Below are 119963 nucleotides of genomic sequence, written 5' to 3' on the forward strand. Positions count from 1 at the left end.
AAGCAGGGCAAGGCATCACCTCACCCAGGAAGCACAAGGGGTCAGGGAATTCCCTTTCCTAGCCAAGGAAAGCTGTGACAGATGGCACCTGGAAAATCAGGTCACTCTCACCCTAATACTGCACTTTTCCAATGGTCTTAGCAAACAGGACACCAGGAGATTAGATCCCACACATGGCTCGGAGGATCCCATGCCCACAGAGCCTCACTCATTGCTAGCACAGCAGTTGGAGATCCACCTGCAAGGTGGCAGTGAGGCTGGGGGAATGGCACCCACCATTGCTGAGGCCTGAGTAGGTAAACAGAGTGGACAGGAAGCTCGAACTGGGTGGAGCCCACCCCAGCTCAAGGAGGCCTGCCTGCTTCTACAGACTCCACATCTGGAGGCAGGACATAGCCAAACAAAAGGCAGCAGAAACCTCTGCAGACTTAAATGTCCCTGTCAGACAGCTTTCAAGAGAGTAGTGGTTCTCCCAGCACGAAGTTTCAGATCTGACAACAGACAGAGTGCCTCCTCACATGGGTCCCTGACCCCCAAGTAACCTAACTGGGAGGCATGCCCCAGTAGGGGCAGACTGACACCTCACATGGCTGGGTACCTATCTGAGATGAAACTTTCAGAGGAATGATCAGGCAGCAACATTTGCTGTTCAGCAATATTCACTGTTTTGCAGCCTCCACTGCTGATAACCAGGCAAACAGGGTCTGGAGTGGACCTCCAGCAAACTCCAGCAGATGTGCAGCTGAGGGTCCTGATTGTTAGAAGGAAAACTAACAAACAGAAAGGACATCCATACCAAAACCCCATTTGTACATCACCATCATGAAAGACCAAAGGAAGATGAAACCACAAAGATGGGGAAAAAACAGAGCAGAAAACCTGAAAATTCTAAAAATCAGGGCACCTCTCACTCGCCAAAGGAACACAACTCCTCAGCAGCAATGGAACAAAGCTGGACGGACAATGACTTTGATGAGTTGAGAGAAGAAGGCTTCAGACAATCAAACTTCTCCAAGATAAAGGAGGAAGTTCAAACCCATCACAAAGAAGCTAAAAACCTTGAAAAAAGTTTAGCTGAATGGCTAATTAGAATAACCAATGTGCAGAAGTCCTTAAATAACCTGAGGGAGGTGAAAACCATGGCACGAGAACTACATGATGAATGCACAAGCTTCATTAACTAATCCAATCAACTGGAAGAAAGGGTATCAGAGATTGAAGATAAAATGAATGAAATGAAGTGAGAAGAGAAGTTTAGAGAAAAAATGAATAAAAAGAAATGAACAAAGCCTCCAAGAAATATGGGACTATGTGAAAAGACCAAATCTACGTCTGATTGGTGTACCTGAAAGTGAAGTTGAGAATGGAACCAAATTGGAAAACACTCTGCAGGATATTATCCAGGAGAACTTCCCCAACTTAGAAAGGCAGGCCAACTTTCAAATTCATTAAATACAGATAATGCAACAAAGATATTCCTCGAGAAGAGCAACTGCAAGACACAAAATTTTCAGATTCACCAAAGTTGAAAAGAAGGAAAAAATGTTAAGGGCAGCCAGGGAGAAAGGTCGGGTTACCCACAAAGGGAACCCCGTTAGACTAACAGTGGATCTCTCAAAAGAAACTCTGAAAGCCAGAAGAGAGTGGGGGCCAATATTTAACATTCATAAAGAAAATATTTTTCAACCCAGAATTTCATATCGAGCCACACTAAGCTTCATAAGTGAAGAAGAAAAAAAAATCCTTTACAGACAAGCAAATGCTGAGAGATTTTGTCACAACAAGGCCTGCCCTACAAGAGCTCCTGAAGGAAGCACTAAACATGGAAAGGAAAAACTGGTACCAGCCACTGTAAAAATGTGCCAAATTTTAAAGACCATCAATGCTAGGAAGAAACTGCATCAACTAACGAGCAAAATAACCAGCTAATATCATAATGACAGGATCAAATTCACACATAACACCATTAACCTTAAATATAAATGGGCCAAATGCTCCAATTAAAAGATGCAGACTGGCAAATCGGATAAAGAATCAAGATCCATCAGTGTGCTGTATTCAGGAAACCCATCTCACATGCAGAGACACACATAGGCTTAAAATAAAGGGATGGAGGAAGATCTACCAAGCAAATGGAAAACAAAAAGAGGCAGCGGTTGCAATCCTAGTCTCTGATAAAACAGGCTTTAAACCAACAAGAACAAAAGAGAAAAAGAAGGCCATTACATAATGGTAAAGGGATAAATACAACAAGAAGAGCTAACTATCCTAAATATATATGCGCCCAATACAGGAGCACCCAAATTCATAAAGCAAGTTCTTAGAGACCTACAAAGAGACTTGGACTCCCACAGAATAATAATGGGAGGCTTTAACACCCCACTGTCTACATTAGACAGATCAATGAGACAGAAAGTTAACAATGACATCCAGGAATTGAACTCAGCTCTGCACCAAGCAGACCTAATAGACATCTACAGAACTCTCCACCACAAATCAACATAATATACATTCCTCTCAGCACCACATCTCACTTATTCCAAAATTGACCACATAGTTGGAAGTAAAGCACTCCTCAGCAAATGTAGAAGAACAGACATTATAGCAAACTGTCTGTCAGACCATGGTGCAATCAAACTAGAACTTAGGATTAAGAAACTCACTCAAAACCACTCAACTACATGGAAACTGAACATCATGCTCCTGAATGACTACTTGGGTACATAACAAAATGAAGGCACAAATAAAGATGTTCTTTGAAACCAATGAGAAGAAAGACACAACATACCAGAATCTCTGCGACACATTTAAAACAGTGTGTAGAGGGAAATTTATAGCACTAAATGCCCACAAGAGAAAGCAGGAAAGATCCAAAATTCACACCCTAACATCACAATTAAAAGAACTAGAGAAGCATGAGGAAACATATTCAAAAGCTAGCAGAAGGCAAGAAATAACTAATATCAGAGCAGAACTGAAGGAAATTGAGACCCAAAAACCCTTCAAAAAATCAATGAATCCAGGAGCTGGTTTTTGGAAAAGATCAACAAAATTGATAGACCGCTAGCAAGACTAACAAAGAAGAAAAGAGAGAAGAATCAAATAAACGCAATAAAGAATGATAAAGGGGATATCACCACTGATCTCACAGAAGTACAAACTACCATCATAGAATACTATAAACACCTCTATGCAAATAAACTAGAAAATCTAGAAGAAATGGATAAATTCCTTGACACACACATCCTCCCAAGACTAAACCAGGAAGAAGTTGAACCTCTGAATAGACCAATAGCAGGCTCTGAAATTGAGGCAATAATTAGTAGCTTACCAACCAAAAAAAGTGCAGGACCAGATGGATTCACGACCGAATTCTACAAGAGGTACAAGGAGGAGCTGGTACCATTCCATCTGAAACTGTTCCAATCCACAGAAAAAGAGGGAATCCTCTCTAGCTCATTGTATGCAGCCAGCATCATCCTGATACCAAAGCCTGGCAAAGACACACAAAAAAAGAGAATTTTAGACCAATATCCCACATGAACATTGATGCAAAAATCCTCAATAAAATACTGACAAACTAAATCCAGAAACACATCAAAAACCTTATCCACCATGACCAAGCTGGTTTCATCCCTGGGATGCAAGGCTGGTTCAATGTACACAAATCAATAAATGCAATCCAGCATATAAACAGAAAAAAAGACAAAAACCACATGATTGTCTCAATAGATGCAGAAAAGGCCTTTGACAAAATTCAACAGCCTTCATGCTAAAAACTCTCAATAAATTAGGTGTTCATGGGATGTATCTCAAAATAATAAGAGCTATGTATGACAAACCCACTGCCAATATCATACTGAATGGGCAAAAACTGGAAGCATTCCCTTTGAAAACTGGCACAAGACAGGGATGCCCTCTCTCACCACTCCTATTCAACATACTGTTGGAAGTTCTGACCAGGGCTATCAGGCAAGAGAAAGAAAGAAATGGTATTCAATTAGGAAAAGCTGAAGTCAAATTGTCCCTGTTCGCAAATGACATGATTGCATATTTAGAAAACCCCATCATCTCAGCCCAAAATCTCCTTAAGCTGATAAGCAACTTCAGCAAAGTCTCAGGATACAAAGTCAATGTGCAAAAATCACAAGCATTCTTATACACCAATAACAGACAAACAGAGAGCCACATCATGAGTGAACTCCCATGTAAAATTGCTTCAAAGAGAATAAAATACCTAGGAATCCAACTTACAAGGGATGTGAAGGACCTCTTCAAGGAGAACTACAAACCACTGCTCAATAAAATAAAAGAGGAAACATACAAATGGAAGTTTATTCCATGCTCATGGATAGGAAGAATCAATATTGTGAAAATGGCCATACTGCTCAAGGTAATTTATAGATTCAATGCCATCCCCATCAAGCTACCAATGACTTTCTTCACAGCATTGGAAAAAACTACTTTAAAGTTCATATGGAACCAAAAAAGAGCTCTCATTGCCAAGTCAATCCTAAGCTAAAAGAACAAAGATGGAGGCATTGCGCTATCTGACTTCAAACTATACTACAAAGTTACAGTAATCAAAACAGCATGGTACTGGTACCAAAACAGAGATATAGACCAATGGAGCAGAACAGAGCCCTCAGAAATGATACGACATATCTACAACCATCTGATCTTTGCCAAACCTGACAAAAACAAGAAATGAGGAAAGGATTCCCTATTTAATAAATGGTGCTGGGAAAACTGGATAGCCATATGCAGAAAGCTGAAACTGGATCCCTTCCTTACACCTTACACAAAAATTAATTCAAGATGTATTAAAGACTTAAATGTTAGACCTAAAACCATAAAAACCCTGGAAGAAATCCTAGGCAATACCATTAGGATGTAGGCATGGGCAAGGACTTCATGTCAAAAACAAAAAAAGCATGGCAACAAAAGCCAAAATACAAATGAGACCTAATTAAACTAAAGAGCTTCTGCAGACCAAAAAAAAAAAAAAAAAAAAAAGTACCAGCAAAGCGAATAGGCAACCTACACGACTGGCAGAACATTTTTGCAATCTACTCATCTGACAAAGGGCTAATACCCAAAATCTACAAAGAACTCAAACAAATTTACAAGGAAAAAACAAACAACCCCATCCAAAAGTGGGTGAAGGATATGAACAGAGACTTTCTCAAAACAAGACATTTATGCAGCCAACAGACACATGAAAAAATGCTTGTCATCACTAGCCATCATAGAAATGCAAATCAAAACCACAATGAGGTACCATCTCACACCAGCTATAATAGCAATCATGAAAAAGTCAGGAAACAACTGGTGCTCAAGAGAATGTGGAGAAATAGGAACAGTTTTACATAATTGATGGGAGTGTAAACTACTTCAACCATGTGGAAGACAGTGTGGTGATTCCTCAAGGATCTAGAACTAGAAATATCATTTCACCCAGCCATCCCATTACTGGGTATATACCCAAAGGATTATAAATCATGCTTTTATAAAAACACACACACGTGTGTATTCACTGTGGCACTGTTCACAATAGCAAAGACTTCGAACCAACCCAAAATGTCCATGAATGACAGACTGGATTGAGAAAATGTGGCACATACACACCATGGAATACTATGCAGCTATAAAAAGTGATGAGTTCATGTCCTTTGTAGGGACATGGATGAAGCTGGAAATCATCCTTCTCAGGGAACTATTGCAAGGACAAAAAAACCAAACACCTCATGTTGTCACTCATAGGTGGGAATTGAACATTGAGAACACTTGGACACAGGAAAGGGAACATCACACACTGGGGCCTGTTGTGGAATGGTGGGGGAGGTATAGCATTAGGAGATATATCTAATGTAAATGACGAGTTAACAGGTGCAACACACCAACATGGCACGTGTATACATATGTAACAGACCTGAACGTTGTGCACATGTAACCTAGAACTTAAAGTATAATAAAATATACAAATATATATAAAAATATATACAATATATTTAGAAAAATATGCAAATAAATATACAAAAAATATACAAATATAAAAATATACAAATATAAAAAAATAAAATATACAAATATGTAAATAATATATACACATTATACAAATATATAATATATGAATAATATAATATATAAATATATAAATATTTTTTACAATATATATAAATATAAATATATAAATAAATTTTTTACAAAAATGTAAAATATAACAAACATATACAAATAAATATACAAAAATATACAAACAAAAATATACAAATATAAAACATATACAAATATAAAAAATACATATACAAAAAATATACAAATATATACATATATAAAAAAACATACCTATACCGAAAAAGAAAGCGTGATAGTTGAAATGATAACCAGGGATGTTAATCTCAGTAAGTCAAAATTATTGCACCTCTAGTGAACAAAACTCTGACCTACCCTTTTATGAAAAGTTGTGGTGAGTAATGAAGAATAACAAGTAATACCACAACACCAATAATGTTCATTTTTGACAATGAAAATAGATTTTATGGTTGTATGTCCACAGTCAACATTCACAAATTCACATACATATGTGTGTGTGTGTGTGTGTGTGTGTGTGTGTGTATATATAAATACAAAAATGTACATATATGTATTAGGTACTGTGTGACATCAGTGCTGGGTGTCCAGGAGACACAGACAGACAGACAAGAAAACTAATGTGACAGATAAGAAGCACCTCCTGGAAGGAGTGATGTCTGTGTTGTAGGAGTCTTAAGTAGGCAAATCGGGAGAGAGCATTTATCTCCAAGAAAAAATGGGGCCCAAGTTACAAGATAGGAAAGGGCATGGCTGAAAGTGGAGTTGTCCAGATGTTGCTCCAACTGGACTGTGGTGAAACAGAAAGACATGAAGCTGACAGGAAAATAAATATTAGGTCTGGAAGGGATTTGTTCAGCCATGCTGAGGATATGGATTCAGAATCTAAAAGGTATCAAATCCTGACAAAAGCCATGAAATCTGACTTTGTATAGATGAAACCAATGTGATGAACATCTGTATTAGAGGAGGGGTTTGGTGGCTCAACCTTGTAATTCCAGCACTTTTAGGGGCCAGGGTGGGTGGATCACGTGAGGCCAGGAATTCAAGACCATCCTGGCCAATTTGGTGAAACTCCGTTTCTACGAAAAATACAAAAATTAGCCCAGCTTGGTGGGCATATATAATTTTACCTACTCAAAAGTTTGAGGCACAGTAATTACTTGAACCCAGAGGCTGAGGTTGCAGTGAGCTGAAATAATGCCACTGCTCTCCAGCCAGGGTAACACAGTAAGACTATCTCAAAGAAAAGAAGAAGCAAGGAAATGTGCATTAGAAAACATGAAACATGGACTCTAACAGGAGGTAATGAAAGGCACAAACATGTTGGAATCCTTTAATGTAAGATCAAAAGTGTGTACTGTTAATGTTAGCTCCTGATCTAAAATGCTTCTTGTTGAAATCTTCATTGAATAAAGTAGGTATAAGTGAAGCATTTTTAACACCAATTCTTCTTTTCACCCTTACTAAATGCTGGGGACAGCCACGTTTGAAATTTGGATTATAATAAAACTTTAACTAAAACCAAAGAAAAAGGTAATTCAGTGCCATTTTAAACCGGGAGACAAGTGACAATAACAAACATAACACATAAAATATCAGATTTCTCTTTCGTCACACAAACTTAATGACATCAAATAATTCATGAACATTATTTGCTATTTTTAAGAAAGTGCTTGTTGGGAAAAAAAAGCACTCAAATTGTTAAGCCCTCAGGTGAAAACATGTTATATATTAATAGCAACATTACATTAAGTGGCTTTGATACATTTATTTGGAGTTCACTGGTAAGATTCAAAGTTTTAGCAACATTTCTGAAAACTCTGAAAGGTTGATGCTCAAGCTGAACTCAATAATTTCAAAAAAATAAATAATTTCTACCTTAATATTTTATATAATTTTCAACATCTGGTCTTGTTGCATGTATTAACATATTTACTGATGTTCAAAGTAAAATTACATACATACTTTACATAGAGTGGTAACTGAAATATGTTAAATGCTTTGCTTAAGGCATCGGATTCTTTCTCTTCTGCCAGAAAGGTGGCTAGAAAGGCAGATCTTTGAAAATTCTGTCGCAACGGAGACCTACTGGAGGCTTCTGAACCAGTTAACTAATCTTTGGGAGAAACATCTTGAATTTCTGAAGAAACATGTGCCATCTCAAATAAACATTTCTTAAAAGGCCGGGCGCGGTGGCTCACGCCTGTAATCCCAGCACTTTGGGAGGCCGAGGCGGGTGGATCATGAGGTCAGGAGATCGAGACCATCCTGGCTAATACGGTGAAACCCCGTCTCTACTAAAAATACAAAAAATTAGCCGGGCGTAGCGGCGGGCGCCTGTAGTCCCAGCTACTTGGGAGGCTGAGGCAGGAGAATGGCGTGAACCCGGGAGGCGGAGCTTGCAGTGAGCCGAGATCGCGCCACTGCACTCCAGCCTGGGCGACAGAGCGAGACTCCGTCTCAAAAAAAAAAAAAAAATGAAAATTCTGTCGCAACGGAGACCTACTGGAGGCTTCTGAACCAGTTAACTAATCTTTGGGAGAAACATCTTGAATTTCTGAAGAAACATGTGCCATCTCAAATAAACATTTCTTTAGCTACTCTTCCAGCCTGCATGGTTTTCAAGACTGCGGCTTCAAATGCTGCTTCAGAAGGCCTAGGCAGGTAAAGAAATCTAGACCATCACGATGTTCCCAAGGTGAGTAGCAATGACATCACAAGAGGATTTTGGTCTCCTAGCAACCAACAAAAAATCTGACCAAAAGTGCTTCCTTCCCAGTCTGAGAAATGTATCCATTGAAAATCAAATATACACTGCTAACTTACACAGTGTCAGCTGCAAAAATCTCATCCCTTCAGCATGATTTAAATAAACAAGAAAATAGTGTCCTCAATCCCAGAAATAAATGTAATTTTCTCCCTGACACACACACTTACTAGATTGGTGACAGGAGCATAGGTAATTGCAAAACAAAACAAAAAAAGGAAATTATTTAAATAGCAAGTGCTTAATTGTGTTACCATACCATAAACAGAGAATGTGTCCCCATGTACAAATGTTCTCATTTCCCCAGCAAATATCAAAAACAATGTAATGATAATTTTAAAGCTTATAATCTTTTTAATTTATTTATAAAAAGGTAAGTAAATAATCATTAACATCATCATGGTAATTATGCCATAACTAACTTAAGCAATACTTTCTTATCAAAGCTTAACATATTTATATATAGCAATCCTTTGGTATCTGTAGGGGATTGGCTCCAGAAACATCTCAAATACCAAAATGTATGTCTGCTCAAGCTTCTGCTTTATAATGATGCAGTACATAAGTATAATGCACACCCATCCTCCTGTGTAGTTTACTTTATCTCTACATAAATAATTAATAAAATGTAAATGCTATGTAGACAGATATTTTACTCTAATGACTTTAAATTTGTTACATTTTACCATAGTATTGATTTTTTTGTTTTTGTTTTCAAACACTTTAATATATGTCTAGGGAAATCTGTTTGCAGAACCTTTATATGCAAAAGGTCTCTTATTTGTTGCAAATCAGAAAACATTACTGACACAGAGAGTGATGGCTATGTGGTTCCATATAGCCACTACTATCTGTGTTACTTCTCTAATATTTTCTTTTATGCAATTAAGCAGAATTTGGTGTGAGTAAACTGAAGATACAAAGTAAGCAATAATGATAGCAGTTAATACTTATAGTGCTTAAAGTCAAGGTAATACACTAAGAGCTGCACACATATTAATAAATTTAATCCTCACTGTCCTTTCTTTTTGTGTGACAGTTTCACTCTCTTCACCTAGAATGCAGTGCAATGGCAGGATCTAGGCTCACTGCAACCTAGACCTCCCAGATTCAAGCGATTCACCTGTCCCAGCCTCCCCAGTAGCTAGTATTACAGGCATCTGCCGCCACGCCTGGCTAATTTTCATATTTTTAGTAGAGATGGGGCTTCACCCTGTTGGCAAAGCTGGACTCTCTGTCTTATAAAAAGGTAAAACCTATACATAATACTTTAAACGGTGTGAATTAAGAGTGGCAGGCAGGGTGAAAAGAAATTGTTCCAAGTCTCAGAGGTGAAAATAGCAGGCAGTATGCTGTTAAAAATAAACCACAATTTAAATGGCAGCTAAGTGCAAGATAATGCAGACAGCTTGGAGGTGAGATGTTATGAAGGTCAAGAAAGACATACCTGTCATTTAATATATAATATCTTCAAAGACATTTTACCATTATATATCCTAGTCAAATTGCAAAGAAATAAAATTAGCTGGTTAGGCCTAAAGAAAGAGACCTGTTTGTGAAACTACAAGTGGTCGTTAAAATCTGTTGGAAGCCCATAAAATGAAGGAACATTTTTGCTTCAAGAGATTTTTATAGTAGAAAAAGAATAATGCTTTCTTCTACCAACTCTTCAAGATTCAATCATTAAAATGCAATTTATTTTAGAGTAGAGATGAAAACAATCTGGGAGATTATTTTACATCTCAAATTATTCACCTAATGAGAATAACTTTTTTTTTCCTAGTCAGTCATTCGATTTTGTCAATAACATTCTCCTTTAAGCCAGTTATCATCTTGACTACCTCTCTGATACCGTGCAAATACTAAAGAGAAAGCAGAAGTTAATTTTGTGGATGAGCACAAACACTTCTAATTGTCTTCTGGTTGTTTTCAATGAGATAATTATTTTTTTCAAAACTGAACAAAACAAACTTTTTATCACATTTTACAATGATGTGCATTTGCACATTCAATTTGATACACTGTTCCACAGAATGAAGAAGATTTTGAAGACTGTTCATGTCCACATTTAAAGTTGTAAAAGATTTCTCACATTTGTATCAAAAGATATTATTTAAAATACAAATTATAAAATGTATTTTTTACTTTTATTTGTGAAGACAGGTTCTTTGTCACTGAAGCTAAAATGCAGTGGCACAATTCCAGTTCACTGTGGTCTCAAACTCTTTGGCTTGAGCTGGGGTTTCCCTAATCAGTATCCATCTGCGTCTTGTTATGAACTGGGGCTACACATCAACAGGTGAGTGGTGGCCAAGCATGGAAACCTTATCTCTATTTAAAACACTAAGTATGGTTCACAGTACTGCCTGAGATCCGCTTTCTGAAGATCAGTGGCAGCATCCGATTTTTATAGAAGCGAGGGAACTACTATTTACTGCACTTGAGAGAAATTTACGTTTTGCACTCTTTATAAGAATCAAAACAACTGATCACCTGCAACAGTCTCCCATCACCCACAGATAGAACCATCTAGCTACAGGAAAATAAGTTTAGGGCTCCCACCGAGTCTACATTATGGTGAGATGTATAATTATTTTGTTAAATATTATAATGTAATAATAAGACAAATAAAGCGCAAAATCAATGGAGGGTACTCAAATCTTCCAAAAACTGTCTCCACAACCCCAGTTGATGAAAATCTTGTCTTTCACAAAAACAGGCCCTGGTGCCAAGTGATAGCAGATGATCACATATAGATGCATGCACACATAAATTATTGAGTGAAAGTTTTGAAGACAGAAGCTCAAAGAGTTATAATAATTTGAGAGAACAAGAACAGAAATGTTGACTAGATTGCAGAAAAAGAAATGTTTTGAGTAGAGAAAGCTAATGAAAATAAATTGTTGACACAAGAAAAAATGAGAGTGAGGGACGTGTGCAGATAAAGAATTGAAATATGTAAATTAGAATTATATATGCAAATCATATTTATAACCTAGGTTTACAGTTTAGCTATGAAATTTGGAAACTTTTACTGAAAGCTATAATGGGCAGTCAGTTAATTACACGTGCACTAAAGACTTTTAAAGGAAATCTAAGTGATATGCTAATACATAGAAAGGGAACTACTGTGAGTAAAACAGAAGACAGCCCAGAAATCAGAAGATCCCTTTTTCTTCCTACCTCTGAGCTATCTAAGAAATACCTTCTTGAAAGAACACTAAACTCTTTCTCTGTGTGTGTGTGTGGTTTTGTGTGCATGTGTGGTTGTGTGTGTTTGTGTGGCACAGCTTCTCTTCATTACTCAGTCTGCAATGCAGCAACACGGTTACAGCTCAGGTGATGTTTTCGCCTTAGTGTCCCGGATAGATGGGACTAGTGCAGACAATTACACTCAGCTAATTTATTGCATCTTAGTAGAGATGGGATATCACCATGTTGCACAGGCTGGTTTTGAACTCCTGAAATCAAGTAATCTGACTCCCTTGGCTTCCCAAAGTGCTAAGGCTATCCATGTGAGTGACAGGGCCTGGCCTAGTTGAGATTTTTCAAATCTAAACACGGACCAAGTGTTATTGGTCACTTTTGTAAGAGGCTCAAAATCTATGAGATTACATTCAGGCTTGCAAAAATTATGTGTATATTACATGAAGTTATAGATTATATATTTATATAAAAGTATATCATATATATTTTATCTTGCAGGACTAGGAAGCAGTACTTTTTTGTCAGTGATTAAAAGGTTTATTTGATAATAAAAATGCTTATTTGATGATGAGTAATATGGATTTCTGAGGTGATTATTATACATAATCTCAGGCATAAACATTACTCTAGAAACTAAAAGACATCATTGATGTGCTAGTCTAAATTGAACAGTATAATGAGGAAAGTGTAATCAAATATCAAAGTTAGTCAAATAAATGGTATTTTATCTTTCCAAGTAGCTGATACTACAGGCTCATATATCCACACCTGAATAATTTTTGTTTTGTTTTCATAGAGGCAGGGTTTTCTACGTTGCCCAAGGTTGTAAAATAATTTGTATTATGTGTGATAACAGTACCCTGGTCATATATTTTTGAAAAAACTTTAGGGATGTATTAAAATATCTGTACACTTAAAAAATGTACTTGACATTTGCTTCATTTGAGAACTGTTAAATCAAGGAGATGACTTCATTTTAATATTTTGATTATATAGATTACAAATCTTCCTATAAGAAGTCAATTATACCTTAAGAGATGAAAGAATACAGTGGCCTGTCTTTGCTGTGACAATTTTAACCTTTTTCTATTAGTATGACAATAATAAAAATGATCAAGAAATGCAGCTAGGATATTACTATTTTTTAAATATTACATGCCAAATAAACTATGTATTTTAAAGATCTATTTAAAAAATTTAATGTACAGACGATTTTATCAAAATTAAATTGATAAATCACCCATAATTTACCTGAAGTGTTTCCAAAAAATTTTCAGTACATAGTATTTTAGTCAGAAGGCAACTAAATGTAAAAGAGGCTTGAAGGTGTCTTTGGACACGAATATTGTTCTCTTTCCTATCTTCTATCTTGTTTAATGTGGGCTCATCTTTAAATTTATGACGTTAACTACGTACATCATTTTGGAGATGAGCATTGCTATAGAAACCAAAATACATTGGTGATGCACTAATCTAACGTTAAAATATAATAAAAGAAGTTGAAATAAATACCAAAACTTAGTTAATAAGATGATATGCATGTTTTAATATTATTTTCAAAGAACTTATTGTTTTTAATGTTTAGGATTAGTGATTATTTCACAGGGGGACCATCAGAAAGAGATCACAGAAAAATTATCCTTAGCAATAATAAAACAATAGCATATATTGCAGGTAATAAAATATACTACAGTGTTGTTGAGTAGACAGATTAAAAACAAATCAGTGCTCTGCCATATGAGGAATAAGATACTTTGTTCTCCTAGAATTCAGTGTCTTCTTGTGATTTTAATGCATTTTTACAGATTTCATGATATAATTTATGTGATGTATTTGGAATTATTACTGCACAATAAGTACAGCTATTAAGAGTAGTTGTGGAAGGAATGAGAGCACACACAGGAACGCCAAAGGTCATAATTTCCTTATAGCTACAGAGCAAAATACAGTTGTTTTACACATATCTCTCATGTTTCTGTATGTTTTTCTCTACATCTGAGGTTTTTGATACAATAATGAACAATATCCAGTTTGTGCCCTGATGAAGTTCATTGTATAGAAAAAGCAGCTAGGCAGACATGCAGCCACAGTAAAGCGCTAAGACATCATAAAGCACAAGCAATGAAGCACAAAGGTGGGGATTTAATTTGAATTTTATATTCTGTCTGCCTCATTCACTTCTTGCCAGTGTAATTAACCATCTCTATCTGTTTTAAATTCAAAACCCTAGGGGTAAAACTGATTACAGTACAAGGAACTAAATTTTACTTTTTGTTGTTGTTGTTGTTTATTAGTGACTATTAACCAAGTGTTAGCGAACGTCCCATATGGACATTCTACTAAAAGAAATGCTACCAAGGTTTTAATGCCTGCGTGGTGTGATCTATCAGATCTAGAAAGGGAGAGGCAAGTGTGTTTTTAATCTCCATAAATGATAAATGCTGAGATGCTATTTGAAAACCAAACTATTTCTGATTACTGAGGAAGAGAAATGTAGAAATTTAAGATTTATTACAATTAAAATATTCTAATTTCTTTATTTAGTTTCTATCAATACCTATGCAAAAAGTAAAGGAACTACTTGAGTACAAACATTTCCAAAATTCAAGTTTTTGGTATTCACTTATTTAATAGCTATATCTTAAATATGTAATCTGCCACTAAAACCTAATATTTTTGCTGCTTTATTTTCAACCAGATACTTTTTATTTTCAACCAGATGTTTTATACCCTTAGCAGCCTGATTGTAATAGTTACGTCATGTTGCTAACAGGTCCATGTAGCATTATCTGAAAATCAATTTTTTTCCTTAGCAGAAAAAACCCTAATTTGAGAAAAATATTTAGAGAATCCTAAAAATAAGCACAACTTATATAACACAGATAGAACAGTAAAAAAGCCTACTTTATAAAACAAGATGAGAATATAATTATTAAAAACAAAAATTTCTCATTATCCAAAGAATGAATTGCATTTACCATGTTGTGCAAATGTGATTATATCAACCATGCTTTGAAAACAACAAAAAACATTGATAAATATTATTAACTAAAATTTCAACTTACTAGATAGTGATCACAATAAATATGCCAGTCATAGTATCTCAGATATTATAGCCATATCATCAAAATGCAGTCCTGATAAAACCTCATGAAACTATACTAATTTGAGGAAGAACAACAGTATCTACTATGAGAATATTCAAAAAATGATAATTAAAACTTACCTCACAATTTTGTTTCTCATCTTTGAACGATCATCGAGTTCATCACTAACTGTGTTTTCAATTGTAGAAATACTGTTTCTGATGACTGGGATTATGTATAGTTGCTGGATCACAGAATTATTAACCACAGACTTCTTAAGTCCACATTTTTAATGACATTGCTTCTGTAACAATTTTCTTAGAAAAGGTCATGCATGATGGTATAATATTAAATTCTAATGTGTTACACAGACTTAGCATTAATCATTACAAATTTACATATTAAAAAACTTTTGCACTTAAGTGTATTCAATACATTTTAATCAGAACTTTACATAAATAGAACTTTAGAGTTTTCTCAGTTTTAATTGAGCACTACATTTACATTATTGTTCTGATTCATAAAAACTATAATCTTCACATAAATATCACTTTCTTCCTCAGCTAATAGTGATAATTGTTTTATCTATGTTCATAGTTTTATTGTGAGATGAAGTCAATTAGAAGTTGTCTTTAAAATACCTGTGAAAATTGTAAATGCTACTTTTTGTAAAACTGAATATGACTTACACATAAATCCAACTTAGAGATGGATTACATAAATTAGAGCACATTGAACTGCAAGTTATGTAGCTACAAAACAGAATTAAATAGATCTTGTTGTATTGACAGGCGTGTGACTAAGTACAAAACAAGGTTAACCATATTGTATATAAACTCATTACTTAAAAAGTCAGATCATTCTGTGTCCTGTGGGATCTATGTAGAGAGAAGAGTTTCCTTTTTGAAAACACTTTTTTTTTGTTAATTTGTTTAACTATTGTATTAGAATAGTAAATATATATTTTCAAAAGATTTTTTTACTTTGATCAGAAATATGATCATTTCTGTAAGAAAAAAAAATAGCTAATTGTATGAAGATGTGCATATATCTCAAAGAAAATCTCTGTACCAGAAATATAATATTGGTGGCAAGATAATAGTTTTTAGTGCATGTCCTCTTGTATATTTGAAAATATATATTAATCACAAGAAAACATTGGCTAGTTTAACAACAATACTGTTTATTTTAAAAAATCTCTTTTGAAAATACAAATTTACTATTCCAATACAATAGTTAAACAAATTAACAAAAAAAAAAGTGTTTTCAAAAAGGAAACTCTTCTCTCTACATAGATCCCACAGGACACAGAATGATCTGACCTTTTAAGTAATGAGTTTAGCTAGAAACTCCTACAATGTACTAAAAAATATACTCACACAGAGAAAAACATAAATATAATTTCACATTTTCCAATTAAATATCTGTACAGAATGCTGTTGTTAATTATGTACTTAACCCTCAGATTTCTCTTGAAATCAACTAAATTTCATGTTATTACTTGTTAATTTACTTACATTGGCTCCCAGTCTGAGTTTCAGTTTTGTGTAAGATTTCAACATTGCTACCTATTTTGCTTAACTAATATGGACATTTAAAAGTAATAAAATGCACTCAAATGTTCTCTTCTCACATTATGATTTTTAAAACAATACCTCTCTTATAATATAACTAAAATACCATGAAACAACTTCAAAGTTTGGGTTATGAAAATCTTTTTAATGCATACAGTTTAAATATAAAGTTTTTGTAGCATTAAATTTGGCTTCTTGTATTCTAAAGGGTTAGTATTTTTTTTTCACATACAACTAAATAAAACCCACTGTGGTAAATTACCAAAACCAGCTATAGGAGAGAAGTTAAGAAATACATGCTTATTTTGAAAAATAATGTTCTCTTACTTACATGGTTTTAATTATATACCTGATGGCTACAAAATGGTAAACTAGTTAATCAAAAAGAAAAAACCCATAAGTTAATTTTTGCAAATGAAATAATAGAATTTTAAACTAAAGTGTGATTAATGAACAAAAACTTCTTTATAATTTAAAATATTCACTAGTTATTGCTTTGTCTTTGTAATATGTTTCAGTCAAACAGTCTAGCATCATTGTGAGATTTTTTACACAGCCAATAGCTGGTGCTGCAAGCAGCTCAAAACCAGGGTTGATGGTAGTGGGTCAGTTACAGACAAGAACAGCCTTCTCTGCTAGCAGTTATTCACTTCTTATGTATTGCAGGTGAACTTTAGATGAAGGCAAGATGAAAACGAATTAATTTCTAGTAAGTTAGAAGAAGTAATCACATATTATTAGTAGAAAAGACAGGTTATAAAAACTTTATTTTCAAAGAAAATACCTTTAAGTCTATTTCACATAATTAAACATCTCAATGTATCTTGAAACAATTTTGAATTTTCTTACAAAAGAAAATCCTGAGGAAAAAAAACTGAGTGCAATCAACTAATGTAACTAATTATCCAAATTAGATTTTTACAGAAATTTCTAAAACTTCAGAACTTTACACCAAAGCAAAATAACATTCTAAATATACCTACTATTTTAGTTACATATTAATAAAAATAAATTAATTTCCAAGTATAATACATTAAAATTATATTATTTTTCTTGAATTATGAGACATATAAAGAAACTCATCAAAAATATGATGTAGAAAATAAGGTTTTGCAAGATGGACTTTTTTATTCAATTAGAAATTCAATCAGGGGCCAGGCATGGCGATTCACACGTGTAATTCCAGTACTTTTGGAAGCCAAGGCAGGCAGAGTACTTGAGGTCTGAATATTGAGACAAGCATGACCAATATGGTAAAAACACATGAGGTGTGGTGGTGCACACCTGTAATCTCAGCTATTCAAGAAGCCGAGGAAGAATAAATACTTGAAGCTGGGAAGCAGGGTGCTGCAGTGTGCTAAGATTGCACCAGTGCACTCCAGCCAAAGAGGCAATGTGAGATATCATTCTAAAATTAAAAGAAAACAAATTCAATCAATTAAAAATTGAGATGTACTACTTATTTAACTTTTCAATGCAGTTTGTGACAACTCTGATTTTTAATTACAAAATGTTTTAAATAAAGTGTGCACACATTTCAAAGTTACTACAACCCCACATCCAGAAAAAAAAGTTTTATTTTTATTTAATTAATTTAATTTTGTTTTATATTAAGTTCCACAGTACATGCAGGACATCCTGGTTTATTTCACAAATGACAGAATGTTAGAACAGCAGCAAGTTAGAGAAAATGTCAGGATGGCAGAATAGCCAAAAGTTAGAGAAAAATGAGATCTCATATAAAATTTCAGCAATTTTTTTTTTAAGACAGAGCTTTGCTCTTGTCATACAGGCTGCAGTGCAATGGTGTGATCTCAGCTCACTGCAACCTCCACCTCCTGGATTTAAGCAATTTTCCTGCCTCAATATCCCAAGTAGCCGGGATTCCAGCTGTCCACCACCATGCCCACCTAATTTTTCTTTCTCTATGTGTGTGTGTGTGTGTGTGTGTGTGCGTGCGTGTGTGTAATTTTAGTGAAAAAGAGGTTTCACCCTATTGACCAGGCTGGTCTAGAACTCCTAACCTCAGGTGATCCCACTGCCTCAGCCTCCCAAGGTGCTGGGATTACAGGTGTGAACCACCCCTCCTGGCATCTGCAACATTTTAAAAAGTGGTTTTTAATTTATTCTTCAGAACTCTCTAGAATAGTAAATGTCAACAATTTAGATTCCATGAGACACAAACGTATTAGGGTATTTCAACCACAGAAAAATGATGTTACTATTGCATTTAACAGAAAATGCCAGAAATGCACTCATCATCTTACAATGCCCAGCAAAAGTGCCTCCCAAACAGAAACTACATAAGTACAAAATGTCAAAGTCCAGGAATTAGAAATATTGTTTCATAAGCAAGCTTCATAATCTACTAAAAGAATGCTAATCTGAAGCCCAATGCCATGCTAGGCACCATGGTGGGTGCCTGTAATCCCAGCTGCTTGGGAGGCAGAGGTGCACTGAGCTGAGACCATGCCATTGCACTCCAGCATGGACTACAAAAGTGAAAGTCCATCTTTAAAAAAAAAATGCAGTGTACATAAGATGGATCAGGTGGTTCAATGCAAATAATAATCTTTCAAATTTGATTTTGTAAAAATTTTGAAATATAATCATTTCCAAATAAGGTTAAAAAAATCCAAAATGTAGGACACTGAATTTTCAGTATTTCAAGAACTAAAAGAAGTAAGTCATTTAAACACAACCAGCTATGCTGCTTTTGCAATGGGATTTTAGGGGAGTCACTTTGTCAGATGAAATCCTCTGTGGCCAGTGGGGCCTTTCCCTGAGCTTTAATCAAGCCTGCTAAATTTGTTCTACCCACACTACCTGGCAGGCTACACCCAGCTGGAGTTACTGGAGTTATCACCTGCCAAGGGCAAACATGGATGAGTGGTGAGAGGTGTATGAGCAAGTGTGGCTTCCAGCCTCTAGACATGGTCAGTCATGCCAGCTGTGTCAGGTCAGGAAGTTTTAGGTGCCAACAGAACTGCTAGATCACTGAAAAGCTGCAACTGGGCCAGGCCTACTGCAAGCAGCCTCCACAGCTGATACTGGGGAATGTAGTGATGCCCAGAAGCTTGGAGATGCCAGAAAAGGCAAAGCCCCAAGGAAGGTGTGACAGCCCTCCCTGGCTTTGAGAGCTCCCTGGTCTGTGCGCCCTGAAGGGCCACAGCTCTCGTTTTATTTTTGTCTACCACAATGTGATAAGCAAGGGGAATGTTTTCTACCCGTTTGTGTTCCAGGTCATTCAGCCCTGCCATTCAGGTGATCTCATATTATTTTCCTGCATCCAGGAAAAACGAAGTTCATGCTGCCATGAGCCCTTCCACCTGTGTCTGTAGAGATAATCCCTGCGCTGGTTATGGCAACAGTGATGGCCTCCCCTAGAAGATGCTTGAGTATTCATTCTACTCAACACCTAGAATTATCTAGCCCTGGCTATAATCCTTGAAATCTTGGTTTTCATTTGGCTTGGTTATTGTAAAATCTTCACAACTTTTCTGTCATAAGAGACATTTAATATTTGTCTTATGGCAATCATTACGCTCGATGGGTATGCATAATGTAGTGTACCAATGCACATGTGTGCATCTGTATTCTGTATGCCTTCCAGTCGTATTCCGGATTAGCTCTATCCCAAAAGGCTTTGATTCAGTTTTCTCCATGGTATCTCAAAAATAGAGTGTGCCTAGGGTTTTATTTTGCTATATTAGCGTTTTACATAAATATTTAAAAATAATGGAAAAGAAAAGGGGAGAAAAAGGAAATATTTAGTTTACCTTTTTGTTTTTATTTGTTTTTTTGGAAACGGAGTCTCGCTCTGTTGCCCAGGCTGGAGTGCAGTGGCGCGATCTCAGCTTGCTGCAAACTCTGCCTCCCGGGTGTTCACGCCATTCTGCCTCAGCTTCCGGAGGAGCTGGGACTACTGGCTCCCGCCACCATGTCCCGCTAATTTTTTTTCTTTCTTTTTTTTTTTTTGTATTTTTAGTAGAGACGGGGTTTCACCAAGTTAGCCTGGATGGTCCCCATCTCCTGACCTGGTGATTGGACAGCCTTGGCCTCCCAAAGTGCTGGGATTACAGGCGTGAGCCACCGCACCCGGCCTATAGTTTAATTTCTAATTATTGATTAACTGAACTGACTTTACTTTACTAACGCTTACCCTAACTTGAATCAACTGAACTTTAAAAGAGCTTCTTAAAATCCTTCCGATTTACAGAAACCAGGGATTTTGAGTTAAGTGACTGTGAATATACAAAATCAAATTGTTCTAAAAGTGTGCTCCTATTTTTTTGTTTACAATTTTCTGGAGAGATGGTTCAATACTGTTAATTGCTCAAAGGTGCCTGACAGTAGATTTTAAGATATTCAACAGCATTTCTAGCCTCTTGGCACTAGATGCTAGTAACAACCTTACCAATTCCACTTCCAGTCATGAACTTGGCTTAGAGTAAAACTCAAGTAAAATCTACTGACCTGTAGAAACCCTAGACAATCACATGGACTTTGTGTTACCCCCATGAGCTCATTGTCTGCAATCGTTTTCCTTCCACAGTCTGCTCCATCCACAGTGACCTGGTCGTTTTTCAAACTGTTTATACAGGCTTCTGCCAGAGATCATCACACTTGTAGATCTTGCTGCATGCTTACATAATTATTCCCTTATTGTTTTATTTAGATATGTACTTGAAAGTCACTTTGGAAACAAATTATTTTATACTTTTTGTTTGTTTTTATTTTTTATTATACTTTAAGTTTTCGGGTACATGTGCACAACGTGCAGGTTTGTTACATATATACATGTTTTACATAAAACCAAGATGTACTACATAAGAGAATATTGCCCCTTGCCCTTTATACTAAATTGATAATATCAATCAATAGAAAGCAAACAACAAACTTCATACCGTAACCACTAAAACAAAAACCTAACAACTGGAAACATAAATTAAAAGTGTAACTTTCAATTTAAGTGTTTTAAACAACATTTTCATGGGACAAAAACATAGATCTCCTAAATAAAAATAAACTCTGAGATTACAAAACAATCAGTGCTTCCCAAATAAAAACGCAGGCAAAACTGCAGGCCTGGCAGCTTTGAACCATTCAAAGAAACATCACACCAATCAAACACTGTCTGAACCCTGTAAATCAATTGTTTGTATCAACCAAGGAATCCATCCAAAGAGACAATTTTAAAGTAGTAAATTTTTTTTGGATTGCCATACTGCCTCCCAGGCACAGATGAAGCCTTCAAAATTGAAATCCACATTTTCCATTTTAAACCCTGGTTCCTAATTCTGGGAGGAGTGAAGAAGCACTTGTGTGTTAATTTATTGTGTTTGTTCTAGTCTTTCTAGAAGATAAATAAACAATTGATGAAACATATTTATTACTGTTTTGCCAAACTCAGAAGTCACTCTTGGTTGAAAATGCCAGGAATTGGTCACAAACAAAATTTTAAGTTGTTGAAAGCAAAGAATACAGTTATTTCCTACAATAGACAATATAACAGATTTGTTAATACAGATCCAGTATTTAAAAAATAATAGTTTATATATCACTCTTATTCATAATGCTAATGGAATGTATTCAATGTGTGGTTAACCTTTCTCTAAAAAAAAAAGAAATGCTATTACTATTACAATTCTGGCAAAGTTAGCTATTACTATTACAGCTCTGGTAGGCAGCTATTACATAAAAAATTACAAATTTACTTTAATGGACACTCAGTGTGTGCAGATAAAATCTGAGACAATAATATAAATTGAGAAAGAAAAGTATAAGAGCAGCATATATTTATATTGTTGAAATTAAAATTTAGATTATTCAAATAAGTTAATATTATTCAAAGAAGGCTCTATTAAGTTTAGAATACAATTAAAGTCCCAAATATAATGAATTATAACATAAAAATACAGAAAAAAGTTTTAAAAAGTTAACATTTTTAATGGACAAAGGAGAAATTGAGGATCCAATAAAATAAAGAACATATAGAAAAAAAGTAAAATGTCAGAGTAATTTTTTACTTGTAATAACTTTAAATGTGAGCTCTTACATAAAAACACACAGACTGGCACAAATGCACCTTTAAAAGAACAATTCACTCGTGATTTCTATGCAAGTCTTACTTTAGGTTCAAAGAAACAGGGATTGAAACTAAAATAATACAGTTTCTTGGAAAAGCATGACAACTTATTTTCAAACATTAAAAAAAAAAATTCTGGGCCAGTTCCAGTGGCTCTCAGAAAAAAAAATATTCTGGAGATGAAAAGTAAAACAATTGACATTAAAATTGACTAGAGGCCTGCAATTCCAGCACTTTGGGATGCCAAGGTACAGATCATAAGGTCAAGAAGTTGTGACTATCCAAGCCAACATGATGAAACCCCATCTTTACTAAAAACACACAAATTAGCTGGGTGTGGTGACACATATCTATAGTTCCAGCTACTCAAGAGACTGAGGCAGGAGAATCAGTTGAACCCGAGAGGCAGAGGTTGCAGTGAGCCAAGATTGTGCACTGTACTCCAGCCTGGTGACAAAGCAAGACTCCATCTCAAAAAAAATTGTATAAATAACTAACTAAATAAGTACTACAGACATTTAAAAGGAGACTTGAGCATACAGAAGAAAATGTCACCAAATTGAATAAAAGGGGCAATTGAAATTATTAAGTCAGGAAGAGAAAAAATAAATAAATAAATGTGAAAACAGTCTAGAAACCAGTGTGACACCATCAAGCAGACCCACTTATCCATTTTGGAAGTTCAAGGAAAAGAAACAAAGAAATAGGGAAACTAAAAAAATGTGGTCAAACCTGTCACAAATTTAAGATAATAAATACCGAAGAAACTGAACAAACTCCAAGTAAAATAAACTCAAAGAGGCACATTCAAACATACATGATAGTTAAACTGTCTAAAATAAAGACAAAGAGAATCTTGAAAGCAGCCAAAGAAATTTTGACCAGTAATGTATGAAAGAACCCCTCATAAATAATCAGGGAATTTCTTATCTGAAAACTCAGGGTAGACTCATATATTCCAAATGCACTAAGAAAAAAAAATTCAAACAAATGTTATGTTTAAACAAAGTGTCCATCAAAAATGAGGGAGAAATTATGAAATTCCCAAATAAAAGCCACATTCTTTTGCCAGTAGACAACCATTTAATAAATGCCTTATGTATTATTCCAGGGTAAAATGAAAGGACACCGAACAGCAGTACAAATAAACAAAGATTAAGGTAAAGATAAATATCCTGATGCAGAACAGACTGGAGGAGAGAACAGGTGCAAGATACACCCACTAATGTCTCAGGGGTCTGGCTCGGTTACTGCTTCCATGGTTACGGGCTCAGCTAACAAGGAAGGTACACTGGTATTAGCAATTCCATAAACAGCCAATGGAAGAAAAAAAATCCATACATTTGTTCCAAGCATGAGAGGGGGGAAAAGAGAGATTATTGATGATGAAAAAGACCAGCCTTTTATCAAAAGGATGTATTTAACCATAAGGCTAATAGAAAGTGCCAGTAGACTCAGAAACATTTTGGTGAGGGAAAATGATGGCTTTACCCAGAAAGTGCTATCAATGAGATTGACAGAGAACAACTCACTAAATATTGAAGTAATGAAAAAAAATCAAGAATGCTCTGTATAGGGCTGCTGCAGATGACAGGAAGCTTATGCTGCCTAGTGCAGATGGCTGCGTCCCTTGCTGAGGTCTTGATTTTGTTTGCATTTAAGAAATGACAGAAACAGAGAAAGCATTGTAAGAGTGGATACTGTAAAGAACATTGTGAATAGTTTCATTCAGTTTAAGAAGCCTATTGTTGTATCAGCCAATAGCCCAGCCATTTGACTAGATGCATCCATACTTCCTCTTTGTGATTTGGTTTAGGCTAACAAAAAGGCTTGGTTTTAAACTGCTTCTATGACCTTTGGACAGAGTCCAGGTTGCTGTTTTACCATTAAATTTCCCAAGATGATGGGTGAAGCATAGGCCAATGTAATGTTGATTGGTGGGAGAAAGCTGAAAGCATGGGAGGCATGTGCCAGAGACCTGGTCTCTCAGGTGTCTTGGACTGCAACTTTTCCCCCAAGTGGTTATGACTCAAATTAAGGACTTTGCCTCATATAATTCAGTTGTGCTAGAGAAAAGTAATGCCCTTATTTACTGTAAAGTTAAAGATGAAGTTAAAACAGGTCAATGAGAGAGTGTGGTGTGCCGAAAAAAATCTGAATCTCAGCACAAGGAATAGAATCTGTGTTGATGTTAAGTGTGGGTTTCTGTGTTTCAGCCTTGTTTCTGTTACTAATCTTCAGGTTCTCCATTAAGTGGGTCTTGAATTCTTGATGCATATCCAGGGAGAATTATGTATGTGGAAAACAGGAGAATAATTAGGGTAAATAGATGCTTTATTGAGTGATGGCGCAGCTTTCAGGAGACAGAAAGTGGGTAAGTCCATTTCAAAAACAGGAAATACCTGCATCTCTGCAACACTCAGTGAAGACAGGGCCAAGAGAGACAAGATGAAGAAGCAGGTTGTTAAAACATCACTGAAGGCTTCAGTGGAGAGAAGTTTCAGAGTGGGTAGCGTCTATCTGCAGGAAGGTTGTTGAGATGTATCTGCAGCTTTAAGTTTGGAGAAGACATATCCATTTGCAGCCGTGCAATCCCAAGAAGTGTACAACTCACAGTGAAGAGGTGGCACATTGTTGGTAGATCCACTTTAAGTCAGGTTATTTCAAAGTCTGATGCAGGGCATGGTGGCTTTTGTCGATAATACCAGCAATTCAGGAGGCCAAGGCAGATGGATCACTTGCAGTTGAAAGTTTGAGACCAGCCTGACAAACATGGAGAAACCGTGTCTCTAATAAAAATACAAAATTAGTTAGGTGTGATGGTGGATGCCTTTAATCTCAGCTACTCAGGAGCTGAGGTAGGATAATCACTTCAACCTGGGAGGCGGAGGTTGTGTGAGTTGAGGTCAAACCATACTACTCCAGTCACGTCAACAAGAGTGAAACTCCGTCTCCAATAAATAAATAAACAAACATATATAAACAAACAAACAAATAAACAAATAAATAATCTAAATACGTATGGAATGCATATGAACCTCAGAAGTCAGAAAGAGAGTGCTGATTAGTCGGGTGAAGATGGGTGAAAAAGATGTCTAACCCTAAATATAACCCCTATTACTAACACTAAAACACTAACAATAACCCTCAAGCCCTAACCCTAATCTCCACATAAACCCAACCTGAACCATTAACAAAACATATCCCTATCCATAAATATAACCCTACCGCAACCCATAACCCTAAACATACACCTACACCTACCCCTAACCCTAAATCTACCCCAAACCCTAAATCTACCCTTAAACATAACACTCAGAAAAACACTAACAGAAATACTAAACCAAACCCTAACTCTAACACTACCTCTAAACACTGAACCCTAACCCCTAACTCTAACTCTGACCCCTAAAGCTCCTTCAAACCTAACCCTAAAAGCACCCTTAACTCTAACCTGAAAATTAAAATTCTAACCTTAAAAACATAAGCATAACACATAACCAACATCCCTAATCCAAATTCCTACCCCAACCCTAATTCTAAAAATACGCTGACCATATCCCTAAACTTAATCCTGACACTAACCCTAACCCTAACTCTAACCCACAACCTCAAATGCAACTGCAACCATAGCTCTAACACTAAAACTTAAATGCTAACTATAATCACATATAATAAACCCAATCCCAACTGTAACCCTGAACTCTAACCCTAAAACTAAACCCACCCTAACGCTAACCCTAAAGCTTAACACTAGGCCAAACACTAACCCCTCATCCTAACCCTAAAGTGACCCTAACCCTAACCTAAATGCTAAACAATAACCCTAAAAATAACACTGCACCCTAAACACTAACCCTAATGCTAACCTGAAACCCTAAACCGAATCCTTATTCTTATCCTAACACAAACCCTAAACCCAAACCCTAACGCTAATGCACTAACCCTCTTACCCTAACCCTCACCGTCACCTTAACTCTCACCCTAAGCACTAACTCTAACCCTCACCATGAAGTTAAGCCAGAACCTAACCCTACACTAACAACAACCTCTAACTGTAGGCCTATTTCTTACCCTAAACCTAAACATAACCTGACCCTAAAACTAACATCTAATCTTGATTCTAACTGTAGCCCTAAACATAACACTAAACTTTAACCCTGTCCCTAATCCTAATCCTAATCATAACCCTAATCCTACCACAACACTGACCTCTAACCCAACCCCAGATCTAACCCTCAATCTAAACTTTTTTCTGCAATTGTAAACCCCTATTCCTAATCCCAAACTTCTATCCCATTCTTAATATTATCATATCACCCTTCAAAGAATTTTAAATATATCATCTATGACTCTAACCCCTAATGCCCATAAGAGTACACTTAACCTTACCTCTTAACTCCAATTGAAAATTGAATTAAACAGATGATGTCACTGGGACAAAACACTAAATGTTAACAAATATGATAATTAGAGACATTAGATTATGTAACCAAATAATAGTACATGGAATTAACTACACGAGGAAGACATTATGCACCTATGTGATTACGTTTTTTTTCTAGAAAATTGAGGCTTGTTTTAACATTCTGAAGCCATCCCTCTTCAATATACCATGTAAATTAAATGCTGGGAAAACAGTACATGTATATCTCAACTGTTACAGAAAATACTTAAAGTTAGTCAACATGTTTACTGATAACAACATCCAATAAACTGTGATTAAAATGTCTTTCACATGATAACACGTCTTTATACAAAACCCATAACAATCAGCGTCTGAATTGTTGGGAACAAAAGCTTTAAGATGAAGAACACAGCACTGATGCTCACTTTCATCATTGCATTTGATACTGTATTAGAAGTTCCATCCGAAATAATTGGAAAAGAAAAATATATATGAAGCCATTCATATGTCAAAAAATAAAATAAAACTACCTACTCATGGATCTCATGATCTCATATACAGAAAATCATAAGAAATCAACAAGAAATAATAAAATCTAATAAACAAATTAAACAAACATACAGTATATATATCAATACACTAAAATCTATTTGTATACACTAGCAATAAATGATATGAAAATGAAATTAACACAACAATTTTATTTGTAAAAACAACAAGCTGCATGTTCTCCAACTTCCCTTGAACACACAGGAGCAGGCAGCTGGGGTTGGGGGTGGCCTTGGAGTGGGGTCTGTGCTGCTTTATTGGGACCTGGGCTGCACTGTCCATGGGCTAAGCAGAAACTACTCAAGTTCCTGGGGAGTCAAAGTAGAAATACTTAAGTACATAATGGATGAAGAGTAGAAAATCTACAGTGGTTTTGAAAGCCCTCATGCCACGACGTCAAATGGATATCTTCAGAGTCATAAATTAATGATAAAAAGAGAACATGCATGAACATCAACAACAGTGAAAGCCAGGGAGAGTGGCCCAGGTCATTTTGCTGAGAAGAAATGCATTGAGTTTAATTTGAGAGACGTCCCTTCACAAGTGCTGCTAAAGGCATACACATATTTTACCTAAATGTTTCACTGCGCCTACAGTTCCACAGAAATTCCTAAATTCCCATTTCACCTGAAACTGCAGTAGAACTGTTGATGGCTGTGAACTTTCTATATTGTATATAAATACAATTGATTTATAGGATAAAATAAATTAGAATAAACTCTTAAATTTTTTTTAGTGTTTAAGGCCTGTGGTTCAGTTCATATTTTTTATAGGCAGCACATTCCCTGTATGCAAGGTAACTATAAAATTAATCGCAGAAATCAAAACCACAATGAGATACCATCTCACACCAGTTAGAATGGCAATCATTGAAAAGTCAGGAAACAACAGGTGCTGGAGAGGATGTGGAGAAATAGGAACACTTTTACACTGTTGGTGGGACTGTGAACTAGTTCAACCATTGTGGAAGTCAGCGTGGCGATTCCTCAGGGATCTAGAACTAGAAATACCATTTGACCCAGCCATCCCATTACTGGGTATATACCCAAAGGACTATAAATCATGCTGCTATAAAGACACATGCACACATATGTTTATTGCGGCATTATTCACAATAGCAAAGACTTGGAACCAACCCAAATATCCAACAATGATAGACTGGATTAAGGAAATGTGGCACATATACACCATGGAATACTATACAGCCATAAGAAATGATGAGTTCATGTCCTTTGTAGGGACATGGATGAAATTGGAAATCATTGTTCTCAGTAAACTATCACAAGAACAAAAAACCCAACACCGCATATTCTCACTCATAGGTCGGAATTGAACAATGAGATCACATGGACACAGGAAGGGGAACATCACACTCTGGGGACTGTTGTGGGGTGGGGGGAGGGGGGAGGGATAGCACTGGGAGATATATCTAATGCTAGATGATGAGTTAGTGGGTGCAGCGCACCAGCATGGCACATGTATACATATGTAACTAACCTGCACAATGTGCACATGTACCCTAAAACTTAAAGTATAGTAATAAAAGAAAAAAATTAATTGCAAAGAAGATTCTATTCTGTTTTTTTGCATAACAGAGTTGAAATTTATTTGTATTCTGAAAAAACTATGGACATTTTCACAAACAGAGAAATAAACAAATATGCCAATTCATAGGCGGTTTTGCCTTACCCCTTGAATATGACTTTAAAATGAGTAATGTTGACATAGAAAATGATGAAAATTAGACATATATAATTGCATAATATGCATGTTCATAACTTAGCCAAAAGATTGATTTTTATCTAACCCTAACATAAATGTTATATTAATGCCTGTAATCTCAGCACTTTTGGAGGCCAAGGCAGGCAGATAATGTGAGTCCAGGCATTTAAGACAGGTCCAGGCAACATGGCAAGTCTTTGTCTCTCTCAAAAAATACAAAAAGTTAGCCAGATATGATAACTGAAGCTAAGGCAGAAGATCAGTTGAGCTCAGCAGTTAGAGGCTGCAGTGAGCCATCATAGCACTTCTGCACTCCAGGCTGGGAAAAAGAATGAGACCCTGTCTCAAAATAAAAATAAAAGGAGAAGAAGAAGGAAAGGAATAAGAGTTGAAATTTTGTATGTCCTTTGATAAACCTCAGTAATGTTTAATATTGTCTTTTCATTTTGTTTATTGCTACAATTTAAGAAATTTACTTAAAAACACTTTTGGAAGGTTGCTGGGTACAATTTTTGAAGAAGCAACAGAACTATACCCAGATGGTCAACAGGTCAAATATATGACTTACAAGCAAAGCATCCTTGGCAACTTTAAAAACAGAAAGAAAAAAAAATCCATAAGGTTTGATGGGTTAGGTTATTTTCTATGTTTTTAGATTTAAGAAATCCCTTTTTTCTCTTAGATAATTATAATTTATAACACTTTAATAGGTTATACTTTTGTAAACAGAAATGAAACACTTGTTAAAAAAAATTAACTCTCCTGTCCCCCCGCCAACCACAGCCATCTGAATGGACCCCTCCTTTTGATCAAGAGCATTCCAAAATTGCTTCACTTCCTGACAAGAAAGAGGGACACACATGCTTCATTACATACTATTCCCTTTTGAACTTTAGAAAAAGCTGACCACCACTAACAGCAACACATACCTTAAATCTGATAAGGAATATTTACCACCTATTTTCTCGAGCCTGCTACATGGAGGCTTCATCATCATAATAAAACTTTGGTCTCTACAGCCCTTATTATTTATTGTAACCCAGTCATTCCTGTCTATTGATTTTATGTTTTTAGATAATAATTTAACTCTTTCAGCCAACTGCCAATTAAAACATATTTATATCTACCTGTAACTTGAAAGCCCAGCCCCACACCATCACTATTTTCAAGTTGTCCATCCTTCCTGGACCAAACCAATGTACATCTTACATGTGTTTGATTGATGTCTCAGGTCTCTCTAAAATGCATAAATGTAGGCTGTGAACATACCACCTGGGGCACATGTTCTCAGGATCTCCTGAGTAGGGATGTGTCATGGACCATTTGTCACTCATATCTGGATCAGAATTCTTCAACTAATTTTATGGCATAATATCAAAGTTTGATATTGTTAGTATATCTCAGCTAATGTAGGATGTCAATATGTATAAAGCAGACATTTACATTACCATTACAAATGCACTCTCAGTTAAACTGTGACTGTCTCAGGAAAAGAAAAAATGTTGCTAACCAGGCATATATCATATATTTAAACTTACATAATAATTCAAGTTCTAATATGCCTACTTAAAAAATGTTTCTATATTGTTTCAACTACTTTAGTTCTCTAAGAAAAATGAGTTATTAAAGCATGAAAAAAAGTGTTGTTGGAGGTTGCGATGTCTCCCCTGGCCTCAGCCCATCGTGGTTCCACTCAGCGCCTCTCCTTTCTCTGTACCAGAATCTCCGCCAGAAACAAGCCCAGATCATCTGCAAACCACACTTTGGTAGCTGTGACAATGCGTGGTCACTGCCTCACTCAAGGGACACTTTTGTAAGGTCAGAATTGGAGGCCAGGGCTGGGAAGTAAGGCCCAGGGCAGTGCCCCTCCTCAGTTCTGGGTGCTGCAGACAGGGTGTCTTTTCCTCACTTGGCCGCCAGATGTCTCAATGCCATGTACTCTCCTGGGAGGGTCCTGAGGAGACGTCTTTATTCTCACCCTGGTCGTAGCACCAGGTGACTTGTAGCAACGGCCACTCCTGGACATGTCCAGAAGAGAAGGAGGTTTTATCCTCATGGTGGACCCGACCCCAGGTGTCCCAAAGCCGCGGCCACTCTTGGGCGGGTCCTGAGATGAAGTAGGCTTAGTCTTCTTCATGAACGTGGCCACAGATGTCCCCAAGTGCCCTGAAACCACGGCCTCTCTCGAGTGTCCTGAGAAGGAAGCTCTGTCCGAGGCACTGTGAAGATAACCTGCTTCTCAGAGAGTTGGTTTGCAGGCTCAGTGCATCAGCTCCGTGCACCCTCTGGTGGTAGCCTTGGAAAATCTCTGAAATTTGGGGTGGGTTAATCCAGGCGGTCATCTCACGAAGTGGAAGTGAGATACAGCCAACCTTCCCATATCTAGAATGGAGATAAAAGGAAGCAAAGAAGACGGTCAATATACAAAACTCAATTGATTTTCTCTATATCAGCAATAATGAATATAAATAATTGGATTTTGAAATATTAAAACACCATTTACAATACTACCTGCAAAATTGAATCCATTAAGTATAACTGTAACAAAATATGCAGAATTCATTCAGAAAACAATGAGTCACCATTGGGAGAAATCAAAGGAAATGTTAGCAAATGCAGACAGGCTAGGCACGTTGTCACACGCCTGTAATCCCAGCACCTCGGGAGTCTGCAGCAGGCAGATACCTTGAGCCCATGAATTGGAGACCACCCTGGGGAACACGGTGAAAGCCCATCTCTGCCCAAAATACAAAAAAAATAAGCTGAGCTTGGTGGTGCATGCCTGTGGTCCCAGCTACTTGGGTCGTTGAAGTGGGAGAATCTGTGAGCTGAGATCATGCCACCGCACACCAACCTGGGTGACACAACTCCTTCTCACAAAGTAAATAAATAGATGTTTCTTGTTCTGGAGAAGCACATTTATTATTATTTCAGCTATATTCCAATCAAATTCCAGGTAAATATATCAACAACTTTTCCTAAACCTAGAATAGATGAAATAAGACTGAAGAAGTGCAATGCCAGATGTGATATGAATACTTACACTAAAGCTAATGTAATAAACAAGAGTGTGTCATTCATGATTTAATAGACAAGCAGATAAGTGGAACAGAATAGTCAGCCCCAAAACAGGCCCAAGTCAAATGATTTTGTCGAAAATGCAAAGAATGTCCTTTGGAAACAATAAGTCTCTTTCACAAGTGGCAAGAAAACAGCTGGAAACTATACGGAAACAAATGAACATAGACACAAATTTTACAGTTAAAAAAATTAGTCAAAAATACCCACACATTAAATTTTTTCAGTGCAAAGTTGTAATTGGAAAATATCTTCATGAGCTTGGGTTTAGTGATGAGTTATTATCAAGTCCATGAAAGAAAAAAAAACGGATAATATGAACTTTATTGAAAGTTGAAATGTCTACTCTGTAAAACACTCTGTTACCATTGGGCATGGCAGTTCAAGCTTGTAATCTCAGCACTTTTGGAGGTCGAAGCGGCCAGATCACCTGAGGACAGGGATTCCAGATCAGCATGGTAAACATGGTGAAACCCCGTCTCTAGGAAAAATTCAAAAATTTAACTGTGAGTTCTGGCGTGCACCTGTAATCCTAGCTGCTCAGGAGTCTGAGCCAGGAGTTTGAATCCCTTGAACTTGGGCGGTGGGGATTGCGGTAAGGCCATATAGGGTCATTGCACCCCAGCCTGGGTGACAAAATGAGACTCCACCTCCAGCTACTCGGGAGGCTGAGGCAGGAGAATGGCGTGAACCCGGGAGGCGGAGCTTGCAATGAGCCAGGATCGCGCCACTGCACTCCAGCCTAGGTGACAGAGTGAGACCCCGTTTCAGAAAAAAAAAAAAAAAGAACCAAAGAACCAGCCACAGCCATAGATAGAAAAATTTAGCAAACTTATCTGAAAAGTGACTTGTATGCACAACATATGCAGAAACTCTAAAACTCAAAAAGATAAGCAACCCAATTCCAAGGTAAAAACCTGAGTAGATACATCACTAAGGAAGATACAGAGATGGAAAACAGGCAGACACACCAAACACTGCTTGCGGAAAGCCTGCTGCTTCTGCTGAAGGCTGACTCTAAGCCGTCCCATGGGGAGCAGCAGTGGCTGCCAGAGCGGCAAGTGGCTCCAGAGACCGCCCCCACCTACCCCACCTCCGCTCTTCCTCCAAGGTCCAAGGGTCCTGAAGGCACTAGGCATACTCTCCTAGAAAGAACCGGAAGCTGGATACTTTATTTCTCGGCTTTCCTTAAAGTTCTGGAAGCTGCCAAGTATCCTTAAGTTGGAAGTTTTATTTTTTTCCTAAGCACCTTGAGGCACTGAGAAGCATTAGGAGAGGTGGTTTTTAACTCACACTTGTCTTCATAAAGAGATAAAAGAATTTGCTCCAACCCCTTTGTATTAAGTTGTTTTAAAATGTTTGGTTCAATATGTTGTTATTTTGCTTTCCTCCAGACACGAAACACAGAAAAAGCATTAAGTAAAAACCGAATAGGGAGTCATCATAAATTCATGGATACTATTTAGTTTTTCATTTAACCTGCCTTTTTTTATTGTAATTTAAATTATAGGATACATGTGCAGAACAGGCAGTTTTGTTACATAGGTGTACATGTGCCACGGTGGTTTGCTGCACCCATCAACCCATCATGTAAGTTTTAAGCCCTGAATGCATTAGGTATTTGTCCTAATGATCTCCTTCCACTTACCCCCTACTCCCTGACAGGCCCCATTGTGTCCTCATTGTTCCATTCCCACTTATGCATGAGAATAGGTAGTGTTTGCTTTTCTGTTCCTGTGTTAGCTTGCTGAGAATGACGGTTTCCACTTCATTCATGTCTCTGAAAAGGACATGAACTTATTCATTTTTGTGGCTGCATAGTATTCCATCGTGTATATGTGCCACATTTTCTTTATCCAGTCTATAATTGATGGGCATCTGGGTTTGTGCCATGTCTTTTTTGTGTGTAAATAGTGCTGCAATAAGCATACATGTGCAGTTTCCTTAGAGTAGAATGATTTACAATACTCTGGGTGTATACCACATAATGGGATTGCTGGGTCAAATGGTATTTCTGGTTATAGATCCTTGAGGAATCACCACACTGTCTTCCACAGTGATTGAACTAATTTATACTCCCACCAGCAGCATAGAGCATTCCTTTTTCTCCACATCTTCGCCAGCATCTGTGGTTTCCTGACTTTTTAATGGTCACCATTCTGACCGATGTGAGACAGTATCTCATTGTGGTTTTGATGTGCATTTCTCTAATGCTCAGTGATGCTGAGCTTTTTTTATATATATTTGTTGGCTGATTAAATGTCTTCTTTTGAGAAGTGTCTGTTGATATCCTTTACCACTTTTTGTTGGGGTTTGTTTTTTATTTTCTTATAAAATTTTTTAAGTTCCTTGTAGCTTTTGGATATTAGACCTTTGTCAGATAGATAGGTTGAAAAAATGTTTTCACATTCTGTATGTTGCCTGTTCACTCTGACGATATTTTCTTTTGCTGTGGAGAAGCTCCTTAGATTAATTAGGTCCCATTTGTCAATTTCGGATTTTGTTGCAATTGTTTTTTGGTCTTTTTGTCATGAAGTTTTTGCCCATGCCTATATCCTGAATGGTATTGCCTAGATTTTCTTCTAGGGTTTTTAGGGTTTTAGGTTTTACATTTAAGTCTTTTAATTCATCTTGAGTTAAGTTTTGTATGTGATGTAAGAAAGGGATTCAGTTTCAGGTTTCTGCATATGGCTCGCCAGTTTTCCCAGACCAGGGAATCCTTCCCTAGTTGCTTGTTTTTGTCAGGCTTGTCAAAGATCAGATCACTGTAGATGTGTGAATTACTTTAAGCAGTATGGTCATTTTAGGATAGAGCAGGATTTCAATCCCAGCTTTTTTTTTTTTTTTTACTTTCCATTTGCTTTGTAAATATTCCTCCATCCTTTTATTTTGAGCCTATGTGTGTCTTCACCCATGATATCAGTCTCCTGAATACAGCACACCAAAGGGTCTTGATTCTATCCAATTTGTCAGTCTGTGCACTTTAATTGGCAAATTTAGTTCACTTACATTTAAGGTTAATATTTGTACGGGTCAATTTGATCCTGGCATGGCAATACTAGCTGGTTATTTTGCATATTAATTGATCCACTTTCTTCTTAGTGTTGTTGGTCTTTATATTTTGCTACTTTTTTTAGTGATGAATACTGGTTTTGTTTTGTGTTGTTTTGTTTTCTGAGACAGAGTCTCGCTTTATTGGCCAGTATGGAGTGCAGTGCTGCGATGTCAGCTCACTGCAAGCTCCAACTCCCAGGTTCCTGCCATTCTCCTGCCTCAGCCTCCTGAGTCCAAGTACCTTTGACTACAGGCACCCGCCACCATGCCCAGCTAATTTTTTGTATTTTTAGTAGAAATGGGGTTTCACCATATTAGACAGGATGGCCTTTTACCTTTAGTTAAATAAGTTAGAGTAGAAACAAAGGAATGCGGGGTGTTTACCTAAGTAGCTTGCTTAGTCATGTGGTCCTAAGACTAATATTTGACTTAGCACAGTGCTAAATTGCTTTCTAACTGGGAAGTCCACACTGTCAATTACCCTTTAGTGGTGTTAACTAGAGCCTTGGTCAATTAATCCTTACTGAATAAATGCAAGTCTCACTAGCTGGCTGGGGCCACAGTCAAAACTGTTTGCAATAATTTGCCTGTAGTCTGTAAGCAGCTTGATGTTCAGCTGGACTGGCAAAGCATAATATCTGTGTGCTTTATTCATCCATTTATTCATTGTAGAAATCATGAATTAAAAAAATAACAGGATAAATGCGACAATATGTACTAGCATATTTTTTTCTTTCTTTTTTTTTAGTTTTTACTAAGTAGAGCTTAGAATATGATCAGTTTTCTGTGGCACAACACATGCCTGCTTCTTTTGGCAGCAATTATAGAATAATGAGAAAACAATAATAACAAAAAGTGCCAGTCTGAAGAGATCATGTATTTTATGATCATATTTCTATGACATTATAGAAATGTCTACAGAGAAGGTAAGCAGACCTGTGATGTACAGTGGTTTGTAGGGGAAAGAGAGTGAGTTGAATAGGGGAATAGGATGTTGGAAAGGGGGTACAAATGGGCCAGTTAGACTTAGACTGCCTCTGGTTCGTGAGGTCATGCTTGGTGTGTGGAAGAGCCAGGAGTGTGTAGTACAAGCATGATAAGAAGGTTTCTACTCAGCCAGATGTGGTGGCTCACCACATCTGCAGTCCCACCACTTTGGGAGGCTGAGTTGGGTGGATCACTAGGTCACGAGGTTGAGACCATCATGGCTAACACGGTGACACCCTACCTCTACTAAAAATACAAAAATTAGCCAGGCATGGTGGTGGGCACCTTTAGTCCCAGCTACTCAGGAGGCTGATGAAGGAGAATGGCATGAATATGGGAGTTGGAGCTTGCAGTGAGCAGAGACCACACCACTGCACACCAACCTAGGCCACAAAGGAAGACTCTGTTTCAAAACAAAAACAAACACAAAACAACAACAGCAACAAAAAACAAAGGCTTCTACTCACTCTAGGAGAGAGAAGGGTCCTCTTCTTTCCACATGGAACTATCTCAGGACTAGTTCTCAGGAAGCCTTTTTGGTATGTGGTAAAAGAAACGTAACATAAATTTACCAATCTAAACATTTGTAGGTGTACAGGTAAGTGGCATTATGTATGTTCATGTTACTGTGCAACCATCACCACCATTTCACATTCTCACCAGCAATGCACAAGGGTTCCATTTTCTCCACATACTCCCCAACTCTCCCTTTTTCAAAAAAAAAAAAAAAGACATTCTAGTGGGTTTAAGGTGATAATCTCATTGTGATTTAGATATCCATTTACCTAATGGCTAATGATGTCGAACATATCTTTCTGCGCTTATTGGCACTGAACTTGTTAATGGTTTCCTGGGTATGACAGAGAATGCACAGAAAACAAAAGAAAAAATAGATAAATTGAACTTCATTAAAACTAAAATCTTTCATGCTTCAAAGGGCACTATCAGGATGGTCAATAGAAAACCAACAGCATAGGACAAAATATTTTCAAGTCATATATAAGGGTAAGGGCCTAGTATCCAGGATATAGGAGAAATTCTTACAACTCAAGAACAAAAAGACAATCAACCCAATTAAAAAAATGATAGAGAAATTGAAAATACTTTTCTCCAAAGATACACACACACACAAAAACACATAAAAATTAGCTCAACATCACTTATTTCAGGGAAATGCAGATCAAAACCACAAGAAGACACCACTTTTCACCCATTGTAATTATTATTATTTAAAAACCATGAACGAACAAGGGTTGACGTGGAAGTGGAGAAAAACAAAAGTAAAATAGTTCATCTGCTGTGGAAAATAGTTTGGTGTTTCTGCAAAAAGCTAAACATGGAACCATCATAGAAACCAGCAAATCCCCCCCACCTCAGGTATATACACAAAAAATATAAAGCAGGTATTCAAACAAAACTGTGTGTGCACATATACTCATGGAAGAATTATTCACAATAACTAAAATGTGGAAACAAACCAAATGTCCACAAACAAATAATAGGAAAACAAAATGTAGTATACCTATACAATGGCATAATATCTAGCCATAAAAAGATTGAGACACTCATACTACAATGTGAAGATACTGCAAAACCATTGTGTTTAAAGAAGCTAAGCACAAAAGTCACATAGTGTATGATTTTATGTATATAAATGTCCAGAATAAGTAATTTCATAGAGAAAGAAAGCAGATTTGCTAATTGTCAGGGGTCAGAAAGAGGACAGATTGGGTAGTAGTTCCTTAATAGGTAGGGGATTTACTTCAGTAAAAAATATCCTATCCCCAGTATTCCAACAGCAGGCTGAGCTCTCATTCCATGGTGTCCCCTTAACCTGGGGTTCAAGTCCCCCCACAGTCCGGAAGTGCCTGGGGCCTGAGCAGGCACATTCTGGACACATACTCCAGCCATTGTGTCCACCAGCTCCTAGACCTGTTACCGGTGAAAAGTATCTGAGTTACTGGCAGCAAATCCGTCCGGGTCTTTAGCAATATCAATTCTTGCCTCCTCAGGTGAAAGAATTCAACTGGTGGGCATAAAGAAGGAAGAAGGAAGAAAATGCCATGGCAAGTTTCACAGCAGGAGTGGACGTTTATTAAAAAGCTTTAGAGCAGGAAAGAATGAAAATTGCACTCGAAAGAGATCCAAATGGGTGACTTGAAGAAGTGTGGCCATTAACCTTCCTTCTGGGACATTTTAGGCTGGCCTACCGCCAGCATCTGGTGCACCCTTTCCCATGATTCTTCCCCTAGCATGGGCTGCCCACAGGCACAGTGCCCTCCTTACCCTTGGGAAGTAAGTATAGACAGTGTGTTTAAGCAGTTATATGTATGCCCATCTGAGGCTTCCTCCCTTTTATTGGTGGGGTGACCCCAGAAAGTCATACTCCACCATTTTGTCTCTTAATGTGCACTCCTGGGTTCAGTCATCCAATGTCTGAGATTTTATGGGACGCCCTTTTTCCTCCTCTCTGGCATGTGAGTTTAATTAACACTTTAATGTTACCAGCTGTGTATCAGGCTATCCCTGGCCCCAGCCGCTAAATTATTATTTTTAGAGAAGCAATATGATAACTGTCCAACCATCACCCGATGGCCTGACATTCCTGGTATGCGGATGTGGAGAACCCGCTCTTGCCCCACTCATGACTGTTTAACCAACTGTAACAAACCCACGGGCCAATTTCACTTCCAGGTCAGTTTTTCTCTGCTGCCTTTCCGGACACCCAGTGATCAGTGATGCCTCCTCAGGGTTTACAAGGTCTTCAGTATCATGCTCTATTTTGATCCAGACCTCAGCACATAATATCCATGGGTTGTTCCATTTCAATAAAGGGAAATTAACATTTTCTGATCACAAGTGCATGCAGGTGTCTTACTCAGGTGAACTCACAGCAACTCTGCAAAGTATGGGTAGTCCCACATGTAGAGAAAAATGCCAGGATCCAGTGACTGAGTGACTCACTTTCAATCACACAGCTTCCAAGTAACTTCATACTCACATTCCAGCCCATGGCCTGGTCTCCAGTTGTCATTTAGAAAAGGTTTGCGAGTACTTGAACATATGCCCAGGCCACACCCAGACTTATTTGTAACAACAAAGATGAGCTCCAGGGACAATGGTTGACAAGACCCACCCAGTCATCTTTCTTCCATTCAGAGCCATTGTAGTACTCGATACTCATCAGAAACAGTCTCTTATCCCAAAGCCCTCTCATACATAGGGTGTATCAATGGGAATGGGTCACACATGGGGCACAAAGGGCAAATTTAGTGAGGGAATCAGAGCCAGCACATAAAGAAGGAGCTGGTGATTCCAAGTGTAAAGAAAGGCGGTATGCTAAGAAGTTATTGCCCTGGAGGGTGAAGGATACAAGAGGTTTGTATGACTAAATCAGAGGGAGCAAGAGAGAAAGCAGGCAATGGACCAAACACTTAGCACAAGGGACAGTGATTCCTTAACAAGGTCGATGCAGACCTACCATGACATGATGTGGCCACTGCACTCCTAGGAATGAACCATGAGAAATGAAGGCAAGCTCACAGGCTACATACATAAATAAATATTCATGACATCCTTACACATAATGGTCCCAAACCAGGAGCCCAAATGCCCATACACAGAAGAAGGGTGAACAAGCTGTGGCACATCTATACAATGGCATGTGGCTCAGCATGAAAAGGAATGGACTGTTGATGCACTCAGAACAGAGTGACTCTGAAAGTAGTTCTGCTGAATAAAAGAAGCCAGATCAGAACGACGCACAAAGACCCAAGTACATACTGTATTTACCTGTAATTCTATAAAATACCCACAAGTTTTTAGTGAAAGAAGCAGATCTGTGGTCCTAGGGTGGCCAGGGAGTGATCGTTATTGATGGGAGGAAGATGTGTTTTCATGACCTTCATCACACTTCTGGCCTTGCGGTGAATGAAATACTCACATGGAGAAACCATCAGTTCTTCCATCTACACAGGTGCAGTTTACCATATGCCAATCACATGCCAACAAAGCTGTTTTTAAATAAGCAATCATGATCCAGAGCAAGGAATAAGGTTGGGCAGGAGACCTGATGAGGCAGATTGTTTTCTTTTCCTAATCTATAAGGCTGCACACTGAAATTAAGTTGGCCCTGAGCTCAGACACTGAACAGGCCTTTGGGAAAGGCTCACACAGTCCTTCCTCCTGAACAGAAGAGTGACCACCTAACACAATACCCAGCTGCCCCTCAGGAACTTTATATGTCAATGTGACCTTCCCATCCTTGTGTCTGTTTTCTGCAATTTCCTCTTTCAGGCAGAAGCCAATGTGGCCTCTGATGTAGAGGAAATAATGTTAAAGTTCTAATATGGACATTCTGGTTCCATCATAGTAGAGAAACGGGTTGCATCTTCTCTCTTCACGACAAAGAGAAGGGAAAAGCCATGAGAACAATGTCCACAGTTGTGTGATCAGGTTGCAAGTGGAGGAAGAACATCGCCATGCCAAGGAAGCAGCAGGGCAACTGAAGGTGAAGGTTTCTGCAGAGGAAAGAAGGAAGCTTAGGGATTCCCAGAGGAAATCATCCTTCCCATTTGTAGGCCCCTGGTTTGAAGGCCAGTTCCTCTTGTCCCAATGTGAAATGAGCGTGTGACAATCCCCATTTCAGCCTTAATGCTAATTACAGAGGCAAACGTGAGAGACCAACAGTTTTTAAAAAATGCAAACAAACAAAAAAAACAAACAAAGGCAAATATGATCAACAGACAACTCACCTCCAGAGAAATGAGTCTTTAAGATCCTTCTTCCTTCTGGCCTCAAGACCTCTGTTCAAGGAAAGTTCAGAACACATGCTCCCCGTAGTCTCAGAGAAGTATAAAATATTGCATCCCTGAAAAATAACAAAATTTAGGAAGATAATAGGAAAATTCAGAGATTAGGAACAACAGCTTGAAATTCTCTTAAAATGTGTAACTCTCAAAAATTGGAAGACAGAATCTAAAAAATATTTCAAAACCACATACAATTAACAAAATAAACCTAAGAAAAGTGGTTAGCTCTCTGGGAGATTTGTCCCATAGTTGCAGTAGCGAAATAGCATTTGACATGTAAAAACCCAGGGAGGCAGTTATAAAAGCTCTGGGAATGACAGCTCCACCCCAGGCCTAGAGAGATGTTGGTGGGATAGGAACAGGAAAACGGAAGGTGTCCACCAGTGATTTTTCAGGTGGGAGGTTAGAAATGAGGGAAGATGATAAGGATGTGATAAAAGGAGATTTAATTTGAATTTTAATTTAGTTCCAACTTAATTTAATTTAATTTTAAATTTAATTTAATTTTAATTTAATTTAATTTTAATTTAATTTTAAATAGAAAGAAAGAAGAAAAGGCAATTAGAAACTCCAAGAAAAGAGAAAGCTAAAGAAAAAATATGTATATACCTATAGAATACCAAGAAATGTAGGTGAATTCAAAGTGCCAATATACTTCCTACAAGAAGAAAGTCACAAGATTCTATTGCATTGGATTGAAAAAATATATACATAAATATACATATACTCTACAGTTACTTTCAACATCAATGATAACTAAGAAAGAAACTAAAATCATGATATTTCTATCATTGTGTGAGGGTGGAGGAAAGGTCAGAGGTCTAAGAAACTCAGCCTTCCTCTGTTGTACCAGGTGTTAACAGGTAATTCAGGGGACTAGGGTTAGGTGCACATGGTGGCAGTTCCTTCTGAGTTACCCTTGCCTCATCTCTGTATTTTTCAGTCATGTGCATATATTTTTATTTTCAAAATAAAATATATGGGAAGTAATTTGTGGTGTCAGAGACTCTAGGAAGATTCTCTGTTCCAGGGTACGGGTTCCACATCTAATTAAACACCACAGATTCCAGCAGAAAATCCTAGCTCTACCCACACTTCCACTCCCTCAAACAAGACTCAAGTAATCACCACATCCAGCTCAAAAACTCAAGATCTGTCCAAAGCAGATCCACGTGTAGCCATCAGCAAGGGTATCAATAGACACAGCCACAGAGGTGTCTGCAGTGCATCATGAAGTCCAGCCGCTAGCAGTAGACCAACTGCACAGTCTGGAAGGAAATTTTCTTGGAGGATGCCAATGCTAGAGGAACCAGCCATGATGCAGGTGCAGCCATAGAGGGGTCCATCATGTTACTGCAAGCAGCCAGAGGGCAGAGGTAATGAGCAGGAAAGATGAGGGGGAGGGTGGCGACATCATGGTTGGGCCCCTACTGGTACATGTTGCCACCCTGCAGTGGCCTGTGGGAAACAGAGAACACCGTATTTTGGTGGGCAGAGGCTCTCTCAGGCCAGAGCAGTAGGACCTGGAAAGAAACTGAAGCCAAGCTCAGGAATGTGGGTTCCTGTTTCAATTTGGCTACTGGTGGCTGTGGACCCCAGGATATAACAAATTACATGCCTTTACCGTTTTCCCTGTGGCTGCAAAGACTTGGGTCAGGCTCTGAATTACCTGGCCCCCTTGAGGCGCTTAATAAAGCTTATTACTGGAAACTGATAATATATTAGCACTTTATTTACAATGACCTTCAATGAAGTGTTGTCCTCCAGTATTGAAAATAGGAAAACAATTATCAAGAGCTTAATAGTTATGGGATTAAATGATGGTTGATCCTCAAGAACTATTAGGCAGCACTTGATAATAAAGCATTGGTATTTCATGAATGCTCACTGTGTCTCAATTGTACTCCTAGGCTTTTGACAACCAGCCTGACTTAAGCTTTGCAAAAATCCCCATGGCAGATCCTGGCACCATCTCTATTTTACAGGTGAAAGGTCACATGAACCTGCTTAGGGACACATACCTGGGCAGGGCAGGATCTAAATGGAAGCAGGCCCAAGAGGTGTCAAGAAAGATGCTAATATCCTAATGGTATGTGGAAAGGAGGAGCAAATGTGCACATGGTGTGAAGGCCAGACAAGATTTAGGACAGCCCTAAATGTAGAACAGATCCACAGCAGGCCAGCCTCCAGTTTTCTTATTCTTAAATGATCCTCCTCATCAAGTAAAGATCACAGAGTGCAGGGAGGCTGCTCAAAAAAGTACTGATATGTAGCAGAAACATGAGAAAAGCAAAAGAAACAAAATACTAAAAATAAACACACCACAATGACAGCTGAGTTTGTCTTTAGGTGGCCGGCCTACAAGTGTCTTTTTCTAAGTCTGTTTTCACCATTCTCCAAAATAGACATAAATTTAGGTAATGTGTCCAGCTGCAGGAACAAGTGTTGGGTCAGAGGAAACTGCTTCCCAAACCTGGCCCCTGACCCAGGCTCCTTGCTGGCAGCTTCCCCTTCCCTGTGGTCTGTCCTGATCCCAGTGACAGGGCACTATCATCCCTACACATATTCCATGTCCTAGTCCCCACTAAAATGTAGAGGGGTACTGAACAGGTGAGATGTTCTCATGGCCCATATGATGACAGTACCTGGCAGTCAGTGCCATTCAAATTGTCTTGTCTCCAGGAAAGTAGAAAGCCAAGCCCAGTGGCTCCCATTGTCCTTGAGTGGTCTCTTGGGATTGTTGAGGCCCATTTTATTCATGTCTCTCTAAAAGAGATAAGATGGGAGAAGAGGTTTTGTGGGACTCTGAGGTACATCCTTCTTCCCAGCAGGTAAAGCAAGCCTGCTGGCTGGAAAATGCTGTTACCACAGGGGCACCCCAATATTCTTTGTTCATCTCTGGCCCTATCTTTGGTCTAAACCAACAACCCATAATTACTAACTGTGGGAAACAAAGTTTCTGGGGTGCCAATTAAGTTGGTCTCCCCTGTATGAGACACCCATGGGGAGCCATGGGCAGCCTCTGAGAAGAAAAATCTCCTTATTACCTTCATGTATTTATGCCCCCAGAGCATAACCACTCAGCGGCATTCCACTGGTTGCTCAGGAAGATAACGTTCCCTTGAAGCAGTGGAATATAATAAAACATCTTGGCTCCTCCTGAAACCCACTCCCACCCATTTCAGTCATGATAAGTTGAAGATCTTAAGTAGTTTAGACACATGCCTTTGCTCAAGGAAATTCACAGAAACCACCAGTGCTATACATCTTATTGAATGGCTGATGAGTTCTCCTTCACTGCTTAATCCTTTTCCTTATTCCTTCCTCCCCCTCCCATCTCCTTAAGGACAAAGAATTTGTAAACCAATAAATTGGGTGGAGCCTGAGAGCTCCAGGCCATGAGCAAGTCTCCAATGCTCTGGTGCCCTGGACCTACCTTTTAAGTGCTTATTCTGTCTCTTTCTAACACCTTTGTCTCCTCCAGATTCGGGGTACACACTGGGTCTTATGTGGCTGGTTTCCCCAACACTAACCTGGGACATTCCAAATCTTGGTGCTTGTGTTGTCTCTCAAATCAACTCACCAAGCCCTCCTCAGAAAACGCAATGCCCTTTTCTGCAGCCAAAGACCTCATTATGCCACACAGTGACCTTGAAATGCAGAGGGGCAGCCACAACCCCACTTGGGCCTGTTCTGAACCTGAGATCTCTGGTTTCAGTGATCTCACAGCCAGTTGATTGAAAGGGACAGGGAAGTGTGTGGAGGAAGCACTCTCCACACCACTGCACTGCAGCCTGGACAACAGAATGAGACCCCATCTCAAAAAAAAAAAAAAAAAAACCTTTAAAAATGCATCCTATTTTTTTCTGAGGGTGTTCCAATATGGCCAAATAGGAACAGCTCCAGTCTGCAGCTCCCAGCATGATCAATGCAGAAGATCAGTGATTTCTGCATTTCCCACTGAGGTATCTGGTTCATCTCATTGGGAATGGCAGGGCAGTGGGTGCAGCCCACAGTGAATGAGCTGAAGCAGGGCAGGGCATCACCCCTCCTGTGAAGTGCAAGCAGTCGGGGAATTTCCCTTTCCTAGCCAAGGGAAGCTGTGACAGACTACCTGGAAAAACGGAGCACTCCTGCCCAAATACTGCACTTTACCCAAGGTCTTAGCATCCAGCAGACAAAGTAATTCTCTCCCATGCCTAGCTTGGTGGGTCCCATGCCTGGCTTGGTGGGTCCCATGCCCACAGAGCCTTGCTCACTGCTAGCTCAGCAGTCTGAGATCAAGCTCTGATGTGGCAGCCTGGCTGGTAGAAAGGCGTTCACAATTGCTAAGTCTTGAGCAGGTAAACAAAGCACCCAGGAAGCTAAAACTGGGTGGAGCCCACCACAGCTCAACAAGGCCTACTGCCTGTAGACTACACCTCTGTGGGCAGGGCACAGTTGAACTAAAGGCAGCAGACAACTTTGGCAGACTTAAATGTCCCTGTCTGACAGCTCTGAAGAGAGCAGTGGTTCTCCTAGCATGCCATTTGAAGTCTGAGAATGGACAGGCTGCCTCCTCTCATCTGTCCCTGACCCCTGTGTAACCTATCTGGGAGACAGCTCCCAGTAGGGGCTGACAGACACCTCATATAGGCAGCTGCCCCTCTGGGATGAAGCTTCCAGAGGAAGGATCAGGCAGCAATATTTGCTGTTCTGAAATATTTGCTGTTCTGCATCCTCTGCTGGTGACACCCAGGCAAACACAATCTGCAGTGGACTACACCAAATCCCAAAAGTCCTGCAGCTGAGGGACCTAAGTGTTAGAAGGAAAACTAACAAATAGAAAGGAAGAGCATCAACATAAGCAAAAAGTTCATCTACACCAAAACTCCATCTGTAGGTCAACAACATCAAAGACACAAGGTAGATAAAACCACAAAGATGGAGAGAAACTACAGCAGAAAAGCTGAAAGTTTTAAAAATTGAGTGCTTCTTCTGCAATGGATCACAATTCCTCACAAGCAATGCAACAAAACTGGACAGAGAATGAATCTGATGAGCTGACAGAAGTAGGCTTCAGGAGGTTGGTAATAACAAAACTATTTGAGCTAAAGTTTCATGTTCCAATCTATCACAAGGAAGCTAAAAACCTTGGAAAAAGATGAGATGAATGGCTAACTAGAATAAATAGTGTAGAGAGGATTTTAAATGACCTGACGGAGCTGAAAACTGTGGCACAAGAACTTTGTCATGCATGCACAAGCTTCAGTAGCTGATTCAATCAAGTGGAAGAAAGGGTATCAGTGACTGAAGATCTCATTAATAAAAGAAACTGAGAAGACAAGGTTAGAGAAAAAAGAGTAAAAAGAAACAAAATCTCTGAGAAATATGGGACTAAGTGAAAAGACCAAATCTAAGTTTAATTGGTGTATCTGAAAGTGATGGAAAGAATGGAACCAACTTAGAAAACACTCTTCAGGATATTATCCAGGAGAACTTCCCCAACCTAACAAGGCAGGCCAACATTCAAATTCAGGAAATACAGAGAATGCCACAAAGATACTCCTTGAGAAAAGCAACCACAAGACATACAATTGTCAGGTTCACCAAGGTTGACATGATGGAAAAAGTGTTAAGGTCAGACAGAGAGAAAGGTTGAGTTACCCACAAAGGGAAGCCCATCAGACTAACATTGGATCTCTTAGCAGAAACCCTACAAGCCAGAAGAGAGTGGGGGGCGAATATTCAACATTCTTAAAGAAAAGAATTTTCAGCACAGAATTTCATATCCAGCCAAACTAAGCTTTATAAGTGAAGCAGAAATAAAATCCTTTAAAAATAAGGAAATTCTGAGAGATTCTGTCACGACCAGGCCTGCCTTACAAGAGTTCCTGAAGGAAACACTAAACATGGAAAAAAACAACCAGTATCAGCAACTGCAAAAGCAAATTTTAAAGACCATCGATGCTATCAAGAGACTGTATCAATTAACAGGCAAACTACACAGCCAACGTCATAATGACAGGACCAAATTTACACATAACAATATTAACCTTAAGTGTAAAGAGGCTACATGCCCCAGTTCAAAGACACAGATGGGTAAATTGGATAAAGAGTCAAGATCCATCAGTGTGCTGTATTCAGGAGACCCATCTCACATGCAAAGATGCACATAAGCTCACAATAAATGAATGGAAGAAGATATACCAAGCAAATGGAAAGCAGAAAAAAATATAAGTAGGAGTTGCAATCCTAGCCTCTGATAAAACAGACTTTTAACGAACAAAGATCAAAAGAGACAAAGAAGGCCATTACCTAATGATAAAGGGATCAATTCATGAAGAAGAGCTAAGAATTCTAAATATATATTCACCCAATACACAACCCAGATTCAGAAAGTAAGTCCTTAGAGACCTACAAAGAGACTTAGACACCCACACAATAATAATGGGAGACTTCAACACCCCACAGTCAATGTTGTCTCATTAATCAACAGATCAATGAGACAGAAGGTTAACAAGGATATCCAGCACTTAAACTCAGCTCTGTAACAAACTGGCCTAATAGACACCTACAGAACTCTCCACCCTAAATCAAGAGCATATACATTCTTCTCAGCACCACATCACACTTATTCTAAAATTGACCACATAACCTGAAGTAAAGCACTCCTCAGCAATTGTAAAAGAACAGAAATCACAACAAAGTGTCTCTCAGACCACAGTGTAATCAAATTAGAACTCAGCATTAAGAAACTCACTCAAAACTGCACAACTACAGGGGAACTTAACAACTTGCTCCTGAATGATTGCTGGGTAAATAACAAAATGAAGGCAGATATACAGACATTCCTTGAAACCAATGAGAACAAAGACACAACATGCCACAATCTCTGAAACACATTTAAAGCAGTCGGCAGAGGGAAATGTATAGCAGTAAATGTCACAAAAGATAGCAGGAAAGATATAAAATTGACAACCTAACATCAGAACTAAAAGAAATAGAGAGGCAAGAGCAAACAAATTCGAAAGGTAGCAGAAGGCAAGAAATAACTAAGATCAGAGCAGAGCAGAACGGAAAGAGATAGAGACACAAAAAACCCTTCAAAAAATCAATGAATCCAGGAACTGGGTTTTTTTTTTTTTTTTTTTTTTTTGAAAAGATCAACAAAATTGAAAGACCCCTAGCAAGGCTAATAAAGAAGCAAAGAGAGAAGAATAAAATAGAAGCTATAAAAAATGATAAAGGGGATATCACCATCGATCCCACAGAAGTACAAACTACCCTCAGAGAATACTATAAACACCTCTAACAAAATAAACTAGAAAATCTAGAAGAAATGGATAAATTCCTGACACATACACCCTTCAAAAACTAAACCAGGAAGAAGTTGAATCTCTGAATAGACTAGCAACAGCCTCTGAAATTGAGTAAATAATTAATAGCTTACCAACCAAAAAAAAGCCCAGGACCAGGTGGATTCACACCCAAATTCTACCAGAGGTACAAAGAGGGACTGGTACCATTCCTTCTGAAACTATTCCAATCAATAAAAAAAAGAGAGAATCCTCCCCAACTCATTTTATGAGGACAACTTCATCCTGATACCAAGGCCTGGCAGAGACACACAAGCAAAAAGAGAAGTTTAGACCAATAGCCCAGATAAACATCCATGCGAACATCCTCAATAAAATACTGGCAAACTGAATCCATCAGCACAACAAAAAGCTTATCTACTACTATCACATCAGCTTCATCCCTGGGATGCAAATGTGGTTCAATTTATGTAAATCAATATACCTAATCCATCATATAAACTGAACCAATGACAAAAATCACATGATTATCTCAATAGATGCAGGAAAGGCCTTTGACAAAATTCAACAACCCTTCATGCTAAAAACTCTCAATAAACTAGGTATTGATGGAACATATCTCAAAATAATAAAAGCTACTGACAAACCCACAGACAATATCCGACAGAGTGGACAAATACTGGAGGCATTCCTTTGGAAAACCGGCACAAGACAAGGATGCCCTCTCTCACCATTCCTATTCAACATAGTGTTGGAAGTTCTGTCCAGGGCAATCAGGCAAGAGAAAGAAATAAAGGGTATTCAATAAGGAAAAGAGGAAGTCAAATTGTCCCTGTTTTCGGATAACATGATTGTATATTGAGAAAACCCATTGTCTCAGCCCAAAATCTACTTAAGCTGATAAGCAACTTCAGCAAAGTCTCAGCATACAAAATCAGTGTGCAAAAATCACAAACACTCCTGTACACCATTAACAGACAAACAGAGAGCCAAATCACAAGTGAACTCCCATTCACAAGTGCTTCAAAGAGTATAAAATACCTAGGAATCCAGCTTACAAGGAATGTGAAGGACCTCTTCAGGAAAAACTACAAAACACTGCTCAACGAAATCAAAAAGGACAGAAACAAATGGAAGGATATTCTACGATAATGAGTATGAAGAATGAATACCTTGAAAATGGCCATAGTGTCCAAAGTAATTTATACAAGCAATGCCATTCCCATCAAGCCACCAGTGACTTTCTTCAGAGATTTGGAAAAAAAAAGGTACAGTTCATATGGAGCCCAAAAATAGGCCATATTGCTAAGATAATCCTAAGAAGAAGAAGAAAAAAAAAGCTGGAGACATCATGCTACCTGACTTCAAACTATACTACAAGCCTACAGTAAACAAAACAGTATGGTACTTGTACCAAAAGAGATGTATTGACCAATGGAACAGAAAAGAGGCCTCTGAAATAATACCACACATCTGCAATCATCTTATCTCTGATGAATCTGACAAAAAGAAGAAATGGGGAATTGACTCCCTATGTCGTAAATGGTGCTGGGAAAAGGGGCTGGCCATTTTTAGAAGGCTGAAACTGGATCTCTTCCTTACACCTTACATAAAAGCTAATTCAATATGAATTAAAGACTTAAATATTAAATATAAAACCGTAAAAACCCTAGAAGAAAACATAGACAATACCATTCAGGACATAGGCATGGGCAAGTACTTCATGACTAAAACACCAAAATTAATGGCAACAGAGGCCAAAATAGACAAATAAGATCTAATTAAACTAAAGAACTTCTGAATGGCAAAAGAAACTACCATCAGAGTGAACAGGCAACGTACAGAATGGGAGAAAATTTTTGCAATCTACCCATCTTACAAATGGCTAATATCAGAATCTACAAAGAACACAAACAAATTTTCATTAAAAAAAAAAAACACCTCATCAAAAGGAGGGCAAAGGATATGAACAGACACTTCTCAAAAGAAGACATTTATGCAGCCAACAGACACATGAAGAAATGCTCATCATCACTGGTCAACAGGGAAATGCAAATCAAAACCAAAATGAGATATCATCTCAAGCCACTTGGAACGGCAATCATTAAAAAGTCAGGAAACGACAGATGCTGGTGTGGATGTGGAGAAATAGGAATGCTTTTACACTGTTTGGGAGAGTGTAAATTAGTTCAACCATTGTGGAAGACAGTGTGGTAATTCCGCAAGGATTTAAAATTAGAATTACCATTTGACCCAGCAATCCCATTACTGAGTATATACCCAAAGGGTTATAAATCATGCTGCTATAAAGATACATGCACACGTATGTTTATTATCGCACTATTCACCATAGCAAAGACTTGAAACCAACCAAATTGTCCATCAATGATAGACTGGATTAAGAAAATATGGCACATATAAACCGTGGAATACTATGCAGCCATAAAAAGGACAAGTTATTAATGGTATTATAATTAATATCTTGAATTAATAATAATATAGTGTGAATTATAACAACTGAGCATTGACATTATACAAAAATCATTTTCCCATACTGTTTTCCCCAACTTTCTATTTTTTTGTCAAAAATAGTTTGTTATGCAACATTTGCTAACAACCCAGATGTGTAATTATTGCTTTATTTTTTGTCATTTCTTTATTTTATTATTGTATTGTATTTTAATTCATTGAGACAGGGTTTCAGTCACACAGGCTAAACATGGTTCACTACAGCCTCGAGCTCCTGGGCTCAAGGGACCCTTCCAACTCAGTGCCCTATGTTCTGGGGACAGAAGTCCATGCCACCACAGCTGGCTAATTTTGTTTATTTTCTCAAAAGACGGTCACATTTTGTTGCCCTGGCTGGTCTCAAACTCCCAGACTCAAGGAAATCCCCCTACTTTGTTGGGATTACAGTTGTGAGATACCTTTAAATCCAGTAGAAAAATAAAGTCACAGAAAACCCAAATATAATAATATTGGCTTTTCTATTTCGTGACGTAATTATTTTATTGATGTTCTTATTTCTTTATTTGCACATGAGGCACTATTTTTCTTTCATTCCTTGCTTGTTTTCATCATGTTTTGTAAGGCTGATCTAGTAGTAATGTACTCTCTTTAATTATGTTTGCTTGGAAATGCCTTATTTGCTCATAAAGTTAAATTTTTGTTTGGCCAGATATTGAGTTTATGATTGACTTTATCTTCTTATTCCAGCACTTTAAAGATCTCATCACAGTGACTTCTTTCCACTATAATTTTTAATGAGAAATTGGCTGTTAATGTTATGAAGGATAACTTGCATGTGGTGAGTTACTTCTGTCTTGATTCTTTTAAAGTTCTCTATTTATTTGTCTTCTGTCAATTTCAGTGCATGTGTTTCAGTGTGGATATCTTGGATTTTATTCTCCCTGGAGTATTGTGTTCTTTAGAGATACTTGGATCAGTAGATTTGCATCTATCGACACTTTTGGGAAGTTTCAACCACTATTCATTTAAATATTCTTTTTTTCCCCATCTCACCTATTCCAGTGGGACTCCCATTATGAATATGTTGATATTCTTGATGGTGTCCCATGGAAACCTTAGTTTTGATCATTATTCTTGTTTCTCTTCTTGTTCCTTACACTGAACAATATCAAACAATCCATCTTCAAGTTGCCTCATTAGGCTTTCTACATGCTCACACATGCTATTCAGTCCTTCTAGTTACAGATTATTGATTTCATTTTTCAAAATAATTCATACATTTTTATTGATATTTTCAATTTTGAATCACTGTTCTCCTGGGTTCCCTTAGGTCTTTGAGAACACTAAAATGAAATGAATTGAAATATTTCCCTGGTTACTACCATGACTGAGTTTCCTGAAATAGTTTCTTTTAATTATGTTTTGAGTGTAACCTTTTTTTTTTTCTTTGAGTGCCTTTTATTTTATTGTTGAACAGTGAACACTTTGGATATTATTCAGCATATTTGGATAACAAAATATTGACCTCCATAACTGTTTACTTGGTGGGTTGTTTACTTGTTTAGCAACCCTTTAAAGCTATTTTTGTAGTCTGTACTCTTTGTCATGTATGGCCACTTAACCTGTGTTCTGTCACCCTTTTGGTCATCTACTCCTCTTGACATATTTTAAAAGAAAAAAAGAGGAAAATAAAGAAAATAAAATAAAAACCACCCAGACTTCGCATATGGACTCTGTGAGGAACTCTAGTGTTTAGCCCAAAGTCAGGGAAAACGAAAAGCTTTGGGGTCTTCTCCGTGCATGCATCCAAAAATGGACATACTTATATTCTTCTAAATATACAATAGGAGTCTGGGTGTGGTGGTTCATATCTGTAATCCCACCAATTTGGAAAACTTAGGAGAACAAATTACTTGAGCCCAGAAGTGCGAGACCAGCCTTGACAACATGGCAATATCTTTTCTATAAAAAAATAAAAAAAAATAAGCTGGTTGTGGTAACACATGCCTGTAGTGTGAGACGCTGAGGTGGAAGGATAGGTGGAGTCCAGGGAGGTGAGATGGTCAGGAGGCTGAGGTCGGAAGATCAATTTGAACCCAAGGAGGTTGAGGCTTCAGTGGGCCATAATCCCTCCAATGTGGGCCACAAGGCAAGCTCTGTCTCTATTTACAACTCAATCCAAAATGAAAAACAACAAACTGTGAGAGTTTTTCAAAGCTGATTTTGCTCATCAGTTTTCTTCCTCAGCCTCTTCCTTCCAGGCATTTTCTTTGTGTACTGCTTGACCTGACTCTTATTCCTTGCTACAGACAGCTCTGACTAGTGTATTCCCTTCCCACAAATGCCTCCTGAGAGTCACTTTCTGCCCCCAAGAAAAATCTGAGGTGGGCTAAAGGAAAGCCTCTGAGCTAATAATCACCAAGGGAACCTCAGACATTTTAAATCACACAGCCCACATTCTGTCTTGCCCAAACTTAGAGGTCAGGTCTTTCTTCATTAAACACTCCCCTGATTACTTAGTTAGATTCCAGAGCTCTGAAAATCAAGTCTGAGGTTTTTTTCTATTCCTTATATCTCTTCACTTTTAACCTAATGAACTTTAATGACAGCATAAAATAGAAAGTTGATTAAATTCACCTTGCTTTTTAAAGTTCAGAGAGATGTTTTTGAGATGAGTTTCACTCTCTCACCCAGGCTAGACTGCAGTGGTGAGATCTCAGCTCCCTGGAACCTCTGCCTTCCGGGTTCAAGGGATCCTTTTGCCTCAGCCTCCTGAGTAGCTGGGATTACAGCCATGCACCCCCATGCCTGGCTAATGCTCTTACTTTTAGCAGAGAGGGAGTTTCACCCTGTTGGCCAGGCTAGTGACAAACTCTTGACCTCAAGTCGTCCAGCTGCCTCAGCCTTCCAAAGTGCTGGGATTACAGGCATGAGCCATCATGTCCAGAGTGTTTTGTAAGATTTTATTTGAGGCTGCTTCCATCATTATCATGAGACACATTATGTCTTTCATATAATAAGAAATAGTTGAAAGATGGCTGAATAGGAACAGCTCTGGTCTACGGCTCCCAGCGTGAGCGACGCAGAAGACAGGTGATTTCTGCATTTCCTTCTGAGGCACCGGGTTCATCTCACTAGGGAGTGCCAGACAGTGGGTGCAGGACAGTGGGTGCAGCACACTGTGTGTGAACCAAAGCAGGGCGAGGCATTGCCTCACTCAGGAAGCGCAAGAGGCCAGGGAGTTCCCTTTCCTAGTCAAAGAAAGGGGTGACAGATGGCACCTGGAAAATCGGGTCACTCCCATCCCACTACCGCGCTTTTCCAATGGGTTTAAAAAACAGTGCACCAGGAGATTATATCCCACACATGGCTCAGAAGGTCCTACGCCCATGGAGTCTCACTGATTGCTAGCACAGCAGTCTGAGATCAAACTGCAAGTCGGCAGCGAGGCTGGAGGAGGGGCGCCCACCATTTCCCAGGCTTGCTTAAGTAAACAAAGCAGCCCAGAAGCTCGAACTGGGTGGAGCTCACCACAGCTAAAGGAGGCCTGCCTGCCTCTGTAGGCTCCACCTCTGGGAGCAGGGCACAGACAAACAAAAAGACAGCAGTAACCTCTGCAGACTTATATGTCCCTGTCTGACAGATTTGAAGAGAGAAGTGATTCTCCCAGCATGCAGCTGGAGATCTGAGAACCGGCAGACTGCCTCCTCACCTGGGTCCCTGACCCCTGACCCCCAAGCAGCCTAACTGGGGGGCACCCCCCAGCAGGGGCAGACTGACACCTCACACGGCCGGGTACTCCAACAGACCTGCAGCTGAGGGTCCTGTCTGTTAGAAGGAAAACTAACAAACAGAAAAGACATCCACACCAAAAACCCATCTGTACATCACCATCATCAAAGACCAAAAGTAGACAAAACCACAAAGATGGGGAAAAAACAGCAGAAAAACTGGAAACTCTAAAAAGCAGAGCACCTCTCCTCCTCCAAAGGAACGCAGCTCCTCAAGAGCAATGGAATAAAGCTGGACGGAGAATGACTTTGACAAGTTGAGAGAAGAAGGCTTCAGATGATCAAACTACTCTGAGCTACAGGAGGAAATTCAAACCAAAGCCAAAGAAGTTGAAAACTTTGAAAAACATTTAGATGAATGTATAACTAGAATAACCAATACACAGAAATGCTTAAAGGAGTTGATGGAGCTGAAAGCCAAGGCTTGAGAACTACATGAAGAATGCAGAAGGCTCAGGAGCTGATGCAATCAACTGGAAGAAAGGGTATCAGTGATGGAAGATGAAATGAATGAAATGAAGCGAGAAGGGAAGTTTAGATAAAAAAGAATAAAAAGAAACGAACAAAGCCTCCAAGAAACATGGGACTATGTGAAAAGACCAAATCTACGTCTGATTGGTGTACCTGAAAGTGACGGGGAGAATGGAACCAAGCTGGAAAACACTCTGCAGGATATTATCCAGGAGTACTTCCCCAATCTAGCAAGGCAGGCCAACATTCAGATTCAGGAAATACAGAGAACGCCACAAAGATACTCCTCGAGAAGAGCAACTCCAAGACACATAATTGTCAGATTCACCAAAGTTGAAATGAAGGAAAAAATGTTAAGGGCAGGCAGAGAGAAGGGTCAGATTACCCACAAAGGGAAGCCCATTAGACCAACAGCAGATCTCTCAGCAGAAACTCTACAAGACAGAAGAGAGTGGGGGCCAATATTCAACATTCTTAAAGAAAAGAATTTTCAACCCAGAATTTCATATTCAGCCAAATTAAGCTTCATAAGTAAAGGAGAAATAAAATCCTTTACAGACAAGCAAATGCTGAGAGATTTTGTCACCACCAGGCCTGCCCTAAAAGAGCTCCTGAAGGAAGCACTAAACATGGAAAGGAACAACTGGTACCAGCCACTGCAAAATCATGCCAAATTGTAAAGACCATTGAGGCTAGGAAGAAACTGCATCAACTAATGAGCAACATAACCAGCTCACATCATAATGACAGGATCAAATTCACACATAATGATACTAACTTTAAATGTAAATAGACTAAATGCTCCAATTAAAAGACACAGACTGGCAGATCAGATAAAGAGTGATGACCCATCAGTGTGCTGTATTCAGGAAACCCATCTCACATGCAGAGACACACACAGGCTCAAAATAAAAGGATGGAGGAAGATCTACCAAGCCAATGGAAAACAAAAAAAGGCAGGGGTTGCAATCCCAGTCTCTGATAAAACAGACTTTAAACCAACAAAGATCAAAAGAGACAAAGAAGGCCATTACATAATGGTAAAGGGATCAATTCAACAAGAAGAGCTAACTATCCTAAATATATATGCACCCAATACAGGAGCACCCAGATTCATAAAGCAAGTCCTGAGTGACCTACAAACAGACTTAGACTCCCACACAATAATAATGGGAGACTTTAACACCCCACTGTCAACATTAGACAGATCAACGACAGAGAAGGTTAACAAGGATACCCAGGAATTGAACTCAGCTCTGCACCAAGCAGACCTAATAGACATCTACAGAACTCTCCACCCCAAATCAACAGAATATACATTTTTTTTCAGCACCACACCACACCTATTCCAAAATTGACCACATAGTTGGAAGTAAAGCTCTCCTCAGCAAATGTAAAAGATCAGAAATTATAACAAACTGTCTCTCAGACCACAGTGAAATCAAACTAGTACTCAGGATTAAGAAACTCACTGAAAACAGCTCAACTATATGGAAACTGACCAATCTGCTCCTGAATGACTACTGGGTACATAACAAAATGAAGGCAGAAATAAAGATGTTCTCTGAAACCAACGAGAACAAAGACACAACATACCAGAGTCTCAGGGACACATTCAAAGCAGTGTGTAGAGGGAAATTTATAGCACTAAATGCCCACAAGAGAAAGCAGGAAAGATCCAAAATTGACACCCTAACATCACAATTAAAAGAACTAGAAAAGCAAGAACAAACACATTCAAAAGCTAGCAGAAGGCAAGCAATAACTAAAATCAGAGCAGAACTGAAGGAAATGGAGACACAAAAAACCCTTCAAAAATTAATGAATCCAGGAGCTGGTTTTCTGAAAGGATCAACAAAATTGATAGACTGCTAGCAAGACTAATAAAGAAGAAAAGAGAGAAGAATCCAATAGACACAATAAAAAATGATAAAGGGGATATCACCACCGATCCCACAGAAATACAAACTACCACCAGAGAATACCACAAACACCTCTATGCAAAAAAACTAGAAAATCTAGAAGAAATGGAGAAATTCCTTGACACATACACCCTCCCAGGACTAAACCAGGAAGAAGTTGAATCTCTGAATAGACCAATAACAGGCTCTGAAATTGTGGCAATAATCAATAGCTTACCAACCAAAAAGAGTGCAGGACCAGATGGATTCACAGCCAAATTCTACCAGAGGTACAAGGAAGAACTGGTACCATTCCTTCTGAAACTATTCCAATTAATAGAAAAAGAGGGAATCCACCCTAACTCATTTTATGAGGCCAGCATCATCCTGATACCAAAGCAAGGCAGAGACACAACCAAAAAAGAGAATTTTAGGCCAATATCCGTGATGAACATTGATGCAAAAATCCTCAATAAAATACTGGCAAACTGAATCCAGCAGCACATCAAAAAGCTTATCCACCATGATCAAATGGGCTTCATCCCTGGGATGCAAGGCTGGTTCAATATATGCAAATCAATAAATATAATCCAGCATATAAAGAGAACCAAAGACAAAAACCACATGATTCTCTCAATAGATGCAGGAAATGCCTTTGACAGAATTCAACAAAGCTTCATGCTGAAAACTCTCAATAAATTAGGTATTGATGGGATGTATCTCAAAATAATAAGAGCTATCCATGACAAACCCACAGCCAATAACATACTGAATGGGCAAAAACTGGAAGCATTCCCTTGGAAAACTGGCACAAGACAGGGATGCTCTCTCTCACCACTCATATTCAACACAGTGTTGGAAGTTCTGGCCAAGGCAATTAGGCAGGAGAAGGAAATAAATGGTATTCAATTAGGAAAAGAGGAAGTCAAATTGTCCCTGTTTGCAGATGATATGATTGTATATCTAGAAAACCCCATTGTCTCAGCCCAAAATCTCCTTAAGCTGATACAAAATCCATGTACAAAAATCACAAGCATTCTTATACACCAATAACAGACAAACAGAGAGCCAAATCATGAGTGAACTCCCATTCACAATGGCTTCAAAGAGAATAAAATACCTAGGAATCCAACTTACAAGGGATGTGAAGGACCTCTTCAAGGAGAACTACAAACTACTGCTCAATGAAATAAAAGAGGATACAAACAAATGGAAGAACATTCCATGCTCATGGGTTGGAAGAATCAATATCCTGAAAATGGCCATACTGCCCAAGGTAATTTGTAAATTGAATGCTATCCCCATCGAACTACCAATGACTTTCTTCACATAATTGGAAAAAACTACTTTAAAGTTCATATGGAACCAAAAGAGAGCCTGCATCTCCAAGTCAATCCTAAGCCAAAAGAACAAAGCTGGAGGCATCACGCTACCTGACTTCAAACTATACTACAAGGCTACAGTAACCAAAACAGCATGGTACTGGTACCAAAACAGAGATATAGATCAATGGAACAGAAAAGAGCCCTCAGAAATAATGCCGCATATCTACAACAATGTGATCTTTGACAAACCTGAGAAAAACAAGCAATGGGGAAAGGATTCCCTATTTAATAAATGGTGCTGGGAAAACTGGCTAGCCATATGCAGGAAACTGAAACTGCATGTCTTCCTTACACCTTATACAAAAATTAATTCAAGATGGATTAAAGACTTAAATGTTAGACCTAAAACCATAAAAACCCTAGAAGAAAACCTAGGCAATACTATTCAGGACACAGGCACGGGCAAGAACCTCATGTCTAAAACACCAAAAGCAACGGCAACAAAAGCCAAAATTGACAAAAGGGATCTAATTAAACTAAAGAGCTTCTGCACAGCAAAAGAAACTGCCATCAGAGTGAACAGGCAACCTACAAAATGGGAGAAAATGTTCACAACCTACTCATCTGACAAAGGGCTAATATCCAGAATCTACAATGAACTCAAACAAATTTACAAGAAGAAAACAAACAACCCCATCAAAAAGTGGGTGAAGGACATGAACAGACAATTCTCAAAAGAAGACATTTATGCAGCCAAAAAACACATGAAAAAATGCTCACCATCACTGACCTTCAGAGAAATGCAAATCAAAACCACGGTGAGATACCATCTCACACCAGTTAGAATGGCAATCATTAAAAAGTCAGGAAACAACAGGTGCTGGAGAGGATGTGGAGAAATAGGAACACTTTTACTCTGTCAGTGGGACTGTAAAGTAGGTCAACCATTGTGGAAGTCAGTGTGGTGATTCCTCAGGGATCTAGAACTGGAAATATCATTTGACCCAGCCATCCCATTACTGGGTATATACCCAAAGGACTATCAGTCATGCTGCTATAAAGACACATGCCCACGTATGTTTATTGTGGCACTATTCACAATAGCAAAGACTTGGAACCAACACAAATATCCAACAATGATAGACTGGATTAAGAAATTGTGGCACATATACACCATGTGATACTATGCAGCCATAAAAAATGATGAGTTCATGTCCTTTGTAGGGACATGGATGAAACTGGAAATCATCATTCTCAGTAAACTATCGCAAGGACAAAAAACCAAACACTGCATATTCTCATTCATAGGTGGGAATTGAACAACAGGAACACATGGACACAGGAAGGGGAAAATCACACTCTGGGGACTGTTGTGGAGTCGGGGAGGAGGGAGGGATAGCATTAGGAGATATACCTAATGCTAAATGACAAGTTAATGGGAGCAGCGCACAAGCATGGCACATGTATACATATGTAACTAACCTGCACATTGTGCACATGTACCCTAAAACTTAAAAGTATAATAATAAAATAAATAGTTAAGAAATATAGTTTTTTTAAAATAACTTTTAAGTGAAATAACTTTATTATTTTCCAAATTATTAAGATTTCAGTTAATTCATTTCACCACAGTATGGTAGTTGTTACAAATAATTAAGTTCCATCTAGGGCCAATTTAATTTCACAGTCTCTAACTAAAGTATTTGAGTGTAAAAATTAACTCTATAATTAGACTACGTAATGAACAGCTCATATATTATTCTCACTTTAGTGGTGTTTTATATAATTAAATGTAACAGTGATATTTTAGGACATTATCATATTGATCCTGTAGAGTCATACCCTCCAAAGAAGACAGAATTATACTGTGTAGTTGTAGGCATATCACTAGGGAATTCAAAACACACTCCTCAGATTTCATTGGGAAATGAAAAGTGACTGTTCTGTAAATATGACCCTAACCAATAAGGAGATGGCTTGTATCTTCTATGATAAGAACAACGATAATGAATTACTTGAGATTTTCCCACATGTTTGTTTCTTATATTGAGTTTTAAATAATGAAAAATCTAAATAATATTTGTTATAATAAATTTAAGTAATAAAAACATTTAAACAAATTTTAAATATTAAACATTATATTTAGCTATATGAATTAAATGGTCATTGTACATTTCTTTATTCATATAACCTCAACAGACTCTCAAGTATAGGGAAGAATATGCCACTTTCACACCTCTAAATGTCTTATAGCTAGTATGGATAGAAATGGAAGGAGTGAGTTAAAAAAATAACAAGCTCATCTGCAACACAACTAAAATCTTGTTTCATAAATAATCTATAGACTTAGTATTCAAAAATTTAATGCTGAAATTACAAAGTTGTGTTATTTATTATAATATTAAACACTTATAGAGAGGTTATGATATCTCAGACTTTTAGCTTAAAATTGTGGTATAATAGGAAATAACACTGAAATGGCTCCTCTCTCATAAAGTAACAGTTAATAGTAAAGCAGAAAGGAAGAATAAAAAGAAAAAGAAAAGCGATGTGCTTTATTCATTGAAAGGAAGAATAATTCTAGAACCCTCAGTGAAAAATAAATTGAATATAGTAACACAGAAGGAGGAAGTAGATTAAGATGTTGATACTACAATTTAGGGAGCAATGAATGATGACCTCCAGTAGAATGTATAAGCAGCAACAAGAAAAACACATTTGTAAGTGGTAGATAATAAAAAAAGTTATTATAGGTAAAATGTGAAAGAGATGAGGGAAAATAATGTATTTGGAATATTTTTATGTTATATAGATGATGTATTTTGGGACAAAAATGATGGAAGGGAGAGGTATGTAGAAAGTGTAAGGAAGTTCAGGGGAAGCTTTCAATTTAGCTGTCTTAATCTTGGAACGCTCATAAGAGAAAAAAATCACAATGTATAGGAATTCAGAGGTCATATCACTGAATTCCTTAGAACTACAGGTTTAAAACCTTACAGGCTTTTGTCTCAAAACATCAATAAAAAGCCAGGTGTGGTGGTGTGCATCTGTAGTCTCAGCTACTGAGGAGATCAAAGCAGGAAAATTATTTGAGCCCAGGAATTTGAGGTTGTAGTCAGTCCAGGTCTCACTACTGCACTCCAGGCTGGGTGGCAGAACAGTTTCCTAAAAAAAGAAAACGAAAAAAAAAAAAAAAAAAAAAAGAAAATGGGAAGGGAAAAGGGAAAGGAGAAAGGGAAAGAGAAAGAGGTATTCTGTGTAGTTAGATTAGTGGTCTAATGAATAGATATCTATGAGATAAAATGAAACCAAAGGCACTGACAATTAAATAGAGAAATCAGAGGAAAGTTGAGTCATGTAATCCAAAGCAAAATAGTATTTCAGGAATGAGGGTGTGAATCAGTTTTACAGATACACATGACGGTTTGAGTAATATGCAACAGATAAGTGAAATATGGTATTTAGTGAGAAGTATAAGATATGATTCTAAAAAACAGGGTAAATGCCTGAAGAAAGGAGGGTTAAGAGAAATAAAATTAAACCTTGTCAGGGCCAACTCTTTCCATGAGTCTTGCTATCACAGAAAATAAATACATGAGTTGAGAGTGGCATATCTAAGGCTAAGACAAGCAGCATGTAGATCTGGCAAAGAAAATGATCAAGCCGGATGTAGTGTCTCATACCTGTAATTCCAGCATTTTGGGAAGCTGAGAGGGTAGATCACTTGAGGTCAGTTCAAGACCAGCCTTGGCAAAATGGTGAAACCCTGTCACAATTAAAAATTCTAAAATTGGCCAAGCATGGTTGTGCATGCCTGTAATATCGGATACTCAGCAAGCTGAGGCAGGAGAACCACCTGAATCTGGGAGGCCCAGGTTGCAGTGAGCCGAAATTGTGCTGGAGACTCTGTCTGAAAAAAATTAAACTAAAATATAATAAAAAGAAAAGATCCTGCAGGTAGAGCGAAGAAGTAATGGTACAAGGAGACAACAAATAATAAGTAAATCAGTGTTTTAAGAAGCTGTGAAATCCAAAGCAAAGGTGAAGAGGGTCATAGCTAGGGGCAGAAAAAAATATTCGCAAATCTACACGAGCTTTATTTTTGGTGGTGATTTCTCATGAGAAAGAAACAGAAAAGAAAGTGTGACAAGAAAGTTGTCACCATTGCTTTGGTAGAAAAAAAAGGAGAAAAAAGAACAAAAAATAATGTAAATTATATACTATTTAGCTTTAATGTTCTTCATCCGTTCCCATGGTGTTTGTTTCCCCAAGAAATAACAGAAGCCAAATAGCCAAAATAGAAGAAAACATTTGCATATATTACTGTCTATATATATTAAGCCAAGTTTATTTTAATTTTAATTCATTTTTAAAAAATTTTTATTTTAAATTAACAATTGTAAATATTTATGGGATGCAAAGTGATTTTATAATGCATGTATATATTGCAAAAGAATTAAATTGGGCTAGTTACCCTATCCATCACCTCACATACTTATCATGTCTCTCTTGTGGTACGAATACATAAATTCTGCTTTTTAAACAATCTGTTTTTTTGATATAGTTTTGCTCTTGTTCCCCAGACTTGAGTGCAGTGGTGCAACCTCAGCTCATTTCAACTGCCACCTCCTGAGTTGAAGTTATTCTTTTGCCTCAGCCACTCGAGTAGCTGGGATGACATGCACATGCCACCAAACCTGGCTAATTTTTATATTTTCAGTAGAGACAGTGTTTCATCATTTTGGCCAGGCTGGTCTCGAACTCCTGACCACTAGTGATCCTCCCACCATGTCTACCCAAAGTGCTGGGATTTCAGACTTGGGCCACCATGCCTGCCCTTTTTTTTTTTAATTAAGCAATTTTGAAGTTGGCATTCATTAACTGTGGTCACCGTTCTGTGCAACGGATCACCAGAACTTCTTCCTATCTCACTGAAATTTGTTACCCTTTGATGAACACATCCCATTTCTCTATCCACTGCCATCTCCACCCCACACTCCAATCTCTGACTACATTTTGTGTATTTGTATAAAGAGTCAGGGCCTTGTTGCATTGCCCAGGCTGGAGTACATTGACACAGCTATGGCTCACTGTGGCCTCAAATTTCTGACCTCAAGTGATCCAACCACCTCATCCTCCCAAAGTGCTGAAGTTACAGGCATGAGCCACCACCGCTGGCATATTCACAGTTTGAATGAGTTCAACTTTTTTAGATTTTACATATAATTGTGATCATTCTTTACTAGTCTTTCTGTGCCTCTCTTAGTACACTGAGCATAGTATCTTCCAATTCCATTCATTTGGTCACAAATGTATAACAAAACTTCCTCCTTTTTTAAGGCTGTATAGTATATCTCATTGTGTTTATGTGCCACACTTTATCTGTTGATCTGTTGATGAGCACTTGGGTTGTTACCATATCTTGGCTATTATGAATAACGCTGAGATGAATATAGGAGTGCAGATATCTTTCTGACATGTTAATTTTATATCCCTTGAGTACACATTCTGAAGTAGAGTAGTTGGATCATGTGTTAATTCTATTTTCAATTTAATTTAATTTTTGAAACCTCAATGCTATGGCCCCAAAAGCACAGAATACAAAAGCACAACAAAAAACAATTGAATCACGTTATATCAAACTAAAATGTTTCTGCACAGCAAAGGGAAAAGGGAAACAAATAGTAGAGTGAAGAGACAACCCAAACACTTGCAGAAAATATCTGCAAACCATATATATGATAAAGGGTGAATAATAAATACATACAAGGAACTCAAGCAATTTAACAACAACAACAACAACAACAACAAAACTAAGCCTATTAAATATGGTCAAAGACCTAAATTTATATTTCGCTAAAGAAGACATATAACTGGCCAACAACTCTATATTTAATATTGATTGATTGTTTGATGGATTGATTGATTGTTTGATGGATTGATGGATGGATTGATTTCATTTCTATTCTCACTCTGTCACCCAGCCTGGAGTGCAGTGGTGTGATCTTAGCTCACTGAGTCTTCTACCCACTGGTTTCCAGCAATTCTGCCTCAGCCTCCCTAGTAGCTGGGATTACAAATGTACGCTACTTTGCCCAGCTAATTTCTGAACAACTGTATACTTAAAGATGCTCAACACCACCAATCATCAGGGAAATGCAAATTAAAATCAACAATGAGCTCTCCTCTTACACATGTTGGAATGCCTATTACTATCAAGATGAAAGATGACAAGTGTTTTTGAGAATGTAGAGCACAGAGAATTCTTGTGCACTATTGGTAGGAATGTAAATTTGTATTTTAAATTATTAACCTGAGTATTTCCTCTTAATAGAACAGGTTTTGTCCTTTAAGATGCATTAATATGAGTTGCTTTCTGTTAGTCAAGGTTTAATGAGAAAGACTTTCGATATCTTAAATTAATATAAATAGGATTGTACTCATAAGACTTCTGTTTCAGGCTCTTCTTAAGTACAGAATGAAATCTGCGGTAAGTACTCTTTCTGAAAAGAAAATGTTCTCTGATAATATATGTGCTAGATTACAAACACTTGTTAAATTAAAAACATAGGTACCAAAAATATACTAGGTGAAAAATTCATTATGGTTATTTTTTCTGTTCAGTTTTTGGACAGAGATGGATTTTTTATTTTGTTTTGTTTAATAAGTTGTACAATTATATTTAAGAAAACAAAAATTACTTATGCATAGTCACAGGAGAAAGATCAATCTTATTGGAAGCTACTTCCAAGGTTTTGCTGTTTATAATTTTTATGAGTATCTTTGTAATGTCATATTCAGCCTCTTTACTCTTTGTTCTGTGAAAGTATATATGGATAGTTTATGGATATTGCATATGTTTTTTATTGAAAATATCCAACCCTTCTCCATGAGTGATATTAATTCCTCAGCTGCTTATTTTTATTCTTTTAATTGAGTTTTCTCCAGATGTTTACACAATATCACAGTGCTTCTGAATGATTTTCAGTATGTCCTCGCAAAAATTTTCTTGACCACCTTGGGTGCAAATACTGACAGAAGAGGAGCATAAAGCCAATGGCTAATAGTTAGGTTATGATGAACTACATGGCAATTAATGAGTCACAAGACTTCAGTGAAATTTTCCCTCCAACGAACATAAATATCAATATTATTATCACATTTTCTAAAAACTAGAAGCTGTAGTGTAGGATTCTATGGCCCACCTCAGTCTCTTGTCAATTACTTCCTCATTTGAGAGCTGCAGTTTCAGTGCTGACCAGCCAGAGAAGTTGATAGCAGCATATAGTAGCATGATTAAGGTAAGCATCCGTATGTACCCACCATGCTGGAATTATTTTCTGTGTTGTTATGAAGATGAGCTCCACTTTTCCAAAACTCCAGCCATGGTGCCAACAATAATACAAAATATATGATTAATAGTAAGGGTAGGCTCCTCTGTTTCAGAGATGCAGGAAAAAATTCCAGAGTCACTACACGTGAGATAATCACCAAGGAACACCGTATCATGACAGATGAATTTTATCGCTTGTAGCTTAATGTCAGGAAAGTCGTTGCTGGTATGGATGGCCAGTGTATTGCAGTGAATGGCCGCATACACAAGTGGTAAGAAGGAACATGTCATCAGCAATGCTACTAAAGATAAACAAGAAAATGTTAGAGAATAATTTTCATTAGTAATGACCACTTTCTCTTTTAAAGTTTCCATGTTAAGGTATATTCCTCCCAACCCGCATCCTTCAGAAAATAATTTACTTAAAAAAAGAAAAAAAAAATTGTTAATTTTACATTATCAGGGATTTAGTAAATATATGCATGCAAAACCTATATTACACATGGGAAAAACAAATAATAAGTAAATACATACATACCCATGTTTGTAAATGTACATACACATCCCCCCAATAAAAAAAATAACTGGAACACATGCAATTGGATAGAGACATTCATATCTGATACTATAAGGTGTGAAAGCACATAGAAAGAAGTCTCAATTAAGAAAAAGCAAAATTACCTGATTAGATTTTGAAAAGGTAGTTACCTTCTCATAGAAAGCTAGAGTGTAAAGAGGAAATTACAATGCAAAGTGGAGGCAAATATAATGTAAACTGTGTTTTAGACTATGGTGATAAAGGGAAATAGAAATAAGCTGTGCAGTTAAAGTAAATCCTGGAAGTGGAGCTGACAGATTTTGCTGAGTGATAAAATACAAGGTATCAGAGAAGCAGAAAAATTAAACATTTTAGAAATTAAGTGGTATGAGTGTGCATGTTTTTGTTTGTGTGTATTCATGTAATTTTATCAGAAAGTTTTTAATAAGCAAATTAATTTAATTTTGACATTGTTCTCCCAATAATTAGACTAATATGCAAAAGGAACCAAGTCAAAATTATGAAGTAGTTGAATAATCAGTTTAAACAATTTTGTACTACCTTTAGTTGAAAGAGTAAAATTTCATTTCCCATAAACAGGTGGGTTAAAAAATACACTCTTCATACACAATGAAATGAAGCCAGAAAACAAAAAGAGGCCATATAGTCATTACTCATCTAAAGTAATTATTCATTTTCTAACACCATTTAGAAAATGAATATCAAGAGTTCATTTATTCCTTCAGGAATACCCAGAGAGAAACTAAAGCAATAACATGCTTAATTGCATTTATCAGAAATAAGACTGAATAAAAGTAAATGACCTAAAAATTAAATTTTAGAAAGTAAATTTTAGCTGGGTGTAGTAACTCATACCCTTAATCCTAGCACTTTAGGAAGCTGAGGTGAATAGATCACTTGAGCCCAACAAAAACAAAACCCAAAAAATATTAGCCAGGCATAGCTGCACATGCCTGTAGTCTCTACTACTCAGTAGGTGGAGGTTGGAGGATTCCTTGGGCAAAGGAAGTAGGCATAGGACTTTTTTGCCTTGGGACTTTGATTTGCCTGTCCCCTGACCCCAGCACTTTGGGAGGCTGATACCCAGGGGTAATCTTGCAGACCAACCGCAGCAACAGACTAGAAACTATGACCTCAGCCGAATGGACTTGAGTTCGAGTCAATATTCCTGCTGATTGACTACTGTAACCTCAGGCCCCGAATAAGGAGCAGAGGGCAGACCATGGAAGCTACAGGCCTTGAGTGCACCAAGTGCTCAACTGTGTGCTACAGGTACAACCTGGCACTGAGTCAGCTTTGTGTATAAATTAATCCAGCCATGAAAATCTGCTCATTAGTGTTTCCCCTAGTGCTACCAGGGCTGAAGGTATCATAGGCTTAAAGACCTTAATTTCCTTCTTCTCCTTGCCCTGAATCTCTGGACAGGCTTACTGTGGGAGAAAGCATCCAAACAAAGCCAAAGCGTGAACACTGAATTAGGCACCTACATCACTGCACAGATTTCCATGCATAGTCACAAGGATTAGGATCAATGAGAAAAACATGACATCAAGTGGTCAAAGTAAGGTGCCAGTGGTGACTGACCCAAAAGAGATGTGTATGGACACATGGCCCAAAAAGGAATTTAAAATAGTTATTTTATGACAATGCAGTGGACTTCAGCAAAACACAAAGAATTCCGAAATTTATCAGAGAAACTCACCCAAGAGACTAAAATAATGGGAGGAAAAAACAAACAGAAATCTTGAAGAATAAAACACAACAAAATAAAAAATGCAATTGACAGCACTTACAACAGAAGTGGTCAAGCAGCAAAACTCAGACAGGTCAATTGAAAATATACAGTTAGAGGAGAAAACATAAATAAGATTCATGAGATTAATGAGATAATATCCAAAGAGCAAAGGTATTAGACACTGGCATTTAAGAGCTTGGTAGAGCTGGGCATGATGGCTCATGCCTATATCTCCAGCACTTTGGGAGGCCAAGGTGGGTGGATCGTATGTTGTCAGGAGCTTGAGAGCAGCCTGGACAATGTGGTGAAAACATTTTTCTATTAAAATACAAAAATTAGTCAAGTATATTGGTGGACACCTGTAATCCCAGCTACTCATAAGGCTGAGTCAGGAGAATCACTGCAACCCAGGGTGTCGAGGTTGCAGTAAGCCACAATCACACCATTGTACTCCAACCTGAGAGACAAGAGCAAACCTCCATCTCAAAAAGAAAAGGAAAGAAAAGAAAAGTACAAAAAAAAGAGTAGAAAGCCTATTTAGAGAAATAATAACAGAAACCTTTCTAAACTTAAATAAAATACAAATATTCTGCTACAGGAATATCGAAGACTTCCAATCACATTCAATTTCAATAAAAATATCCCCATAGCTTAATGTAATCTTAATGTAATCAAACCACCAAATATCAAAGACAAAAAGAAGATACAGAATTAAGGAGGAGAAAAATAAAAGAAAATATTATACCAGGAATATACCTATATAACTAATATAAGCATACATATAATTCAAATGTTAATAGATCAAAAGGAAGAAAAAAAGTGCAAGATAATACTGGAAAACTTCAGCACCTTACTTTCAGCAATGAATAGATAATGCAGACATAATTCAATAAGTAAACATTGGACTAAAATGCCCTGTAGGACAAATGCTAAAAACAGGCACTGAACTATCCATCCAAGAGCTATGGAATAAACATTCTTCTCCACTGCATATATGGAACATCTTCCAGGATATATCATACATTAGGCAAAAATCACTTCTTAACGAATTGGAAATGATCAAAGTCATATCAAGTATCTCTTCTGAAATCACTAATTCTTAAGTACATCAAAATTAAATAATATACTCCTGAAAAACCAATGAGTCAATGAAGACATTAAAGACAAAACACCATATTTCTTGAGACAAAAATAGAAACACAACACACCAAAACCTAAGGGATACAACCAAAGCAGTTTTCAGAGTGAAGTTATGGCAATAAATGCTTTCAACTAAAAGAAGATACCAAAAACACAACCTGATGTTTCAATCAAGGAATTAGAAAAACAAAAAGCTAAACTCAAAAGTACAAAAAAAGCCCCTAATAAAGAAAATCAGAGTCAAAAAAGAGATACCATAACTCATACCAAGAAACAAATTAATGGTAAGAAATCAAATCAGCAGTAAAAAGTCACCTATTAAAGATAAACCTATTACCTGATATATTCACTGCTGCATTCCTCTTACCACAAAAAAGAAACTACTGCAACTTTTTTTAATGTAGTCAAAACAAAACGAAAAAAAAACAAACAACAAAAAAGAAGATATGGGAACTGTTCCAACTCATTTCATTGGGATGGCATTATTCTGATTACAAAAGCAGACAAGGATACAAAAAAAAAAGGAGAAAACTATGGGCCAATATAATGTAAAAATCCTCAACAAAATACTGGGAAAATGACTTATAATGCACGTTTAGAAAATCATTCACCAGGAGAAGAAGGCACTGCATTTAATGTTACCATGGGTTATAAATACTCACCTCTGGGCTTCAGACATGGACCTGGTTGTATCCATCTATAAACTGAAGTCTGGGCCACTTATCTTCCAGAGATCAACTGCAGAGGAACCAGGATATTTGGTCTTTGGCCTCTCCTTTCTCCTTTAAAACAAATGAAAGGAGGAGTAATGGGAGATACCCCATACTTTCAATATAAACCTGCAGGAAAACCATGCCTAAAAAATTTGGAAGGCCCATCTAAAACTTTAATCTGGGAAGACTGTGTTAACTCACATGCAGTAATATTTAAAAATGACTCATACAGTTTAGTAACAGACTGGGCCCAAAGGACTATTTAAAAAACAATTGCTCCACTGGTGGAAAGGCATGCCAGGAGGCTACTTATTTTATTTCTTATCTGGAGAAGGAGAATCATCACTCTACTTTGCATAGGAGATTCAGCTCATTCTTTCCCTTAAAATGGGAAGATAAAGGCATTAACCCCCACCAAGGCCTTGTATGATACTCCACATTCTGAGCCCAGAACACCCAGAATTTTGGAAATTGGCTATTGCCATGTCTGGACTGTGAGTATGGGAAGGGGAAATGATTCTGCTGTTGTCCCCACTACCATCCCACTCTCTCAGTATCAACGCAGATCCAGGCATTCCGCTTTATTTACCTCCAACCTGACTGTTCCCAAACAGAGTTGTGTTAAGTCTCATTACATGCTGTTAGTGGGAAATATCAAAATTTGGACCAACAATCAAACTGTCCAATGCATTAATTGTCATTTTTACACTTGTATTAACTCCCATTTTGACTCCAGGAAAAGTGTAATGTTGTTCGAGCTCAAGAAGGAATCTGGATGCCCAGACATTGGGAAACCTCCCCCTCAACACATTTAATTAATGAAGTGTTACAGCGAATTCTAAAAAGATCCAAGAGATTTATGTTCACTTTAATCACTGTGATCATGGGCCTAATTACAGTCACTGCAATGGCCACCACAGTCAGAATGTTGTTACATCAACCTATTCAAACGGCTCATTTTGTTAATGATTGTCAAGCCATTTCCACCTACATGTGGAATTCTCAACAAAGTTTTGATCAAAAATTGGCTAATCAAATTAATGATTTAAGACAGTCTGTTATTGGGCTTGGAGATTAAGTAGGGAGTCTTGAACATCACATGCAAATGCAGTGCAATTGGAATACTTTGGACTTCTGTATCACCCCGTATTCCTATAATGAGACTGAACATTCATGGGAAATGGTCAAAGGACACCTTCTGGGTAGCAAAGATAATTTATCATTGGACATCACTAAATTAAAGAACAAATTTTTGAAGCCTCTCAAGCTTGCATATGCATTACACCTGGAGCTGAGGCATTAGATCAGGTGGCTTTTTAGTGTGCTGGACCAGTCAAAGAATCCTGTGTCAAACTGAGAGAACAAACAAGCCTTCATCGTTATGGCACATTTGCATAAAAAGAAAGGCAGAGATGTTGTGGGAAGTCAGGGAGCCTGAACAGAGGGACCGGCTGAAGTCATGGCAGAAAAACATAAATTGTGAAGATTTCATGGACATTGTAGATCCCCAAATTAATACTTTTATAATTTCTTATGCCTGTCTTTACTGCAATCTCTGAACATAAATTGTGAAGATTTCATGGACACTTATCACTTTGGCAATCAATACCCTTGTGATTTCCTATGCCTATCTTTACTTTAATCTCTTAATCCCATCATCTTCATAAACTGAGGAGGATGTATGTCACCTCAGGACCCTGTGATGATTGCACTAACTGTACAAATTGTAGAGCATGTGTGTTTGAATAATATGAAATCTGGGCACCATGAAAAAAGAACAGGATAACAGCAATGTTCAGGGAACAAGGGAGATAACCTTAAACTCTGGCTGCCTGTGAGCTGGGTGGAACAGAGCCATATTTCTCTTCTTTCAAAAGCAAATAGGAGAAATATCACTGAATTCTTTTTCTCAGCAAGGAAAATCTCTGAGAAAAAGAATGCATCTCTAAGGGGAGGCCTATGAAATGGCCGCTTTGGGGATGGTTGTCTTTTATGGTGGTAGGTAAGGGAAGAAATAAGCCCCAGCCTCCCATAGTGCTCCCAGGCTTGTTAGGATGAGGAAATTCCCACCTAATAAATTTTGGTCAGACTGGTTGTGTGCCCTCAAACCCTGTCTCCTGATAAGATGTTATCAATGACAGTGCACACCCAAAATTTCATTAGCAATTTTAATTTCACCCCAGTCCTGTGGTCATGTGATCTCACCCTGCCTCCATTTGCCTTGTGATATTTTATTACCTTGTGAACCATGTCATCTCTGTGACACACACCCTATTTGTACTGTCTCTCCCCTTTTGAAAATCACTAACAAAACCTTGCTGGTTTTGTGGCTTGGGGGGCATCACGGAACCTGCTGACATGTGATGTCTCCCCCAGACACCCAGCTTTAAAATTTCTCTCTTTTATACTCTGTCCCTTTATTTCTGAGACCAACCAACACTTAAGGAAAATGGAAAAAAAACTATGTGAAATATTGGGGGTGAATTTCCCCTGATACACCATGATCAAGTGAGATTACAGGGATGCAGGAATGGTTTAATACACAAGAATCATTAAATGTCATAAATTATATAAAAAATAAAGAACAAAGTATATGCAGTCATTTCAATAAGTGAAAAAAATTTGACAAAATTCAACATTTTTTCTGAATAAAAACCATTAACAAATTATGCATAGAACAACTGTAACTCAACACAACAAATGACATAGACCCAAAGAACCAGGTAACATTCTATATACAAACCCTTAGCTAATATCACACTCAGTGGGAGTTAAAAGTTGAAAGCTTTTCTGTGAAGATCTGAAAAAAGACCAGGATGTTCACTTTCACTACATCTATTAACAGAATACTAAAATTCCTTAGCCAGAGCAATTAGACAAGAGAAAATAAGAAAAGGTACCCAAATTGGAAAGGAAGAAGTAAAATTGTCCATATATACTAATTACATAATATGGAAATCCATAAACACACCACTAGAAAGTACTTAGAGCTGACTCAGAAAGTAGGTAAAATTTCAGTTTACAAAATCAACATATTCAATTCCTTAGTATTTCCATAAACAAATAGCAAAATATAAAAAAAATTAAGAAAACAATCTCATTTACAATAGGTACGGGGAATAAAAAGGAGTAAATTTAAGCAAGGAATTAAAAAAATCTGCATTCTGAAAACTATGAAACATTAATAAAATGTTAGGATGACATAAAAATATGGAAAAATATCTATATTCATTGATTGGAAAAATTAATATGGTTAAAATGTTTATATGATCCAAAGCAGTGCACAGACTGAATGCAATCTCTATCAAAACACCAATGGCATTTTTCACAGAAATTGAAAAATATCCTAATTTAATATGAAACCACACACACAAAACCCTGAATAGCCAAAGCAATCCTGAAGATGGCAGTGGGGTTGGGGAGTGAATCCACAGAACTGGAGGTGTCACAATGCTATCAACCAATACAACAGAATGCAGTCAGCAAAAATAAATTTACACCTGTATAGCCAACTGATATTCTGCAGAGGTGCCAAGAACACAAAATGAAGAAATGTCAGTCTCTTCAATAATTGGTGCTGGAAAAACAAGAGAGCTATATGCAGAAGAATATAATTAGAACCCTAATTATATTCTCACAAAATAGAAAAATTAACGCAAATGGATTAAAAAGCCTATTGCAGTGGAGTCCACCTATAGTTTCAGTTACTTTGGGGTCTCAAATGGGAGGATCACGAGAGCCCAGGTGTCCAAAGCTGTAGCATGAAACACTTATGCCACTGTACTCCACACTTGGTAATATAGTGAGAGCTCACCTATAAGAATATATTTTTAAAAACATTTAAAAATAAAGATGTAATGAAAACACAAAACTGTCAATCTAGGAGAATAAATCACAAAACATATTTAACGACCCTGGTCTGAGCAAGAATATTTTTTGGATAAGACTTCAAAAACAGAAGTAAAAAACACACAAACAGAAAAATAGGTTACATCATACTAGAAAACTTCCATACACCAAAAAATAAAAACAAAATAAAATAAAATGAGAGCAAATATTTGCAAACTGTACATCAGACAAGGGGTTAATCAAAATATACAAGGAACTAAAAACAGATTCAAAAGAACAAGCAAATAATAACCTAATTAAAAATAAGTATCTTCTGTTTTCAAAAGAATATATATACACAGATAACAGCTGTGTGTGTGTGTGTGTGTGTTTGTGTGCTTGAGTGACTGTGGCTGTGTATATCTACATCTACATCTATCTATCTATCTATCTCTCTATCTATCATCTATCTATCTAATTATCTACATATCTCAACTTTTCTCATCATCACAGAATTGTAACCTCTACTTCCCAGGTTGAAGTTATTCTACTGCCTCAACCTCCTAAGTAGCTGGGATTACAGGCATTTGCCACCAGTCCAGCTAGTTTTGTATTTTTAGTAGAGATAGGGTTTCATCATGTTAGCTAAGCTGGTCTCAAACTGCCAACCTTAGGGGATCTGCCCGCCTCGGCCTTTCAAAGTGCTGGGATTAGAGTTGTGAGCCACCATTCCCGACCTATTGCAAGAAATTTAAGAAATTTTATAAATTTCTTAAATTAACCTGGTGAAAAAGAAAAAGTTGGCCAGGCATGATGGTACACACATGTAATTCCACTTTGGGAGGCCAAGGTGGGTGGATCACGAGGTCAGGAGCTTGAGGCCACCTGGGCCAATATAGTGAAACCCCATCTCTACTAAATACACAACAATTAGCTGGGCGTGGTGTTGTGCTCCTGTAGTCCCTGCTACTTGGGAGGCTGAGGCAGGAGAATCCCTTGAACCTGGGAGTTGGAGGTTGAAGGGAGCTGAGGTCATGCCACTGCACTCTAGCCTGGGCAACAGAGTGAGACATTCTCTCCAAACAACAAGAACTACAGCAACAAAATTAGGTACGTTTTTATGACACGGATATTTATTGGTTCTAATATTGTCAGCAGTTTTATTTACTTGTTGAGTTTTCTGGCTAATGTGTTGTTCATTTTTGGTTGTTTCTGCCTATGTCCTTTTCTTTCAGGAGATTCAGTCAATTAAACTTAAATTAGCTCCAGAGTATGGCCCACAATCACTTCATGCATTGTCACTGGGATTAACTCTTTGGCTTTGCAGAAGTGTTTCTTGCCCTGCTAGTGTTACTCATTACCCTTGCTATTACTAATTTTTATTTGCATAGAAGACTAAATCATGAGGTTGCACATTTTTGCATGTGTTTATAAAATTCTGCACTTACCATTTTAATGAAAGGTAACAGTTATCCCCAGTGACTCAATTCTATAAAATGTATGTAATTTTTTATACATTTTACTATCTTGGAACTCTAAATGCAGATCCGAATGAAATTAGTTTTTAAAAAATTTACAGTACATGTGCAAATCAGTATAGTAACAGACAGGAGACATATGGAAATGAATTGCTTAGCTATGTTTTGAAGTTCCAAGTCACAGCTACAAATGTAAGGATGTCTAGAAATCTACCACTAACATGTTAATACACGTCAGTTGACAAAAAAAATTTATGAGATTATTTTCAAGCCATACTCTCTTCTCACTCACACTATGCTCATTCCTTAATTTAAGATTATGTTTCTATCCCTCATAACTATTTAGAATGCCCATTAGGCTGAATGAGAATAATATTAAAAGGAACAGAAAAAATGACTGACTTAATCCCACTTGAATTTTTTAAAAACTATCATTACCTTATGACTGATAAAAATTGCATAGGAAAATTTTCAATATTGTGAAAACTAAACAAAACTAAACCACAGCGCATTTCAGTTAGAGGAACCATGATTATCACATTTTTAAGCTTATTAGCAAACCATTTATGTTCTACTTATTTGTTGGAAACAGAGAATGAGAGATATTTCTGTCACTTGCCTCGTTATAGGTCCTAAAGCAAGAATGTGCCAAAAAAAGTAATGCAGCTTTATTTCTCCTCACGTCTTTGTTGAAAAACGTTAGAGTAATTTGATCCAAAATTATCTCCACATCAACAAAGCTCATAGCAAATGATATCAGAATCTGTCACTAGCTTTTCAATTAATTTCAAACATATACAAAGCATAGGTGGCCTCACCACAGCAGAGGACAGTTGAGCAGAGAATCCTGAAAGGAAAGCTCATATGGTGTCTGTGCCCAAGGACCATTTCTTCTTCCAAAGATAAAACTCCTCCTGTACTTTCTTTATCACTTTCTTCAAACACTGTGTCCATTCTCATACTGCTGCTAATTCAAACTCTTCTTGTCAGTGAATCTAGTATAGTTCGCTATCAAATCGAAACAGAAGAAAACAAGATTCTGTATAATTCACTATTCATGGAAAATGCAGAAAGGTAAATATGTATCACTAATCACAATAAAAAAAAATCGATGTCTGGTTTAGGAAATATTGAACCACCATTTGACATAATTGAGTCAATTAAAGCAATTAAACTATTTGACATAATTTAGTCAATATGTCAAATAACTTGACATATTATTTATTCAGCAAACATTGTTTTAAGGAAATAGACAATCAAACTTCTACGAGGCATTAACTACCTCTTAACACCAAGATGATAGTCCTGTCTTCAGGTAGTATGAAAAAAGGTGTATATTTCTCATTAGTTTTCTTTTTGTGTTCTTCAGCCAGCGTGTGTGGCTGACATCGACTAAAACAAAACTTCACAAGGGATAAGCCCAGTCTAACCATGATGACACTAAGAAAACTATCTAGCAGATATTTCTGATTCGGAAAGGAATACAAAACAGTGAGCCGTTTAAGTTCCACTAATTGTTAGATGTTGGTCATTTTGCATTTAGTATACTGTTTCTTGGCTTGATTTAATGCTATGAAGTTATTAATCAAGTAAAGTTTCAATTTAAATAGATGTGAAATCCAGACTTTGCATGGCTAGAGAAGATCTAAAGTCTCTTTTGTTTGAGGGGGGTGGCAAAATAGCTCATATTAGATTATTTCTAGACAAACTGTCAGAGAAATTACTGATATATTGTGAAATTCAATTAGTCATTATGGGTGGGAAGCAATATTCAGCAAAAATGAATAAGAAGGAAGATAAAAGGCAACAGTTGTTTAAAATCAAGTAAATATTGGAACAGAATTTAGACGAAAATATTTCTGACTAAAAGTGCTGTTAATATGAGAAAAGAGCATGAAATGTGTAAGAAGCTAATGCAAATTACCAGAGAGAAAGCATAATATTTCCCCAGAAGATATTGGTCATTTATTAAAATATATCAATAGGAAAAATAGAAGTAGTAGTTTAAAAAAGTGGGAGAGAAGAATCAAGAAGTTGCCTATATTATTTTTATTTGATAAGATGTTCATTTCCTGAACTTTCTTTGCATTGCTTTTATTCTCATAGCTTATCATAAAAATCATTTCCTCTAATTTGTTAAGTTTTATGCTGCAGAGTATTAAATTCCTCAACTTCTGTTGTTTGTTACTATGATCTAAATCATACCTATATCTATATGCACTTATTTATTCAAAGACAAAACCTTTATCACATTTTAAAATACATCCTCCTGGACTCAGCCCATCAATATGATTGATCCTTTCCTCTTTCGTGTAATTTTTTATCCTCTTCTTCACTGCCTTGATTTCCTAATCACATATGTATAAAAAAACTCCATATTTTATGACACACAACAAAAACCGTCTCCTTTGGTACTGACTTTTTTGTCTGCTTTTAATTTCCACAGAGAATTTCTATTAGCTATTTTCTTTCCATCAGTTCTTATTGTCTCAGGTTTTATCCCACAACAATGAAGTCACAGTCCTTTCTCAAAGGTAATCAGTGACACCCTAATTGCTAAATTTAAAATGTTACCTTGAATTTCAGGTGAATCTTTTTACCATTGGTGATATGCTGTCATTTGAAAATTCCACTTACCTTTACCAGGCAGGCTTTCATCCCCAACAGTCTACCAAATATGTTGTATATTTAAAATAATCCACTTTGTTTTGACTAATATAATAATAGTTTTTTTTTAATTTCTAGTCTTTGTTGTCTGTTTGTTTATTGAGACAGGGTCTGCCTCTGTTGTCCAGGCTGGAGTGCAGTGGTGAGATCAAGAACTCACTGCAGCCTCAACCTCCCGTGCTCAAGTGATCTTTCCACATCAGCCTCCTGCTTGACTGTGACTACAGGCCACGCAGACTAGCTACTTCTGGTAGAAACAGGGCCTCTCCGTGTATCTCAGTCTGGACTTGAGTTCCTGGGGTCAAGCCGTCTGCCTGCCTCAGGCTCCCATAGTGCTGGCACTGGAGGTGTGAGCCACCAGGCCTGGCCAAATATAACCGTTGTTTCTTAGTCATCCTCTTCCTTAAATTATTGCTGATGAATTTACGCTCAATCTTCCAGTTATCTCTTCTTGTACAATGGATTTCTGAATGATATTGTGAGTCCCAAATTGTTATCTCCAGCCAATCTCTTACCAAAGCCCAAATCACATATGACTCTATTGCACATACTCATGTTTAACAGGCAATCTTGTCTCAAGGCTACACACTGAATTTTGATGCTACTTCCTAACAACTTTCCCCAAGTGTTTCCCATTTCACTTCATAGTAATTACATCCTGTTGCAAAGGCCTATAACTGTAATGTCATCCTACATGCTTTTTATCTCATCGTTTCTATTAATCCTCAAATTCTGCATGTTTTCCTTTTAAAACAGGTCAAGAATCTAAACACTTTTACCTATTTCTCCTGCTGTCAGCAAGATACAGGTTATCCACATTTCTTATCTGATTAACTCAGCCACTTTAGTGATCTCCTACCTTCTGCTATTACAACGATTACACTATTACTTCTATTAAACTATGTGAGTTATATTTCAGATACTATAAAATTAACAATTTTAAAGTATGCATTCAATGATTTCCAAGATATTCCCAATGTTTTGCAATCATCACTATTATTTAAATATATAATGTTGTCCTTACCTTAAAATAATTCTACCTATTAATATTCAATCCCGGCTTCACTTTTTCCTAAGCTTAAACCATGGTTTTTATAATGTAACAAACAACCATATATTATTTTCTTCTCATTCTCTTTTGCATATCTTCTTCTACCATACTCTTTCTTGTTCAGAGTCTTAGTATACACTACAACATCAGAGGTTTTGCTCTCTTTGTTGTTTCAAGAAATTTGCTCAAATCCCCTTTGAGTTTATACTATTCCCCTGCTAATAAATGAACCCACCATCCTTATCCTTCTGACTTAAAAATAAAATCACTAGATTTTGTCACTACTTTCCATTAAAGCCAAAATATAAGTTCCATCAGTACATGGATTTTTCTCTTTTGTTAGGTGAACTGGCATTATCAATACCTGATATATTCACAGTTGATTCGATCCTTTTATTTTTCTTATTTATTTATTTTTTGTTTGTGGCAGGTGGGTGAATTGTGATTAAATCTTGTTCTGTTGCTCAACCTGGAGTGACAGGATCTTGGTTCACTGCAACCTCTGCATCTCAGGTTCAAGCAATTCTCCTGCATCAGCCAACTGAGTAGCTGGGACCACAGTCACCCACCAGTCCAAATGGCAGTATTTTTTTTATTATTTTTTAACATTTTTAGTACACACGGGTTTCCTCATGTTGCCTAGGCTGGTCTCAAACTCCTCACTTTGAAAGAAATACATTACATACATAAGGCAATGCATACTGAGTTTTTAAATTATAAAACTGTTTTGTTCATTAATAATACTTTACTTTGAAAGTATATTTTCATTTGGAAAAAAATTAGCACGTGATTTTTTTGCTTGCTTTTGATCAACTAGTTGAACATTTGGTAGCCATCAGATATATATTTAAAACCCTTTATGTCCATGTCCTTCACCCACTTTTTGATGGGGTTGTTTGTTTTTTTCTTGTAAATTTGTTTGAGTTCATTGTAGATTCTGGATATTAGCCCTTTGTTAGATGAGTAGGTTGTGAACATTTTCTCCCATTTTGTAGGTTGCCTGTTCACTCTGATGGTAGTTTCTTTTGCTGTGAAGAAGCTCTTTAGTTTAATTAGATCCCATTTGTCAATTTTGGCTTTTGTTGCCATTGCTTTTGGTGTTTTAGACATGAAGTTCTTGTCCATGCCTATGTCCTGAATGGTAACGCCTAGGTTTTCTTCTAGGGTTTTTATGGTTTTAAGTCTAACGTTTAAGTCTTTAATCCATCATGAATTAATTTTTGTATAAGGTGTAAGGAAGGGATCCAGTTTCAGCTTTCTACATATGGCTAGCCAGTTTTCCAGGCACCATTTATTGAGTAGGGAATCCTTTCCCCATTGCTTGTTTTTCTCAGGTTTGTCAAAGATCAGATAGTTGTAGATATGTGGCCTTATTTCTGAGGACTCTGTTCTGTTCCATTGATCTATATCTCTGTTTTGGTACCAGTACCATGCTGTTTTGGTTACTGTAGCCTTGTAGTATAGGTTGAAGTCAGCTAGCGTGATGTCTCCAGCTTTGTTCTTTTGGCTTAGGATTAACTTGGCAATGCGAGCTCTTTTTTGGTTCCATATGAACTTTAAAGTAGTTTTTTCCAATTATGTGAAGACAGTCATAATAGCTTGATGGGGATGGCATTGAATCTATAAATTACCTTCAGCAGTATGGCCATTTTCAGGATATTGATTCTTCCAACCCATGAGCATGGAATGTTCTTCCATTTGTTTGTATCCTCTGTTATTTCCTTGAGCAGTAGTTTGTAGTTATCCTTGAAGAGGTCCTTCACATCCCTTGTAAGTTGGATTCCTAGGTATTTTATTCTCTTTGAAGCCATTGTGAATGGGAGTTCACTCATGATTTGGCTCTCTGTTTGTCTGTTATTGGTGTATAACAATGCTTGTGATTTTCGTACATTGATTTTGTATCCTGAGACTTTGCTGAAGTTGCTTATCAGCTTAAGGAGATTTTGGGCTGAGACAATGGGGTTTTCTAGATATAAAATCATGTCATCTGCAAACTGGGACAATTTGACTTCCTCTTTTCCTAATTGAATAACCTTTATTTCCTTCTCCTGCCTAATTGCCCTGGCCAGAACTTCCAACACTATGTTGAATAGGAGTGGTGAGAGAGGGCATCCCTGTCTTGTGCCAGTTTTCCAAGGGAATGCTTCCAGTTTTTGCCCATTCAGTATGATATTGGCTGTGGGTTTTTCATAGATAGCTCTTATTATTTTGAGATACGTCCCATCAATACCTAATTTATTGAGAGTTTTTAGCATGAAGCATTGTTGAATTTTGTCAAAGGCCTTTTCTGCATCTATTGAGAGAATCATGTAGTTTTTGTCTTTGGTTCTGTTTATATGCGGATTATATTTATTGATTTGCATATATTGAACCAGCCTTGCATCCCAGGGATGAAGCCCACTTGATCATGGTGGATAAGCTTTTTGATGTGCTGCTGGATTTGGTTTGCCAGTATTTTATTGAGGATTTTCGCATCAATGTTCATCAAGCATATTGGTCTAAAATTCTCTTTTTTGGTTTTGTCTCTGCCCAGCTTTGGTATCAGGATGAAGCTGGCCTCATAAAATGACTTAGGGAGGTTTCCCTCTTTTTCTATTAATTGGAATAGTTTCAGAAGGAATGGTATCAGTTCCTCCTTGTACCTCTGGTAGAATTTGGCTGTGAATCCATCTGGTCCTGGACTCTTTTTGGTTGGTAAGCTATTGATTATTGCCACAATTTCAGAACCTGTTATTGGTCTATTCAGAGATTCAACTTCTTCCTGGTTTAGTCTTGGGAGGGTGTATGTGTCAAGGAATTTATCCATTTCTTCTAGATTTTCTAGTTTATTTGTGTAGCGGTGAACAGACACTTCTCAAAAGAATACATGTATGCCGCCAAAAAACACATGAAAAAATACTCACCATCACTGGCCACCAGTGAAATGCAAATCAAAACCACAGTGAGATACCATCTCACACCAGTTAGAATGGCAATCACGAAAAAGTCAGGAAACAACAGGTGCTGGAGAGGATGTGGAGAAATAAGAACACTTTTACACTGTTCATGGGACTGTAAAGTAGTTCAACCATTTGGAAGACAGTGTGGCGATTCGTCAGGAATCTAGAACTAGAAATACCATTTGACCCAGCCATCCCATTACTGGGTATATACCCAAAGGACTATAAATCATGCTGCTATAAAGACACATGCACAAGTATGTTTATTGTGGTATTATTCACAATAGGAACAACTTGGAACCAACACAAATGTCCAACAACGATAGACTGGATTAAGAAATTGTGGCACATATGTGCCATGCAATACTATGCAGCCATAAAAAATGATGAGTTCATGTCCTTTGTAGGGACATGGATGAAATTGGAAATCATCATTCTCAGTAAACTATTGCAAGGACAAATAACCAAACACCACATATTCTCACTCATAGGTGGGAATTGAACAATGAGAACTCATGGACACAGGAAGGGGAACATCACACTCTGGGGACTGTTGTGGGGTCGGGGGAGGGGGGAGGGATAGCATTAGGAGATACATCTAATGCTAAATGATGAGTTAATGAGTGCAGCACACCAGCATGGCACATGTATACATATGTAACTAACCTGCACATTGTGCACCTGTACCCTAAAATTTAAAGTATAATAATAATAAAATAAAATTAAAAATAAATAAAACCATTTATGTCAGACAATAGTAAATTTAAAAAATATGTATTTCTTAAGTGCTCCCCTATATTTGGTGTTGGTAACCAAAGTGGGTTTTATTGAATCATGTGTTAAAAAATACTGAAACCTCAGAGTAATGGGAAGCCGAAGTTAGTGTTATGTTTATATTTAAAATGTATGCATTAAAAATATTTTCATAACCCAAGCCTTGAAGCTGCTTAATGTTATTTTAGTTAAAGTATAACAGAGGTATGGCTTTAAAAATCATAATGTGAGAAGAGAACTTTTGAGTGCATTTTATTACTTCTAAATGTCCACATCATGCTAAAAAAGTAAGTAGCAATGTTAAAATCTTACACAGAACTGAAACTCAGGTTGGGAAGTAATATAAGTAAATTAACGAATGATAACAAAATTTAGTTTATTTCAAGAGAAAAGTGAAGGTTAGAATACAATTAACAATAGCATTCTGTACAGATCTTTTATTGGAAAATGTGAAATTATATTCATGTATATTTTTCTTTGGGTGACTATATTTTCTACCACATTGTAGGAGTTTCTAGCTAAACTCACTCCTTAAAAGGTCCGATCTTTGTCTTGTGGGATCTATGTAGAGAGAAGCATTTCCTTTTTAAAAACTCATTTTGTTAATTTATTTAACAACTGAATTGGCACAGTTTATATATATATTCTAAAGAGATTTTTTTTAAACAAACACTTTTTTTAACAAATAGATGTAATATCATTAAAATACAGAACTAAGGGGTCTGTAGTTAAAAATCTATATGGTCACTCTATTTGTTGTTAATATGAAAATTCAAAGTGTTCTTTCAAAATGACTGTGTTGATGCTTTGTTGATGAGTTGTTGTTAATATTGTCAGTTGATGGAAATAAGAGTAGGCAGAATTATTATTTTCATAGTACAAGCATTATTTTTTCTTCTTATCTCAGGTTGTGAAGCACTTTTTGAATGGGAATATCTGCTCCCTCTTATATCTCACCCACCAGAAAATCTCGTGGGACTTCAAAATGTTGGTACTTTTTATCACATGAATTCTGTGATCCAGCAGCCATATATATATGTGTGTGTGTGTGTGTTTGTGTGTGTATATATATTCCAATGGAGACAGTATTCTTGCAATTGAATGCATAGGTAAAAATACAGACAATGATTTTATGAAGATGAGAAGCAGAACAGTGAGGTAAATTCTAATTATTAATTACTATTACCTTGAAGATTCTGATAGCAGCTACTGTTTTTATCTCTGAAATTATTTTACTTTAAAAGAATTATGTGGGAATTACTTTTCATAATATGGCTAAAATCTCTGAGATACTATGACTGAATATTTATATTGTCTGTGTATCATAAGATGTGCTTCTATTTAAATTCTCTAATATTTTTCTCAAATGCGAGGTTTTCCTGCTAAAGAAAAAAATTTATTCTTCAAATTTGCTATGTGAACTTGTAAAAAATATTAGTTAAGAATTATCATCAAACTGCCTATGAAAAGTATTCATTTGAAAATAAAGCAGTGAAAAAGTTAAGTTATACTGATAGATCACCTATTTAGGGCATACCTCCAAATAAGTGAATATGGAATACCTGAATTTTGCTGTTTATACTCAAACTCTTTATTATTGTTATTATATTTTTACTTTTCTTTATAGACACTGATAGAAACTAAATTTTAAGATCAGTATATTTTAACTGTAGTAAATGGTTTTCCTACAATTTCTTCATTTTTTTCCTTTCAGTGGGCAGAAATAATTTGTCTTTCAGCTACTAGTGTCTCCATACTTATCATTTATAGAGATTACAAAACACACACTGTCTTTCTCTTTGCTAGATCCGGTAAATTATACAATCCAAGCATCACAGTCGGGGTAGCTTTACTTTTAGTAGAGTCTTCATATATGATATTCACCAATACTTGGTTAACAGCCACTATTGGAAGAAAAATTGGAATGTAAGTTCTGGTACTATAGCATGTGTGACCCCTAGGGTGTTGAATTTAACACATATAAAGATGGTTAACCATACCAGCAAGAAACAAATGAAACAGACAGAATATAAAATTTCAGATTTGATGTCTTACCTTTGTACTTGGTTGGTTGTGCTTTATGTTTTCTCAGCACTGTACTCTGGCATGTATATCTGCCTTGTTCCTTTTTCTATGCAGTCAGCTTCTCCAGGGCAGGAATTGGATATTATTTACTTCTTTGTCACAAACCTAAGACAAAATGAAAAACACAGAAATGTCTTACATACTAGTAAACCAACTGTATTTTGCTTTATGGCTACAATCATGTTTTGACTATTGGAGCTTCTGTCTATGCTCCCTTTCCTTCCACAACTATCGTTAATAGATATACTTACTGAGTGTTAATAATTCTGATTTCACCATGTAAATAATCTTATCTAATTTGGAAAACACATTATTCTCAAAAGAAGATACTGAATCCTAGAAAGACTCAGTAACTTATTCCCCAAAAAGTTACTTATTCCCCAAAAGTTACTCATGGCAGATGACTCACTTGTCTTTACTCCTGCCTACTTGTTCAAACTTTACTATATTACTTCCAGTGTATGTTATTATTTTATTACTCTTTTATAATAACTTTTCTGTGAACTCAATTATAATAGCCCATGTTTGAAATAAGCAATAATAGTAAAAATTAAAAAATAAATTAAGTACTTTGAAAATTAGGAGTATAAAAATATATCATTTTATTCGGTAACTTTTGGTATTGGTTGCAACTTCTTTCCTTATATTTGTAAAGTTAAATTAGTGCATTACTGATTTCTTTTGGCGTTTAATGTTGATCCCCAAGATAATTTACTAGAATATTTTTATTAATTTGAAGACAAATCAGAGTTAAGTAAGACAGGAGGTAGAAAAGAGTACAATATTAGTGTCCTAAGGCACCTTCAAGACATCTTTGTTCATTTAGCTATTTTCAAACTACAGTCCTATATACCCAAAGAATTTTGGTAACAAGTTAAATTTTAAGTGAGTGATTATTTCAGTTTTATAAAAACCTCAATACATTAACTGAACATTACTCAGAAAAAGGCTTCCTATAAGGGACATTATATTAAGTGAAATTAGCCAGGAAATATAAGGGACAAGGATTGCATGTTTTTATTCATATTTGAGAAATAACAAAGTTGATCTCATGAAGGCAGAGAATAGAATGACAGTTTATTATAGGCTGCGAAAGACATTGAGCAAGCAAATAAGTGAGTCAGTTAATGGATAAAAAACACAATTAGAAGGAATAGGTTTTAAAGTTTGATTGTGTGGGAGGGATATTATAGGTATGAATAATTTCTTGTAGATTTCAAAACAACTAGACGTTTAGATTCGGAATGTTCTTTAAACAAATATGTCATATATGTCTGAAATTACTAATATACCAATTACTAATATGACATTTAAAGATTTGGTCATCTGTCGTTGTGTGCGTGTATACAAATAATAGTTCTACTTTGTAAATATGTAAAATTATAATGCATCCATTTAAAAACAATAAATGGTGGTCTATTTAAATAAGAAATTTCACTAAAGCTGGCCATTTCTGAATGGTAAAATGCTCTTTCTCTCTACACATTGGGTCTTTGTGATCCAAATTCTGATTTTAGAAGTACTTGCAACATGTTCCTGGGCACAGTGAGGCCATGGCAGAAAACCCACACATGCCCCTCTTCAGCATTAGCTGGAAATTGTGGTCCAGGGCACTCCTGGATGCCATGAAACAATATGTGCCATTGGAAAGATAATTACTAGCTTGTCTTGCCTTGGTATTGAGACTGCTTCTTTGACAGAAGACCGTAAAATAATTATAGAATTTGGAACACCCATAAGGTGTTGGGCATATTAAGGAAACAGTTTAATGAGGAAGTGCTCAGACTTCCAAAATAACATAAAAGATGGCTTTATAGAGTACAATGTTAACAGGGAAGTGCAAGGAGGTGCTTATCCTGTTCAAGGGCAAATAGTCTGGTATTTTCTAGCATCAAATTTGGAACAACCACAGGAATTACTGGATCCCACTCTTACATGGGCAATGCCCTTTGAAGAGCTCCCTATTGACTACAACAACCTGCTTGGTTGACAAATGACAGTTTCAAGGTGGATGAACAATATCCTGTTGGCAGGCTTTCACAGAGACCAGAAATAAAAAGACCAATTGAAGATGGAATGAGCAAATTAGCTCAATGATTGAACTGCAGGCTGCTTTTTTTTTTTTTTTTTCATTTTCTTTTTTTTTCTTTTCTTTTTTTTTTTATTATACTTTAAGTTTTGGGGTACATGTGCACATTGTGCAGGTTAGTTACATATGTATACATGTGCCATGCTGGTGCGCTGCACCCACTAACTCGTCATTTAGCATTAGGTATATCTCCTAATGCTATCCCTGCCCCCTCCCCCCACCCCACCACAGTCCCCAGAGTGTGATATTCCCCTTCCTGTGTCCATGTGATCTCATTGTTCAATTCCCACCTATGAGTGAGAATATGCGGTGTTTGGTTTTTTGTTCTTGCGATAGTTTACTGAGAATGATCACATATACACCATGGAATACTATGCAGCCATAAAAAATGATGAGTTTCATGTCCTTTGTAGGGACATGGATGAAATTGCATGCTGTTTTTTTTTTAAATGAAGGATTAAAACTTTAAACTATTATTTTACAAAGACAATTGTCTGAATGCATGAGTAGTAAATAATAATGAATGTCCTGGCCACATGAACAGTAGAAAACTGGACTTTCAAGCAGATGCCAGTATGTGACACTTGTACTTTCAATGGGCCGAGTGACATCCTGACATCTGCATAATATTAAAAATTTAAGAGGTACATTAAAGAAGGACATGTTGATTTCCATTTGAAGTATCCTCTCCAGGATGATTGGGAGGTGACTGGAACCAGGACAACATGATGTATTTACTTGAGGTGGCAAACTTATAGAGGTGCAGCAGTAATGCAGAGATAGCATTAATCTACACATATTTCTCTTGTACTCTCTAAGGAACAGAAATTCCAAAATCTAAGTCTAGGCCAGAAGAGAAATGTAGATGGCAAATAACAATAGGCCAAATAGGAAGGGCCATAACATAGTTGGACTAAAATGTACAAATATCAGTAGCCCTGATAGTGTATTTATAGGTCTTGACTAATGTAGACTGCATTTGGCATTCATAGTGGTCAATGCTAATGCTCATATACTATAAAAAGATTTAAAAACATAGTATATTCTAACCAATTTGAACAAACCAATTACTGTTCCTCAAGCTACGCAACACACTTCACATCCTATTGTTTCCAACAATGGGCATAGAGATATTACAGGAAATTAAAAAAAAATACAAATTTTTTTAAAATCAGAAGGCATTTATATCTTCAGTGAACACCACATCTAACAACAAAAGCTTTAAAATAATATAGAAATAAACTAGGAGACTTACTGATTTCAAGGAAAATTGTGCCTGGCTATCAAAGCAGTCAGAAATCTTGGCGCAATGGTACTTCAAAGTATGTGGATTCTGATGATATGCACTTCATGGGATTAGATGAAACCAAATTTTAGAAGCATCACTTAATAAATTCTACCACAACAGTGCCCCAAGCACAAAATACAACCTACCATGCTCCACACATTGTGACATATGAAACTTGTGCAGATTGGTTTTAATATTTTAGAATTTCTATTAAAAATATATCCATATTCTTTATCTTAACAAGAAATTAAACTATCAAACATTAAATGTAAAGAAAATGTAGAATGAAAATATCCTTGTTTTTTTACATTTTTCCCCTGTTTTATATTTTTTTCTGGTGATAAAATAAGGTTTCTGAGCAATACAGCTGTTACTCTGGGCACCTGCTGTAATTTAGGTAATTCCATTTCTTGGCTACATGAACTTGATGAGAAGTCATGCTAAATGTTACAAGAAAAGCTTTAAATGATTAACCTGGCCAGGTGCAATGGCTAACAATCTGTAATCCCAGCACTTTGAGAGGCCGAGGTGGGTGGATTGTGAGGTCAGGAGATCCAGACCACCCTGGCCAACACAGTGAAACACTTTCTCTACCAAAAATACAAAATTAGCCAGGTGTGGTGATGCATGATTCTAATCCCAGCTACTTGGGAGGATAAGGCAGGAGAATAGCTGGAATTCAGAAGGTGGAAATTGTAGTGAGCCAAGATCGCAAACATAGCACTTCAGCCCAGACAACAGAGCAAAACTCTATCAAAATAAAAAAAGAAAGGAAGGAAGGAAGCAAGGAAGGAAGGGAGGAAAGAAAAAAGGAAGGTAGCAAAAAAGGAAGGAAGAAGGAAGGAAGGAATGTGGGAAGGAAGGAAGGAAAGAAGGAAGGAAGGAAATGAAACAAGAAAGGAAAGAAAGAAAGAAAGAAAGAAAGAAAGAAAGAAAGAAAGAAAGAAAGAAAGAAAGAAAGGAAGGAAGGAAGGAAGGAAGGAAGGAAAGAAAAGAAAAGAAAAAAAGAAAGAAAAAGGAAAGTGAAAAGAAAACTACCTTACTTATGTTGTGGCTAATCTTCCTAGAATATTTTAACAAAAATATTTGTTTCAACTGAGAAGTGCTTATAAATGGTTTTTGTTTATATTTTTGGTGAGTATTTTTTTAAGTATACTTTGTATTACAGCTGTTAAAATTGTTAATTTTTACTCTCACTGGATTTTGAGAAAATGTAAATAAATTGCTTTATGCTCTTATTGAAATATCACACTTTTTATGAACTAGGACAAGGTAGTACCTAGTTACAAAAAAAAAAAATAAAAAAATCACAAGGGTAAAATAAAACATGACCCCACTTAAACTATTCTTCTGATCATCTTGTCAAAGCTGTCCTAGATAATTTTTTCTTAATTTGCAGTCACAGCTGATATGTTACAAAATATGTAAGAAAATAATAATTGAAGACTACATAAGTAAAGCATCAAAATAAGTTTGAAAAAGAAAATTATTATTATTATTTTTATTTTACCTGTTGATACATAGAGCCTGTTGAATGAGGAAATAATGGAGCATCTTCTGTTGGACAGGTCTTATGCCCATCTAAGACATCTTGGTCATCTGGCTCGAAATTCTAAATATTTAACAAGATTGACAATTTGATTATAAAAGTAACTTTGTACCTTATATTATATTTTCTTCATTTAGAATAAACTTTTAAGAAATGTAAGAAAGCTGACATCTATAACATATTTACAATTCCTGCAAATGATTTATAATAGAGGGGAAAAATCTGAATTATTTTAGCTACATCATTTTTAGACCATTTCACACAAGTTGTTTCCAAAAGGAAACTTACTTTTTAAGAACAAACAAACCAATGTTAATCATTTAACAAAATAAATATTTTCAGGGCAAGATTAATACATAAACATTGGCTTACACATTTAAAAATTACTTGTCTTTTTCCCAGATTTATATGCTGCCCTGTGGAGGCTTCCCCCCACCCCCTTATCTAGACAAAGTTCTCAAGCATTTGCAAATGTCATCCTAACACTATTTGATCTTTCTAAGAAATAACCACTTGCTGTTTTATTGTTTTGTACTGGAGGAGACCAATTTCTGTAGACATACTGAATTGTTTCCAGTATATGGCCTTCTTTCACCTTTCTATATACACTAAACGAGTCAATTTTCTTTTTTTTTATTTTTTTTCCACATGAAAGCACAAACACAGTCCTTCGCTTCCACAAATTATGCAGCTGAGTTTCCCACATTTGGAGAAATCTCAGGGGTCAGCACATCTGGAGTGCAATAAATCAGCCTTTCCCTGAGAAAGCCACCTTTGTGATCATGGTATCTCCCCTGGCAGAGAAGTTTCCATTTTCTTTTTAAGATTTCCGTTAGCTTTCAAAAGAAAATACAAATATAAATGTAATAGAATTTAGAATAATTTCCAGTATCAGATTAAAATGTTAATTTCAATCATCCATGATTACTGTCTTCTAAAAAAGTTCAAATTCTGACACAGGCTTCTACAAAATTGTAAGAAAAAACACTATGGTAAACAATGGAATAACTGCTAAATAAAGCTACCATACATTTTATGCACTGATATGCTCATTTTTGATAGTGACTCTTATGGCACCCTATTGTATCTAACAGCCTTTCCCAGCCTTCTGGAATTTTATTATGTGGTCTAAGAGCTTTAAAAATAAGCAGATGAAAAGAATTTATTATATATAGTAGTAGCTAATATTTTATTGCCTATTATGTGCCATTCAGAACAAGTGTTTGAGGTAATCTAATTAATATTAGAGTTAGTTTCTTAAGCGGGTAACCTTAGTAAATCCATTTAACAAATAAAAAAATTACAGTTAGGAGAAATACTTTGCCAGTTATTACAGATTTAGCCAGTTGAGGGGCTAGCTAGCAATCTGACTCAAATATCTGACCTCTTGACATATTACCAATTTAAAATGTTTTGCTAAATATACTATCCATGCATTACTATAAGTGAATTAAACACAGTAATGCTATATTACTTTTCATAGTTCCATTTGTTATTCTATACTTAGGATTATGCTCTGTGGCACAGGCTGGACTACAGTGAGAAGATTATAGCTCATAGCTCAATGAGGCCTCACACTCCAATGTTCAAGGAATATTCCTGCCTCAGCCTTCCAACTACTTTGGATTAGAGAAATGCACCACCATGTCCAACTCACCTCATTATTTTTACTAAATATGAGCAGTTTTTTATGACTACCTTTTTTAAGAAAAACAAAACTTACTTGGTGTTCACTCATTTTTCAGGGACATTTTAGAAGGTAAAGCAAGAATCCTGTGATTATAAAACAGCAATATTAATTGGCAGTACAAAATTGATTTCAATTCTGTTAATATAAGAACACACACGATGGGTAAAGCAATTTTCAATGGCAACAATAAAATTTGCCTGATTTGCTAATGATCAGTCATTTTCTTTCAGAGCTGGCTAAAATGCAACATATTTACACTGCTTGGTGTTTACTGTTTACTGTCTACTGTTATACTGCTTACTGTTTACTGTTCTTAGGAGTCAATTTTAAAAGTTGCAAAAAAATGGCTTGTCTTTTTTCTCATTACCATGACAAAAAAATAAAATAGTTTTTTTCTCTCTAGCATGTATCTTACTTAATATAATTATATTATATTCCAAGTCAGAGGCCAGGTTTTTTCTTTTTGCCATAGGAGCATTTATAATATAAATTTCTTTGGAAAAGGTAATTTTAGTAATCTAATTATTTAATGTAAAGAATAACACAAATAGGCTTCCTGTTACACTTATAGTACACATTTCACTATCTTATTCTCTTAAAAATTATAATAAAGGGAAAATCACGTCATTTGCCACATTATCAATAGTATCAAAAGTTTTCATGTGCAATTTGGATTAATATTATCTTTGCCTGTATTGTTATCTACTGCCTTGAACGGTGCTTGGTACACAGTAGATGCTGATATATACCTGTTGAATACTGCCTGTTGAATAGACTAAATGTTCATTACACAAACCATTTCAAACTTAATAAGGAGAATAATAAATTAATACATGAATCCCATATTAATCCAGGTAATTGATTTTCCATGTTAACCCAACATGTATACCTTTACGGTAATCACATCCTTCGATGAGATGAGGCTAAGATGTGATTTAGCCTTATTTTAGAGAAAATAAAAGAAGTTACATAGTAAACAATATATGACTACAAATAATTTTTAAAATGGCATAAATTAAATTCAATTGATAGGAACTCTTAATGTCATTTACAACATTAATTAATCTGCTTGAAATCTATGATGGTGGACAAAAGAAGAATTAGAAAATTTTCATTGTTAAAATCTAATATTTCAGTTGTTTACAATTTAAGGTGATCATCTGCCTTTAATCATTGTGTTCTACAGCTTTATAATAACTTCAGTTTATTATCAGTTTTTCAGTGTGCTTATTATAATGTCTACTGAGTGAAAATTTTGTGTGTTTGTGGGGGTGTGTGTACAGAGTTTCCAGATATATAGTATGATTTGTTTCTAGAATCCTATAACAATAAAACTTTGAATCTCCTGGTAGAGTTGGGCAACTAATTCTGGTGCAATTCTTAGGCTTCTTTTACTGCAGATGATACAACTAAGAGTTCTAGAATAATGCTAAAGATCAGTTTTTAGAATAAGCACAGTTCTTTAAAATTATCATTTTTCTCAAAACCAGTCTGGCCAAGATTGTGAAACCCCATCTCTTCTAAATATAAAAAAATTACCTAGGCGTGGTGGTGGGCGCTTGTAATCCTAGCTACTCAGGAGGCTGATGCAGAGAATTGCTTGAACCCAGGAGGTGGAGGTTTCAGTGAGCTGAGATTCTGCTCCTGCACTCCAGCCTGAGTGAGAGAGTGAGACTCCTTCTCACACACACACATCATCATAGTAATAATAATAATAATAATAATAATAATGATAAAAGTCTTCTCTGACATACTAATTAAACTAACTACTTAGAGGCTATGGATTGCTTTTTGGATAAGTTAATATTATCTACCATGATAACACTAAATTAAAAAAAATTCCATTCTAGGACATACCTTTCTGTGACAGTTTTTCATTATTACATCTGTGGTAACACACGTATCCTTTTAGATGATTCCAAATTGTGGACATATGTATCCAACTCCCCATTACAATTTTTTATTTGGTGTCCCATATGTTTCTAAAATGCAATCCACTCAAAGAGGTTCTATTTTTTCTATCAGTAAATTGCATTACTATTCCCACAGCTTATCAAATCACACCCAGGACATAGGTGTTAACATCTCTTTCCTGCTCCACTTCCTCAAATCTCCAATTACGAACACCTGGCTATCCTAACTCATAAAGAGCTCATAAATTTGTCTACACATATGTTCTACATTGCTAGTTTTTCTATTATGGAGCACCCACAATCTTTTTCTACAGATAATTTTGAATACTTCCTTACTGTGGTCTATTGTGGAACTTTCTATTTTATAGCTAATGACATGCTACTAATATATGCCTTTTGTGATCCTCTAGTGGTTTATCATGTTACACTGAATATCTCACATGATTGCTAAAAAGCCAAGTTATGTCAATACTAAGTCTGTACCCATTAGCTACTTAAAAAAAAAGCTTAACAAAGTAACCCTTTTCTACTGCAAGATGCTTTTTACTCTTCAAATCTGTCACATACTCCCTATAGTAGGCAGGAGAGCACTTTGTATTTCTCTTGTTTATTATGGTGCTTTGTAGCCACCTGGGCTGTTAATTCAGTACTGTATTTTCAAAATCATAATTAAGACAGATTCAAAATACTTTATCTGAAATGCAAAAAGCTCAATTAAGCAAGGCTTTTAAAACTAAGATTCATATGTAACTCAATTTCCAATGCAAAAAAGACTTAATTGAGGGAAGCTACTTAAGCCTTCATTCATGTACCCTTCACCCTTAAAGGGAATATCCATTACTTTTATAGAAGCATTAGTATGTTTAATTCTTGGGTACTTTTGGGAGCCTTACAGGGAATGATACACAATGTGATGCAAATGTGATGACTCAGTTTTCTCAAATCCAAAAATTCCTAAAACCTAAAACATACTACCTAAATGCCTTAAGATGTATAAATGTATATTGAACCTTGGCAATTAAATTTAAACTTACGTTATATCATAAACCAACCATGTGTTGTGTATGAGAAACTAAAATCTCAAGTTAAATTGAGCAAAACAAAAATTTTGTGAGTTCTTAAGTTTCATAATTTTAAATTTAAAATAAATATTGTATTTGTGTTTCTATAATGTATGCTTCTACTCTACTAGAAGTATCCCAGAATCTCAGATGTAGTCAGACTAGCCTGAGAAAAAGAAAGCACAGAGATGGTCAGAGCAGGAAGAGGAAAGGGTAAAATTTATTTCCTCCTGGAGGTATATATTAATAATAAAAATACACTTTCATTACAGGAATGTGTGACCATAGAACTTAGTTTTAGATAGTAAAATATTTGTGATTCTAACAAGTTACTTAAAATGATCTGCTAATTGTCTGAGTCATCATATAAATGTGACCTAATATTTATCAATATCAGGGAGATATTAACTAGTAATTAAATTCTAGCTATATCCATAAATTAGTAATTTTTGAAAAGTTGCACTAACACCTGAATTGCTGATATTCAAATTGGACAACAGCATCTGTAATAAATTTCCCCTTCTTTTCACTCATAAAAATGACATAAAATAACACTGAAAACACTACAAATATTTTTGTTGTACATTTCTGACAATCTATCCATGCCTTTAGTACTACTGTGCAATAGGTTGATGTGACAAAAATCAGGCTTCTCTAAGAGAGCTTTACTGAATATCGCATTTCTTAATTTATGCTAACATCAACAAAAAATTTAAGTGAATTATTTATTTACATTATCACTAAATTTCTTTTACTTTATTTTAACAAAAACATACATATATGGTAAGTTTCACATAGAAGTCATTTTTAAACCTGACAAGCAAAACAACCACTTGGGATCCCTTAAGGATATGGATTCCTTTTCAAGGTTCTAGAAATTCTGATTTAGATAGTGTGGATATGACCTGGAAGCCAGTACTTTTCAAAAAGCAACATTAAGAGATAACATCGGCTCGGCACAGTGACCCAAGTCTGTAATCACAGTACTTTGGGAGGGCGAGGTGTGCGGATCACAAGGTCAGGAGATCGAGACCATCTTGGTTAACATGGTGAATCCCTGTCTGTACCAAAGTATGAAAAAAGTTATACATATATATATATGTGTGTGTGTGTGTGTGTGTGTATACACACATATATAAATGTGTATATATATACATATATATAAATGTGTATATATATACATATATATAAATGTGTATATATATACATGTATATATATATGTATATTGGTCAGGCAGGTTGCAGTGAAATGAGATCATGCCCCTGCACTCCAGCCTGGCCAGAGAGTTAGACTCCATCTCAAAAAAAAAAAAATACAAAAGAAAAAGATAACATCAAGAGGTCATCAATCAGGCACAATATCTAATCTTAAAGGTTACCAGAAAAATGAAACAAGTGCATAAATATAAATTACCTGAGAATACATGAAATACATTAAAGTTACACAGATTTGCAAGGCATTTTGATGTGTATATGTGTATATGTACGTGGAATATTGCTTGTACATTAGGACACTTTACATGTTATAACTTGATTAAAATGTGCTTCTCATTTAATATATAAAAATAAAAACATCATTGATATAAAATTATGAAAATATCTTACCTGAGCTTGCATACATTACAAACAAATATATTTCTGTAAATATAAACCCTATGCTCTGAATCTTTTCTTCTCAGGAGATCAAATACTGCTCTTAGTAACTGACCACTCTTGCTAAAGTTGTTACATTTCTCTGAAAAGCAATTATTCATTGGTGTAATAGAATCAAGATTTAAAAACAACTTCTATTTGAATAATGAGTCCTGTTCTCATAAACAGCAAACATCTCACAAAGAAAATTATTAAATACAATTCCTCTTTGAGAGAAAAAATGAAGAGCTGTGGTAAATTTTATTGCAGATGTTGTATGCTGTTATAATTAAAACAAAAACAACAACACTTCCACAACTTCAAAAGAATAATTTAAGCCATGCAGTTATTTACATTGTCACTAATTTTAATTTTATGTTACAGGTTTTTTTTACTAAAATATATTTCAATTTAACCATTAGAAAAGGACATTTTAAAAAATATAAACCTCAGGGATTTCCTAAGTAACTGTGTATATTCAATACACAAAATCACTTAATCTTGTTTTTCAGAGAGTGCAGAAATCAGTATTCATTAGCATAAAATAATTTTTAGAACTCACAGGTGTTGTAATGTATTGTAAGCATGCATTTGTGTATGGAAAATACATCAATTAGAGTCATATAAGTTTGCTGATTTGAATTTGCAGACAACAGAATTTACTTGTAAGTATTTAATTACTCCAAAAAGCAAAACAAAAATAATAGCTGTACAATTACCTGACTAGAAGTGATAGAGCAGGAGCACCTTCATCCTGAACCAACACCATCACTTTAACATCCAGCTCTCTTTTTAGCCTCATGCATTTCAAGGAAATCACTTCTCTCCTAACTACAAATAACCAGCACATTCCTTTCCCTTCAGGTGCACTAAGATAAGGAAGCTAGAAGCAGACATGGGGGATATGCCTGCAACTCCAGAAAGATGTACAAAAACAGAAAAGGAACTCTCTCTCTCAGATAACCACAGCAAAGAGACACAGAGGCAGTGCAAGCCTCTGATAAACTCTCCGAGACTGAATTGTGAAAAATTCTTAATCCGTTAGTGTGTGGCTCTGACTTAACCTGGCTAGCCACCCCTCTCAGACTGATTCAAAATAAACCTGTCTGTGTTGACTGTCAAGTCACCATTCAGGTTTCTCTCCTCTTTCTTTACTTCTTACATTGGGTGCTGAAATCCGGGACCGGTGTTGGGGGCAGAGGCTCCCTTGCATCCCAGTAAGCTGTGGGCAATGGCAGTTTACCCTAAGTTAACTCGTGGATCCTGAGAGTCTCTGGCCACATGCCCCATCTTTTCTCTCATTTTACTCTTAAAGAGATTTGTGTGAGAAGGACAACTGACCTGAAGGGAACTGCAAGGCTCAGTTCAGGGCTCTAAAACCCTCAAGTCTCAGGAATCCACCTTTGAGCACCAACAATAGTTATTTCACTTCCTAACACTGGCTCCCTCTTTCCTCTTCTCTCTCTCTCTCCATCTCTCTCATTATCTTACTCTCTCTTCCTCATGTGGCTCCAGTCTGGGAGACCATTTGCCAATTCCAACTGGAACATCCAACAAACAACACTAATTCAGCCATCTGGTAAGATCTACCTCTTCCTGGCTTTCTCCTTGTACTGGAGAAAGTCTGGCCTGCTGTCCATTTCCTTGAAAGACCATTGGGACTAAGCTAGAGGAAATCTTGGGGACACACAGTGCTTTCTCAGCATAACTGTCCTCTTTCAGAAAGAGGATTCAGGGTTTCTGTCTATTGTCTGGGGACATCTAGAAGAAAACAGATCTTTTTCAAAGTAGCTTTATAGCAAATCCAGCTTCCCAGAAATTCTAATAGTTAAATATGTGAATGAACAAATATATCATTCACTTGTACCCATGGAAAAGAATATATCATCCACTTGTACCCATGGAAAAGGTTTAATGTTACTGCCATTTACAGGAAAAACAAAAAAAACAAGAAATAACAGGTTTTACATTAAATTTAAAAATTGCTAAAAGTTACATTATAATACATAATTGAAGGTGCTAAACATAAATTTTCATGCAAGCTGTATAAAACTGGTTTGGCCAGACACAGAGCTAGCTTGAAAAATTATTTTTTTTTCATACCCCCTTGACACCTGTAATGCCAGGAAGACAGAACCATTCACTCCCTTGAAAGGGAGGTGAATCCAGGGAGCCAAGAGGTCTAGCACAGCGGATGCCTTCCTCATGGAGCCCAGCAAGCTAAAATCTACTGCCTTGAAATTCTTGCTGCCAGCACAGTAGTCTTAAGTCAACCTGAAGTGCTTGAGATTGGTGGCGACAGGGACGTCAAATAGTACTGAGGCTTGAGTAGGTGGTTTTCCCTTCAGAGTGTAAACAAAGCCACTGGGAAGTCACTGCACCTCAGCAAAGCTACTGTAGCCAGATTGCCTCCCTAGATTCCTCCTCTCTGGTCAGGGCATCTCTGAATGAATGGCAGCAGCCCCAGTAAGGGGTTTGTAGATACAACTCCCATCTCCCTGAAACAGAGCACCTGGGGGATAGGGTGGCTGTAGGCACAGCTTCAGCAGACTTAAACCTTCCTACCTGCTGGCTCTGAAGAGAGGTGCAGATTTCCAACAGACTACTTACTTCCTCAAGTGGGTCCATGAAGCCCATGCCTCTTGACTGGGAGACTCCTCCCTGCAGGGATCCACAGACACTTCATACAGGAGTGCTCTGGCTGGCACCTGGCAGGTGCCCCTGTGGGAGGAAACTTTCAGAGGAAGGAATAGGCAGCAATCTTTGCTTTTCTGCACCCTCTGATAGTGAAACACAGGCAAAAATGGTCAGAAGTGGACCTCCAGCAAAGTCCAGCACACCTGCAGCAGAGAAGCCTGACTGTTAGAAGGAAAACTCATAACAGAAAGGCACAGTATCAACATCTACTAAAAGGATTTCCACACACGCACACATAAAAAACTATTCAAAAGTAACCAACATCAAAGAACAAAGGTACATAAATGCACGAAGATGTAAAAAAAAAGCACAAAATGGCTGAAAATTCCAAAAACAAGAAAGTCTCTTCTCCTCCAAAGGATCACAACTCCTCATCAGCAAGAAAACAAAACTGAATAGAAAATGTGTTTTAGGAATAGACAGAAGTAGGCTTCAGAATGTGGGTAATAAAAACTCTTCTGAGAAGAGGAGAATGTTCTAACCCAATGCCAGGAAGCTAAGAACCTCAAAAAAAGGTCAGGGAAATTGATAACTGGAATAACCAGTTTAGAGAAAAACATAAATCAAAAACACAGCAAAAAGACTGCGGAAAGATACACAATTATCACTTGCCAAATTGATCAAGTGGAAGAAAGATATCAAAGACTGAAGATCAACTTTTTGAAATAAAGCATAAAGAAAATGTCAGAGAAAAGGAATGAAAAGGAACAAACAACATGTCCAAGAAATACAGGCCTATGTGAAAAGACGAAACCTACTTGGTTTGCTTGTTTGTTTGTTTGAGATGGAGTCTTGCTTGCCCTGTCATCCAAGCTGGGGTGCATGTGTGCAATCTCAGCTCACTGCAACCTCCTCCTCTCGGATTCAAGGGATTCTCCTGCCTCAGCCTCCTGCGTAGCTGATATTACAGGCACACACCACCACCCCTGGCTAATTTTTGTATTTTTAGTAGAACAGGGTTTCAGCCTGTTTTTCATGTTGGTCTCAAGCTCCTGATCTCATGATCTGCCCACCTTGGCCTCCCAAAGTGCTGGGATTACAGGCATGAACCAACGTGCCTAGCTTAAACATGGCTCTTCTTTTTGGCTCAGATATAACTATAAAGTTTCTTGCTCTCTCAACACTAACCTCCATTACCTTTGTCATAAACATACTCCCTAAGGTATAAATCTTGCTGTATCAGAAACATACAATCTTTGCTCTCTTATCCATCTCTAACCAACAGTAGTGGAGCTTACTATGAGCAGAGAGGGGCTTATCATAGATTCACTGTTCATAACAAGAGCTTTGATGTCACATTTCAGCTAAAGTACCAGCTTCACAGTCAATTGTGACCTGATAAAGGGGAAGAGTGAGCCCTTTTTAGTTGTTTCAGAGAATCATGGTAGTATAGTAGCCCACACATGGCTGTATGCTCAGTAAACAACAAGTCTTATTTTTAGTTATTCTGTAGGTTTATGTGTGTTACTTCAGTTAAATGCTGATATTCGGCCAGGCATGGTGACTCACGCCTGTAATCCCAGCACTTTGGGAGGCTGAGGCGGGTGGATCACGAGGTCAGGAAATCAAGACCATCCTGGCTAACACTGTGAAACCCCGTCTCTGATAAAAATACAAAAAAATTAGCCAGTTGTGGTGGCAGGTTCCTGTTGTCCCAGCTAATCAGAAGGCTGAGGCAGGAGAATAGTGTGAACCTGGGAGGCAGAGCTTGCAGTGAGCCAGATAATGCCACTGCACTCCAGCCTGGGTAACAGAGTGAGACTCCATCTCAAAAAAAAAAAAAAAGAAAAATAAATAAAGCTGATATTCATACACTCATATAGATGAATAGGTAGGCAAAAAGGAATGTTATGGTGCCTTTTTATTTTCAAGGGTTCTTGAAGCTCTTGCAATTAACAGTGGCAGGAAATTCATCACTTTTTAAAGTAATTCTCTTTGGAGATGGTGGGGTTGGGAAGAGTTCACTTAGGAACAGATAAGTAACTATTAAGTTTGGCACTCAGCTGTTCCATGCAATAGATGTGGAATTTTAAAATAAGATTTGAAAGGGGTGGACATTTTGTTACCATACAGATTTGTGACATGGCAGGTCAGGAGAGATTCTGAAGCCTGAGGACACCATTTTACAGAGGTTCTGACAGTTCTCTGCTTATTTTTAGAATCAATGATTTAGGAAGCTTCCAGAACTTAAGTAATTGGAAAGAACCTGAGCGATTTCCTTTTGTAGTTCTGCATTCCAGGACTGGCATAAACGAAAGGCAGGTGTTTATAGAAGAACAGCTGCATTATGCAGGAAGGACAGTGACTACCCTTACTTTGCAACAAGTGCAAAAGATGCCACAAATGTGGCAGCAGCCTTTGAGGATGGGGTTCAAAAAATTCTTGTGACTGTGGATATGTCAGATCACTTGATGAACACAGGCATGGTCAACCTTCACCAAAAGCCCAAGCCTGGCACATCTTGTTATTGAATGTTAGAGATAAGGCAGATGCATGCTAACCAATTCACACATATACACAAAATCAACATGGACATGGAGAAGACAATTAGTGTTTGTAGCAGTGTATTACTTACTAATAAGATTCAACAAATGTATAGCCCTGTGTCATTAGTTGGTGGGAGATGGGACATATCCACTCATGGAGGAATATATTTTCTCAATAATGAAACCTTACATTTATAAATTGTAATGGTTGTCTAAAAAGTCTCTTTGATTTACACATGCAAATTAGAGAGCTAATAAATGAGAGGACCAAGACTTTAATTATAATTAAGATAAGATACTTGACTATTCTAGAATTTATACTTGAAATTTTTTCCTGGAAAAATGGGAAACTAATTTTTCTATGTACATGATTTTTGTGCAATTAACATTGTATTCTTGGTGAAAGAAAATGATTTCCTAAGACAATAATGTTGGATATGAAAGATTAGAATCTAACATATTTCCAATGCATTCTTATTTACTTATTTATCCTTTTCAAAATGACTTAACCTTTTTTATTTCCATTCCACATAGTATTATAATTATTCTTACTAGTAATTACTCTTCATTTGTGTGTCATTAATAAACTTATACCACCATAGGTCATGTTTCACAGCCCCAGGAGGAGGGATGGCCAACAGTGGCACAAGAGTTGCCTCATACACTCTGTCACACATCCAGCTAAATTCAAGCTGTCCATGAATAAAAAGCATTTCCATATACAACGTTCAGTTTTCAGATAAAGACCAACTACTGAACTTGGAGAAAAGACAAATCTGCATTTGATAACTGATTTAAGAAATATAATATGTGTTCAGAGGATACAAAATTACAATTCCACTAATGGGATAGCTAATATTTGTGTTACTTTCTTCACTCTTGTGGAAAGTCTCCTAGTTGAAGTTAAGCCATTGCTTTTGAACACAAGACACAAGCTAACTTTATCACTCTTAGAGGAAATACTAAGAAGGATTGTACTTTGTCAGAGGGTAAATAAAGATGTCTTTATTAGCCCATGTATTTGCTCAGTGTCTCCTCTATTACTGAACATCATTTAGTGATTCTCTCTCAAGGAATTTTGTGTTTGTTTAAAAAAAATATTTGCTGCAAAGATCAGACTTGATAAAGCAAATTGTGTCCTCTTATGGATGTTAATTTTCCATGCAGCTGGTGACTATCTGATTATACAGAAGTTAACTGAAGCTTGGACTGAATGTGGATGAGACCGGCAACTGGGGAGTGATGGGGATATCAAAGGACATGCTGGGTGAGGGGAGGTGGCTGTCATATAGGGGGTGGAGTTCTGAAAAATTACATCAAAACATTTCTCTTCCTGGCCCCACCCAATGTAGCCATTGGGAAAGATTTTATAAAAAATGCAATAGAAAATGCTAGGAGAACAAAGCAGGTGGTGAGTGTGGCAGCAGGAGCAGTGAGAAGCAGCTGCAGAGCCACCCTGGACAGAAGAACCATAGACGATACTTCATAGTTTGAAGGAAGGGTGGTTCCCAGTGGTACAGAAGTTGCTCCATACAGTCTGTCATATATACAGCTAGATTCAAGCTATGAATAGAAAGCTTTTCCATAGGCCGGGCGCGGTGGCTCACGCCTGTAATCCCAGCACTTTGGGAGGCCGAGGCGGGCGGATCACGAGGTCAGGAGATCGAGACCATCTCGGCTAAAACGGTGAAACCCCGTCTCTACTAAAAATACAAAAAAATTAGCCGGGCGTAGTGGCGGGCGCCTGTAGTCCCAGCTACTTGGGAGGCTGAGGCAGGAGAATGGCGTGAACCCGGGAGGCGGAGCTTGCAGTGAGCCGAGATCCCGCCACTGCACTCCAGCCTGGGTGACAGAGCGAGACTCCGTCTCAAAAAAAAAAAAAAAGAAAGCTTTTCCATAGAGAGAGTTCAGTTTATAGAAAAGGCTAACTACCGAACTTGGAGAATAGACAAATGTGCATTTAATAACTTATGTAACAATTACAATGTGCTGAGTAGAGGATATAAAATTATAATTCCATTCCAATTAAATAAATACTTTGTTAATTTTCATTCTTTGGGAAAGTTTCCAAGTTGAAGAGAAAACATTCCTACTGCTTCCTATCTTAGAAGAAAACTATTTACGTTTCTGGAAAAACCTAAATTTTCACTTTTGTATCATGACACCACCATATAAGTTTTCTCACAATAAACGTGTCAGGTAGAGTAGCAAAGTGGTAAGTAGAGAAACGCACCAGTGTGGTACCCAGTGAAAGGTGGTGTCTGGACAGTCAGTGCTTTCTGGAACTCTGGACTGACAACTAGGAAGTGTTGAAGTGACTGAAAAGATAAAGATCACAAGTACAGCATGGTCAAAAGAGAGATTGAGAATATCTGTGTCCATGGAAAAGGATGTATTCTGGAAGTTTCCAGGTATAACAAGAGGATGAAACTCCATATCCGCATTTCTTCTGGATCACTCTTGGAGCACTAAAGCAGATAACCAATTTAGTGGTAACATACATATTCTAACAGGGGACTGATTTTAAGACTGATTTCATTTCATTGCTCTTATGTTAAAGAGCCTTAAAGGGACATCACCTACCAGATCCAAGCTTTGCCAGCTTATCTTTCCCCATGATCAGCTCCTATCTATCAGCTGACAGTTCTACCCATGTGACCCAGTGCTCTTCTTCACACCTTCATGACTGCAATACTTTTCTCTGCAGCCCACATTGGAGGTCACATTTAATGCTCCACTTTCCTTGCAGCTCCTTCAAAGAATTTGTCACATATGAAATTTGGCACTTAACTTTACTACAAAATACCCAGGACATGGATTGCTATTCCTATTTCACCTTCATTAGCATGGAGAAAAGGCTATTTTCAATGTTCCACTGTCAGCAGCTGAGCCATGTCTTCCTGCTGTCACTCACCCTGCTGCTCTTGGATGGATGATATCCCTCTGGATTATATGCTCATTGAAGGCAGGAACAACTGTATTAAAAAATACATGCTTGCTGAAATTACTCCTAGATTTCTATATGAGTCTTACCTTTTTCTGCACCCATAGATCTGGGATTTAGTTTGTTTCAATATCAGTGCTGTATAACAGGTTAAGACATCATATTAGTTTGAACACTACCAATAGGGGAAATAGAACATAAACAGATGTGATGGGCAGCACATTAAATATGAATATTAAACTACCACAACCTTGAACAAACATCTTTATTTTAAAAATCAAATAAATGGTGTAAAAATGAAGGTAGTTATTTCACACAAGGTAAAAAGACAAAACTTAGAATTACTTGCTTAAAGTTAATTCAGAATGGAACAAAATTGTTCAAGTGCTCACCATTAGAACAGGTTGTATAACTTGATTTTCAATGGACATTACCTATTTTACAGTAAGATCTTATTATAGGAACAAGGAGACCATTCCCAGCCTCCTCTGGTGTATCACCTCGGACTCCAAAAATGCTGAGATTACAGGCATGATTCACCATGCCCAGGACAATTCCAAACATTTTATAAAAGTTCTGTGACTTCCTCCACTTTCCGTTCACCCACAAAACAAGCATTACTGAGAATTCCAATATATAGTACAAATAAAGCAACTGCTGTGACCAAAGTACCTACATTGATGTGAGTGTGTATTCATGTTCTGGTCAAATTTTACTTATTTAAATAGAGACCTTTGACACATCTAAAAGGCTGAGTATGAATGTTAATGTAATCCTGGCTTTTCTTTGACAACTCTCCTAAAAACTGCCTTACAGCTTTTTGCAAGGATGAATATCAATGATTTACTCTATGAGGGAAAGGAAATAATCAGCAGGACCACTATTCCTAGCCACTGGCAGAAGCCTATATGCAACACTTAGCACTGCACACATCTTTCCTTGGCTTCTTGAGTACTACTGTGTATACTGCCTATACATTTTTATAACATCTCTAAATGTATAAATGAATTAATGTGAAGGTATGTGCTATTACATTTCATTCCCAACTGCAGAATATGTTAGTTTTAAATCTATCTACAAAATCTTGACTGTGACATTTGTTTTTGGATTGTTACATTAAAATCAACCACCTGGGACTGTCACCGTGGCTCATGCCTGTACACTCAGGGCTTTGGAAAGCAGAGGCGGATAAATCACCTAAGTTCAGGAGTTCAAGATCTGTCTAGCTAACATGGTGAAACCACGTCTCTACTAAAAATACAAAAATTAAGCACGCATGGTGTTGGGGCCTGTAGTCTCAGCTACTCCAGAGACTGAGGCAGGAGAGTCACTTGAGCCCAGGAGGCAAACTTTGCAATGAATCAAGATCATGCCATTGCACCCCGGCCTGGACAACAAAGCAAGACTTAATCACAGCAACAACAAAATCACAAATTAACGAACAAACCAAACAAACAAGTGGCACCATTCTTCTTGAATGACTATTTGATCATAGAAAACTCAATTCCTGCCAGTTCATGGTCTTTATTAATAGCACAGCAACTTATTTGAAAGTAGATGGAGGGGGTGGAGCCAAGATGGCTGAATAGGAACAGCTCCAGTCTACAGCTCCCAGCGTGAGTGACGCAGAAGACAGGTGATTTCTGCATTTCCAAGTGACGTACCGGGTTCATCTCACTGGGGAGTGTCATAAAGTGGGTGCAGGACAGTGGATGCAGTGCAGTGAGTATAAGCCGCAGCAGGGCAAGGCATTACCTCACCCAGGAAGTGCAAAGGGTCAGGAAATTCCCTTTCCTAGTCAAAGAAAGGGGTGACAGACGGCACCTGGAAAATTGTGTCACTCCCACCCTAATACTGTGCTTTTCCAATGGTCTTACCAAACAATACACCAGGAGATTATATCCTGCACCTGGCTCGGAGGGTCCTACACCCTTGGAGACTCACTCATGGCTAGCACAGCAGTCTGAGATCAAACTGCAAGGCGGCAGCAAGGCTGGAGGAGGGGCGCCTACCATTGTGAGGCTTGAGTAGGTAAACAAAGCGGCCAGGAAGCTTGAATTGGGGGGAGCCCACCGCAGATCAAGGAGGCCTGCCTGCCTCCGTAGACTCCACCTCTAGGGGCAGGGCATTGCCAAACAAAAAGCAGCAGAATCCTCTGCAGACTTAAATGTCCCGGTCTGACAGCTTTGAAGAGAGTAGCGGTTCTCCCAGCACACAGCGTGAAATCTGAGAAAGGACAGACAGCCTCCTCAAGTGGCTCCCTGAACCTTGGGTAGCCTAACTGGGAGGCACCCCCCAGTAGGTGCAGACTGACACCTCGCAAGGCCAGGTACTCCTCTGAGACAAAACTTCCAGAGGAATGATCAGGCAGCAACATTTGCTGTTCACCAATATCCACTGTTCTGCAGCCTCCGCTGCTGATACCCAGGCAAACAGGGTCTGGATTGGACCTCCAACAAACTCCAACATACCTGCAGCTGAGGGTCCTGACTGTTAGAAGGAAAAATAACAAACAGAAAGGACATCGATACCAAAACCCCATCAGTACATCACCATCATCAAAGACCAAAGGTAAATAAAACTACAGAGATGGGGAAAAAACAGAGCAGAAAAATTGGAAACTCTAAAAATCAGAGTGCCTCTCCTCCTCCAAAGGAACACAGCTCCTCACCAGCAATGGGACAAAGCTGGACAGAGAATGACTTTGACGAGTTGAGAGAAGAGGGCTTCAGATGATCTAAGCTAAAGGAGGAAGTTCAGACCCATGGCAAAGAAATCAAAAGTGCTGAGAAAAAAATTAGATGAATGGCTAACTAGAATAACCAAAGCAGAGAAGTCCTTAAAGGACCTGATGGAGCTGAAAACCATGCATGAGAACTACGAGAAGAATGCACTAGCCTCAGTAGCTTATTCAATCAACTAGAAGAAAGGGTATCAGTGATGGAAGATCAAATGAGTGAAATGAAGCGAGAAGAGAAGCTTAGAAAAAAAAAAGAATGAAAAGAAATGAAAAAAAGCCTCCAAGAAATGTGGGACTATGTGAAAAGACCAAATCTACATCTGACTGGTGTACCTGAAAGTGATGGGGAGAATGGAACTAAATTGGAAAATACTCTGCAGGATATTATCCAGGAGAACTTCCCCTATCTAGCAAGGCAGGCCAACATTCAAATTCAGAAAATACAGAGAACGCCACAGACATACTCCTCAAGAAGAACAACTCAAAGGCACATAATTGTCGTATTCACCAAAGTGGAAATGAAAGAAAAAATGTTAAGGTCAGCCAGAGAGAAAGGTTGGGTTACCCACAAAGGGAAGCCCATCAGATTAACAGCTGATCTCTCAGCAGAAACTCTACAAGCCAGAAGAGAGTGGTGGCCAATATTCAACACTCTTAAATAAAAGAATTTTCAACCCAGAATTTCATATCCAGCCAAGCTAAGCTTCATAAGTAAAGGAGAAATAAAATCCTTTACAGACAAACAAATGCTGAGATATTTTGTCACCACCAGCCCTGCCTAAAAGAGCTCCTCAAGGAGGCACTAAACATGGAAAGGAACAACTGGTACCAGCCACTGAAAAAACATGCCAAATTGTAAAGACCATTGAGGATAGGACGAAACTGCATCAACTAATGCACAAAATAACCAGCTAACATCATAATGACAAGAGCAAATTCACACATAACTATATTAACCTTAAATGTAAAAGGGCTAAATTCTCCAATTCAAAGGCACAGACTGGCAAATTGGATAGAGTCAAGTCCCATCAGTATGCTGTATTCAGGAAACCCATCTCACATGCAGAAACACATATGGGCTCAAAATAAATGGATGGAGGAATATCCACCAAGCAAATGAGAAACAAAAAAAGGCAGATGTTGCAATCCTAGTCTCTGATAAAACAGACTTTAAACCAACAAAGATCAAAAGATAAAAAGAAGGCCATTACATAATGGTAAAGGGATCAATTCAACAAAAAGAGCTAACTCTCCTAAATATATATGCACCCAATACAGGAGCACCCAGATTCACAAAGCAAGTCCTTACTGACCTACAAAGAGACTTAGACTCCCAAACAATAATAATGGGAGACTTTAACACCCCACTGTCAACACAAGACAGATCAAAAAGTCAGAAAGTTAACAAGAATATCTAGGAATTGAACTCAGCTCTGCACCAAGCAGACCTAATAGACCTCTACAGAACTCTCCACACCAAATCAACAGAGTATACATTCTTCTCAGCACCACATTGCACTTATTCAAAAATTGACCACATAGTTGGAAGTAAAGCACCCCTCAGCAAATGTGAAACAACAGAAATTATAACAAACTTTCTCTCAGACCACAGTGCAATCAAACTAGAACTCAGGATTAAGAAACTCACTCAGAACTGCTCAACTACATGGAAACTGAAAAACCTGCTCCTGAATGACTACTGGGTACATAACAAAATGAAGGCAGAAATAAAGATGTTCTTTGAAACTGATGAGAAAAAAGACACAACATACCAGAATCTCTGGGACACATTCATAGCAGTGTGTAGAGGGAAATTTATAGCACTGAATGCCCAAAAGAGAAAGCAGGAAACATCTACAATTGACACCCTAACATCACAATTAAAAGAACTAGAGAAACAAGAGCAAACACATTCAAAAGCCAGCAGAAGGCAAGAAATAACTAAGATCGGAGCAGAACTGAAGGAAATAGAGACAGAGAAAACCCTTCGAAAAATCAATGAATACAGGAGCTGGTTTTTTGAAAAGATCAACAAAATCGATAGACTGCTAGCAAGATTAATAAAGAAGAAAAGAGAGAAGAACCAAATAGACACAATAAAAAATGATAAAGGGGATATCACCACTGATCCCACAGAAATATGAACTACCATTAGAGAATACTATAAACATGTCTACGCAAATAAACTAGAAAATCTAGAAGAAATGGATAAATTCCTTGACACATACACCCTCCCAAGACTAAACCAGGGAGAAGCTGAATCTCTGAATAGACCAAAAACAGGCTCTGAAATTGAGGCAATAATTAACAGCTTACCAACCAAGAAAAGTACAGGACCAGATGGATTCACAGTGTAATTCTACCAGACGTACAAGGAAGAGCTGATACCATTCCTTCTGAAATTATTCCAATCAATAGAAAAAGAGGGAATCCTCCCCAATTCATTTTATGAGGTCAGCATCATCCTGATACCAAAGCCTGGCAGAGACACAACAAAAAAAGAGAATTTTAGACCAGTATCCTTGATGAATATTGATGCAAAAGTCCTCAATAAAATACTGGCAAACCAATTCCAGCAGCACATCAAAAAGCTTATCTACCATGATCAAGTGGGCATCATCCCTGGAATGCAAGGCTGCTTCAACATACGCAAAACAATAGACATAATCCAGCATATAAACAGAACCAAAGACAAAAAACATATGATTATCACAATAGATGCAGAAAAGGCCTTTGACAAAATTCAGCAATGCTTAATGCTAAAAACTCTCAATAAATTAGGTATTGATGGGACAGATCTCAAAATAATAAGAACTATTTATGACAAACCCACAGGCAATATCATAGTGAGTGGGCAAAAACTGGAAGCATTCCCTTTGAAAACTGGCACAAGACAGGCATGCCCTCTTTCACCACTCCTATTCAACATAGTGTTGGAAGTTCTGGCCAGGGCAATTAGGCAGGAGAAGGAAATAAAGGGTATTCAATTAGGAAAAGAGGAAGTCAAATTGTCCCTGTTTGCAGATGACATGATTGTACATCTAGAAAACCCCATCGTCTCAGCCAAAAATCTTCTTAAGATGATAGGCAACTTCGGCAAAGTCTCAGGATACAAAATCAGTGTGCAAAAATCACAAGCATTCTTATACACCAATAACAGACAAACAGAGAGCCAAATGATGAGTGAACTCCCATTCACAATTACTTCAAAGAGAATAAAATACCTAGGAATCCAACTTACAAGGGATGTGAAGGGCCTCTTCAAGGAGAACTACAAACCACTGCATAATGAAATAAAAGAGAATACAACCAAATGGAAGACCATCCCTTGCTCATGGGTAGGAAGAATCAACATCGTGAAAATGGCCATACTGCCTAAAGTAATTTGTAGATTCAATGCCATCCACATCAAGCTACCTATGACTTTTTTCACAAAATTGGAAAAAACTACTTTAAAGGTCATATGGAACCAAAAATAGCCCGCATTGCCAAGTCAATCCTAAACCCAAAGAACAAAGCTGGAGGCATCACGCTACCTGACTTCAAACTATTCTATAAGGCTACAGTAACCAAAACAGCATGGTACTGGTACCAAAACAGAGATATAGACCAATGGAACAGAACACAGACCTCAGAAATAATGCTGCATGTCTACAACCATCTGAAATTTGACAAACCTGTTTTGCTTTTTTAACAAAAACAAAACAACCAAAACCTTGTTTTGTTTTTTTAACAAAAACAAGAAATGGGGAAATGATTCCCTTTTTAAGAAGTGGTGCTGGGAAAACTGGCCAGCAATATGTAGAAAGCTGAGACTGGATCCCTTCGTTACATCTTATACAAAAATTAATTCAATATGGATTAAATACTTAAATTATAGACCTAAAACCATAAAAAACCCTAGAAGAAAACCTAGGCAATAACATTCAGGACATTGGCATGGGCAAGGACTTCATGTCTAAAACAACAAAAGCAATGGTAACAAAAGTCAAAATTGACAAAAGGGATCTAATTAAACAAAAGAGCTTCTGCACAGCAAAAGAAACTTCCATCAGAGTGAACAGGCAACCTACAGAATGGGAGAAAATTTTTGCCATCTACTCATCTGACAAAGGGCTAATATCCAGAATCTACAATGAACTCAAACAAATTTACAAGAAGAAAACCAACAACCCCATCAAAAAGTGGGTGAAGGACATGAACAGACACTTCTCAAAAGAAGACATTTATACAGCCAAAAAGCACATGAAAAAATGCTCACCATCACTGGCCATCAGAGAAATGCAAATCAAAACCACAGTGAGATACCATCTCACACCAGTTAGAATTGTGATCATTAAGAAGTCAGGAAACAACAGGTGCTGGAGAGGATGTGGAGAAATAGGAACACTTTTACTCTGTTGGTGGGACGGTAAACGCGTTCAACCATTGTGGAAGTCAGTGTGGCAATTCCTCAGGGATCTAGAACTAGAAATACCGTTTGACCCAGCCATCCCATTACTGGGTATATACCCAAAGGATTATAAATCATGCTGCTATAAAGACACATGCACACGTATGTTTATTGCAGCACTATTCACAATAGCAAAGACTTGGAACCAACCCAAATGTCCAACAATGATAGACTGGATTAAGAAAATGTGGAACATATACAGCATGGAATATTATGCAGCCATAAGAAATGATGAGATTATTTCCTTTGTAGGGACATAGATGAAGCTGGAAACCATCATTTTCAGCACATTATAACAAGGACAAAAATCCAAATAGCGCATGTTCTCACTCATAGGTGGGAATTGAACAATGAGAACACCTGGACACAGGAAGGGGAACATCACACACCGGGGCGTGTTATGGGGTGGGGGAGGCGGAGAGATAGCATTTGGAGATATATCTAATGTTAAATGACCAGTTACTGGGTGCAGCACACCAACATGGCACATGTATACATATGTAACTAACCTGCACGTTGTGCACATGTACCTTAAAACTTAAAATATAATTAAACAAAAAGAATATAGATGGAAACATTTCAGATTAAATTTTAATTAGTTTTCCCTTATGTAGGCTGCTTCTTTGCTATCTTTATGGTTCCCTGATGAAATCAACTATGAACACTAAGAGGGAAAACATGAAAACAATTTGCCTTCACAATATTCTACAAATAACTATTGTAAGTTGTGTTCCTAAATACCCATTCAACTCGCTGTGAAGACTTGCCTGCCAAGGGAGTTGACAGACACAGTTCTTATGAGAAAACGCAGTCTGAAACGTAAGCTGTGCAGCCTAAGTGGGTTACTTGAAAAGGCCAGTTTCCTGACAAAGATCAAATCTTTTTTTCCATCATCAGATTTTTAAAATTATAGAACATGACTTACTTTTATATGTTAATCATGAACATCAGTAAGGAAGTGATTTATTCCATCTTCTTGCCTTATGCCATGAAGCATAATAAATCTCATATGTGACATAATTAAGGCAATATTTTTCTTAGAAGTAAAAAACAAAAAGCAACCAGTTCATTGATACAATATTCTTCAAATTAGTCACACTCCATGTATTTCTGATGGAAGACTTGAATACATTAACTGGGTTCAAAATTAGCTTAGTTTTACCAGAAAAAGAATATAAGCATTCTAAGTAAAAAAAGAAAAAAGCTAAAAGTAATGTAACATCAACCTTGATATGAATCAGATAAACTCTTTGGGGGTATGAGACTTAGTTTAATCATTAGCTGTTCAACAAAATATTTTCTCCCCTAATAAAACAAAGTAGTCCCATAAATGGAAACTTTTACATTCATACAAATTTTGAAGCACACAGACTCAGAGCCAGGCATCTGTGTTCCATGTTCCTCTAGTTTGTAAACCCAAACTTTAGTTAATTATCTTTACTAAAAAGGGAAAAAGGTATGCTCTGCAGTAATGAGTGCTGGCACAAACCAGTTATTGGACTTGTCCACACTTTTCAAGTACATGTTGTTCAAAAGCCACATGTTCTCGTCTATGAGGTCAAGAGCAGCATGAGCTATGAACTGGTGCAGACAGTGACGGTTGTCATAAATGACAGTGTGAGCAATAACAGATTAATGTATCCTTATGGAATGAAGAATGCCGACATTTCATTCTGTAAATTCTATAGATGGTTTTCTTGCGCAGAAAAAAAAAGTTTGATTTTGCTTTGTTTGTTATTTTCAAGAGACATAAAAGAGATCTGTTTTCACATTATATGGAATTATTTTTTAAAAAATATAGTTTTAAAATAACACCTCAGTTACGGGTGGAAGTGTATTCTCTTCAAAATTCTTTTGTTGATGTCCTAAGTGACAGTACCGCAGAGTGTGGCCTCATTTGGAAGGATAGGTTACATGTATATATGGTTATTTTAGATTAGGTCATTTTAGGGTAGGGTGAGCCTCTAATAAAACCACTCATGTACTTAGTAAAAAAAGGAACATTTGGATATGCACAAAGGGAGAAAAATGACACAGAAAGACTGGAGTTACACTGCTACAAGCCAGGGAACTTCCAGAAACTGGGAGAGAAACTGAACAGATTCTTACCTTAAGACCTGCATAGGAATCTTGTCACCACTGATATCTTGATTTTAGACAGTGGCCCTCAGAAATGAGGAAATACATTTCTGATGTCCAAAGCCACTACACTTTTGGTACTTTGTTACAACAGCCACAGGAAACAGAGACAGCCTCCTTGCCAAAGAAGCTGTTCCCAATCTTGGGCTGGAGGAGGGTAGCCCATTTTCCCAAAATCCCTCGGACATCTAAAGCATGCTTCACTTCACTCACATTGTCATGACAAACCTAAGTGAATCTTTAGATAAATGGATCTCTTCGTGTCTCGATCAAGCAGTGGTTTCTTTTACAATGATGATCAATTCTGAAAGATTAGAAGCAAATTGTGAAAATGCTTTAACAAGGTGAATGGTAGCAGGAGAAAGAATTAAAATCAATATATGCAACAAATTATTTTTATGTCTGCTCCTTTCTCCACAACAGGGCCAGTGGAATGCACAGAAATTATATACAAGTAGCTGCATCCTAGAAAGCAATACTGCTACAAGTACTCAAAACAAGTTTTAATGAGCAGTGTTCTCATAATATGAGAAAGTAATGCCACAATAATACCTGGCACATAATCCTGTCTACCATATTTTGGTGACAAGTCCTGAATAGTTAAAAAGTATCACCCACTTAAACATTATACATTGCAAGTAACTTACAATATCACTTCCTCAAATGTCATTAAAGCTGACTTGTGTGCTTGAGAGAAACAGTGCAAACATGCCAGCAATGTATTAGAAACATAAATTGGAAAGGACTGGGCTCTTCTCACGTCAAAAATCTATGGGCTGGTTTACTCTGAATAATAACATGTTCTCGAGCCAAGCCTGGTTTCTGGAAACATTCTTGACAAAAAAAGGTGTCATCATCTCTGGTACTGCTTTTGCGCTTCCTGTGCATTGCCAAGGTAGTCACTGGGGATGTAAGCATACATGAATCACCCAGTCAGGAAGTGCTGCTGAGGGTCACTGAGGGTCTTTTTTAACCCCGAAGGTCCTGATGAAAAACATGATTCATGAAAACTGCCTGAATTTTAATGGATGGAACACAATAGGTCCTGATGAAAAATATGATTCATGAAAACTGCCTGAACACTGATGGATGACATTTCAAAGCCACAACTTGCTACAGGTGGACTAGGGTTTTAAGTGTTCAAGTGGCAGCAATTCATGATGGATGACATAATGAACTGAACATCATGGGAAAGTCAGAGGTCATGCTAGTCTGTGCTGAATTAAAGTATAAATAAACAACTCCCAGGATATGCCCTGGTTGACTGCTATCAGTCTCTGGGACTCCAGTGCAAGCCTCATTTAATTGTGCTGGATTTCATTTACCTCCTCTGTCCAGATCTTCCAGTTCTAAAATCATATTACACTATATCGTTACAATGGAATAAAAATTCCTATGAAAACTAAGCTTCCACATGCACTTTGGATTCTGCCTTCCCAGCTCGCAAAAACTCCATTTCAAAAAGTGGATTATCATGGTGGCCAACAATTACAAAGTAGAAGCTCCTAGACATGGTCTTCAATATATGGCTCCTAATGAAGCAAAAAATAGTGCATATTTTTAGCAGTCAATATTGAAATTCAAAGATGACCAATGGGAAATGTAAAATTCTTCTTTTGTTTTGCTTTCTAACTTAAACCTGAAATACGCCAGTAAGCTTGTCACCATTCCCCACATACTAGTGAAGATGCATGACTTCTGGAATAAACAAATGATATAATTGTGATATTTCTTATAGAATCCTATGTATTTCCATAAGAAAACCAGAAGACCTCTAACATAACATCACAGACAATATTCTCACGATCTGAATGTATGGCACATTCAACTGAAAGGACCCTGAGTGTCTGGTGGAGTAAGCTAGGCTTCACTTGGACTGGAGCAGTTAGCACCAGCACTGACACTTAGAAGATTTAACAGAGGTAGATGGTAAGTTAAGGATCATAAAGAGTGGTGAGAAGATGAAGAAACTAATTAGCTTGCCTTAGAAATTTCCATAAGGCATCTGTTGGGGGAAGCTAAAATCAGCTTTCTCTCATGTGACTTACCTAGAAAAGTGAGGCAATGCAGCACTTTGTGCTCTATTTTTTTCTTTCTAACTGAACTATGTGTGTTATAAATACATGTCCGTGCTAATAAAAGAGACTATGATATGCCTCTTGATACACCAATTTATAAGAAAGGAAGTTTTCTATTCTATAAAGGATGAAAGAAATGATAGATAAAGGAAAATATTCTGAGGTACTGAGAGATCTTACAAAGAAGTTTAACAGATTGGGACAGGTGTAATGGCTCATGCCTGTAATCCCAGCATTTCAGAAGGCTGAGGCAGACAGTCTGTTGGAGTCCAGGAATTTGAGACCAGCCAAGGCAACAGCATGAAAGAAGAAACACTTCTCTACAAAAAAATACATCTCTACAGAAATACTAAAATTTCTGGGCATTGTGGTGTCTGCCTGTAGTCCCAGCTACTCTGGAGCCTGACAGGAGAGAATTACATGACACAACAGTAAGCTGAACTATCCTGCCTCAAACAAGAACAACAACAACAACAACAAACAGATTCGCAAAAGAAATAAACTCATGAGAAACGCTGGAAAAATTACAAGTGATTCCTTGGCTTCTAGCACAGATAATGAAAATATAGATGAAAGACGGATGGGAGGGAACATGGATGGATATACTCAATGGTAACCCCACTGTGTGTATTTTTAACTCAAGAGGATTGAAATAAAAAAAAGTTAGGTTCTATGTAGCTCTGCTACTTACTTGCAATGTTACCACAGGGAGCACTTAACCTATTGTTGGCTTTCTTCTTTATGGAATAGTAGTAACTTTGTAGCACCTTACAGTAAAGTACCCAGCACAGTGTCTGACTCACAGGACATGCTCAATTAATATTTTCTAGAATAACATGGAAGGCCAAATGCAAACTGAGAAGTGGTGACTGGTAAAATTCTCAACATGGGGTGGATATCAAGTAAGCGAGGAGTTAGTCAAACTCCTGGAAGATACATCTGAGGTGGGTTAGAAACCAAGGCTCATCAAGCCTCACTGGATCTTCTCCTGATTCACGTACACAAAACGGAATCAGAAGAAACATGATATGCATGTGCTAATGAATGATGCATTTCATAAATAAAATCAAGGCACAGCTGGCAGCTTTAACTTTAGAATTGGAGGGTTATGACTGTAGAAGGAAAGGCAAATAGAAGACTCTGGGCATGATGAAGTAGGATTTAAAATATCATGTGAGATGGGGGACTATAGCCTTGTTCACTTTCTCACTACCATCTAAGGTGCTCTCACCCTTCAAAGGCAGAGTTAAGTACCTGCAATCAGGTTATCCCACAGAGCCAACAATATTCACTATCTGGTCTTCCAAGGAAAACCTTTGCCCCTGCTTTAGAAAACAGATGAAAAACAGATTGAGGAAGAAAAATTGGGTAACAAAGACAAGCAAGAATGATACAAAAGCCGTGAAAAACTAGAGGAATTGGCAATAATTCTCCAGGGAAGGTTATGGGAGAAAGGATGGGCAGTGGAAAATTGAATAAAGTAAATAATGATATCATGAATTATTACTGGGCTAAATTTTAGAGCTGAAGTTTGCCAAAAGAAGTGCTTGTTACCTTCTTCTGCACAAGCATTGAAGCAGCAGTGCTAAAAAGAAGGGGGGCAAATGTGTGTGTTTGTGTGTGGGTGGTTTGCATGTGTGTGTGGGTGTGGATGTAGAAGTGTCAGTGTGTGTGTAAGGGAGATAACATGCATCCCCACACTCAGCCCTATATGAAAAGCCACAAATGGGTGAGCAGCATGGTGCTAAATCAGCAGGAGGACAGACAGAAGGGAACTCAAAGAACAATTGCATGATGGTGCTGTTATCAACTACACAGATGGGCAGAAGATCAGACGGAGTTTACTTTATATACATTCCATGTTTATCGTAAGTTGTCAGTTTGGTTTTCCTTTTGTAAACAGCTGAAGAAGCAAGAAGGCTATAGTTTTTCAGTCAATTTTGCAAAGAAAAACTGTCAGGTGAAGTGGGAGAATTTGAAACCCTGGGAGAAAATGACACCGTTGTCACAGAAAGGGAAGGGAATAGCTGCAACACTTAGCAAATACTTGAGGGTATGGGACAAAGGTGAGACACACATTAGGATTCTGCACTGTCCAATCTGTGGAACTTTCTCCAAGGATGCAAATGTACACCTGTGTTGTCCAATATGAAAGCCAGCAAGTATTAGAAATGTGGCTACTGTAACTGTAGAACTGAATTTTAATTAAAGAAGAAGAGCCACATGAGGATAGTGGCTATGTAATAGAAAGCACAGGTTTAGATAGAAGATTCCAAGACAGTGGCATGATCTTGGCTTACTGCAAATTCCACCTCCCAAGTTCAGGAGATTCTCCTGCCTCCGCCCTCCTGAGTAGCTGGGATTAATGGCATGCACCATCATGCCAGGGTAAATTTTGTAATTCTAGTAGAGACAGGGTTTTGCCATACTGCCCAAGCTGGTCTTGAACTCCTGGCCTCAAGAGATCTCCAGACCTCAGCCTCCCAAAGTGCTGAGATTACAGTCATGAGCCACCATGCTCAGCCCAATTTCAACTTTTTAAAATAAAATTTCTGTGATATCTCCATATTTCCTTCACCAACAAAACAAGTGTTACTTAGAATTCCAACACATAATGCAAATAAAGCAACAGCCATGACTGACATACCTGCATTGGCATGAATGTGTATTCATGGTCTTCTCGATTTTTCTGTTGCTTTAAATAAGGGCCTTTGAAGAATCTCCAAGGAACACTTGTCCCAGAGGCCCTGAGGACGTAGCTACATAGAATTAGATAATAGATTAAATTGGGAAATGGAGGACAAGAGGAGAATCTAAGATAGTTTTCAAATGTCTAGCTGAGAGGAACAAACAGATTGTGACCTCTCTTCTAAGATGCCCTCATCCAAATCTCTAAAACTTGTGAGTATGTGAGGGCTCATGGCAAAGAGAAATTAAGGTTGTTCAGCAGCTGACCTTAAGATAGGAAGATTGCCGAGGATCATGCAGCTTGATCAATGCCATTGGAACGACCTTAAATGTAGAAGATGGAAGCAAAAGAGGAAAGTCAGGGGGAAGTGACAGAAGAAGGAGAAAAGCAATGTGATGTTGATGGCTTTGAAAACAGAGGAAGGGGCTATGGCTAAAGAATGCAGCAGGCCCCTAGAAGCTAGAAAGTACAGGGAAACAAATTATCCTCTAGAGCCTCCAAGAGGAACACAGTCCTGTGCACACTTAGATTTTAGCTGAACAAGACCTCTATTGGACTCGTATGTTACAGAAGTGTAAGATGATACACTTGTATTAAGCCACTAAATTTGTAATAATTTGTTACAGTGGCCTATTGTTCCACCTTCGCTAGAGTTTTGTCATTTACTTTTTTTGCCCCCAAATCCACCTTGACTGTATCCACTTCAGAGTTACTACTGTTTCTGTCATCATCCCTGGAATGTTCTCCCTGATTCTGCCTGCAGCCTTTACCTATTTTTTAAAATTCAACTAAGTTTCTCCTCCTCCTCAATTATTTCCAACAAAAGCCTACACATTCTCCACGTGCTAAGAAGTCCTGTCACTCATACTGCTTCTTAAAGACTTTAAGTTTTTCACAGCCAGTGATCAAAACTCATTGTACACTTTTTCAATGTCATGTACAAAGGTGTCACTGATCAAATTTTGTCCTCACAGGGCTTAGATAGTTTCTCAGGCTTATATTTCCAGCATACAACTCTGGACTCGGGGTAGATTCCTCACTGCCCCCAGAAGGTCTTGGATTTTTGTTTGTTTGTTTTATTTGTTTTTTATTCCTTTGCTCATTTTCCCTCCCCTGCAAAGCTCTTCTTTTAGTGCACCACGCAAATCCTATGCATCAAGGTCCTGATGAGTTTACACTTTTTCTGAGAGATGATCTGGATCACTTCCATCTTCAACCACCTCCCCTTTAAACTCTTTACTCAGTTTATAATGTGATCTTAGCACTTGCTCAATTCTCTAGCTGTAATATTTTCATTATTGCTTCTGAGAGGTTTGGTTCCTTTTCTTTTTAATTAATGTAAGCGTCATGAGGTCAGGCTCATCTTTCCTCACAACACACAACGGTGGCTACTCAGAAAAAATTAGCTCTGTGGATCTCAATTCTGAGACATCTTGCTTCCAAGAGGACATCTGACAATGTCTGGAGACATTTTTGGTTGTCTCGCTTGGGGGAGAAGGTGCTATTGACAAAATAGAGACCGAGGACACAG

At 37.3% G+C, this 119963-nt stretch overlaps 11 pseudogenes; 4 read left to right on the forward strand and 7 right to left on the reverse strand.

Moving 5' to 3' along the window:
* On the reverse strand, positions 7460 to 8740 carry HSFY6P (heat shock transcription factor Y-linked 6, pseudogene; annotated as a pseudogene).
* Positions 9080 to 17436, reverse strand: USP9YP18 (USP9Y pseudogene 18; annotated as a pseudogene).
* Positions 23892 to 25099, forward strand: CDY14P (chromodomain Y-linked 14 pseudogene; annotated as a pseudogene).
* Positions 28118 to 28449, forward strand: ELOCP16 (elongin C pseudogene 16; annotated as a pseudogene).
* Positions 30954 to 44295, reverse strand: PRYP3 (PTPN13 like Y-linked pseudogene 3; annotated as a pseudogene).
* XKRYP3 (XK related, Y-linked pseudogene 3) lies at positions 65301 to 67099 on the reverse strand (annotated as a pseudogene).
* Positions 83807 to 85863, forward strand: USP9YP25 (USP9Y pseudogene 25; annotated as a pseudogene).
* On the reverse strand, positions 89872 to 96307 carry USP9YP29 (USP9Y pseudogene 29; annotated as a pseudogene).
* On the reverse strand, positions 90556 to 90719 carry RNU1-97P (RNA, U1 small nuclear 97, pseudogene; annotated as a pseudogene).
* RAB9AP1 (RAB9A, member RAS oncogene family pseudogene 1) lies at positions 100802 to 101368 on the forward strand (annotated as a pseudogene).
* TRAPPC2P9 (trafficking protein particle complex 2 pseudogene 9) lies at positions 104484 to 115299 on the reverse strand (annotated as a pseudogene).

The sequence above is a fragment of the Homo sapiens genome, chromosome Y, assembly GCF_000001405.40.
Source record: "Homo sapiens chromosome Y, GRCh38.p14 Primary Assembly".
Taxonomy (NCBI): Eukaryota; Metazoa; Chordata; class Mammalia; order Primates; family Hominidae; genus Homo; species Homo sapiens.